Genomic DNA, 144179 nt, shown 5'->3' on the forward strand with positions numbered 1-144179 from the left:
CTTTTTCACATACCCGCTGTGCCCAGTTAGGATCTGGAATGCCTTGGCACCAAGCAGGAAGTACACTACAAAAATCAAAGGTAAAGGTGGCTACATGAGTGTTGGATGAGTTGTACCAAAATGTGGTAGCGCTATTTACCTTAGTGATGGCTACATGTTGAGCACCTGTTTTGGTGATAACCACCTGCTGGGCTTTTATCAAACTTATTAAAAAAAGGATATACAACAGAATCATCATGGTGTAGAAGACGCCTTTTCTTCAGGGGTTGGGACTTTTTTGCAATGGGAGGCGTGTATCCAGGTGTTTTTCCCTTCTAGCTTGACTGATGTAGCTGTGGTCAGCAGAACTTGGAATGGTCCTTCGAATCGGGGATCAAGTGAATTTTTCCTTGTAAATTTCTTCACCAACACCCAGTCTCCTGGCTGAAGACTATGAGTTCCCGAGTCTGCCTCTGGATCTGGAATGGAGGAAAACACTCAAGAATGGATATTGGTTAATTCTCTAGACAGACGTGTGACATAGCTAGTTAACACATCAGATTGTAACTGCAACTGTTGTGGAAAGTAACAGCCAAGTCTGGGGGCTGAACCAAACAAAATTTCATAAGGGGACAGGGCATGTTTCCCCCGGGGGGTGTGTCTGACACTAAACAGAGCAATAGGCAAACTGTCTGGCCAACTCATGTTAGTCTCTTGGGCCATCTTTAGCATCCTGTTTTTTAGAGTCCCATTCATCTTCTCTACCTTCCCACTGCTTTGAGGGTGATAGGGGGTGTGTAAGGCCAACTCGACCCCCAGTGCTGTCCAAATCTCTTTTGTAAGGGTTGCTGTGAAGGCTGGACCCTGATCACTCTCTATCACCTCTGGGACCCCAAATCTACAGACTACCTCACTCAGTAATTTCTTAGCCGTGGTCTTGGCTGTCATGTTTGTAACAGCATAGGCTTCTGGCCAACCAGAGAACATGTCCACCACCACTAGAGCATATTCATATCGGCCACTTTTCGGCATTTGTATATGATCAATCTGTATCCTCTGGAATGGATAGAGGGGTTTTGCCAGATGTTTCTGCGGTGTCTTTTCCGTCCTCCCCGGGTTGCATTTTGCACATACTACACACGAGGCGCAATAATTTCTGGTTAAAGTAGTTATCCCTGGAGCCCAGTAATACTTGCTGATCAGTGAGTTCATTAAGTTCTTAGAGAGATGTGCATGTCCATGCGCCCATTGGACAACTGCTGGATACATATGTTTTGGTAAACAAGTTTTTCCTTTCATCGAATACAATTCTCCATCGTAGTCTGCTCCTTTATCAATCCATTCCAGCCTTTCTTCTGTATAAGCAGCCATTTGCATTGAAATCAGGTATTGCTTGTCTGATGGCACATGCACCGCCAAAAGTATCTGTGCTGAGGTCTCACTCTCCTCTTTGGCCACCTCAGACATTTTTCGTTGGTTTTTCGCTGCTTCTTTGGCAGCTATATCCGCCAAGTGATTCCCTCTGGCCTCCTGAGAATTCAGTTTGCCATGTGCTTTAACCTTCAAGACAGCCACTTGGTCAGGCAGGAGCAGTGCTTCCATTAAATCCTTGATGGCTGGGCCGTGTTTTACCGGTGTTCCAGCCGCTGTCAGAAAACCTCTGGCTTTACAGATGATACCGAAGTCATGAGCTACTCCAAAGGCGTACCTTGAATCTGTGTAAATATTGGCTCTTTTACCTTCTGCCATCTTACACGCTGTAGTGAGGACTTGAAGCTCTGCTTCCTGGGCAGAGAAAGTTGGTGATAATGCTCCTGCTTGTAGAATTTCAAATTCCGAGGTCACAGTATAACATGTGTGGTACTTGCCTCCTTCATCTGCATATCTGGAACCATCCACAAAAAGTGTGTAGTCAGGGTTTTCCAGAGGAATTTCACTCACTGTAGGGAGATGTGTGGTTTCCATGCGCATCATTTCAAGGCAGTCATGTGGAGTAGTGCAGGGGTCTCCTTCTTCACCTTCACCTTCTCCCCCCTTGAAAAATGGCAGAAGAGTGGCTGGGTTGAGGGTAAGACACCTTTGGAGGGTCACATTGTCAGGAATGAGGATGGAGATTTGCAACCGTAGATGTCTGACTGTGGACAGGTGTCGGGGTTGTACCTGATTCAGGATGGCGGCAATGTCATGCGGTGCCAGAAGAAGTAGGGGGTGTGCTAAAACGAGGTCTGAAGTTTTGTCCAACAGTGCTTGAGCAGCAAAGACAGCTCTTAAACATGAAGGACCACCTCTAGCTACGGGGTCCAAATGGCAAGAATAGTACCCAATGGGTCTGGTTTGACCTCCATGTTCTTGAGCTAGGACCCCCGTGGCGTGACCTTCCTTTTCTGACACAAACAGTTTGAAAGGTTTCTCATAATCTGGAAGTCCCAAGGCAGGAGCAGTGGATATTGCTTGCTTCAGCAGAATAAAATTGTCTAGGGCCTCGCTGGACAAAGTAAATGGCACAGACCTGAGAGCATTGTAAAGTGGGTGCATAAGGATCGATGCATCAGGGATCCATGCCCTGCAGTAGGATATGAGTCCAAGAAAGGCATGCAGTTGTTTAGCTGCTTTAGGTTGGGGAATATCCTGAATTACAGCTACACGGTCCGGTGTAATATGTCTTGTGCCCTTGGAAATGCAGTGGCCCAAAAAGGTGACTTTCTTGGAACACCATTGTAGTTTGTCTTTGGAGGCCTTGCAGCCTTGTTCGGCCAAGTACCGGAGCAGCTTTTCAGATGCTTCTGTTGCTAAGGGCAGGGTATCGGCACATAACAAGAGGTCATCAACATATTGGAGCAGGGTCACAGTAGGATTCTCTGCCTGCCACGTGCTCAAGATCCCTGCCATTGCTTGAGCAACTTGGCTGGGTGAATTCTGAGCTCCTTGTGGCACAACTGTCCAGGTGTACTGCCGGCCCTCATGGGTGAAGGCGAAAAGGTACTGGCTCTCTTGGGCTAGAGGCACACTGAAGAAGGCATTGGCCAGGTCCACCACTGTAAAGTACTCAGCCTCTGGAGGTACACCTGATAATAAGGTATGTGGATTTGGCACAATTGGGGTATCCAACACCGTGGCTTCATTAACTGCTCGCAGATCCTGCACCATTCTGTACCTGTCTGGTTCCCCCTTTGGTGTTTTCTTCTTGACAGGAAAAAGGGGTGTGTTACACGGTGAGGTGCAGGGGACCAAGGCTCCATTCCAGACTAGAGCAACTACATGTTTTGATATAGCTTCTGACTGCGCCAGTTTGAGTGGATATTGTGGTTTTCGGGGCAATGTTGCGCCCTCTTTGAGCTTGACTGAAACCGGTGGCACTTTCAAATAACCGATGTCTTCGGGTCCTGTAGACCATAAACATATAGGGATCCTATCAAGTACTTCCTGTGGTATTACACCTGGGGTTATTGCTTCATGTAATGTCATTATGAGGGGTAAAGAGCACAAGGCAGAGGAGTCCTCCAAGGATAGGGGAGTGTGTAGTTTCACTCCTCCTTCAGGTGTGAAAATAATTGAGGCCTGCAATCTGGACAGCACATCAGCTCCTAGCAGATTTAAGGGACATGTAGAGGACACCACAAATCTGGCAAGCAAATCAGGAAATGTCCCCACTTGGAGTGGCTCTATAAGTGGGCTGGAGCGGGGCACCCCATCCACACCCACGCAGGAAACATCAATAGTGGAAAGGAAAGAATCAGCGGGCAGATCCTCAACCCTCAGCACGCTCCTGGCTTCACCCGTGTCAACAAGAAAAGTAGTAGGTTTTCCCTGTATGGGTAACGTAACCTTTGCAAGGGGTCCCCCAGTCTTGTTCGAGGATAATGCCATAAGGGGTGACACGGGTTTGCCCATTTCCTAACGAGAGTTGGGGCGTGGTGGTTGATATTCACGCTGCCCTTCTCGGGGGTCCCTGTCTTGTCTGGGATATCTTGGGGCTTTGCATTCTCTTCTAAAGTGTCCCCGTTTCCCACAGTTATAACAGGTGATCCTTTCCCTAATATTGGGCAATGGTGGTGGACGAGTGTAGGTGGGATCTTCATCATTGACCACCATGAGGGGCGCTGGTTTTTTCCCTTTTTGATTTTCTATGCCTCTGGCCACCAACAGTAAATCAGACATCTTCATAGAGCGGTATTCAGGGCGGGCCACTATCAGACCTTTCCTGATATCTTCTTTGAGCCCTGAGACAAAAGCAGTTGAGAGCATGTTTGTATGTGCCTTTTCATATTGAGAGAAGCCCAGATCATCAAAGGCCTGTATGAGTCTGGCATAATACTTCTCCACAGACTCCCCTTTATCTTGGGTGATGTCTTGAATTGTGGTAGTCTGATCCACCAATTTCTCCTTTGCCCAGTCATGGAGCTGGGCACAGTACTCCACGCCTGAAGAATAGGAAATAACACTTGTCAGGCAGGCATCATTGAAGGCCGTCTGCATAACTGGCCAGAAAACATGTCCTGCTTTAATTTGGCATAGACTGAGCAGGTCTTTCCAAGCAGCTGAGTAAGTTTCTTGTATCTGCACTACCCTGCTGTAAAGGGTATTGGCTGTTTCTCTGGGTCAGGCAGACTCGTCACTAAGGCCGCTGCTTGTGATGGGGTAAAAGCGACATACATTACCGGTGCCCCTTCCGGTAATCTTGAATGTCGGGGCTGTTTTGTGCACCATTCCTGTTTAGTTTGTACTCCACTGTGCGTGGGTTTGGGAGTCAAATCTATTGCGCCCTTCTCGCTTGCAGCTGTCGATCACTCCATTCAGATGCATCGTCATTCAATTGGACATCTGGCATAGGTTTGGGAGTCATACCTATCGGCATCCTTCCTGCTTGCGGTTGTTGATCATTCAGCTCGAATACATTGTCATTCATGTATCCGGCTTGTGAAGGTGATGCTTCCATATTGGGGAAAACGGGAGTGTGGTAGGAACCATCCTGGTTTAGAACACGGAGAACTGGATAAACTCCTTGTTTAGGCCTTCCGGGTGTACCAAGATGGCTGCCGGATGGAAGTGCACTGGGCTGGACAGAAAGTGACAACACAGGTGTAGCAAGATGGCTGCTAGCAGGAAGTGTACTGGGCTGGGCAGGAAGTGACAACACAGGTATAGCAAGATGGCTGCTAGCAGGAAGTGTACTGGGCTGGGCTGGGGTGGTGGGCATAAAGTGGGCGTTAGATGAAGGGCAGGGCTGTTCCTGGCCTCCTTTGTTCTGAATTCTATCATCATAGGGCGGTGGTTTTAACACACTTCCATTTTCAATTTTGTGATACAAATACATTATACAATCGCCATTTTCTTGAATTTCTTCCAACCATCCTTCTTTATGCAACGCTTTTGCAGTTCTGTACCAAGCTTCTGCTACGTTCAGCAAACCTTTATCACATAACATTCCTCTCTGTTCCTGTAATAATTTACGCCAGTCCTCAGGCTGAAGTCGGGCAATGTTGACCTTCAGCTTACAAACTTTCGCTACTTTAGATAACTTTTTAACTGCTTCACTTCCTTCTCTCCTCTTCACTATATCACTTGCTAACAATCCTTGCTGTGGCTTGGCTATCTTCTGACCCATCTTCCCCCCCTCTCTCTGGGTCACTCGACTGGTATGCAAGCTCTTCTCCCTCTGTCTGTTCTTTCACAGTAGTCTCAGCTAACGGTTTCAGAGGCAGCGCGGGCAACTATTAGATTAATATCCCTATTCCGCTGCTTTCTGTCTTATCTCAGAACAAACACTAATCCACAAATACACTCAGAACAGGACATTACACCTGCCGCCCCTCGCTCTGTGAAGCCTCAGCAGCTGAACTAAACCCTCAGGGGTCTCACACCGTCAACCCCGAGTCACCGTCCGTAGACGCTTGTTGCAAGGTTCCGTCTTCCAGGGGCCCACAGCTCACCTGGTCAGAAATCTCATTGCAACATATTGCAAGGTTCCGTCTTCCAGGGGCCAACAGCTCACCTGGTCAGGACACTCATTGCAACTTATCTATCAGTCTACTGAGTTATCACAGTCGCACAGGACGACAGACACTGAACAAATACACAGTCAGCAGAGATCCAATGGCAGGTTCGTTAAACAGCCCCAGGCGAGGAATAAAAATTACCTGCCTCTAGATGACCTCCGGAAGCCGACAAGACTGGCGCCAGACTGGTCAGAAACAAATCGCACAGTGGTAAGTATAAAAAGTACCTACCGTACTTAGGGTTGCGCAGGCCCTTTTGTTCTGTCCCAGCCAGCCGCTCAGTCCCTCGCGCGGTCTTCCGTCAGTCAGAACCTGGGGCCCCACGTGGGCGCCAGCTAAAAAGGTTGGGAGAACCACAATCGGGCTCAGGGTAGGATTTCTGCTGCTGCTCCTAATTTTGAGATATGGATTGCGTGCACGCCGGAAAATAATTACACGGACAACTGTCCAGTACAACCACCTTCACATCATCTCTGTTTATTGCAGGGCGATGCTTAACCTTTTATACATAGAAAACAATAGAGTATACGTCACTATTACGTATATACAGTCACATTCTAAAAGGCACATTTTGCTTGGTTGAAATATAGGAGAAATGTAGAAACTTGATGCTTGCTTCTCATCCCGTTATCTCTTTTCACTCCCCTTCACATTCCCAAAGTCTAAGTAAAGGGTCCTTTCAGTGCGAAGGGAGGGGTTGAGAGCATCGCTCTGAGCAAAACAAGTTAAGGAGGACTGCAAAGCCCAGCAGACAGTATATATATATATATATACTCACAACACATATATTTAGAAATATAAAAAAGTATAAAAGTAAATATGTATAAAATGTATATTTTAAACAGAAAACAGAATAGGCATTTTACCAAATCCATCACACAATGATGGAGCAAGGCGGTTCTCTCGTTCTGGGAGGACGTCATATGATGTCCTCCCACTCTAACTGCGCATGCGCGTCTCTGGGAGGGACACAGCGGATCACCAATCAACGGAAAGAGCCGAAGATGTTGGCTCGGTCATGTGATCAGCTGTGTCCAATCACAGCTGATCTCATGTAAATCAGGAAATGCGGGTTATCAGCATTTCTCTCCCCACAAGCTTTCACGCTGACAGCTCAAGAGGAGAGGAGAGCCGGTAATCAGCATCCCTCAGAGGGGACATGTACACTGATCATCAGGGCACTGATGATCAGTGTGCCCTGATGATCTGTGTAGCCCCAACAGTGCCACCTGTCAGTGTCCATCAGTGCCAGCTGTCAGTGCTCATCCATGCCACTTGCCAATGCCCATCAATGCCACATTTCAGTGCCTACCAGTGCACATCAATGCCACATATCAGTTCCCATCTGAACTGCCTTTCAATGTCACCCATCAATGCCAGTCAGTGCCACCTATCAGTGCTGCCAATTAATGCCACCTATCAGTGCCAGTCAGTGCCACCTATCAGTGTGCATCAGTGCCGCCTATCAGTGCCCATCAGTGCTGCCTAACAGTGCCAGTCAGTGCCACCTAAAAGTGCCAGTCAGTGCCACCTATTAGTCCCACCTATCAGTGCTGCCTATCAGTGCCATATATGAGTGCTGCCTTTCAGTGCCCATCAATGATGCCTGTCAATGCCCATCAGTGCCACCTACCAGTGCCTCCTCATCAGTGCCACCTATCAGTGTCCATCAGTGCAGCCTATCAGTGCCCATCACTGCAGCCTCATTAGCGCACATCAGTGAAGGAGAAAAATCACTTATTTACAAAATTTTATAACAAAAACTAAAAAAAAAGTTTGTTTTTTTTCAAAATTTTCAGTGGTTTTTGGTTTGTTTAAGAAATCAAAATAAAGCTCTATCTGTCACAAAAAAATTATAAAAATTTCATATGGGTACAGTGTTGCATGACTGCGCAATTGTCATTAAAAGTGCAACAGCGCTGAAAGCTGGAAATTGGCCTGGGCAGGAAGGGGGTATAAGTGCCCTGTAGGCTAGTGGTTAAACTAAACAGCACTTATGCTTACATTCATCAACAGAATTACAAACAGAACCAATTCACAAATTTTTTTTTATTATCACATTTACCAAAAACAAAAAAAACCAAAGCACCAAAAATTTACAGTTTTTGCTTGCCCATAAACTTCATGTTGTTTTAAAATATACTATACATAATATATAATAAACTTATACATTTGCTTTAGCTTTTAAAGATTTGTTTTTATATTTCAACATAATAGGACATCTGAACACAATTTAAAGCAGAAATAAACCCAAAAAACAAAAATATTATATTGCAGTTTACCAATCTAAGATGATTTCCTTTATATTCACCTGCTGATCCTGCCAGTAAGTCTGTTCTTTTTCAACTTTCTTTAACAGACCAAGCTTTCTAGCAAAAGTGGCAATTAGACGAATGAGACAAACTATTTATCATTGGCTGGGTGCTTACAATGGTCACATTTTATTCATTTACATAAAAGCTGTATCCCCCCAATAAAAAAAGCATTGCTTGCTGGGTTTGCTTGCTAACACTACTGCTTCCCCAGCCTGACAATGCTACTGTCTAGATTTGCCTCTGTTACTCTTTTACCCAGAATGGAGACACCCTAAGACAGGAAGTGTGTTATTGGAGGGATCACCAGGTAAAAATAAAGGCAAAAAAGCATAAATAATGAAAAGAAAAACAGATGCAACCATCTAATGTAAGGATTGGTAAACTGCAATATAGAAAAAATGTTTGTTTTGGGATTTAATACTACTTTAGTCTTTAAAAAAAGAATCCTCAGATACCTAAATTCATTATAGAAGGTTAAATGGATTGTACCTTACATCAATAGCTCTACTTTGTATCAACATTTCTATGTCTGAAACGGGTTTATAATGGAACTAAACCCAATGATTTAAACAGTCCCCGCCCGGCCTGTAGTAAAATGACGGCCGCGTGGGACTTTCGTTGATCCAGGTGGGCGTCATATGATGTCCTCCCGGATTGCCATCTCACGTGCACCCGCGGGGCCACACTGCAGTGAGATCTGTCTCAACGCATCTGTGTACCCTTGCTGGTACTATGTGACCGCTGTTAAAAATCTCAGCAGGTCACAAGACAATTGTAAACAAAGGACAACTTCCTTCCATGCTATCCATTGTATACAATTGTGTTGCTAGCTGTGATTGGTCACAGTAATCACATGGTACAGACTGGGCCAATCACAGCCCATCTGTGCCATGTGATTAGCTGTGGCCAATCACAACAAAAACACTGAATGAATCGGTTTCAAACTTTTTTTTTGTTTTTCAAAATTTTCAGTCTTTTTTCATTTATTTAACAAAGAAATTAAAAACTCAGTAGTGATTAAATACCACCAAAAGAAAGCTCTAGTTGTGTGAGCAAAATGATAAAAATTTAGTTTGGGTACAGTGTTACATGAGCACGCAATAGTCATTCAAACTGTGAGACCACTCATGCTGAGTACTAAAGTTGGTAAAGTGGTATTAAATCCAAGAGCATACATTTACTATATTGCAGCTTACCAATCCTTAGATGTGATAACTGTATTTGTTTTATTTTTAAGGCATTCTTTCTTTTATTTTCACCTTGTGATCCTGCCAGTAAGTCTGTTATATTTCAACAGAACAAGTTGTCCCGCAAATGTAGCCATTTACCACTAATGGGTGCTTACAATGATCAGTGTTTATTTATTTATGTAAGGTATGGAGTCCTTTGAGAACTGGAAGTGCCCCCCGTGAGTTTGGACTGATGTTTTATACAGCCCTGTCTTGATCTTTTCACATTGCAAAATGCCTGGATGTCTGCTATCAGATGTGTCCTGTGAAACAGTATGGGAGTTCCATTTTGTGCTGTGTGGAAGTGATTGAACATCTTTGAGTATTCCTGAGTCTCATCTATTATCCAGTTGCCTGCCTTGAAGGGAGCCAGGGAAATTATCCCATGCATTTTATGATCTTTCTATGTTTTTAGTTGGTAATGGGACTGAAAAGCTTTTGCAAATCTTGATGATGGCTTGTTTCACTGGTGTAAGATGCACTAATTTATCTCATTCCTTCAGTAGAATATCGGGATTGATAAGTGGACTTACAAATGGATGTTTTGTCTCTTTTTCTACAATTCTTATGAATTAATTCTCAATATTTTTGGAGCTAAGGTAGATATCACCTAGCATGCTTGCAGCTGTTTTTCTAATGTTTTTTTTCTTTTTGCTGGCAAGACCACTATCACGGTTTACTATTTTTATGTCTGTTATTTATGTAAAACCTTCATCTCAAAAGGAACAAAAAAACTGTTGCTGTGACTGAGTGTTAGCTGTAGTTTGGCTTCAGTTTGTTAGTGTATCTAAATCTGCTAGTACATCTAACACTCCCCTTCCTCCTAATACAGGAGGTGTGTTAGTGGCCAGGTCACCAGGTGAAAACAGAGGAATAAAGCCCCCAAAAAATGCGCTACCACATCTTATAATTGGTAAGCTGCAATATATTATGTTTTTGGTTTTGGGCTTAATACCACTTTAGCCACTTCCCATCCGGTCATGTAGATAAACGGCTGGACGGGAGCACTGCCGAAGCAGGTTGACATTTCTAAACGCCACCTGCGTTCACTACCTGTGCGCATGGCACCGCGATTGGTGCCTGCTGTGTCCGGATTGCTGTATGGGACCTCTGTGTGAGTTCCTGATTCATGTGATCACTGATTGGCCAATCAGTGATCACATGAATAGTAGTAAACAAGATGTCACTTCCTGACATCATTGCTTACTACTTGTGAAATCTGTGAATGATCACAGAGGTCACATGGTACAAGGCTATTCACAACAGCCTTGTACCATGTGACAAGCTGTGACCAATCACAGCTCTCACAGTATTTTTCAATGGCTGCAAGAATGCAGCCAGAGATAAGGAGCAATGATTGCTCTTACAGCCTTTATGGGTGTAAAAGCAATCAGTGTAAAAAAAGAATAAAAAATCTTTATCACCCCCCACAAGTAGTACAGTGTCACTATGGCGACACTGTACTGCTAGGGTGACAGTATGTTAAAAAAAAAAACAACATAAAAAAATAAAAAAAAAGGTTTGAAAAATTATAATTTTTGGTTATAAACTAATTTGGGTTATTTTTTTTTTAACTAAAAATATAGCTGAATACATTTTGACCAAGATTTATGAAGAAAGACTATTTATTTGCAAACTTTTATAAGAAAAACACTTTTTTTTACAAAATGTTTGGACTTTTTCATTTATATAGCAAAAAAACTAAAAATCCCAGGATCAGTGTGAAAAGAATTTAATATGCAATTGTTTGTTTCTCTTTTTCCAATGACCACCTTATGACTTGGAAAGAACCTTATTATTCGTTAACATTCACATTATTTTATGTGCCTATTATCAGAGATCATATTCTTACAATACTCTTTGCCCAGAGCTTTTCTTATATGATTCCCTCTTGTGATTATTTAGGTCTTTTGCCTCGGAGCTGCATCTAGACCTGCTCTCTCTCTGATTTGTATGCTCCTGACCAGCTGCCAAGTGCTGTTTGTTTGCTATCCCCTTTGTTCTTCTTTTGTCTGGATATTTATTGTGTATACAATCTTCCTGTCTGACACAAAAATCCTATGCTCCAGTTCCAGTTTTGCTTCAATGCTCACTAACCCAGAGCAACTAAGCAGATATGGACTTTTGACTTGGCTCTAACTTCCTGTTATGTGTACATGTTCAGAGTTGGTGACTCAAAGTATTGAAGGCCAGGGGTCAACAATGGGAACCTTTATATTTCTATTACGTAAGGTATTCTTTAAAAGGTTAGTTCAGATTTGAAAAATGAAAAGGTAAGTTAACTCAAAACACCCTCTCCACCACTTCCACCACCTTATCCAGTCAGTATAACGGTCAGACACTTTAAAACAGCACTACACAGATTCGGAGGCTGTATAACCACACTGACCAATGGAAATCCTTTTAAAGTTTCTTCCAGGATGGTATCCCAGAATGAAGTACAGATTCTTTTTGGTCAGTACAGTCACATGGTCAGTGCTGATGAATGAGCACTTCAAAGTTCGGGAAGTACACCACTATACAGCGTCAAGAGCTATTTTGTGAAGTTCTTGACCATCATACATCCTGGAGAGGGTGTTCGAAGATGGGAATCATGTAAGGTACATGCAATGGACTGCAGTGGTGGGGAGGGTGTTGTGAGCTAGTTTAACTTCATTTTTGGGGAAAAGGTGAAAAGGTGAATTAAACCTTTAATACTCATATTATGAAGACCTACCCTATGTTGAGCAAATCCAAGTCTGGGGCTACAGAAGCTATCATTTTTTTGAAGAATGTTTGTTGGCAGTTGCTGCATTTGCATCACACTGAAATCAATATGATTCTTAGATAATTGTCAACAAAAAGTTAAATCTCTTAGCAGCAAAGAGTAGTAGGCTCTGTAGCCCTAGAAGGGCCTAATGTATGAAAAAGTGTGCTAAAGGTAACATTTTGGTTGCACCCAGTACACTATTAACTTCCAACTGTCACTTCTACTGTTATTGTTTGAAAATAATCTAGAGAATCAGATTTATTGTTATGGGCAACTATATGTCTGACCTGTAGCATATTTCTACACATCTGGAACATAGTTACCATAAGCCATTAGCTAAAAAAAGGTGCTGCTAAATTACTATTCACAACAAGTACGGTAAATACTGAGCAATAAACACAACTTGTGATATAGTGAAGCCACACTTCTCTCCTGGATTCATTGCATAAGCAAGTTCAGAGTATCACTCATAGGTATTCCACTCCCATCCAACATCCACTACATTGCATTTTATGTTACATAAAGGGCTCTTCATTCTCTGATGAACTCTCTCAACCAGGGTGGCCAGGTATCCTGGGGTGCCTTGAGGTTTCTTCAAGGATACCCTGACAAAATGTCTAAAAATGGGCCAAAGAGTGTTTACAAGCCAGCGGGTGGAACAAGCCTGCCTTTTAGTTACACAAAGCCACAGGTTTTCATTGTGCACCATTATGACCTTCTACCCGCCGGCGTCCTGACAACCAATTATATCATCAGTTGATATGGAGAGTGTCAGCTGCCTGCACAGCATCCTAGTTTGACCCTATCCTGCCCCATTTCCATCATTGCTGGGGTAACATTAGCTCAGTGACCAAGAAAAACTGAGGCAGAAGAGAATGGGGTGCCTCAAGACTGTCCAAAATTTTAAAGGGTGCCTCAGGACTGTCTAAAATTTTTCAGCCTTCACTGAAAAAAGGTTGAAAAACACTGAACTAAGGTATGTATGGTTTGGCAGATTAGATCAGTCTTAATCACCCTGTTTAACACAGGGACCCTGGAAATCATTTTTTGGTCTCAGGGAACCTGTGCCAATAATGATTACTATATCTACAACTCATGGCATATTAGTGCAAGACTGCTGTTAGAATCCACCGGTTCCCATACAGCCAACCTGACAGGCCCCTCCCCCCCAAAAAAAACCCCCAGTTTATTATGCTTCAGTTATGAATGAATACAGTGACTGATCTGTACCCATCACTCGTGGAGTTCATTCAGGAAAGAAAGGGGCTTGTAAATGGGACACATTTATTGGATCTTTCCCCCAGAGGGGACTTGGCTTACTACTTGCTACTTACTTACTACTACTATATGAGGGATGAATTAATATGGGGGATGAATTACTATAGGGGGGATGAATTACTATGGGGGATGAATTACTATGGGGGATGAATTACTATATGGGGGATGAATTACTATGGGGGATGAATTACTATATGGGGGATGAATTACTATGGGGGATGAATTACTATGGGGGATGAATTACTATGGGGGATGAATTACTATATGGGGGATGAATTACTATATGGGGGATGAATTACTATGGGGGATGAATTACTATATTGGGGATGAATTACTATATGGGGGATGAATTACTATGGGGGATGAATTACTATATGGGGGATGAATTACTATATGGGGGATGAATTACTATGGGGGATGAATTACTATATGGGGGATGAATTACTATATGGGGGATGAATTACTATGGGGGATGAATTACTATAGGGGGGATGAATTACTATGGGGGATGAATTACTATATGGGGGATGAATTACTATGGGGGATGAATTACTATATGGGGGATGAATTACTATGGGGGATGAATTACTATATGGGGGATGAATTACTATATGGGGGATGAATTACTATGGGGGATGAATTACTATAAAAACTTATTGCAACTAAAAACAGTGTACCATCATATGTATTTTCAGTTTTAAAAATGTGGCTCTCAAAATAAATTTCAATCGTGGTTTTGGCGAGATTTGGCTCAGTTGAAAAAAAAGGTTGCCCACCACTGCTCTGCAGTTTTTCTCAACCAGGGTACTGTGGAATCCTAGGGTTCCTCCAGAGTTTGCCAGGGGTTCCTTAAGTAAGGAGCAATTTCTCATACTGACACCAATGATATTTCTATTCATCTGTAAGAGGCGATTCTTCCCATTGATCTCAAATGTAAGGAGAATTATTTCGATTGACCATGCCACTAATGTACAGTGATCTGTAGAAAAAGTAAACGTTAGCTGTGTTTCTTTGATACTAGTAAGTTATTTCATGAGTTTCTCTGTGTTAAAAAGGTTGAGAAATCCTGCTCTAGAGCAGTGGTCTCCAAACTGTGTCCCAAGGGCCAGATGTGGTTCTTTACTTGCAAGTAAGATATGTAAAGTACTGTATATATTATTGCTGTTTAACATATATGTATTGAACACTTTTTTTACCATCAGCACAAATCTGCTTCATTCATTTTGTGCATTTCCTACTTTATATTACAGTAACTGAAGCACTATTTGTAATCTGCACACGTAGCAAAGCATGGCGGACACTTTTGCTCTCCAAAGCACTATCTGAAAACCTAAAAACAAGCACATCCTCTGATTCCGCATCATACTGTTTTGTAACAGATTTGTGTGACCTCTTGAGATAGCAGCAGTAATATTTCTTTTTTATCTCCCTTTGTGTCAGATGTTTAGTAGCCTGTCCTCTTGTTTTTACACACAGTCATTTTAATATATAAACAGTTTTAAAGGCATATAACTGAGTGCTTCTCCATTGATCTCCTCATACTGTTTCATAATTGTCCTTCAGCAACCGTTTCCTACAGATAATAAACGTGACCACAAAACCAAGTAATGCGATGGTTAGGATAACCACAGCAATGGTTAATCCAGCAATCTTGCCTGGAAAAAAAACACACACATTTTTAAATTAAACACCATACAAAAAATGACCATTAACAAACAATATACTTATTATGAGGAAAATTGTTCAGTTAATTCAGATCCCTGAGCTCAATAATTTCCCCTATTCTAAGAAGGCTATTAACAACCATCTCAGATTTTTTTGCTCACAGCACCACCTGCTGGTGAATCTGAGATCACACATTCATTTCTTTGCATTAGGATTTACTTTTCTCTAAAAGGCTTCATGCTCACTGTGTTCTATTCATGCTTTTTTCTCCTACAGGAGTTTAGCAGCAGCAAAAGCGTGGTAAAAAAACGTGTTTTTGCATGTGTGTTTAGGCATGTTCCTGTGTCTGAAGTTAACTCATTCTACTGACCAGAATTCTGGCCATTGAAATGCATTAACATGAAAATGTGCCTAAACACGCCTAGGGTTGAGCATTACCCCTGGGTCCAGGAGCGGACTGACAACTCATGGGGCCCCCGGGCAATAGGGGATCATGGGGTCTCTGTGTCCTTGCCCACACTCAAAGCACACCCAAAAAAAGCCTATAGAAGGTATCGGGGCATTTCATGGGGCCCCCTACTGACCCTGGTCCCTCGGGCAGTGCCCGAGTGCTCAAATGGTCTGTCTGCTCCTGCCTGGGTCACATATATGCGGGCGTGTGGGCCACATTTTGCACGGGCACGAGAGCCCATTCATTTGAATAGACTCCCGTGCCCCGTGACACGCAGGGAAGTCCCTGCACTTCTTCTGAAAACGCAGCCCGCACAAAAAACCTTGGTTCCCAGTACGGTTGCGTTTTCCAGTGCGGGCTGCGTGCCATTAGAACTAATGGAACCCGTCCACGGGTCTGCATTCTTCTGTGCGGGTGGTGTAGCTGCACAGATTTTTGTGCGGATCCCCAGCCGCACCACCCACACATACAGTCAGGTCCATAAATATTGGGACATCGACACAATTCTAACATTTTTGGCTCTATACACCACCACAATGGATTTGAAATGAAACAAACAAGATGTGCTTTAACTGCAGACTGTCAGCTTTAATTTGAGGGTATTTACATCCAAATCAGGTGAACGGTGTAGGAATTACAACAGTTTGCATATGTGCCTCCCACTTGTTAAGGGACCAAAAATAATGGGACAGAATAATAATCATAAATCAAACTTTCACTTTTTAATATTTGGTTGCAAATCCTTTGCAGTCAATTACAGCCTGAAGTCTGGAACGCATAGACATCGCCAGACGTTGGGTTTCATCCCTGGTGATGCTCTGCCAGGCCTCTACTGCAACTGTCTTCAGTTCCTGCTTGTTCTTGGGGCATTTTCCCTTCAGTTTTGTCTTCAGCAAGTGAAATGCATGCTCAATCGGATTCAGGTCAGGTGATTGACATGGCCATTGCATAACATTCCACTTCTTTCCCTTTAAAAACTTTTTGGTTGCTGTTGCAGTATGCTTTGGGTCATTGTCCATCTGCACTATGAAGTGGCATCCAATGAGTTGTGAAGCATTTGGCTGAATATGAGCAGATAATATTGCCCAAAACACTTCAGAATTCATCCTGCTGCTTTTGTCAGCAGTAACATCATCAATAAATACAAGAGAACCAGTTCCATTGGCAGCCATACATGCCCACGCCATGACACTACCACCACCATGCTTCACTGATGAGGTGGTATACTTAGGATCATGAGCAGTTCCTTTCCTTCTCCATACTCTTCTCTTCCCATCACTCTGGTACAAGTTGATCTTGGTCTCATCTGTCCATAGGATGTTGTTCCAGAACTGTGAAGGCTTTTTTCGATGTCGTTTGGCAAACTCTAATCTGGCCTTCCTGTTTTTGAGGCTCACCAATGGTTTACATCTTGTGGTGAACCCTCTGTATTCACTCTGGTGAAGTCTTCTCTTGATTGTTGACTTTGACACACATACACCTACCTCCTGGAGAGTGTTCTTGATCTGGCCAACTGTTGTGAAGGGTGTTTTCTTCACCAGGGAAAGAATTCTTCAGTCATCCACCACAGTTGTTTTCCGTGGTCTTCTGGGTCTTTTGGTGTTGCTGAGCTCACCGGTGCGTTCCTTCTTTTTAAGAATGTTCCAAACAGTTGTTTTGGCCATTCCTAATGTTTTTGCTATCTCTCTGATGGGTTTGATTTGTTTTTTCAGCCTAATGATGGCTTGCTTCACTGATAGTGACAGCTCTTTGGATCTCATCTTGAGAGTTGACAGCAACAGATTCCAAATGCAAATAGCACACTTGAAATGAACTCTGGACCTTTTATCTGCTTATTGTAATTGGGATAATGAGGGAATAATACACATCTGGCCATGGAACAGCTGAGAAGCCAATTGTCCCATTACTTTTGGTCCCTTAACAAGTGGGAGGCACATATGCAAACTGTTGTAATTCCTACACCGTACACATGATTTGGATGTAAATACCCTCAAATTAAAGCTGACAGTCTGCAGTTAAAGCACATCTTGTTTGTTTCATTTCAAATCCATTGTGGTGGTGTATAGAGCCAAAAATGTTAGAAATGTGTCGATGTCCCAATATTTATGGACCTGACTGTATGTGAACCTAGGGTTAATGTGTGTTTAGGCAGTTTTGATAATTTTTTTATTTGCTCAAAAGCTCCTCTTCTGAATGCATATGCAATGTTTTTTTTCTGCTTATAAATGGCCCTGCGTCAATACTCCTGTGTATGCATGGTTAACATGGAGGGGCAATTGGGTGAAGAAAAAAAAGCTCAAATCGTCAGCGTTTTTAAGGTCAAGGTCAAGTTCCAAAAGGCAGTTTAGGTAAAAAGCAGGAAAAGAAATCCATGTAATCAGAGGTGAGGTTTAGTTTATAGACTGTTTTGGGCCAACTGTACATCCATCAATGGTTATAAAGTTTGAAATAGTAGACTGATGCTGACTACATACTATCATTCCTAATCAGTGCATTTATTAGCTGTGATTATTTTAAAAATAATGCTGTTCATCTCTGCTGTCAGGTCAGCCAATTGTAAATGCAATCTATACTGAAAACATACAACACAGCTTTGCAACATGCTTGTGATCATGACCAATGTCAGAGTAGATCATATAGCTGTTATTATAGGATGGCTATAAGTGCTTTAATCTGCAAGAAATAACTTTTTTTTTCCTCAGTCCCTTTTAATGGTGCAAAGGAAACATTCCTTAGGTTAAGTAAACAATAACGGCAGTGACTACATTTACATTTCTAGCTTGTCAAAGGTCAGTTGCAATCCAGCAGCAAAGTTATCGCTAATCATTACCTTAAAAATAACCTGACACAACCCTAAGGAATTCTAACGTGATGAAAAAGGTTACCTTCACATACACTAGAATGCCAAAAAATGCACATGAACTTTAATGGTATCCCAGTCTTAGCCCATAGGGTTCAATATTGAGTTGGCCCACCCTTTGCAGCTATGACAGCTCCAACTCTTCTGGGAAAGCTGTCACAAGGTTTAGGAGTGTGTCTATGGGAATGTTTGACCATTCTTCCAAAAGCGCATTTGTGAGGTCAGGCACTGATGTCGGACGACAAGGCCACAGTCTCCGCTCTAATTCATCCCAAAGGTATTCTATCGGGTTGAGGTCAGGACTCTGTGCAGGCCAGTCAAGTTCCTCCACCACAAACTCGCTCATCCATGTCTTTATGGATCTTGCTTTGTACACTGGTGAGAAGTCATGTGGGAACAGGAAGGGGCCATCCCCAAACTATTCCCACAAAGTTGGGAGCATGAAATTATCCAAAATGTCTTGGTGTGCTTGGCGTGCTTTACACCATTGCATGCGATGCTTTGCATTGCACTTGGTGATGTAAGGCTTGGATGCAGCTGCTCGGCTATAGAAACCCATTCCATGAAGCTCTCTACATACTGTTGTGCTAATCTGAAGGCCACATGAAGTTTGGAGGTCTTTAGCTATTAACTCTGCAGACAGTAGCGACTTCTGCTCACTGTGCGCTTCAACATGCACTGGCCCCACTCTGTCATTTTATGTGGCCTACCACTTCATGGCTGATGTTCCCAGTTGCTTCGACTTTGTTATAATACCACTAACAGATGACCGTGCAATATTTCGTAGGAAGGAAATTTCACAGATGGACTTATTGCACAGGTGGCAACTTATCAGTGTACCACGCTTGAATTCAGTGAGCTCCTGAGAGCCTTCTTTTGAAAATGTTTGTAGAAGCAGTCTGCATGCCTAGGTGTTTTATTTTATACACCTGTGGCCATGGAGGTGATTGGAACACCTGAATCCAATGATTTGGAGGGGTGTCCCAATACTTTTACCTTCTAAGCCTAAACATTGCTCCTTTTAGGTGATGAGTTGCTTGTCATTAGCTATCCATATCTCTAGATCTAATGACCATTTTAACATGTGGTTTTTCAAGGTAACCTCTGCTTTTTTTTCCACCGTATGCTCAGTTTCAGTCTTGTACAAAAGGGTTTTACTTTCTGCATTTAATTTTCATTTGTAGTGTGGCTTAAACCCAAGTTGCAAAAAATTTAATTTATAGTGTGGATGCTCAGTCTGAAGCTGTGTTTCCCCAAGTGTTTCTTTGGGCAAATCTATTATATGCTATATGTATTAATTTTGCTTCAAAAGTTACTCAATCAAAGAGAAAAGCAGATGAAACATAGATCCTGCTCTTGCACCTTGCGTTGAGTAGCATGTTCAAAGGAAGATCAAACAATCTATACAAGCTCTTAGAAAAGTTTTGCCTTCAGTTATACTTTAATGTAAACCTGTTTCTTTAACCACTTCCTGCCTGTAGGGCACCATATGACGTCTCGGGTTGAGGTGGTTATATCGGGATGATGAGCTAAGGCTGAGAGAAGTGGGGCAGCGCTGTGAACCAATCAAAATCTGCATCTACTATTCCTCTGGAGCACGCAATGCTGTTTAACGCTGGAAACCTGCTGCCAGGTGGAGACAGCACAGCAAGCAGACCATTTACCTAAACAGCTTAATGGTTTTGCTTCATTATCCAATCACCAGAGTAGGCTTAGACAAGTGACCTTGCTGTATTACTTGACTGCATTGGAGAAAATTGGGGTCACCATTCTAGCTATGCTTTATACCAGGGGGCTAGGATCACACAACTATGTAAACACACCTACAGTTCATTTGACAGGTAAAGCAGCTCACATACATTTTTTTCATCTGTGCATTAATGTCCAAATCCAAACACACTAACCCCCCTCCAAACATACTGCAAGATTAAATGCTAGGGAGGTGCAGAATTTCTTCTATGACTCCGTGCTCCAGCAGACTTTGGTGGTCCCCTCTTCTCCTTGAAGATCTGGTCTGTGGCTAGAACCTTGGCACCGCCACATACAGTGCAGGGCTATTAACTGTGTATTGTACATGGCGGAGGCAAGCATCTGACTGTGGCCAAGAGCAGCTTTCAGAGGGGGCTGTGGTTGGCTGGTAGTATGAATCAAGAAGCCTGCTGGAGCAGGGATTCAGGTATGTAATTCAGCCTCTTTCAAAACCACCTATGTTTTATGAGCATTTAACCCTTGCAGTCTGGAGTGTTTTTCCCAACGTATTACACTTCTGTTAAAAAATGTAAGAAGATTGAGTATGGAAGGCATTTAATTTGGACACTTTTTTGTGTTAATAAATGATGTCAAAAGTCAAATTCAGATGTATCCTTAGACAATGTTACTGCTGAGCTGGTAAAAGTACTGTAAGCCCTGGTTCACACTGATGCAGTGCGGAATTCGCAGCGTTTTCAGTCCGAATTCTGCACTGCATCAGAATCGCACCCCGTTCATGCGAACCACTGCGGTTGTGTATGTTAACACCCCAAAAGCCGTTCGCAAAACGCGGTGCGATGTGCAGAATCGGATCGTATAGGTGTGAATACCCATGCGATCCAATTCTAGTGTGGGCCAAAAAAAGTGTCCTGAACGTTTTTGGTGCAGGTGCGGTGCGAAAATGTATGGCTCCAATCGCACCGTACACAAATCGCATGTGATTTGCACAGTAATGCGGTGCAGTTCCTGTGCGAATCTCAGCTTATTATAGAAGCATGAACACAATTTATATCATGTGAGTGCATTAAGGGCAGCATTTTTTAGGAATAAAGAGTTTTATATAGTACTGCACTATTTGTGTTCTTTGTTTTTCATTGCCATTTAAACGTGGGAATCGTTTTTGGAGGATATCAAGTGCAGATGTATCTGGGGAGGAGCTCTTAAGAGCTTGTTTGACTCTTTAGCCATACCATCAAAGAGTCCACTTCATCTGGTGAGTGGGGATTAGATTGTCAGTCACTGATGGTGTGAGCACTTTTTTGAAGATTCTGTTGGGCACTATTTCTGGATTTGGAGCACATTCTTATATTTGGGACTTTTGCTTGGACTTTTTACACATTTATATTTTTTGCGTTGTGGAGTGTTTATTTATATTTGATTCTTTTTTTCCTTTCATGAGCAGCAGCATTTACATTTGGATTATATATATATGTTTTTTTCTTTGGTGCAGGTTTACTTTATATATATTCTTCATATGTCTGGGCTATGGGGTAGAGTGGCAAGACGGAAGCCTTTTCTTATGAAGAAAAAGATTTCAGTTTGTTTTTCAATTGAGTTGTACAGTTTATAGGTTACATTAAAGGTGGAAAAAGTTCTGAAAGTATTTATCTTTGTTTTTTTACATCACAGAAAACTGACATTTTAACAGGAGTGTGTAGACTTTTTATATCCACTATACACCGATTAGGCAGGATAGGTATGAGGGAAGAAGGTATATTTTTAAGACTAGTTAGTGTTAGGCTGGAATTGTACTTTAAGATGGTCATAGTATGTATATGTTTGGCAAAAAAAAATTTGTTTAATGAAAATTTGAACAATGTGAAGGAAAACATATTGTCAAACAATTGCATAATAAAGAGTTCCATCCTTTCAGTAAAAAAGTAAAGGTAACATTTGACACCTTGGTTAAATAATTGTAACCATACCTGAGCTATTATCCTCATCTTTAAATCCACATTCTTTTCTCCAATCTTGGGCAATGATTGAGGATGTCAGGTCAGTAAAATGCTCCAAACTACAAGACTGGGAACATTCTGGTAAAGCAACTGGGTACGGCTCAACTGAAGAATCATTCCTATAGTACATCTCAATAGTATATTTCCTATTATTTGAATATATAATGGTTAAACATTTTTTATCATGTTATGCAAACTACATGTATAATTTCTTAAATATAGATCAATAAACAGTAAATATATGATACTTTCAAAAATGTTTTAGGTAGTGTGTGTTGGATTTAAAAGAGATTTAAAGTCACAGAATACACTTTTATTTTATAACATCAGCATTTTAATAGCAATACAAATGATAGTTAATATTGGCAATCCAACATACGCTTACTTGAAAAATATCCCTTCCTGTTGTGAGTGCTGCCTGCCTTTTGGCCATCTCTTTTCACAACATCCTGAATTCCTTGCATGCTTTGCAGCTTCTCCTCTGCTGTTTACATTTAATTTCTAAGGACTGCATATCCCATGGTAACTTGCTGCCTGAAAGCAGTGAATCCTGTACTGACTTTACCTCCTGAAACTCCTCCTCTCAGCACCTCTGTAGTTAAGAAGGCAGGTACTGGGAAATGTATGACACAGCAGTGCCTACTCATAAGGCACAGTGAATACGTGTCACAGAATTCAAGGATGTAAATGCTGAAGTATCTTCACAAAGCAAGATTGTTCAGATTAATAGGAATAGGCTAGAAATGATTGAATTTCAGTATAGAAAGCAATATATGATGTTACATTTTGACCATAGATATGTTTTAAATGGTTTAAGGGATGCACAGAACAGAATGGTATGGTTGAGTCAAAACCAAGTGTTAGAAGCGTTTGTTTTCTATGGAAAGCAATAAAATTCCAGCTAACATTAGACAGCAGGTATTGTAATGAGGTAAATCATTTGCATGGTTAGCATGAGCATCAGGGATGTATTGAGTTATTAGGCTGAAGAAAAGGAATGAGGAAAACTTGCATATAGCCTCCAATCAGATTTAAGGCCTGCATCAAAGGCCTGAGGACCTGTGTTGATGGCATCAGCTTGATATCTGTTTCATTTGCTTTTAACATCATTCAGAATTAATTCACAGGTGCGTTTGCTCTACTCTGACCTGTAGGCTTTGCATTCCCCTACACTTGTATAGGAATGCAAAACCCACCTGACGTGAACAACAGCACATCAAAACAGTCTCTAACACTACTATTGCATGTCCTAGGTTTCATCACCTAATTTTGCCCATAGTCTACAGAATAAGATTTCAGGCTTTGTTTTCAATGGTGGGCTCAGCCTCCTAACTGCTGTGTCTCCAAACAGGAAGTTAAGGGAAATATTCCAAAGAGGTCACAGACAACAAAAAAGTATTTTAGCCATTCTCTGCTTGATCCAAAACCAAAATAAAAGTCCTGACTAGAAATACAGTTTAGTGGAAGTTGAGAAACCTAAGACAATGACCTAAGCAGCTTCAGTGTTTTTGCTATCAAATAATTGTTCCACGGTGCCTGTAGCTACAGAGGTAAGCGAGGGACTTATTTTAAAGGTAATATACTCTTTCCTAGGATTATGTGAATATTTAAATGTCCCTTGCCTTGGCACAAGTCTAATAGAACCAATAAGAACTAAATCCCAAGCTATCCTTTAATTTCAAAGTAAAATTTTTTGCAGCCAATATACAGTCTAATCTGGTCTATTTTTGTTGGATCAAGAGATGATCCAATATCAATAAGGCAACATAAAGCAACCCCAAATAAGCATTTCTCATGAATGTGATTCAGGAGATTAGGAAACCCCACCAGATTGTTTTCCTTGATGCTGCAATTTTCTGCACCCAGGTCATTCTGCCTGCTCCTTTGCCCTAAATAAAATTGTTCATGTGACTAGAGCACTCCTGTTTAGAGGGGCAAATGGACTATAAGACATTCCCAGACAGTTAGATTGTGCATACAGGTTTGACTGTCCACTAATGCGTGTGGTGTAAATCTAGGACTGAAGGAGGCACTCTCAGTGTCTGCCATCATTTGTAAATTCACAGTATGCAGGAAAAAGTTCTCTCCTTGCCTACTTTGTATTGAGCAGGATTACCCAAGAAACTTGTATAAGCATTTCATGCATAGACTGCAAGGCTTTTGTTAATAGCTAATCAATAGCTTACACCATGAAGGTGATCTGCGGACTATCACTAACAGTTAGTGAAGCTGAAGTTGGCCATACATTGGTCAATTTTCGAACAAGTGATCATGTGATAAGTCTCATTGTATTTACGGTGTAACATGTTAAGCATCTATCACCTTGCGCCCGATCTGCCCCTCTTTCTGACAGTGAGCCAGAGACCTTCTCCCCTCAGCTGCTGTCATAATTTAAAAACAGCACGGCCACAAAGGTCTCCGCCCACACGGCTGCGTCATTCATTCACAGAGTTATGTGAATGAATAGACTACAAGTACTGTCAGCCATTGTGGCTGATGGCTTGCAGTTCCCAATGAACTGCAAGAGCGCTGGTGAGTGCTCTCATAGTTCATTGAGCTTTCTGGACTTCAGTAACTACCTACTTGTATCTAAGGTACGGACAGACAGTGTATTGCAATCTGCAAGAACCTGACATTGCACCTATGATCTGCTAATCACAGGTGCAATGCTTCATAGGCTCCTAGGGAAAAAAATAACAAATGCATATTTTTTTACCTGCAAAAAAAATTAGCATTTATAATTTTTTTTATGGTGAACTTATCCTTTAAGTGATTTTGGAGTGAACTGGTATGACCATATGTGTGCTATAAGAACTAGCATACAGTATACATGCAATATGAAAACTTCCTTTTTCATTAATGAATGCTTATATGTAAAAAAAATATGAAATGGGATCACAAAAGTTGAAACTATAATCCTACAAATATCAATTGTTTAGATACTTACTCATTGCCAACCTGGTAAATCTCAAAAAAATGACAAGAGGCATAAGGGGGGAGCTTTTCATTGGAGACATTTAGTGCTGTTTGCAGAGCAGCTATAGTTGTATCATGCTGAAAGAGATAAACAGATCACACCAACTGTTACAGATCAGGTTTATATAGTATGATAAATGGTCTTCCACATAATCGATATACATGAATTTGCTGTTTATTAGCTAATTTCTGAAGACATTGGAGGGAATTCACAAACAGAAATACTTATGTTTTGGTCCGCTAATACTGGCACATTTTATATGTACCAAAAAAACAGTGTTATGAGACAAGTGGTGGTTTTGCACATGCCAAATCATGATTAAAGTTCTATCAATGTACAGTCATGTGCATCAAATTAATAAAGAACTTGCATCAATGTTCTAATTTTAAAAAAAATTATGTATGAATGTGACTTAGGGACCTTAGATTGTAAGCTCCCCTTGTCACCAGAGAAAATAAGTGCAGAGATCTGTAGGGGATAGTGGTGAGCTCAGGCATATTCAGATCTTATTCTGAACTAAGCCTGCCAAGAAGCTATCACTGCACTGGGCCAATCAAGGGAGATTAGAGTATTCATTGCCCTGCAGCCGAATGTATACATGTGACTGCAACGTGGGGAATGCCCCAGCTGCAGCTGATTGGCCCAGGTACAGGTGACAGCTTTCTATATACAGTGAGGAACAGAAGTATTTGAACACCCTGCGATTTTGCAAGTTCTGCCACTTAGAAATCATGGAGGGGTCTGAAATTCACATTGTAGGTGCATTCCCACTCTGAGAGACAGAATTAAAAAAAATATTCAGGAAATCACATTTTATGATTTTTAAAGAATTTATTTGTCTTGCACTGCTGAACATAAGTATTTGAACACCTGAGAAAATCAGTGTTAATATTTGGTACAGAAGCCTTTGTTTGCAATTACAGAGGTCAAACGATTCCTGTAGTTCTTGACCAGGTTTGCACACACTGCAACAGGGATTTTGGCCCACTCCTCCACACAGATCTCCTCTAGATCTGTTAGGATTCAGGGCTGTCGATGAGCAACACGGAGTTTCAGCTCCCTCCAAAGATGTTCTATTGGATTTAGGTCTGGAGGCTGGCTAGGCCACTCCAGAACCTTGATATGCTTCTTATTGAGCCACTCCTTGGTTATCCTGGCTGTGTGCTTCAAGTCGTTGTCATGTTGGAAGACCCAGCCATGACCCAACTTCAATGCTCCGACTGAGGGAAGGAGGTTGTTGCTCAAAATCTCACAGTAAATGGCCCCATTCATCCTCTCCTTAATACAGTGCAGTCGTCCTGTCCCCTTCGCAGAAAAGCACCCCCAAAGCATGATGTTACCACCCCCATGCTTCACAGTAGGGATGGTGTTCTTGGGATGCAACTCATCCTTCTTTTTCCTCCAAACACAACGAGTGAAGTTTAGACCAAAAAGTTCTACTTTGGTCTCATCTGACCAAATGACTTTCTCCCATGCCTCCTCTGGATTATCCAGATGGTCATTGGCAAACTTCAGACGGGCCTGGAAATGTGATGACTTGAGCAGGGGAACCTTCCATGCAATGCATGATTTGAAACCATGACGGCGTAGTGTTCTACCGACAGTGACCTTTGAAACTGTGGTCCCAGCTCTCTTCATGTCATTGACCAGCTCCTCCCTTGTAGTTCTGGGCTGATTCCTCACCTTATCAGTGATACCCCATGAGGTGAGATCTTGCATGGAGCCCCAGTCTGAGGGAGACTGACAGTCGTCTTTAGCCTCTTCCATTTTCTAACAATTGCTCCAACAGTTGATCTATTTTCACCAAGCTGCATTGCAATTGCCCCGTAGCCCTTTCCAGCCTTGTGGAGGTCCACAATTTTGTCTCTGGTGTCTTTTGACAGCTCTTTGGTCTTGCCCATGGTAGTAGTTGGCGTCTGACTGACTGTGGGGTGGACAGGTGTCTTTAAGAGCTCAGACAGGTGCTACTAAGTTAGATTAATGAGTGGAGTAGAGGTGGACTTTTTAAAGGCACAGTAACAGGTCTTTGAGAGACAGAATTCTTGCTGTTTCTTAGGTGTTCAAATACTTATGTTCAGCAGTGCAGACAAATAAATTCTTTAAAAATCATACAATGTGATTTCCTGAATTTTTTTTTAAATTCTGTCTCTCAGAGTGGGAATGCACCTACAATGTGAATTTCAGACCCCTCCATGATTTCTAAGTGGGAGAACTTGCAAAATCGCAGGTTGTGAAATACTTCTGTTCCTCACTGTATATACACACAGTATACACACACACATATATTAATTATGAGGTGCATAAAGATTATCATCAACCAATGTCCAAATCTAAATTAGAGGTCTAATGTGTTATATTTTCTCACATAACAGATCCTTTTAGAAATAATGAAGAAATACCGCCAGGAAAGTCAAATACATACCGCAGAGTACATTATCATCTTTTGTTTGCTGGGTGGTGTGAGAGCTTGTGTGATATTTTCTATAATGGCTTTCACAAGAACACCTGAAAAGAAGATAAAATGCTTTCAATTAATTGAAAAACGTCAAAGAACACCAGGTAAGCAATTTTTGGCTTAAACACCATCCCCTTATTGGTAATACAATATAAATTTGGTGGTTTACTTCTTGGCTACGTGAGTTCTCACACTAGTTGTCAATTGTTTAGCTAGCTTGCCTTTGAAAAGTTACATGAGGCATATGCAGTTTATAATGCAGTAAATCTGACATTTACCAAAAATTCCCTACAGGTAAATCTTCCAGTTGCATGTATTTTAAATGACGGTGATTGATTCACCAACAGTGAATGCTTTGGTAAAGTCATATTCACTGCTTTACAAACATGTACCTGGTGTCTATAGGGTATTCTTACTACTACAGTAGATACGTATGTTGTTTTAATCAGTGGAACAAGCATCCAAAGTGTATCTAAAGAAAACTCTAGGTAAGGTAAGCATGGTAATTTTCCTCAGTTTATGCTGTCTATGTTTCGTTGGGGAGATTTTTTAGACTTTCTGTCCTGGGGACATAATCTTTCTCAGACTCAGTTCACACTAGTGAGGATGGTAGCCGCTGCGGGCCCTACACTTCATCCTGCAGCTGCAACCACCTGCACACAAAATGCGGGACCCGTGGGAGGGTGCCATTATTCTTAATGGCACGCCACCCGTGCTGGAAATCACACCCTGCTGCAACCTCTGGAAAGGTGCAGGGACCTTTTCCCTGCTCTTTGCGAGACAGGGCAGCCCATTCAAATGAATGGGCTGCTGTGCCACAGCCAAATGGCACTAGTGTGAACCGAAGGTTGAGTAAGAGCACAGTCCTCGCTGGTAAAGATATCCCCATTGAGTGTTTCCATTTCTACTTTCCTTAAAACACATGCAGTACAGTACCTGACACTCTACAATATTTTGACTTTCCCACCTTCTCTGCTACAAGTGGAATTCCAGTTTGAGTCTAACTACTTTTAAAATTGTCCTCTCCCTCCTCCTAACATCTATTGCTTACTAACTTGGTTATGAAAGATGTATATACTTACCTATTTCCTACTCGCTTCCATCCGGTCACTTGATCTTCACAGTGATGGTCAGCGGTAGATTCAGGGGAGAGAAGAGAGTGCTCTGATAAAGTCTAGAAAATCTGGAGTGGTGACATCCCCCATAGACTTCAAGGTCCATTTGATATCGTTGCTCCCTTCTCTCCCCTGAAGCCACACTGACTGGCACAGGGAAATTGAATAACCTGAGCAGACCAGAGCAGACTGAAAATAGGTAAATAGGTCAGTTAGCATAGGTGTTAAGAAGGAGGATGGGGCAGTTTTAAGAGTAGTTAGGGTTAGTCTGGACTTCTACTTTAAGTTGGTTGATATCATTGATTATACAAAACAGACTGAGAAAAATTTTGCTGCATTATGAAGACAGAGCATATGAGGAGAGAATACCAGCTATTTAATTGCAGCACCCTCCTATATGTTGCTAGGTTGTTAGGTTAATTTAGTTTTTGGCTCCTCTGTAATGAGTTGAGCATTGCTGACTGATTCTGGTTTTCACAGGCTGCAGGTTTTATTGCTCTTCTCTGCTTTCTAGAAAACTGTAGGTTGTTCTGGAACATAGGTGTGGTGCAAGGCAAATGGGCAACATGAATATTTATATGGTTTCAAAAAAATTCCTGGGAGATATGGCCCAGATGATGACTGGGAAGGTGTATAAATAGTCTGAATTTCTTAACAGCAGTGTCTTCCTGCCAAGGGATTCCACATGTTCAGATGGGGGTGAATACCCCTCACCTCAAGCCACTGAGGTCCCAGCTAGTTTGTGAAAGACTGTTGGCCAAGCCTGGGCTTTGTAGATTCTCTTCTATTCATACTATCAGCCTCTTTAGAGTTATCGTAGGAGAACTGTTCTTTAACCTAGAAGTCAAGTAGTTCCTTTCCTGAGTGATACATATCTCTGACCTCTCCTAATCTCTCATACACAGATTTTGTTCTGAGTAAGGCAAAGGCTATCTGTTCCTGAAGTACAGTTATAGTAAGTGTGTCCTCCTGTTTTGTGCATAGTTCTGGAGTATCCCATACAATTCCCTATCCCTATGCAAGTTACCCCAAAATAAAATAAGATAAAAAGAAAATACCCCTAGATTGTCCAATGAGCCAATTGGATCAACTGATGCTGTGTGCCTGGCTGCCTCTGCACTAATCTGGAAAGAAGATTCTTGGGACCAAACTAGCGGGCCCTTTGGGGAGTGAGCACCACATAAAGAATATGTAAACACAACTAGACATGTGCTATTCATTTCATTATGAATCGAAATTTGGACAAAATTTTCATTTGGAGATTCGGATGTATCTGAATTTCTGAAACACAATAGTAATACATTTCAACAAATCCAAAATAATTTATAAAAAAAATAAATGATCTGAATTTGAAGCAAAAAATTAATTTGAATATGAATTTGACAATGCAATAAAATTCAAATTTGGAAATGAATTTGGGTTTGAAATGGAAACATATTGCTAATAAATACAGTAAGATATAAAAGTGAAATAAGATGATGATTCCTACCTAAGCTGCTTTATAGAATAGAATAGAAAAGAAAATTATAAAACAGAACAGAAAATACAGGAATAGAATAGAAAAGAATAAAATATAGATTAGAGTAGAATTATTATTCTTTGCAGTGCAATATGCATTTTGTATTGCTGCAAATTGCACCGGAAAGTGTTGGTTTCCAGTATCTCGAGCATTTTCACGAGTACGTGTACTCATAAAAATATTTGGTATCGGCAGCAATACTGATACCGGTATCAGTATCGGTGCATCCCTAATTCATTCCAAAATTAAATGTTAAAACAAACAAAATGTTGAAGAACTTTTGAATGACATTTGTCCAGTCATCCAATGTACTTACAATTTTCATACAAATATTCATACAAACATTTGTTTGGAAATCTACTAGTGTAGAGCCAGTTTAACCCCTTGATGCCGAATGCACGCAAATATGCGGCCTCCCGGCGTCAGGACCTTGACGCCGAGCGGCCGTATTTTTGCGTGCAATTAGAAATTATATATGTGCTGAGAGCGTGCGCTCCCAGTACATATGCCCGCAACTCCCGGAAAGGTCCCAATCGAAAGGGGAGATCGAAAGGAGAACCTTTGCGATCATGTGACCTGTCACATGACCCTAAAACCCAACCCGCCTCCCAACTTCTGAAACTCTTAAAGGGCCAGGAGGCGCCGGCGCCAAGAGGTTAAGAGTGCTTTAGAAACTTCTGAAGCCATAGACAGCCTGGGAAATGAAAGGCAGAATGTCAGCCTCAATATTTCTTAATACATGTTTCCATTAACAAAAAATGTCAGCTTTCCTGTTGCCCTAGTCATCAATTTAGTACCGATTTATAAAATGAGCAGGTTCATTTACCTCCCAACAGTTTAGATTTTTCATGTTGTTTGTATATGCCAAAGTAAAAATCCATGGATATTTCTGCCAGACGAAGAAGCTTTTCCATGACAGTATCTGTTGCCCAGTTAGGTAAAGGGTACTCGTGAACTTTCTGAAATAAATGTTTAAGATGTGTTTAAGAAAAGTACAACTAAGAAGGCAGGCAAGTCTTTATTTGAGCAGTGTAACTATAGCTATAGCAGAACATACATCTCTGTAAACTGCCCACGGGCATAGACGGGCCAAGCACACAGTGATTGCACGGTTCTCTTTCTTTTCCAACGGTTATTTATATAGGCTTCAACAGCATTAAAAGCATATAAAAAAGGTTCAATAAACTTAGTTATGTATTCCTTTAAAAAATTATTTTAAATTCCACAAAGTAACTGGATTTTCCCCAGTAATAGCCTTTTTGTAATACTCTGCACAGCGGTACCCAGTTATAGAGAGGTACAGTAAATTGGGCCCAAAGTGTCAATACTTTGTATGGCCACCACTATTTTCCAGCACTGCCTTAACCCTCTTGGGCATGGAGTTCTCCAGAGATTCACAGGTTGCCACTGGAATCCTCTTCCACTCCTCCATGCCAACATCATGGAACTGGTGGATGTTAGAGACCTTGCTCTCCTCCACTTTCCATTTGAGGATGCCTCTCAGATGCTCAATAGAGTTTAGGTCTGGAGACATACTTGGCCAGTCTATCACCCTCACCCTCAGCTTCTTTTTTTTGTTGTTTACAAAGTTTTTATTAGGAGATAGACTACAAAAACTGCACCATTTAGTGAGGTAGATTAAACAGCTTGAAAAAAAGCATATATAGGAAATGAACAGAATACCCTCAGCTTCTTTAGCAAGGCAGTGGTCATCTTGGAGGTGTGTTTGGGGTCGTTATGTTAAAATACTGCCCTGCGGCCCAGTCTCTGAAGGAAGGGGATCATGCTCTGCTTCAGTATGTCACAGTACATGTTGGCATTCACGGTTCCATCAATGAACTGTAGCTCCCAGTGCCTGCAGCACTCATGCAGCCCCAGACCATGATACTCCCACCACCATGCTTAACTGTAGGCAAGACACTTGTCTTTGTACTCCTCACCTGGTTGCCGCCACACACGCTTGACACCATCTGAACCAAATAAGTTTATCTTTATCCATGTCCTTAGTCTGCTTGTCTTCAGCAAACTGTTTGCAGGCTTTCTTGTACATCATCTTTAGATGAGGCTTCCTTCTGGGACAGCAGCCATGCAGACCAATTTGATGCAGTGTGCGGCGTATGGTCTGAGCACTGACAGGCTGACCCCCCACCCCTTCAACCTCTGCAGCAATGCTGGCAGCACTCATACATCTATTTCCCAAAGACAACCTCTGGATATGACGCTGAGCATGTGCACTCAACATCTTTGGTCGACCATGGCGAGGCCTGTTCTGAGTGGAACCTGTCCTGTTAAACCGCTGTATGGCCTTGGTCACTGTGCTGCAGCTCAGTTTCAGGGTCTTGGCAATCTTCTTATAGCCTAGGCCATCTTTATCTAGAGCAACAATTCTTTTTTTCAGATCCTCAGGGGAGTTATTTGCCATGAGGTGCCATGTTGAACTTCCAGTGACAAGTATGAGAAAGTGATAGGGATAACACCAAATTTAACACACCTGCTCCCCATTCACACCTGAGATCTTGTAACACCAAAGAGTCACGACACCGGGGAGGGAAAATGGCTAATTGGGCCCAATTTGGACATTTTCACTTAGGGGTGTACTCACTTTTGTTGCCAGCTGTTTAGACATTAATGGCTGTGTGTCGAGTAATTTTGAGGGGACAGCAAATTTACACTGTGATACAAGCTGTACACTCACTACTTTACATTGTAGAAAAGTGTTATTTCTTCAGTGTTGTCACATAAAAAGCTACAATAAAATAGTTACAAAAATGTGAGGGGTGTATTCAGTTCTGTGAGATACTGTATATATTTCAGTTTACAATCCCTAAAGTGGGCTTAAGACAAAAAAAATTTAAATTGTGAAAGGACAGAATCTTTACTGCAGAAGAGACATGCAATGGGGTTGATTTACTAAAACAGGAGTGTGCAATGTCTGGTTCAGCTCTGCATAGAAACCAATCCGTTTCTAACTTCAGCTTGTTCAATTAAGCTTTGATAAAAAAAACAAAAAAACTGGCAACGGATTGGTTTCTATGCAGAGCTGCACCAGATTGTTCACTCTTCAGTTTTAGTAAATCAACCCCAATGTTTCTTGTGCAATAAAACACACTTACCTGCCTGTTCGCAATCTCCTGCAGAATGTACACTGGTAGTGTGCAGGGATGATTGCACTCCTGCACTTGTGCTGAATGACATCATCCCACGCCAACCAATCAAAATGGCCTAAGAACGGCAGATGAAATAAACTGGGCAGAAGATGTCAGCGCCAGCGAGGGACCGCATTCGTATCACACCGTTGGAGCATAGGTTAGTATTTGTGCAGTGAAAATAGTATTTGTGTGTTTTTTTTTGCACCCTGGTCACATCAAACCCGATTTTGAAATCGTGCAACTTACAGTGAGGTTGCGCGATTTCAAAATCGGGTGACCTGCAGATTTTTTTGTGATTTACAAGACATCTGACACAGATGTCTATGCAAATCGCAACAAAATTAGTGCATGCACTACTTTTGAAATTGGTGCGGCTCCAACCAAGTTGGAACCGCACCGATATGACCGCTCTGATAGTGGACAATAGGGTGCAACTTAGACGATTTGCAAGTCGCCTGGCATGCAAATCGCATGCAAAAATCGCACCAGATGTGACCGGGGGCTTGGGCATTTTTCCCTTTTATTTTGGTTTGTGCAGTTCCTAAGTGCAGTGAAGGGCACACATTTTGTGAATATTCAGGAATTTCAATATTCAATGGATGGTGGACATTTTCAGTTTATTCACCATCGGACTTTTTAGTCACATGTTCACATTTCGACTTTTATATTTGGTTATAGGTTTATTTTAATTGATTTTTTTATGTTATATCACATTTGGGACATGTATTGTATATTTTTTCAGCACTATATTTGTTTATTGTTTAGGTTTTTGAGCATATTTTGATATATAGCAGCTGATAATTTACTTTGTTTGCACCTATTGTGAGATTAGTTTCCATAGTGTCCATTTATTAAGGTAAAACATTTTCAAAATCTGCCTATCCCAGCACCCCTTTACCACTTACCTCAGCTGATCTTCACCCAGCACTGTGCCCATCTGCAGCAGTTCTTCTCCCCTCTCTCTCTTCTCACAGGAGGCTCTGAAAGCAGCAGGAGCCATTCAAATCCTGCGAGGAGGGAGTGGGGCCGAGCGCTTCTGAGTGTGTATATCGCAGCACACCACCTGGCTCAGAAGTAGGCCCGCATGAGTGTCTCTATAGTAAGCAGCTTGCTATGGGAGGCACTCAGAGAAAAAGAGAAGCAGACAGCACTGATGGGGGGCCCCAGAAGAGGAGGTTCAGGGCTGCTCTGTACAATACTAAGTAAGGTAATTATAACATATTTGTTCTTTTACAAAAAATAGCTTTGCAATCACTTTAAGGATGGGTAAGCTGCAATATGATAAATCTTTGTTTTGGGGTTTCTATTTTAGTCTTTTTGTTCAAACTCCATAAATGATTCTTACAAAACGGGAGTATAAAGTAACTAATCATTCAGAATTGTGTACATAAATACGGCAATAAAGATCACTAGTATTGTCCTGAGTACATGAATAGTCAATATCTGTGATATTATATGTGCCATCACATAACAATAGGAGCTTTGTACCTATTTATATTTTGGGCTTAGATACACTATAAATTGGAGTTCCAGCTGAAAAAAAGTCAGCAGCTACACAAACTGTAGCTGTTGACTTTTAAAATACAGACACTTACCTGTCCCTCGGTCCAGTGGTGTCCTTACCATGGATGGTTTCACCGGCCGTCTTCTCTTCCCAGTGCTGGCATCTTCAGTGTGGGCACCCGGCTGTGACAGCTTGCGGCTTCATAGCCGGGTGCCCACTTCATATGCGCAAGAAACGCTGCGCTTTGTGAATGGTGCTGTAGTAAGACTATGGGGAGGGAGGACAACTTCTGCTTCTGATCGCCTAGGCAGTCCCAGCAGAAGTGGGAGCGGGTACCTGTCAAATCTGGGTACCTGCTCCACCCACTCCCCAAAGGTGCCAATCCCTAATGGGGAGCGGGGGACAAAGGCTTAAAGCAGAACTTCCTCTTTTGGGTGGAGCTCTGCTTTAAGCAGTAAGAGTACTAGTGGGAGATGAGACAGCCTTTAAACCCATTCCCTCAGCTGGTGAAGACAAGCCCCGCCACCTTGTGGTTCTGTTAAGGGTTTGTGTCAGTGAGCTGACTCTCTTCCCTTACAAATCAATGGGAAGTAAAGAGTAGCTTGAAGCAAGCCAATGCAGCTTAGGAGGTCAACTGCAGATTAACTGCATCTATCATTGAACTGTGAATGATCTCAGAAATGTATCCAACTGATGTCAAATGCAAGCACAAGCAAGCTGCATTTGTTTACAAGTTCAAAGACCATTGACACAATTCCTAATAGGGATGAGTCCAAACTGGGTGTGGTCCAAACCCAAAAGTTAACTGCCATTGCTGGGCCAATGAGCTGTGGGCTGGAGATTCCCAGCTGCACGTGTACAAAGGGGCATTGACCCAATATGGCCATAAGCCTATATTAGGTCAATGGTGTCATGAGCATCTGTGTATGTTAGCTACAGAGTGGGAAATCTTTTACTTGCATTGGCCCAACAATGACCGCTGACTTCCGGGTTTGTACAAACATTAGTTCGTACTGAAGCCAAGCTCATTACTAGTCCCTAATACAGGCAAAGGAGAACATCTATAGTTTATGTGAATGAAAAGCTGTGTCAGTCCAGAAAAAAAGACTACTGGTGTATTCTTTACTAATTTTCACTGCAAATTTAAAATACCAAACAATATTTCACAAAGACAGCAACATCAAAGAATCAACAAAGCCAAGACAGATAAACTAGATATTCTAAAAGTGTCCAGTCCATTAATACATATTTCCTAACCAGGAACATAATTGTGTTTAGTACTTTATAGTTTAGACAGCCTCCAGGCATTCAATGATAATGCGGTCTCTTTTTTTCACATAGTGTCTTATCATGACTAAAGCCAACAGGTGCTCCTTATAGTCCTTATGTCCATGACTTTTTCAGTTAAGCTGGCCATACACTGCTAGTGTTTTTTCATTTACCCAGTTGGCTGAACAGATTCCCCATCAATAGAAATGAGGTGGATGGAAGAATTCTCCCCCAACACCCCCTGCCAGGACATTGAATTTTGATCAAGAAAAATTTTCCAACTCATCCATTCAACAAAAATCATCCAAATGCTTGACTTCTGTCAAGAGGGGATGGCCACACACTGATTGTGTTTGTCAGGTCCCTACTACACTGGTCAAATGTTGAACAATGTATGGGCAGCTTTAACGTGTAATAGAACAGTGTACTTTTACTTACTTCACAAAACAGTGCATCATAGATTGTCCCCCACTTGTAGGGTCCATTCAGTCCACTTAACTTTTCAAATGAGTAGCCAGTTTCATTTGATAACGTTTTCAGGAAGTCCTGTATCCAAACGAAAACAGCAGTAAACACACATTTGATTATGTCTGTTATGCAGCTGCTCATTAAATCTACAGTTGCAAGAAAAAGTATGTGAACCCCTTGGGATTACGTGGAGTTTTGCATGAATTGGGCATAAAATGTGCTCTGAACGTCATCTAAGTCACAACAATAGAAGAACACAGTCTGCTGAACATAATACTACACAAACATTAGATGTTACCATGGTTTAATTGCACATAACACATAAACATTCACAGTGCAGGGAGGAAAAAGTATGTGAACCTTTGGACTTATTAACTGGTTGACCCTCCTTTGGCAGCAATAACCTCAACCAAACGTTTCCTGTAGTTGCAGATCAGACCTGCACAACGATCTGGAGTCATTTTGGACCACTCCTCTTCACAAAACTGTTTCAGTGTAGCAATATTCTTGGGATGTCTGGTGTGAATCGCTCTCTTAAGGTCATGCCACAGCATTTCAATCGGGTTGAGGTCAGGACTCTGACTGGGCCACTCCAGAAGGCGTATTCTGTGCTGTTGCAGCCATTGTTTTGTTGAATTACTTGTATGCTTTGGGTCATTGTCCTGTTGCATCACCCATCCTCTGCGGAGCTTCAGTTGGCGGACAGATGGTCATATGTTTTCCTGCAAAATGTCTTGGTAAACTCTGGAATTCATTTTCCCATCAATGACAACAATCCATCCAGGCCCTGAGGCAGCAAAGCAGCCCCAAACCATGATGCTCCCTCCGCCATGTTTTACAGTGGGGATGAGGTTTTGATGTTGGTGTGCTGTGCCTTTTTTTCTCCACACATAGTGTTGTGTAATCTTCCCAAACAACTCAATTTTGGTTTCATCTGTCTACAGTATATTTTGCCAGTAGTGCTGTGGAACATCCAGGTGCTCTTTTGCAAACTTCAAACGTGCTGCAATATTGTTTTTGGACAGCAATGGCTTCCTCGGTGGTGTCCTCCCATGTACTCCATTCTTGTTTAATGTTTTCCTTATTGTAGATGTGTCAACAAAAATGTTAGCATGTGCCAGAGATTTCTGTAGGTCTTTAGCTGACACTCTGGGATTCTTCTTTACCTCATGCAGCATTCTGCGCTGTGCTCTTGCAGTCATTTTTACAGGACAACCACACCTAGGGAGAGTAGTAACAGTGCTAAACTTTCTCCATTTGTAGACAGTCTGTCTTACCGTGGACACATGAACATCAAGGCTTTTGGAGATACTTTTGTAACCCTTTCCAGCTTCATGCAAGTCAACAATTCTTGATCGTAGGTCTTCTGAGAGCTCTTTTCTGCGAAGCATGGTTCACATCAGACAGGGCTTCTTGAAACCAGTAAACCCAAAACAGGTGTGTGTTTTTTAAGGGCAGGACAGCTGTCAGCAACACATCCAATATCATCACACTGATTGGAGTCCAGGTTGGCTCACTCCTGGCTCCAATTAGCTCTGGGAGAAGTCATTAAGCTAGGGCCTCACATACTTTTTCCTCCCTGCACTGTGAATGTTTACATGTTATGTGCAATTAAACCATGGCAACATTTAATGTTTGTGTAGTATTATGTTCAGCAGACTGTGTTCTTCTATTGTTGTGACGTAGATGACGTTCAGAGCACATTTTATGCCCAATTCATGCAAAACTCCATGTAATCCCAAGGGGTTCACATACTTTTTCTTGCAACTGTACTTTACTTTTGTAGTTTTTCTTTTTTTAAAACTCTTTCAGATTATTTTTTTTTCGCCCTAAAGAGGCAAAGAGCAATTAAAAAGAGAACAACACAGCAGAGCAGCTTGCTTTGAGGCACACTTTGATTAAAAGTGAGCTATTCCATAAGGAGTGAGTCACTGGGATAAGTCATTGAACTGGGTAGACAACAGAAACCTTTATCTAGAAAACAAAAAGAATCTAAAAATTCTAAAAACTAAGGGGTGAGTCATTGGAATAAGTGATTGTTGATGAGTCTTTTAAGCAGGTAAACAACAGTAGCTTTCATCAAAGAAACAAACTGAGAGCCTAAAAAACTTACCCAAGGTTCTTCTTGATGACTTAAAAGTATAAAGTGAAAAATAGCTTGAACTTCCATAAGGGGTGAATCTCTGGTATAAGTGACTGTTGATGAGTCTTTGGGTAGACAACAGGAGCTTTCATCAAAGCAACCAGCTAAGAGCCTAAAAATATATATATATATATATATAAAAAAAACCCCTGCTGGCTCAAGTGTATACAGTAAATCCAATAAGGGGCGAGTCACTGGGATAAGTGATTGTTGATAAGTCCTTGAACTGGGTAAAGAAGGAGCTTTCAAAGAAACAAACTAAGAGCCTAAAAAGAAATTAAAAATTCAAATAAATATGAAGAAAAAAGAAAAAACACACTTCTCTTACGTTTGTAGATGAACACAACATTGTTAGAGAGGCATACATTTTTTAAAGGTGTACTTTTCATCTGCGTGTGTCTTCTTCAGGTTTATGAAAATTAAAAAAATAGTAAAAATGTGACATGGGAGTGACAACTGTCATGATTATTTGATGGAAAGACAAGCTTGGATGAAAATTACTACTAGCTTAGTAAAGCAGTTGCATAATGTTTCATTTCTTACTAGTGACAATAATCTTACCATATAAGGATTTCTAAGTTCATTAAACATTTCTGATTTTCTAGTTTCATTTACAAGTTCATCAAATCTGGGGCAGTTGTCCATAGACATGTAAAGCATCTGAAATCAAGATAAGAAAGTCAGACTCTCCACAACATTCAAGGAAAATACAGTATACATATTTTTTAATATGAATTCAATAAATATGAAGAAAATAAGTTTGCACCAGCTATTTAGAATTGACAATGTCTGTTAAGAATGGATCATGTCAATGAAAAGATTTTGAAACTGTTGCATACGGTTTTCTGCCAAGCAGTGTAACCAGATACATACAAGTAGGTGCTTCCACAATATATATGTTGTTTAATGTTGTATATTGAATGTTATTTTGGTTATGCCACTGCAATAAGGGATAGTTTCCTGGCTCAGGATAGGGTAAGGATGTTCGTAATGGTTATTTCCAATTTCACTGATACAGACATCCTTGTCTTTAAGTTGTGGTGCTTGTAGGTAGCCAAGAGAAGTTGGTCCATAATAGTCTTGAGCCTTGGCTTGCCAACTGCCCATCTGCAGAGTGAATAGGAGGGGGAAAAGTGTATCTGTACTGGAGCTTTAAAGAAAATAATCTCTAGACCATGGAGGTACGTTTAAAGTGGTAGTAAACTCCTTTTTTAAACTTGTACCTACAGTTAAGCCTATAATAAAGCTTACCTGTAGGTACAGTGAATATCTCATAAACTTGTGGTGTTTAGGGGATATTCACACTACATACAGTCGGTGATATCACCAACACATGCACTCTGAAGGAACAGCATATCATGCTGTCCCTCCAGAACTCTGTGCCGTAAACCATGACTCCATTGTGCATGCGCAGGAGTGACATCATCACTGCTCAGGCATTCAAAGGACTGGAGCCAGCAAATCCGAAAGGAAGACCGGTGTCAGGGCCTGGACTTGAACCTGGGACTTCTACTGTGTCAGGCAGTAACTCTTCTCACTGAGCTACCTAGGATGCTGGACAACACTCTGCCTCATCTATTGGATAATCCTGCCTTGTGCCTTGTGCCTTGTTTGCTCTTGAACCTTGAACTCCTTGCTCCTCCCATGAACTTCCTATATAAGCCCTGTCCTTGGACTTCCTCCTTGCCAGATTATTGTGCCTTTCCAGCCAATATCCTGCTACTGTTCCTGCTGCTGTCTACACCTTCGCTACTGATCTTTGGCTTGTTCCTGACCACGATTTCGTCTCATCCTAACGTACTACGATTGATCTGCTACCATTTGTGACCGACCCTTGGCTTGTGACTGACTCTGCTTTTGTCTGATCCCTAACCTGTTGATCCGCTATTGGTTCCCAGTCTGCTCATTCCCTGGTGGGGTGATCCTGAGATCTGCGACCTGGTATTAACACGCAGCCCAATCCATCTCCACCATTAGGAGCTCTGGTGAATACCGGTTAATACTTAGACCCCGCACCTCAGGTGAGCCTGCGTCATTCCAAGGGGGATCCGCTGGTGTACCTATCCTGCTGGTTTCAGGTAAGCCTTTTACTGCTATAGCAACTGGTCTCTGAACCTGACCTTACACCGTGACAACCAGGTTAAGATTGAAGCCATGTCAGTGGTGACAGCACATCGCTGGACGACTTAGTTCTAAGGTAAGTATTTCATAATGTGCTTATTTTTTAAATGCCGTGGTTCACTACCACTTTATTATACATCATTGCATTTAGGTTGCTCTGATATACTGTAGATAATTAATTTTTATGAAGAGGACCTCCCAAAAAAATACATTGTAGACAAGAAAGAAAAGATTATATATTGCACTTCACAAATCTATATATGTATCTATTCCTCATTATATACCATAAAAATGGACATATCTGTTCTTAGAAGCACAGTCAGCCTGGGATCACCCACACAAAAGGGCATAACCACTTGTTTCTGTGAATTTAATCTACCATTAACACGGGTGGTCTGATCAGATCTGTCTGTAAGTTTAACCAGGTCTGATCAAAATCTCCATGTTAGTGTATAGGCAGGAGGATATAAACCGGGGCAGACTGACAACTCATGGGGCCCCCGGGCAATAGGGGATCATGGGGCCCCTGTGTCCTCACCCACACTCAAACCACACCCAAAAAAGCCTATGAAAGGTATCAGGGGCATCTCATGGGGCCCCTTACTGACCCCAGGCCCTGGGGCAGTGCCCGAGTTTCTGAATGGTCAGTCCGCCCCTGGATATAAATGGATGTGCACCTGTTCACATCTAATTACTTCTGAGTCAATCTAGGTGTGAAAAAAAATATAAAATCTACCTTTTTTTTCTATTTTTTTCAGACATCTGCCTGGCAATAGACCTAAAATATGTCTGTTGAGCTATGGGAGAGCAGAGAGCAAAACAGAAAGGATATGACCATCACAAAAGTGACATGCGTACTATTTTACTCCTATTTAGTAGGTGATCAGTTTGCAGATCCCATGCTGATCAGAGCAGACATGGCCAGATATGGTCTTAATACCTTTAGGGTCACTGCCTCTTTACCTAAACTGTCATTTGGAAGTGACAATTATGCATGCATATTGTAGCAGTTTAGATGTAGCAATTATATTAGTTGTAAATTAATGTTACACATAAAACCTTGTATCCAGATCCTCTGAAGATGTAAGTACTGATATAAACAGCAAGCAGTGTGTACAGTATATACAGGACTGGTGCTAGCTAATTTTGCGCCCTAGGCAAGACTAGCTACTTGCGTCCCCCCCCAATAAATAAATAAAGAATATTAAAACCAGTAGAAAATAATAAATCAACAAAACATGAAATTGCTAAATTTCTTTTGATTTGCAAAAATAAGTGCTATAAGATGCCACCAGCATCAATATTAAAGACACAATCAGTGTCACGGACGGACTGTATCTGTGGCTGGCAGTGGCAGGGTGACAGTTGCAGTGAGTGGAGGATGATGGATCCACACTCTGACAGATCCCAGGCTGGAATTCCCCAAGGTAATGGGGGGAGATAAAATGCTGTGACAGCAGGCAGTCCGGCCCACACACACAGATCAGCAGGCACTAGAAGAGCAGGCTTTGGGATTGTTATGATGTCATCACTCACTAACACATTGCACATGTGATGGATTGCCAGCTTGGCAATCACACAGACATAAGACATCAGAATTAGACGTTGCCTTCCTCCGAAGGTGCAGCTCCGCCTCCACTGATGAATGAGAAGAGAAGGGCTGGAACGCCAAAGTGTTTAGCAGCCGCCAGCTGGCTTGCAGTAAGGGACAGAGTCTGAGAGGAGCATTGGAAGGAGCTGCAGCTTAGCTGCTACACTGGTCCCAGACACCCGGCATCTTCCTCTGTCCTTTCTTCCTCCTCTCTACCGCTTCTCCCCTCAGTTGGAGTTTCATTCATGACGTGGCGACATCCCACACAAAGAGAATTCCGGCCTGTGCTGCGTCCAGGTGCCCCTAGATGGCTGTGTGCCCTAGGCGGCCATCTAGTTTGCCTAATGGAAGCACTGGCCCTGAGTATATACATTCATCATATCATACAGACAAACACCGTTCTATCCAAAGTTGTCTGTCCTCATACAAGTTGAAGTTATTCTAGCCAGACATCGCAACTTTTTTTTCTCACTCTCTACATTTGCATATTTTGGCTTGCACATGGATCCAATATGTAAAGAGTGCTGTCACCTGCTCACATCAAACACTCCAGCCACTAATTACTGATACTGCCAGTGATTAATAATGCCACTACAGTCATAAGCATGCAATAAAGCTCAGCAGTATTCCCAATCCCATTACTGTAAACCTCAAACATGAAATATGAAAAAATCATATCCCTCTATAGTGCAAATCACTTCTGACACGTTCTCCTCACACGAAGAAAAATGATGACCCGGAGGATCCTTCAAGCAAACTGACAGCCTCAGTTCTGTTCCTGTGAGCTGAGTGGAGGGGAGTGTGTCTCTTCCCTCCAATCAACTCACAGAGCTCATCTTACTGAGCTCTGCTGTGTGTAAATTCAGCTCTCCATCCCTTTGTTTCTGAACTCTCAGATAAGCTTTATACATTTTGAGTGGATGTAGAGAAGAGAAGACTTCAGATAAACAGGCACAACCTATGTAGGAGGATTTGTTTAATCGCTGTATACCACCTGCGGCTAGTCACTTTACTAAGTATATGTAAGGGCTTACAACCACTTTAAAGGCTTCCCCGGCACCTTCCACCTCATACTTTAGCCTGAGTAGCAGTCACTTGTGCAATCTGTATCCACAATTGGTGCTCTTCTATAGTAACCATGCCTTAGATCCAGCATCTCTTGGTCTACTTATGTGCCCCTTGAGAACGGAGTTCAACCTTCTACACATCAGCTCCAGCAATGGGTGTGTGTGGCCATACAAATGGCCACTAGATGCATAGCGACAGTGAAACCTGGACACTGTTTTACATCTACTTGTTTAACTCAAGTGAGATTTACAGTGCATCCCTCCTTCCTTACTTTTTCCTTGATGTCCTGCTTTTCAAACTAGACCGGACACTTTTATCATAATTAACTAGTTCCCTACCAGGCCAATTCTGACATTTCTCTCCTACATGTAAAAATCATAATTTTTCTGTGCAAGAATCTGCAATGTCTATAAAACACATTGAAATGAACATGAAAATTGATTGTAAACTGATGGTTCTGCAAGTGAAATCTGCACATCAGTTTTCAGTTTTTCTGCACATATGGCGTGAATGAGACCTTAATGATTTTTATACACCTTGTAGATTCATACGCAGGAAAAATCTGCACATGATACTAGTGTTGTGGTGTGAACAGGACACAGAGTACAAAATCAGTTACATTCCAAGCACGTTCCGGGAATGTAACTGTCACATTTCTTATACTCTCAACCAAACTGTCAAACCATCAATTGGCCATTGTCATATTTCAATCAAGTGCTGATATTACTTGTGAGCTAATATGGTGAAATTCAATAGTGTTGGCCATTGTCATAACTGCTCAAATCATGGCAGTTGAATATCAAACAGAGGCTAAGATGGCATTAATACTAATAATAACTGTAATAATAATAGTAATCATTAAGCCAAAAAAGGGAGTTATGTGCCAATAAACAAGATAAAAATATTAATTTTAGTAATAGTGTTACCAACAATAATAGTAATCATGATTTTGATTATTCTACTCTCGATATATTCTTTTTTGTAATCGTAAAACATATTTTATCTTGGGATTACCTGTTTGTACATAACGTTCTTGTGGTTTTTTTTTTGTTTTTTTTACGTATTTACCTGTTTTTTTCATATATCTGTTTTTTCTGTGTATTTTTCATACTTGTCCAATAGCCCTGAAGAAGGGAGAGTCCTTTTTCCAAACACGTGTTGGCTTGATATACATGTTGTTATTTTCAATAAATGCCTTTTAATCTACCATCAAAATTGCATTCTTTTGGACATTGGGCACTCCTTCTTTCCTATTATTCCAAGTCTGTGGAAACAACGTTAAGGCCATACCAGAAAGGCAGCAGTAGGGAGATGTCCCTCCAGTCAGTTGTGCCCAATGGTGGATACTGATGGTAAACCCTAAGAGGGTTTACTGCCAGTATCCACCATTGGACAAAACTGACTAGAGGAACATCTCTCTACCCACCCACACAACGAGCCATCTATGACCAGTGACTGATCCAGTCAGTCCAGCGTGATCTTCAGCACAAACAAGATACTAGGTGTCTCCAAGAACCCTGGTAGTTAGAAGTGCCTGTGCCTGCCTCTGAGCATGGTGAATAAATGGTTTCTCCACTCCACTAGTAATAAATGTAGCAAACAAAATATTAAAGTTTATATAAATCGTTACTCACGTTATCCTGTAATATAGGAACTGTATGAACAGGTATTGGTTGCCAGGCAATGGTAGTATTCCAGACTTGCCTGCCAGTAGGTGGGAACAAACCAGCAAGATTAGCTTGGGCGCTCATTAATGTACGATCCATATCTGTGCTTCTCACAAAAACCTATGGTACAAATATTTTATAATAGCATTATTATTGTTATTATCATCTGTTTGTTTAGCGCAAAGATATTCGATAAAGAAATATGGACTATACAGAACATTTCATATCAGTTCCTAAAGAAGCTACCACAGGCTTACTAACCTACAAACACAGCAAAGTCAGCTAACTGGAAGCCCTTAAAAGCAAAACTTCAGGGAAAAAAACAAAACTTATTAATAAATAAGATGATTTTCCTTCATTTTTGCATTTTGGATTTGCTGATGGGCAGAAAAAACATCAGGTTTTAAACTTTTAAGGACCTATATGGTCTTACCATGTTCAAGACAACATTCTTCTATTTGTTTATGAAGAAGCACATTTTTTTAATATTTAGGGTCCTGGCCAGAACTGGGACCCATTCTTCTTTTTTTTTTTTTTTTTTTTTCTTTTTTGTTAGAAAGGTATCAAAATAGAATCAGGGATCTAAGTGTATACAAAAAGTGAAGTCTAAAGCTCATGCAGTCGATTGTGTGCAAGGACATATACAGTATGTGTGTTTTTAAAGGGTGCTGTTAAACAGTGACAAACCTTTCAGAGTCTACAGCACAATAACACTCCCAAAGCAACAGCATATAACAGTATATTACACAGACATGTCAACCTGAGAGAATACTTGGTTGGGTGAAAAGGATATGGGGTGCTTTATAGACAGTGGCCATTAGCCACCAGCATAATATGTACCCCCATTCTGAAGCAAGCCAATTTATGTACAATACCACTGATTTCAACATGTGGCAGGTTTTTTATACTTTGGAGAGCAATGGAGAGTGGGTATTTCAGGTCAGCTCTGAATTGAGTTTGTGCAGGCAGGGTGAGAATCAGAGAGCACAACCTACCCTCAACATGTACATACCCCATGTACATAACATACCCCACCATGTACCTCATTAGACTCGGCACACCACATCAGTCACTAAAATGTACTCAACATTTCATATCATGCACCCACTTACACTCAGCACACAGCAACATGCATATCAGACACACTTAATATTCCATATCATGCACACTGTTACAGTCACCATCAGGGGCGGACTGACAACTCATGGGGCCCCCAGGAAATAGGGGATCATGTGGCCCGTGTCCTTGCCCAAACTCAAAAAAGCCTATGAAAAAGGTACCAGGGGCATCTCATGGGGCCCCCTACTGACCCAGGGCCCTTGGGCAGTGCCCGAGTTTCCAAATGGTCAGTCCGCCCCTGGTCATCATGCATCCTATATGCACAGAACAGTGCATCTTACACCTCGTTACATTCAGCACCTTATTTCTGTGCCAATTACACCAAAATCTTTCTGTTCCTCAGGTCTCCCCACCAGTCTCCTCACATATCACTAATTTACTAACAGACATACTGTATTAAAGTATAACTAAAGGCAAAACTTTTTTTTTTTTTAGCTTTGGATGGAGTGAAGAGGAATTAGAACACATGCCAGGTTTTATTGCTGTCTGTGCCCCCATTAGGGATAATCTGCCTCTCGATTTGTCCTGTTTACCATAATCATTGAAATTGCAAGTAAAAGAAACCACAAAATTTAGGTAGTCCTCAGAAAAGTAATAAAAAAATGTTTCAATAGGGACACTAGTTCTGATGACCTGAGGGTCCCCAAGGAATCCCTTAACCACTTGCCCTCCAGAGGATTTTCCCCTCTTCTTGACCAGGCCATTTTGTGAAAAGGTGCTGCATTATTTTAACTGACAATTACATGGTCATGCAACTCTGTAAATGAATAACATTTATGTAAAATTTTTCCCCACAAATAGAGCTTTCTTTTGGTGGTATTTGATTACCTCTGTGGTTTTTATTTTTTGCGCTATAAGCAAAAAAAGACCCACAATTTTGAAAAAAAAACTAAAACAAAATATTTTTGACTTTTTGCTATAAAACCTATCCAATAAAAATTTTTAAAAAATCAAATTTCTTCATAAATTTTGGCCAAAATGTATTCTGCTACACGTCTTTGCAAAAAACAAAAATCCCAATGCATGTACATTATTTGGTTTATGTGAAAGTTATTGTGTCTACAAATGACAGCTGGGAATCACCGTCCGGGACCCGATGATTGACATCTCCAGCCACCAATAGCGGCACATGTAGAGCAACGAGCGCAGGGCACCACCTACCTGGAAATGCAAATTTTGAGCAGCTCTGCCACCCTGTAGCAGTATTTCTGCTATGCAGCAGAAGGCAAGTGGTTAATGTGCTAAGATTTTCTCACTTCCTGTTTTGGCTATGGGACAGGAAGTGAAGGTAAATCAATGGGACAAAGATGGCAAAAAATAAACTGACAGGTGTTATAACCCTCCCTTATTCTATCCAAAATGAAAATGTTTACCTATAAATGTTTTACTTTAACCACTTTTCGCCTGCCCGCCCACAAAATGGACGCCAGCTGCAGGATTTGTGCATTAAAGTTCTAAAAGTGTATTTTTTCCCAAAAATTTGCTTTGAAAAATCTCTGCTCAAATACTGTGTGACAAAAAATTGCGACAAACATTGTTTTATTCTTTAGGGCCTCTGCTTTAAAATAATATATAATCTTTGGGGATTGAAAGTAATTTTGTTGCAAAAAAAAGTTTTTTTCATGTAAACAAAAAGTGTGAAAAAAGGCTTGGTCTTCAAGAGGTTAGAAGAGTGAGTGAAGTGTGGCATAAGCTTCTAATGTCCTGGATAGTAGAGGCAACCCCTCAAATGACTCCTTTATGGAAAGTAGACACTCCAAAATATTTGCTAAGAGGCATTGTGAGTATTTTGCAGATCTCATTTGTTGCCACAAGTTTTTGGAAAATGAAGAAACAAAAAAAGAAAATGTATTTTTTTTCTTTTCCTTTTTTTAAAAAAAACCCTGTAACAAATTATATCTGCAAAATACTCACCATACCTCTTATCAAATTTCTTTGGTTGTCTGCTTTCCAAAAAGTGGTTATTTGGGGGGTTGTTTGTACTATCCTGGCATTTTAGGGCCTACGAAACTGTGATAGGTAGTGAGGAAGTGACATGAGGAAATATGCCCTGAAGGTGGTCATTGGATTTTGGGGGCCTGTATGTAGCTAGACTGCCAAAAAGCCTCTCGCGTGTGGTATCCCCATACTCGGGAGAAGTAGCAGAATGTGTTTTGGGGTATTATTCTACATACACCGATGGCATGCGTGAGCAATATATCATTTAACTGACAACGTTGTGTAAATAAAAAATAATTTTTTGTAATTTTCCAAACATTTGTGGCAAAAATGAAATCTTCCATAGACTCAAGAAGCCTCTCAGCAAAATCCTTGGGGTGTCTTGTGGTGGTTTATGTAAGGATATATATTATTTATAAAGGGCGTGTCCCTTTCCCTTAGATGAAATATTACAGTGCCTCCAGCCGTTAAAATACGGCAAATATTTAGTAAACCAATAATTTGGACACCTTGATAATTTGATCACCACTTATTATTATACCTTGAATTCTTTTAGCCAATATGATTTCGTACCATACACACAAAATTTGCCTTATAATAGATAAATATAAAAATTTATTTATGTACAAAAATTATATATATATTAACACAAAACACAAAAGACTGGTGATAAATGAATATTGGTACACACAATCAAGAATATATCCTACCAATGTAAGACACAATAATAAAGTTTCTAACTAATTACATCAATACAATTTTTAAATGATCTGATTATTTATTAAATTTATTAATAATTAATAATTTCAAATATCTCAAAGGTTATATTCTTGCAAGCCGTGGCCATAGGATTGCAAGAAGCAAGCCCTTGATATATGATACTCTGGTTATTAATATTCAATAAATTATGAAATATGAAAAAATTTATAATATGGCAATAAACAATTTTTAACAGTAAAATAGGATTTCTCTACATATATCTAACTACCCAATATTGTTGTGATACACTAAGATAATTTTATGATTCCACACAACAGAGAAAATAGGTTAATACAAAATCAAATAAACATCTCACCACACCCGGAATTCAGACTAGGCAACTCTCCCGTGGATTTAGCTGGCAGTGGAACGCCTTTGGACTGATATATAGGGCAAGTGAAAGATTCTCAGTAGGGGAGAATGTAGGAAGTTATAAGATTAGAGGTTTAGGAATTTAGTTAAAGTTTTAGGAAGTTTTTAAAAGATGGAAGAGTAGTTGTTCAGCAGAGATCTTCTTCTTGATCAGGTCTTTCCATGAGGTTTTTTATGAGGGTTTTTTTTTTTCTTAAAGCACAAGGGCTTTTATATCCACTAGTCCATTGTTCTAAGATACCTTCCCACCAGGCTTCCTGATTGGCTAGTTGAGAAATGTGTGTACATAAGCTATTTCTCACCTGCCCGCCAGGTGGCGGTCATGTATCACAGAACAATGTGAGTATTTGAGATGACTCATACCTTGGGTGGAATCTTCAGGTAATTTCAGGAATTAAATATACGGCTCTTTCCAGATATAGCAGTGATCATACCTATACTATTCTAAATAGGGACCATGGAATATAGGTGTATATTCAGTTATTCCTCCTTGAAGTACCATCCTGTTTGTTTCCTGATAAGACATGTAACTAATGCTAGTCTATAATACATCTTACTTCCCATCATCTCAATACTCAAATTAGTGATATATAGTTCCCATTGCTGAGTATTAGTGGTGTTTAAAATCTATAACATCTTATTTATAATCTGTTTTTGTAGTATATTTTTGTAATTATATACAGTGAACTTTTAGACTTAAATGTCCTGAATTTCACCTCTTTGTTTCAGAATCAACATTTTCTCTGTGTAGGAAAAAAACTCTCTATTTGCCTGGCCCTTGTATTGGACTCATGGTAAACAACTGTTAATGCTTTCACCCTTGGTGAACAATAGTATATGGTAATAGTTTCAGAGGTCTGTTGGTTCATCACACTCTACAAGGTTTGGGTAAGCTCTCAGACAATCAGTTTGGTTCCTCTATTGTCATGTCCAGACCTTGTATATGTTTACCTGCTTATTGAAGTCTGAATAATGGTGTTTGATCACCTGTAGAACTTCAAAATAGTATTGTCTCTAGGAGGAAAGAAAAACAATCCCTTCACCCATTACATTTCTCTAGCTAGATGGTCATTCGACTTTCCAACCAAGACAAATTAACCCCTTAACATCCGGCTATGCTGACTTGATGTTATATAGGATTATGTCTTGATAAATCATGTTTTTGAGACATAATTCAAAAGCCCACAACAGTCTACTTTCCAAAAAGGGGTCATTTTGGGGATCTTTGTACTGCCCTGGCATTTTAGCACCTCAAGAAATGTGATAGGCAGTCAGAAAGTAAAAGCTGCATAAATTCCAGTATACTGTATATTATTATTATTATTATTATTATTATTATTATTATACAGTATTTATAAAGCGCCAATAGTTCGCTCAGCGCTGTACATTACAAAGGGGGACAGAACATGTGACAGAACAATACCAATACAATGCAAAACATGAGGGGATTGAGGGCCCTGCTCTTTCAAGCTTACAATCTAGGAGGGAGGGGATGGTGGCACAGGAGGAGATAGCTGTGGGGGATGGAGTGGTAGGAAGAGTGGAGGAGGTTGGTCAACTTAGCAGGGGGTGGGGTAGGCTTCCCTGAAGAGATGGGTTTTCAGGGTGCGCCTAAAGGAGAGGAGAGTAGGTGATAATCTGATGGGTTGGGGGAGGGAGTTCCAGAGGATGGGTGACACCCTGGATAAGTCCTGGAGGCGGGCATGGGAGGAGGAGACCAGGGAACTAGAGAGGAGGTCTTGTGAGGAGCGGAGTGTGCGTGCTGGGCGGTACTTTGATATTAGGTCAGTGATGTAGTTCGGGGCAGTGTGGTGGACGACTTTGTACGTCAGTGTTAGGGTTTTGAATTTGATCCGTTGCGCAATCGGAAGCCAGTGGAGGGATTGGCAGAGGGGGGTGGCGGAAACGGAGCTGTTGGAAAGGTGAATGAGTCTGGCAGCTGTATTCAGGATCGACTGAAGCGGGGATAGCCAGCGGCGAGGCAGGCCAGTGAGGAGGGAGTTGCAGTAGTCGAGTCGTAATATGATGAGGGAGTGGATGAGCTGTTTAGTAGTTTCTGGGGTTAGGAACGTGCGTATTTTGGCGATGTTGCGGAGGTGGAGTCTGCACGAGTTTGTTAAAGATTGGACTTGGGGCTGGAAGGATAGGTTGGAGTCCAGAATGACACCAAGTACTCTGGCCTGCAGGGTGGGTTTGATATTGGCATTGTTGGATGTGATGGAGAAGTCAATGGGGGGTGGGGTCCGGGCTGGGGGGAAGAAACTCGGTTTTGGAGAGGTTCAGTTTAAGGAAGTGGAGCGACATCCAATCTGATATGTCGCTCAGTAGGTGTGTGATTCGGGCAGAGACCGAGGGGGTGAGGTGGGGGGTAGAGAAATAGATTTGTGTGTCGTCGGCATAGAGGTGGTAGTTGAAGCCATGAGAGTGTATGAGTTGGCCAAGGGAGGAGGTGTAGATGGAGAAGAGAAGGGGCCCAAGGACAGAGCCTTGAGGGACCCCAACAGAGAGGGGGAGTGAGGGGGAGGTGGTAGCATTATAGGTAACGCTGAAGGAGCATTGTGACAGGTAGGATGAGAGCCAGGAGAGAGCAGAATCTCTGAGGCCGAGGGAGTGTAGTTTTTTGAGGAAGAGGGGGTGGTCGACTGTGTTGAAGGCCGCAGAGAGGTCAAGGAGCAGGAGCACTGAATAGTGGCCATTAGCTTTGGCGGTTAGAAGGTCGTTGGAGAGTTTGAGTAAGGCGGTTTCGGTGGAGTGTAGGGGACGGAAGCCAGACTGTAGGGGATCGAGGAGGTGGTTGTCGTTGAGGTGAGAGCATAGGCGGGTGTAGACGAGGCGCTCAAGGAGTTTAGATGTAAATGGGAGATGGGTCTGAGGTTGTTCGAGTCATTGGGGTCCAGGGAGGGCTTTTTAAGTATGGGAGTGATGTGTGCATGTTTCAGAGGGGAGGGGAAAGTGCCTGAGGAGAGGGAGAGATTGAAGATGTGGGTGAGGGAGCGTAGGATGGAGGGGGAGGGAGGTCGTAGGAGTTGTAAGGGGATAGGGTCGAGGGGGCAGGTGGTGAGGCGGGCATCAGAGAGCATCTTGGAGACTTCCTCGATGGTAGTAAGGTCAAAGGTGTGGAGTGTTGGGGGAGCTTCAGTATGAGGAATGTAGGGTGGGGTGGAAGTGGAGGTCAGAGCAGTGGTGGGGCCGTGGGAGAGGGGTGATGATGGGGTAGCTGAGTGAGGGGGAACTGGGTTGGAGGGAGTTTGAGCAGCGACAAAGTCCCTGCAGGTTATGTCGAGGGGGAGGGGGGATGAGGGGGTAGCTGTGTGAGAGGGGATGGGTTGAGAGGGCGTGTGAGTTGCGGCGATGTCCTTGCGAATTGTGTCAATCTTGTTTTTGAAGTGATTGGCAATCTCAAGGGCGGTGAGTGAGGTGCTGGGTGAAGGTGGGGGTGGGGAGAGTAGAGAGTTGAAGGTGGAGAAGAGTTGGCGAGGATTGGAGGAGAGGGTCTTGATGAGGGTCAGGAAGTAGGCTTGTTTGGTGTGGAAGTGTCAGGAATGGACTTGCCAATAGTGGTGGGACTCACCTGCCTTGTGGGCTGCAGTACCAGGGCTGGCCAGTGGGTGCCCTCAACAACCAGAGGTTCACTTTGGCAATTAGCCATCATCTGGGGCTGATTGCAGGTGTATTTAAGGGATGGCCAGACCTGCAGTCTGTGCCTTGGTTTGTGTTTTTTTTCCATGGGCCCCTGTACCTTTTAAACCTGTGTTCCTGATTCCTGTAGTGCGTTCCTTGTTGCCGACCCTGCCTGTTCTGATCCATGCTGACATTCTCCTGCTCTGACCCCCGGCTCGTCCCTGACCATCCTTCTGCCTGATCCTCTGTACCGTGCTGCCCGTGAGTTACTGAACCCGGCGTGTGACCTGACTACCCTTGTCTGCTGCTTGTACCGTGAGTGTCCCCACCGTTACTGACCCGGCTAGTCTGACCACGTCGCTCCTGACTGTCATCAATCCATCCCGCTCGGACCTGGACCTGCCAGCACTCTCTACCACAGCCGGAGGCACTCAGGGGTCGCGACCTGGTTCCAGTCTGCACCAAGTCCATCCCCACCATCAGGGGCCCTGGTGAATAGCAGGCTGGGACTTAGACCCCGCGCCCTGAGGAAATCCGTGCTGTGGGCTTGGCCTGCCTGACCACTCCATCTCTCCAGCCCTGACTGCACTGTGTACCTATTGGTTTGTTTGTTTGCACTGTGTACCTATTGGTTTGTTTGTTTGCACTGTGTTACCTATTGGTTTGTTTGTTTGCACTGTGTTACCTATTGGTTTGTTTGTTTGCACCGTGTTACCTATTGGTTTGTTTGTTTGCACTGTGTTACCTATTGGTTTGTTTGTTAGCACTGTGTTACCTATTGGTTTGTTTGTTAGCACTGTGTTACCTATTGGTTTGTTTGTTAGCACTGTGTTACCTATTAGCTTAAGGTTAGCTTGTTTGCACTGTTTGTTTATTTGTGCAGCTAATAATAAATATTATTATTATACCATACCTGAAGTCTGCGTTTCCCTGTGTCAGTCCACACACCTCTGGTCATATCCGGATCCCTAACAGGAAGGCAGATTTGTAGTGGGTGAAGACTTGTTGGGATTTTGTTTTGCACCATAGTCGCTCCAGGGCACGTGTCAGGGCTCCAGGGTATGACCAAAGGTATGTGAACTGACGCAGGCTTCAGATATGTTATAAACAATATAATTTATTAACACTAACAATACATAAACGCAGTGCAATACTAAAACATAACACAGAGCAAACGAACCAAACCACCCACAGATAACAATACATACAATGCAAGCGTCGTCAGGCAGGCCGGGTCAATAACAATCAGGCAGGTAGGAACAGGGGGAGCAGGCAGAGAGTAGTCAGGTCACGAGCCGGGTACAGCAACTAACGGGCAGGTAGGTACAGGGGGTCAGGCAGAGAATGGTCGGGGTCACAAGCCAGGGATCAAACAGGAGAAGTCAGCAGAGGTCCGGATCAGGCAGGGTCAGCAACGAATCAGTCAGACAGGAACAGGGATGCAGGTAACAAGATACAGGGGCCCATAGAAAAGCACACACCAAGGCACAGACTGCAGGTCTGGCCATCCCTTAAATACACCTGCATAATCAGCTTCAGGTGTTTGGCTGACTACAGGGTTGAGTCTCTGATTGCTGAGAGCACCCGCTGGCCAGCCCTGGTACTGCAGCCCACAAGGCAGGTGAGTCCCACCATTACTGGCAAGTCCATTCCTGACAGCACGACTGCGTCGTTTGAGGGTTTTGGTGTGATCAGTCTGCCAGGGCTGGAGCGGTCGGGGTCTGATGTTGCATGTGGTTAAAGGTGCTAGTGAGTCAAGGGCTGTTGACAGCGTGTTGTTGTAGGCAGTCATAGCCAAGTCGGGGCAGGACAGGGGGAGGATGCTATCATGGAGTTGATCAGCTGCAGAGTGGAGGGGGGCAGGGTTGAGGTTGCAGAGGTTACGGCTGGTAGTAGTGTGACATTTGGAGGGGTAGGCGTTGAAGGACGAGGAGATAGAGAAGGTAATCATGTTGTGGTCAGAGAGAGGGAAGGGGGTGTTAGTGAGGTTGTGGGGAGTGCAGCGGCTGGAGAAGACAAGATCAAGGATATTACCGTCGGAGTGGGTGGTGGATTGTATGCACTGTGCAAGTGTAAAGAAGGAGGTTAAGTGGAGGAGATGGGATGTGTCCGGGTTGTCGAGGTTGACAGGGATGTTGAAATCCCCAAGGATGATGGTGGGTAGCTCAGAGGAGAGGAAGAAGGGTAGCCAGGAGGAAAAGTCATCCAGGAAGCGGGGTATAGATCCAGGAGGCCGGTATATCACAGCAATCTTCAGGGGGGTTGGGGAGAATAGTCTGACGCAGCGGGCCTCGAAGGAGGAGAAGGATAGGGAGGGGGGGTTTTGGGAGGACTCGGAAGATGCTCTGCGGTGACAGGAGCAGACCAACCCCACCACCTTTACGACCGTCAGGTCTGGGTGAGTGGGTCCAGGTGAGACCTCCGTAGGAGGGTGCAGCAGAGGAGGTAGAGTCAGTGGGCTGGATCCAGGTTTCTGTGATTGCTAGGAGGTTGAGGGAGCAGGAAACAAAGAGGTCGTGGATGGCGGTAAGCTTGTTGCACACCGATCGGGCATTCAGGAGTGCACATGAAAACGGGGGGGAGATTTTAGGGAGCAGGGGGACAGATACTAAGTTGCGGGGGTTGCGGCAGGATGTGGAGGCAGGAGGGTGTTGTGTGGGTGAGGGGGGTGGTGGAGGGCCAGGATTCGGGAGATGCCCCCGCGGATAGGAGGAGGAGAAGGGTGAGAAAGGTGGCATGGGAGCGGGATGTGCAGGAGCGTGAGAAACTACTAGTGGAGGTGTTCGGGTCAGAGGGAAAGTGGAGTAATAGGAGGAGGTGGTGGGTGCCGTAGAGGGGTGAAGGAAGCAGTGAGGACACAATATACAATTGTTTGGGAGGAGCAGAGGGATATAGTGAATGGATTTTGGGAACGAAGGAGAGGAAAATGAGAAGGAGGAGTGGAAGAGGCATTTTGGGGAGGTGAAGAGAGCAATAGTAGGGAGATGATAGCAATGAGGGGGATATGTACAAGTTTTGGGGTGGAGCAGAGGGGTAAGGAAATGAGATTTGGGAACAGAGGATAGTAATATGATAAGGAGAAGAGGGGGCGTATTATATAAAGGTACACGGAGTGGGACTCAGGTATGTAAGAGAGGTTTCCCAGGGTGTTTGCTTGCAGTCTGTCCAGCGTGCAGTAGTTACTTGTTGTTGTTGTGTCTTCCTGCTGCTTAAGTTCAACTGCTGTGTTTAACTGCATCGCACTCAATCAGAAGCAGCACCCCCATCAGACTGTGCCCCCCATCAGAGATCTCCCCCCATGAGCTGATCTAAATTTATAGGGAGATGCTCAAATGAGCATTTAACTCCACCCCAATTAGAAGCTGATATGGATCATATGAATAGTGGGGGATGTTTCACAGGGAGCAGGCTACAGTCATAAACTGGGTGCAGCTAAAGGTGAGGACTGGTCAACATATACACAAATATAAATACACCATTAGTTCTGAATATAACAGGAGTCAATGCGTTTTTGGGTTAAGAGTGGAGGCAGGAGAGATGCATTTACCCAGAGGAAAGCAGCAGGAGTCAATGCGTTTTTGAGTTAAGAGCGGAGGTAGGAGAAAGATGCATTTACCTGTGAAAGTAGAGAAGGCATAATTAGACTGCTGTGTTTAACTGCATCACACTCTTTCAAAGCAGCACTCAATCAGAAGCAGCACCCCCATCAGAGACTGTGCCCCCCATCAGAGAACCATACAATGTATATACCATACATTGTAGATGCTATAACTTTCACACAAATTGATATACACACATTGGGATTTTTTTTAACAAAGACATGTAGCAGAATACATTTTGGCCTAAATTTATGACTAACTTTGAGTTTACTGGATATTTTCTAGAATCGAAAGTAGAAAATATTGTTTTTCAAGATTTTAGGCATTTTTTCATTTATATCACAAAAAATAAAAAACCCAGTGGTGATCAAATACCACCACAAGAAAGCTCTATTTGAGTGAAAAGAAAGGACATCAATTTCATTTTGGTACAGTGTTGCACGACCACACAGTTACCAGTAGAAAGAGTTCAGTGCCAAATAGCAATAAATGGCCTGGTCATGGGGGGGGGGGGGGGGGGGGAAATCCTCTGGGGAGCAAGTGGTTATTATGGATGTCACATCACTTTCTGAAACTCAATTTATTGAAACGGCTCAGAATGTTTCCTCCCCCACCTGGCCCTTTCCGTGACTCTGTTGAGATTGATGGCACAACTATCAGCCCCTTCGGCCCCACATCCAATCGCTATCTAAATCATGCCACCTTAACATCTCCAAATCACACCCCTTCTTAACCAATGATGCCACAATGCTTCTAATTAACTCCCTGGTTATCTCTCACCGACTACTGCAACTTCCTCCTCATTGGCTTACCTTTACATAGACTATTCCCCCTTCAGTCCACCATAAATGTTACCCCTCTCTGCTGATCCTTCCACTGGCTTCTGCTCACCCAACAAATAAAATTCAGAGTACAAACAACAACTTGCAAAGTCACCCAAATCTGTGCCCCAGCTACATCACTAACCTAGTCTCAAGCTACCAACCAAACCGTTCTCTTCAGTCCTCACAAGACCTCCTACTCTCTAGCTCCCTCGTCACCTCCTCCCATGCTCGTTTCTAGGACTTCCAGGGATTCCAGAGCCTCTCCCATCCTTTGGAACTTCTTACCCCAATCTGTCTAACTATCTCCTACTCTCTCCGTCTCTATTCACCTTTAGGCACTCCTGATAACCCATCACTTTAGAGACTATCCTGCTTCTAACTAATATCTTTTTGCTTTCTGCACAAGCTCATCTCCATGTATATTTCCTTTTGTATCACATGACCCTCCCTCTTTAGGGTCATGTGACACCTATATTGATTTGTATTGTAACTATACTGTCTGCCTTTATATTGTAAAGCACAGAACACACTGTTGGTGTTATATAAATTCTGTATAATAGTAATAATATTTATACTCAGCATGTTACAACCTGCACAATGAAACTATTCAATATGCTCTGTTAAACCCAGCACTATGCAAAATGACATTTGTACTATTATTTTTTTTCCTGAAAAACAGTTGTTTTGCTTGGAAATGCATAAAAATAGCTTTTACGCTCAGCAAAAATGCTTCTTCCTGCCCTCACACTGCAGGGCCCTGTGCTTGCAGAGCTGAATAACAGCCACACCCCTCAGCACAAGTGTCTTGATATGCAGGCGTTTTGCAGAGAAGGGGGGTGGCATCTGACCAGGTCTATTACATTGCCAAAAGTGGGTCTTTTCTGGGACTTGTTGAATTGTAGTCTTATTAAGACACCTATTAGACACTGGTGTGAAAAGAAATGGAGATTGCTTTTACAATTCTATCATACTGTATATCAATGTCTGTGCCTTCCATTCAGCTTTAACCCTAGTTGCTTTTAGAGAGAAAAGTTAGTTTAACAGGTTTACCTCATGTCTGTTGTACGTTTCATTTAGAAACCCGGCATATCTCTTTTTCAGGTATTGTCCCAGTTCAAAATGTTGCTTCATTCCTAGCTGTTGACATACACAAGAAGTTTTCATGAAAAAAATCAGTGTGTGTTATTTTATTTTCACGCCATGCTGTTTTTATTCTGTTGACTTATTGCTATCACTTGGTAAAGGTCACACTATGACATTTTAATACTGTCCATAAAGCCGGATTGTAGTAACAAATAAAGAAAACAAATAAATAACATGACAACCTTACCTTGGTGTGTTAGCTTTGTGGATTAAACCTACACCGCATCTTTAGGTGACGTAATCAAGGAACCTGAACTGTGAGAAACATGTAAACTGTCATTGCTGGCCTGATTCTGAAAATCCTAATTGACTACCCTGGTCCAAGGACTTGAATGTTTTATTAGTCACTATCCTGGAACAAACATGTAGCAAGTAAACGTAGGACTCCTAATCTGCTTACTTCTTACAGGACAGTGACTTAGGCTTCTTTCACATGTGGGTGTTTCTCTCCGTTCAGTAGGAAGTCCGTGAGCACATCACTGCTCAATTGAAGTAGAACATGATGGATGTCACTTTTGTGACACCTGTGCCCATTCAGTTTTGGTTCACATTTTGACAGTGGACTGTGGCGGACCTGTGATGCTCTTTGGGTGGCCAGATGTACATGGACTTGTGTCTGTTTACACCAGGCTACCTCCACCATATTTAGGTCCGGAAAAAATTAAAAAGGATGAAATCTCGGACTAGGAGGTAGGCGGATGTAAACGGATGCAAGTCCTTTTAGTTCCACTTGCCTGTAGACCTGCATGGAGATTCCAATCAGGTCTGCCTGAGAAACTGACAGGCGGACCTGATAGGAAAGCCCATGCTAAAGGTGCCTAAAGCCTAGTACACACAATGAGAATATCGAAAGAATGATAGTCCGATTTATTTATTTTTTTTTTGGCAAAAATGAAGTTCCAAAAATTCTCGTAAGACAGAGTACAACATCCTGCGATATAACGTACTGTAATGTATTCTTTAGATTCTGAGCATGTGTGGTCTTGGTCACTCGATTTTTTTACAGATAAATACTATACTTATTAAACAAAAATTTCTCCTTCTGTTATCATTATCAGAAAATTTTAGAGCTTGTCGGATATTTTCGCACGAACTGTCGTGATTGGCTCTCCAAAGCTGTGTACCAATGATCAAATAATCAGATGATCGCTACAAAAGCGGTATTTTTAATCCAATATTCTCATATTTATGTTCAAGGCTTTAGAAATCACTGAAAGCATTGGGTTAGCATGGAAACCAGACAGTCAGAAGAACCTGTATATTTCCTTCACTTCTCATGTCTCATGTTTCCTTGGAAAACAAAAAAGTCAGCAATCAAAAACGTTTTAGGCTAAGTCATGCTATTCCTCTAGGTAAAACTAATTATTTTAATTTTTTTATCATTTATAAAGTCATGAATGAGGTGTAAGCTCCAGGGAGCAGGGCCATCGAACCCCTCGTGTATTGTATTCTTACTGTATTGTCTCATGTACTGTCCCCCACTATAATGTACAGCGCTGAGCAAACTTTTTGGCACTATATAAATACTGTATAATAATAACATTACAAGTCTGTGATATTGCAGACCTAGTGTGAGCAACTTCGTACACTGAACATTTCTTAAGAGTGGATTGACTTTGTTTTTAACTTTAGCTAAACTTAAAGACGTTGTACACTTTTTACTAAGATATTTTACTAAAATACACTTTTAACTAAAATGTCTTGTGATGATGATATATTATTAAAAAGAATGAATAAAATGATTATTGTGAGTTTCTGTACTTTGCATATTACTTTTTGCCTTTAGAAGCAATGGGTTAGATTTACTAAAACTGGAGCACTGCAGAATCTGGTACAGTTGTGCATGGTAGCCAATCAGCTTCTAACATTAGCTTGTTCAGTTAAGCTTTGGTAATAAAACCTGGAAGCTGATTGGTTCCTATGCAGATCTGCACCAGATATTGCACTTTCCAGTTTTAATAAATAACCCCCAATGTCTGTTCAGTGGAGCACTACCACAATGACATGGATGAGCTGCTGTAACACTTTTTAGCTACAGAAAGAAAGTGGTGATGCCACACTATTTTGTTCCATAGAAAGCTTTATGTGAATGTATAGCCAAAACATGTTTTGAATACAGTAGGGAATTTGTTAAGGGCCTAGGCCAGGGGTGGGCAAACTTTTTGACTTGAGGGCCGCAATGGGTTCATATATTGGACCCGGGGGCCGGACTAGCTGCTGGCCGGCCCAGCCACTACCATGCCATCCATAGTAAGTATAGTAATATTCCCCCATAGTAAGCATAGTAATTCATCACCTCTATAGTAATTCATTCCCCATATTGTGTCAATTCACTTACCTTTGCTCCGCGCGTTCCTCTCGCCGTGTTCCCGCGTCGTCCGGTCTTCAGGGCGGACTGTGAGAGGAGAGGAGTTCATCACGCTGCCCCGCCTACATCCTGACAGCTAATGTTTGCCACGCTCCGCGGGCCAGATTAAAAGGTCCGCCGGGCCGTAGTTTGCCCATTGCTGGCCTAGGCAGTCTGTGTCACTCACATGATTGCTGCATGTGAAATTGCATGCAAGTGGCCACGGTTAGCCACTTAGGTCAACAGTCTCCCATTGCTTTTAATGGGGCTGCCTCTTGCAGTAATTGTGGGAACCCCTGCTAGGGTTCTCACGTCTAATTGGAGTGCAAATACATTCACTGACGTGAATGCACCCAAAAAAAAGTTTTGACTTTACATACAGTATATTCACTGTTTTGGTCAATCTGTTTAAAATGAGGAAAGTATAGAAGTATAAATTCCTATAATGATATGTGTGAAAAAATATAACTTTTAGGATCCTAGCTGGGTTGCCTACCTTACAACAGTGAAAAGTGGAAATTAGTGCGCTTTTGCCACCCTGATCCAAGGCGCTGCATTAATTTAACTGACATGCTATGCTACTGCTATGCAGAGCGATACAAAGCAGTGTGCAGGAGCTGACAGGGGAGAGATCTGTGTTGTTTATATACAGGTCTCTCCTCCGTCGGAGATAATTGGCGATCACCCGGTGCTAGCAAGTAATCACTGGCTAGGACCCGGTGACTGACAGCCAAATGGTGGCATGTGTAGGGCGCTGCCTACCTGGAACTGCAAAATCACACATATATATATGTGATTTTGCACACCTGTGCCTCCTTGTAGCAGTATTTCTGCTAAAGGGTGGCATGGAGCTGGTTAATAAAAGCTTATGTGGTTTTTATGACCGACCGTATGAAGCCTTATAATGCTCAGCATACAGTATCTACATTAAAGGAAATCAGAATACATACCCAATTGCTCCAAACTGTCTATCATTTAGATCAGGGGTCTTCAATAACTCTATACAAAGTGCTAGTTTACCGCCCTTCAGACTTTAGGGGGTCCAGATTGTTGCCAGTGGGGGTAGAAAATGTCCTGGATTCAGTAGGAAATAAATTACATAGCACCTTTGGTCAGTGGGGGGAACCATAATAGGAGGAATGGTGCCCCATCATTGGTATCAATAGGAGGAATAGTGCCCCGTCATTGGTAACAATAGGAGGAATAGTGCCCCGTCATTGGTATCAATAAGAGGAATAGTGCTCCATCATTGGTATCAATAGGAAGAATAGTGCTTCATCATTGGTATCAATAGGAGGAATAGTGCTTCATCATTGGTATCAATAGCAGGAATGGTGCCCTATCATTGGTATCAGTGAGAGAATAGTGTCCCATCACTGGTGTTAATGGGAGGAATTGTACCCCATCAGTAACATCAGGGGAAGAAGAATGTCCCATTGTTGGTATTAGTGAGAGGAAAAATGCCCCATCATTGGTTTCAGTTGGATTGTTGGAATAGTGCTTTTTATCAGTGGAAAGAATAGTGCCAGATAAAGATTACCAAATGACCGCATTTGGTTCATGGGCCACAGTTTGGAGACTTCTGATTTAGAGAATGTATTTTCATAATATGTATTGCCAAGGGTAGGTATGGTCCTTTCCTTTTTTTTCTAAAGGTCAGACATATGCAGCTGACAACTTACTGACTGCAGTGACCATCTACTACAACCACGAGAATATATTGTAATTGTACTAGTACTAATACCCATACGGAGTTCCCAGGAAAGTCTTTTCCATTAGGTACATAGGATAACATTTCTGAAAGAATTGCAGTTATGCTAGCCATACTCATCACAATTTGTAATCAGTTTTAACCACTTTTTTCCAGCTTTTTACAAAAAATGATTGAACAGATCAAGGCAACATACCACTATATATAACAAATTAAAGGAACACTTGTTAATCAAAGTAAAGCATCAAGTCAGTTAAACTCTTGGGAAATTGATCTGGTCAGTTAAGTAGCAGAGGGGATTGTTAATCAGTTTCAGCTGCTTTGGTGTTAATGAAATTACCAACAGGTGCACTAGATGGGCAACAATGGGATGACCCCCAAAACAGGAATGGTTTTACAGGTGGAGGCTATTAACATTTTTTCCCTACTCATCTTTTCTGACTGTTTTTCATTAGTTTTGCATTTGGCTAGGGTCAGTGTCACTACTGGTAGCATGAGGCAACACCTGGACCCTACAGAGGTTGCACAGGCAGTCCAACTCCATATGTGCCATTGTCAGAAGGTTTGCTTTCTCAGCACAGTCTCAAGAGCATGGATTAGATTCCAGGAGACAGGTAGTTACTCTAGGAGAGCTGGACAGGGCCGTAGAAGGTCCCTAACCCATGAGCAGGACTGGTATCTGCTCCTTTGTGCAAGGAGGAACAGGATGAGCACTGCCAGAGCCCTACAAAATGACATCCAGCAGGCCACTGGTGTGAATGTCTCTGACCAAACAATCAGAAACAGACTTCATGAGGGTGGTCTGAGGGCCCAAAGTCCTCTAGTGGGCCCTGTGCTCACTGCTCAGCACCATAGAGCTCAATTGGCATTTGCCATTGAACCCCAGAATTGGCAGGTTCACCACTGGCGCCCTGTGCTTTTCAGGGGCTCACCCTGAGCACATGTGACAGATGTGAAAGGGTTTGGACAAACCGAGGAGAATGTTATGCTGCTCGTACCAACGTTCAGCATGACCGTTTTTGTGGTGGGTCAGTGATGGCTTGGAGAGGCATAACCATGGAGGGACGCACACACCTCTACATGCTAGACAATGGCACCCTGATAGCCTTTAGGTATCGTGGTAAAGTCCTTGGACCCATTGTCAGACCCTATACTGGTGCAGTGGATCCTTGGTTCTGCCTGGTGCATGACAATGCCTGGACTTATGTGGCGAGAGTATGCAGGCAGTTCCAGGAGCATGAAGGAATTGATACCATTGAATAGACCCCATGCTCGCCTGACCTGAATCCAATAGAACACCTCTGGGATATCATGTTTCGGTCCATCTGACGATGCCAGGTTGCACCTCAGACTGTCCAGGAGCTCAGTGATGCCTTGGTCCAGATCTGGGAGAAAATACCCCGGACACCATCCATACCATTTTGAGTTGCTGTAATGAAATTTCAGCAAAATGGACTAGCCTGCTGCATCATCTTTTCACTTTGCTTTTCAGGGTGTCTGTGAATTCAGTCCTCTGTAGTTTGATCGTTTTCATTTCCATCAAATGATGGGGCATCCTCACATTCCTAACACATTACCCAGTCCACATCATCAGTATAGATATCCAGCAATATATTTTTCCCCATTGAGATCTGATGTGTTTTCAAAGTGTTCCTTTAATTTTTTTGAGGTGTGTGTGTGTGTGTGTGTGTGTGTGTGTGTGGTGAATATTGTGACAGTGTGGCGATCTGTCACCCAGGATTCTCAACAAGGCAGGTTGAGGGGCTCCAGAGTAAGTGTTTGATATGGAGGAAAGTGGTTTTTCACATTCCTCATTTGTTTGTAAGGTCCATTTTGGGAGCTGGAGCCTGGAGATTTCGAAGCGATTTGGGAGGGATGAAATCTCCAATCCTGGGACCAGGTTTTGGGAATGGCCAGGAGACTGATTGCACAGGTGTGTGCAGGCCTTTTCAGAAAGTCAGGATCAGAGTTCTGGGCTCCACCCCGGCAGTTAGGAGTCAGGAGGGCTCCACCCCGGCAGTTAGGAGTCAGGAGGGCTCCACCCCGGCAGTTAGGAGGGCTCCACTTGGAAGACAGGAGGTCACTGCCTGGAAGTCAGGTGGGCTCCACCTAGGAGAGGTGGAAGCCAAAAGCAACAAGGGGCTGCTAGAGTCTAGCTGTGTGCTAGTGGCCAGCTGTGTGCACGAGCCATAAGTCTTGAAGAAGTCTGCAGGAGACAGACAGGAAGATTGTATATCTGAGAGAGCCAGGAGGCTGAATTTTGTTTGTGGATGATTGATACCCCTGTGTGGGAAACTTCTGTTTTGAACTTGCATTTAAATAAAAGTGGGCAAAAAGGCCCTTAAAGAAAGCGAGTAGCTGTGTGCGTTTAAAAGCTCTACCACGTTGAAGCGAGTTCCCACATATGGTGGAGGATGCAGTGGGCAGAATTGGAGATCCCAGCGATTGAAGTAAGTTCATCAGTTATATGAACTGTGTTTAGTGCAGACTTATGCACCAATATGTGTGTGCAGGTGAGGAGAACCTGCTAAAGAAAAGGACTTTGCCTTAAAAAGACAGTGTTCCATGGTGTTGCTGAACTGTGTAACACACTGCTGTGTGCATGACTGCAAAGATGGGGCGGTCAAAACAGAAAAAGGAGGCAATGTTTGCTGAAATGAGAGAGCCCTGTGGCTAGGGGGTTATATACCGCATGCCCCAGCCAAGCCGGGAAATGTAGATGTGGGTGAGTCTGCTGTGGACTGGTGCAAGCGGCACCTGGCAGCATTGAACCAACCTAAAGAGGAAAGCAAGCCAACCTTCAGTGCAAGGAGAGAGCTTCAGGATGTCCGTACCTGGGAGAGGGGTGTTGTCACCCATGGCAACGCTGCTGCAGTTAAACCAGTAGCTGTTGTGAAAAATGTGAATGTGTCACGGCTTGAGAGTTGGTCCAGCAGAGAGAAGCCTATGCTATGTGCAAGGAGAGGGGCTGACCAAAGGCCAGGACCAAGAGTGAAGGCCCATAGCAACACAGAGGAGGCCAGTCGGGCTGTCTGTGTACAGGGGGCTATGTCATACAAGGATCATGGCAAGTGGTATCAAGAGGAGCCAATACAGCGTTTTGGAAAGAGCCAGCAAAGTTCTGCTTGGAGAGTGCAATCTCCCATGGCGACCGGAGAAAAAGTAGTGCCTGGAAGGAGGAGCTGCATTGGAGATGTGGCTCAGTATCCCAGTAAAGAGAAGTGTAGAAATATACCCTGTGTGGAATGTGGTCAGTGGGGGCATGGGATCTTTTACTGTCCCAGACTCTGGAATACCACTGATACTGGGCAAATGTCTACAACTGCAAGTACGGAGTCTTGTTTTAAAATGTCAGCAACCACCTCTGGCAACAGGGAGGAAGTTCTTGTTGGGCCTGCAGGGGGTGCCAGAGAGTCCATGGAGCCTATGATGGCGTCTGTTACTTCACCTTGGGGCAAGGGAAAAGTTGCCAAGGAAAGTGCAGTTGAGGATGCGTTTATGAGACGACGCACTCAAATGAAGATGGTGACACCTACTACTGTGGTGGGTAAGACTGTGTGTGATAAAACCATGGCTGGGACTGTCATGTTGAGAAGGACTGATTATGAGACTGTCCATTCTGATGTAGGAGTGACCCCAGTTAGTTGGGCCACTGAATGTGCTTTTGAGAGTGACTTTTCCCTGTGCAGTGCCTTTTACAGTGGGGAGGTAGGAATTAAAGTAAAACCTGTGCATGGTTCTCAAAAAGCAAGTGATGTCACTAATGTGTGCCAGTCACAGGTTGGTAGTGGGATAGTACAGCCCACAAGAGCTACAAATGCTGATGATGATGTTGTTGTGAAATGTACTGCTGTTGGGAAAACCCTGAGCTCTTGCAGTGCAAAAGCTGTAATTAAAGATGGGTCATTTCCCATAGCAACTGGTGGTAAGACAGCACAGGTGTCCTTAGACATCTCCAGGGGTCTCCGTGTATTGGAGCCGGAGGTTGCCCGGGACAACTGCAATGTCACTCTGGTGGAGCAGAGTGGAACTGCACCTTGTCATAGGAGTGTGTTGGTGCAGTCTAACAATACTGAAAGTGTTCAGGTGAACAGCGGGTTAATGCAGCCTGGCAAAAATGCAAATATGTGGGTAGTTCAGGAAGCACCACCAGAGCAAAGTGGTGGATGTGAGCTATTGCAACCTGCAGTGGGAAAACAGGTGTTACCCAAGTCTGATGTGATCCAGAGTGATTTGTGCAATGGATCTGCAACTAAGCCCGTCTATTCTTATGTGTCTCCTTGGGCGGATGGATCGGTGCTGAGGAGCACGGGCGAATTGAGCACATATACAATGGATTGGGAAAGTTGGGGTAAAAGGCTAATCTCATTGATGAGGTTTTATGCAAAAAAATAAGGTGGACACTGTTTCTGCTGTGCCAGCAGGAGGATCTATAGAACAGCCTATAGATAAGGGCGTGTATACAGCAGAGACTTTGTCTGTGACCCACAAAAGTGATGTTGGCATGGAGTGTCAAAATGATGTTGTCACTGGGAATGATCAGGGGCAGCTTGTGGATGCTGAGTCTGAGATGTTGAGAGTGAGCCCAGCACATGGCAGCGCTCTGGTGGAGCACCAGGCTGTGCCCATCTCCAGCTTGGAGGATGTCCCTTTAAAAATTTCAACTTCTCAAGTCTCAGCAGGTGAGTCTCTCAGCGTTCCCAGTGCCCTAAATATGGTCAGGAAGGTCTTAGGTTTAGAGTCAAGTGGTTGGGTTGTAACCAAAGTATTAAAGGAGATGCTTGAACTTTGGAATGTACAACCAATGTATATTGAGGTGCCTCCTCCACAGTCAGATGGTCTGGTACTGCGGAGTACCACTAGGTGGAGCACCGAATGGCTGGCTGTACATATCAAACGGGAACAAGAAAGTGGTTTATTTCTGAATTTGTTGATGGTGTTAAAAGTTGTATCAGGGTATGCCGCTGGATTACCTGTAAATGTGATATATGAGAAATGTTTTGGAGAAATGGAAAATGAGTCAAAGGTTTCACCTCCTAACAGCCAGGTGGGAAGCATTTCTGCTGCTATGGTCCAGGATGGTGCTGGTCAGCTGTCAGTGAGGGGCGTGTTTACTGCACCATTGGACAAACCACATGAGATGGAAGGGCCGAGCATGGACCAGAGAACAGCAGAGATCCTGACCAGGGCTCAAACGGATGTGCATCAAGAAATCAGGGTCATTGGGCCAAAAAGAGGTTTATGTAGCAGTTCTGATAAGACACCTGAAATACAGGGAGAAATGGTATGTGAAAACTGGCAAAATAGATCAAAAGAGAGCTCATCTGTACCGGGTTTGGATACAGATCCAAGTGGTGTAGGAAAAGTTAAAATAGTTGGACAGCCGCCTGCAGAGTGCATGACACCAGGTGAAGTGGCATTTTGTGAGGTTCACGTGGGTGATGGCTGCCCTATGGTGTGTGTGTGTGCCCTCTACAGACACTGTCCTAACAAATGCTGGAAAAGATATTGAAAGCTGTAATATTGACTGGAATATAGCCGTTCATGATAAACTGAATGCTGTGGTAATGAGTCATGCAGGTTTGATATTCAAAGGTGCAAGAAATCAGGGGGGTGGTCCTGGTACAAATACAGTAGAAATAGTTCCCCTACAGCCTTGGGACAGTAATACTGAGAGAGGTATTAGGAAACCTTGGAACCTGAAGCAAAGGGGCAGAAAGGTCAATAGGCCAGGGGGACCCTGTTAGGATTTCAAGAAAGACAGTGTTTATGGAAGTGCACCCGGAAAAAGCGTAGGCAAGGTCTGAGTAGAGCCCATAGCAGAGTGACAATGGGGCTTGGGGAGAGACACCAAAGGAGTCATTGGGTAGAGTTCCCCTTTAGGAAAGGTATGGTCAGACCAGATTGGACCCCTGTAAGTGAGAGCTGGCACAGAGGTGCCAGAAGGTATAAGTTGTGTGTTCTGCCCCCTACGGGATCAAAACAAAGGGGGGGGATATGTGACAGTGTGGCGATCTGTCACCCTGGATTCCCAACAAGGCAGGTTGAGGGGCTCCAGAGTAAGTGTTTGATATGGAGGAAAGTGGCTTTTCACATTCCTCCTTTGTTTGTAAGGTCCATTTTGGGAGCTGGAGCCTGGAGATTTTGAACCGATTTGGGAGGGATGAAATCTCCAATCCTGGGACCAGGTTTTGGGAATGGCCAGGAGACTGATTGCACAGGTGTGTGCAGGCCTTTTCAGAAAGTCAGGATCAGAGTTCTGGGCTCCACCCCGGCAGATAGGAGTCAGGAGGGCTCCACTTGGAAGACAGGAGGTCACTGCCTGGAAGTCAGGTGGGCTCCACCTAGGAGAGGTGGAAGCCAAAAGCAACAAGGGGCTGCTAGAGTCTAGCTGTGTGCTAGTGGCCAGCTGTGTGCACGAGCCATAAGTCTTGAAGAAGTCTGCAGGAGACAGACAGGAAGATTGTATATCTGAGAGAGCCAGGAGGCTGAATTTTGTTTGTGGATGATTGATACCCCTGTGTGGGAAACTTCTGTTTTGAACTTGCATTTAAATAAAAGTGGGGAAAAAGGCCCTTAAAGAAAGCGAGTAGCTGTGTGCGTTTAAAAGCTTTACCACGTTGAAGCGAGATCCCACTATATATATATATATATACATATATATATACACACACACGTTTATTTCAATTGCAGGTATGATGGCAGGTGTTCATGGTTCATTTGTTTGTTTTGTTGGTTAAAGTGTTACTAAACCCAGGGACCTGCATTCACTATATCTGTTCTCCCACAGTACACAGAACATGGACATGCAATTGTTTTAGTAAATATAAACTGTTAAATACCAGAGCCCTGGTTAAAGCTTGTAGGAGGAGTTTTCTTTCTGCTCTAGGAGGATGCAGGACCTCTAAGCTCTGTCTGGACAATGCTGATTGGCCCTGTGATGATCACATGCACTCTCACAAGAAAAAACCCTCTCTAGCAATACACACCAAACTGAGCATGTGCAGAGTGTCTCCACAAAATATGCCTTATCAGGAGATGAGGGGGACACTGGAAGAAGGGGAGAATCAGAGAAGACAGGATCAAACAGCCTTTTTATACAATGCAGAGGATTAACCCCTTAAATTCCACAGTGCATATAACAAGTATGCTTTACTTCATATAAAGACCGATATTACTGTTGTGGGTTTAGTAACACTTTAACAGTTGTTAAAATAGGCAATTGGTCAAAAACTTTAGTTTTAACACATTACTCCAAAATATAGTGTAGATAAAATATTTATAAAATGGCATACAAAACACATGACAAAATAACCTGTTTAGGTCATACCTGCGTGAGTTGTCCAAACCCATCAGGCCAAGAATCTTCCTTATACTTGTCGTTAGGATAGGTATCAACTGGACTTCTGTCACCATGGCGGAACAACTAACAAAGAGAAAAAGTAAAAACAAATCAGCACTAAGGTGGACAGACTTTATTTAATTGTCAGGGAATTCAATAAAGCACGTAAGACACTTTTCTGGTACCTGCTGCCCATTCCAGTATAAAGCTAATAGGCTTCTCTTACTGACATAAGGCAACAGGACATTATGTCTGGACTCTCAAACATAATGGGAAAAATTAACGAGTTAAGGCAATTTAGAACATGGAGCAGATGCTGCTCCTAATTAAAAAGGGGTACAAGCACAAAAGGGGAGCATGCAGCTCCAGCCCTCTGTTCTCACAGAATGGAAAGCTGGAGCTGCTGCACTGATCTCTCTCCCCATCCTCGCACCCAGCTCAGCTTAGAACGGAGGGAGGAGAAGGGTGTTAGGGCTGATTCACACAAGCTGCTGCCATGCAGTGTGATCCAGCTGAGCTCAGCACAGCGGTGATGCACTTAGCTCGGCAGAACATCAGTCACGTGGCACCTCTCACCGCACTGCGCTGATAAAAAGTACTGATTGAAGTCCTTTTTATAAGAACATTGTGCCCACAACCACTGCAATGCAGTGGTGTGAACCGGGTACATAGGAGACAAGGCATTTTGCCTTGTCCATGCAGTGGGACTGCTCTGGAATAGAACACTCATGTATGGCTGAAGGAAGACACTCAGAAAAAGGTATGGGAGGCGGTGACAGCCGAGATGGAGCGAATATGGAAAAGTAGGAAATCGTTAGAAACTACTGTTGCTTGTAAGCAAGGAACAAAAGATACAGTGACAAAATGTGAAAAAATTTAGAAAAGTTTGGAAGGAAGAAGCTGGGATGGATATCGCTAGTGCAGAAATGGGTACTATACATATCCAAACCTTGATGGCAGGATTCAGACCTGAAATTACGCTGTTAATAAAACAGCTTATTGCAAACTGGATTGAGATGGACGCAAGTACAGTTGTGACCAAAATTATTCAACCCCCAATGCTGTAAAGGGGTTTAGGGACTATAGTGTACATTTGGAATTGTATTCAGAATCAAATCCTACAAGGACGTTGTAACTACCCAAATGCAACTAAAATGACATCAATTGTTTATGTAATACAGTAGTAAATGGTTCTTATGTGGTTTCTTCATTGCCACAATTATTCAACCCCTTAAAGACTACCACTCTGAAGAACAGAGGTTCATACAGGTGCTTTCCATCAGGTATTGAAAACACCTGTGGATGTCACCGAGCAGCAATCAAGCATAATAAGCACCAATTAGGCAGCTTTAAAATGACTGTGATACTCAGCTCCTTCTAGACATTTACTGGTGTGGTTACAAACATGGTGAAGGCAAGAGAATGGTCCAGGAAGACAAGAGAAGAGGTGATTTCTCTTCACAGGAAGGGCAATGGCTATAAGAAGATTGCAAAGATGTTAAACATACCAAGAGACACCTTAGGAAGCATCATTCGCAAATTCAAGGCAAAGGGCACTGTTGAAACGCTACCTGGTCGTGGCAGAAAGAAGATGCTGACTTCGACTGCTGTGCGCTACCTGAAGCGTAGAGTGGAGAGAAGTCCCCGTGTGACTGCTGAGGAACTGAGAAAAGATTTGTCAGATGTGGGTACAGAAGTTTCAGCCCAGACAATAAGACGCACACTGCGTAATGAAGGCCTCCGTGCCAGAACTCCCAGGCGTACCCCCTTGCTGTCTCCAAAGAATAAGAAGAGTCGACTGCAGTATGCCAAAAGCCATGTGGACAAACCACAAAAGTTGTGGGATAGTGTTCTGTGGACTGATGAAACAAAATTAGAACTGTTTGGGCCCATGGATCAACGCTATGTTTGGAGGAGGAAGAACAAGGCCTATGATGAAAAGAACACCTTGCCTACTGTGAAGCATGGTGGAGGGTCAATCATGCTTTGGGGCTGTTTTGCTTCTGCAGGTACAGGGAAGCTTCAGCGTGTGCAAGGTACCATGAATTCTCTTCAGTACCAGGAGATATTGGATGGAAACGTGATGCAGTCCGTCACACACCTGAGGCTTGGGAGACGTTGGACCTTTCAACAGGACAATGATCCCAAGCATACCTCCAAGTCCACTAGAGCATGGTTGCAGAGGAAAGGCTGGAACATTTTGGAGTGGCCATCGCAGTCACCAGACTTAAATCCGATTGAGAACCTCTGGTGGGACTTAAAGAAAGCAGTTGCAGTGCGCAAGCCTAAGAATGTGACTGAACTGGAGGCCTTTGCCCATGAAGAATGGGCGAAGATACCCGTAGATCGCTGCAAGACACTTGTGTCAAGCTATGCTTCACGTTTAAAAGCTGTTATAACTGTAAAAGGATGCTGTACTAAGTACTAAGATTGAATGTCACTTGGGGGTTGAATAAAACTGATAATGCTGTGAGCACAGAAAAGACATTTGTGGTTATTTCATTATAACTGTTATGTTATATTTGTCTGACCTACAAGTGCCTCTTTAATGTAAATGTAAGCAAGATGACTGAATGATCAAAAGCAATGTCAAACTGGCCAAAACACTCAATTTCAGTGGGGGTTGAATAATTTTGGTCACAACTGTATGTTTGAAAATCAAGTGATGGAGAAAGACGCCTCTGGATGTTCTGAGGTCCCCAAGTCTACCAACAAAGCACATTTTCAGGGGTTACAACATAGTTATAATCCTAGAGAAAGAGGTAGCAATGGAAACAGGGAGAGAAGAGGATATAAAGGTAGAGGAGGTGGAAGACCCAAAGATGACAGATGTTTAGTATGTGGACAGGAAGGTCATTGGAAAAAGGATTGCCCACAATTTAGAGGGAATAAATCCATACCACAGGAGAAAAGGTGCAGAAATCCACCCATCAAGTACCCGATCAGTTGGCAGAACCAAGGTCCACAATAGGGCTGCCCCTAAGGTAAAAGCTCCCTCACATGTCCAGTTGTTTCACATACTCCTCAACGTTTGTAACCCCAGACACTACTAAACAACTCGTTCACTCCCTCATTATCTCATGCCTAAACTACTGCAATTCCCTCCTCACCGGCCTACCTCATCACAGACTATCCCCGATTTCAGTCCATCCTGAACTCAGCGGCTAGACTCATCCACCTTACCAACCGCTCCGCATCTGCCACCCCCCTCTGTCATCCCCTCCATTGGCTCCCGATTACCCAACGCATCAAATTCAAACTACTAACACTGACATACAAAGCCATTCATAACGCTGCCCCAAACTAAATCACCGACCTGATACCCAAATACCACCCTACCTGTAATCTTCGCTCCTCACAAGACCTCCTACTTTCTATCTCCCTGGTCTCCACCTCCCACGCCCGACTGCAGGACTTCTCCAGTACTTCTCCTATCCTCTGGAACTCACTATCCCAATCCATCAGACTGTCACCTACCCTCCTCACCTTTAGGCGCACCCTGAAAACCCATCTCTTCAGGCAAGCCTACCCCACCCTCATCTAACTGCTGATCTCCTCCACTCCTCCTACCACTCCATCCCCCACAGCCACTTCCTCCTGTGCCACTATCCCCTCCCTCCTAGATTGTAAGCTCGAAAGAGCAGGGCCCTCGAACCCCTCGTGTATTGTATTGTTACTGTCTTGTCTCATGTACTGTCCCCCACTATAATGGACAGCACTGAGCAAACCTTTTGGCACTATATAAATACTGTATAATAATAATATTAATAACAGGAACCTTTAATAGTTCTAAGAGTAGCAGGAAAAATATTACTGTTTGTAATTGACACGGGTTCAACTCGTTCAATTATAAAGGAGGAAAATTATGTTGGACCACTCTTTTAACCCCTTCGTGCCGGCGCCTCCCGGCCCTTTAAGGGTTTCAGAAGCCGGGGGCGGGGTTTAAGGTCATGTGACCGCCGTGAAATGCCGTTACGGCGGTCACATGATCGGGAAAGGGCCCGATCGAAAGAGTAGATCGGGACATTTCCGTGAGTACCAGACATATGTGCTGGGAGCGTGCAGGGCACGCGCTCTCAGCACATATGTTCTTTTTTAATAGAATGCAAATGTGCCACCCTACCAGGGGCAGATTGACCATTTGGAAACTCGGGCACTGCCTGAGGGCCCGTGGTCAGTAGGGGGCCCCATGAGATGCCCCTGGTACCTTTTTCATAGGCTTTTTTGAGTTTGGGCAAGGACACAGGGGCCCCATAATCCCCCATTGCCTGGGGGCCCCATGAGTTGTCAGTCTGCCCCTGCACCTTACAGCAACAATTTTTGCAAAACTCACAAAAGTCTATGGCCATTTTGGATCCACCTATGCTACCGGAACATTCTCTTCTCAAGGAGCTGCAAAATACAGAAACTAAAAAGGATGTAGAATACTGGCAACAAAAAGGGTTGACATTAGATGCAAATGGTCAAAGGGAGGTATAATAGGACTCCCACGTCACAGTGCTTCACTTATTATAGCACAGTTCAATGGCATAGGACATCGGGGTTGGCAGGTAGTGAAAGATGAAATAAAGAAAATATTTTGTATCCCAAATCTTACTAAGCAGACGCAAGAACAAATAGGACAGTGTGTTACATGTATTAGAAACAACTCTGGAGGGACAGTACTGCCCCCTCAGTGTAGCAGGGGAAGGGCCTGTACATGGCGCTGTGAGCAGCGTGATGCTCTGGACGCCTACCAGCTATGTGTGCCTGACTGCCTTGTACTCGACTGCCCTGAACTAACCTGAGGGAGGTCTTGGTTGGCGAGGAGTATCCAGCGGTGGCCAGGCGGTCCTGGTGGTGGTTGGTGAGTGCGGGGGACCCTCCTGGTGCTGAGCTCCTGGAGCGGCCAGATGGCTTGTGGTCAGCAAAGGCCGTGAGACGTGCAGAAGTCCTGGGTCCCCGGCGGGCTGGGAGCAGGAGGCGGCGGCTGGGAGTGCCCAGGCATTGGAGAACTGCCCAACCCACAGGGATATCTTAAAGGTCCGGGACAGCAGGGAGGCTCTGTAGATGAAGAGGAAACATGGCTTTGGAGGGATCCCCCCTGTGCTGAGACAATATCCTCAGGAGACCTAGAGACCCCCAAGACCAACACTAATGTTCCCCCACAGGTGTGTTTTCCAATGCGGAGGCCATGATGGGAGCCGAGGAGTGAACAGAGACTGACTGGTCCTGAATGGCCGGTGCGGAGGGTGATAGTGAGTTGGGCAACGGCAGGACATTTAACCGCTTCCCAATTGCCCTATAGCAGAAATACAGCTACAGGGCAGCACAGGTGCGCAAAATCACGTATATATACTCGTGATTTTTAATTTCTGGGTAGGGGACACGCCCAAGCTGCATGTGCGCCCTACCCGCACTGCCATTCGCGGCCGCGGCTGTCAATCATTGGGTCCCGGCCGGTGATCACCCACCGGCACCTGGTTATTACCAAGCATCTCCGACGGGGAGGACTGTTTTGTTTACTAACAGTTCTCCCTGTCAGCTCGGGCACACTGCTCACAGCCATCCAAAGCAGTGTTCTTACAGTGAAGCAAACTGACACGGCCCCTTAGTAAAACACTCCCTGCACACAGTTAACCCTTTGATCACCCCTCATGTTAACCTCTTCATGCCCAGTGCCATTAGTACAGTGTCAGTGCTTTTTTTTAGCACTGATCACTGTATTGGTGTCATTGGGGATGTCAGTGACATCAAATCAGTCCCCCCCCCCCCCCCCCCCCAGTGTAAGAATTCCCGCCGCTGTCCTGCAGTCCCACTATAAGTCATTGATCGCCGCCATTACTAGTAACAAAAAAAAATTCCAGTATCTATGCTGCCAGTTGTAAATGCTATAACTTTCACGTAAACCAATTAATTTACATGTATTGGAATTTTTTTTGCAAATGTATGTAGCAGAATACATTTTGGCCTAAATTTATGCCGAAATTTTTTTACTAGACATGTTTAATAGCAAAAAGTCAAAAATATTGTTTTTTTCTCAAAATTGTAGGTCTTTTTTTTTTATAGCGAAAAAAATAAAAAAACGCACAGGTGATCAAATACTCCCAAAAAAAAGCTCAATTCGTGGGAAAAAAAGGACGTAAATTTCATTTGGGTGCAGCGTTGCATGACCGCAGGAATCATCAGTTACAGTAACGCAGCACTGTAATGCAAAAAATGGCCTGGACAGGAAGGGGGGTAAAACCTCAGGAGGGCAAGTGGTTAAACTTCTGTTGTATCTGATGCATATGTAACAAATCAAAGTCAAACATACAGGAACACTGGGGGAGACAGAGGACTTTACTGCGGGGGGTTCTCTTAGGTTGGTGGAACTGTTGAACCTATTTTGGCCCTAAAGTAATCAACCAAGGTGGCAAAAATCACTAGAAGTAAAAGAAAAAGGGCCTTTTCCTGGGGATGATATTATTAGAGTACTACAGTAAACCCAGTGCGTGGAGGCTCAGGTGATTACCTATGTGACAGTTACTAGAAACCTGAGATAATAGAAATATAACAGGAGAGTTGAATCAGGAATGAAGGGCAAATCAGCCAAAACCCACCCAACTGAGTGCGAAAGCTATAACAATTTAAAAAATGCATGCTCCTCAGGAGATAAGTCCAGAGAATTGAACACAGGAAAAACAAGAAGAAGTTAGAAAATCTGACGGAGATCAATCTAGATTGTCATCTGTTTCCCGGGAATGGAACCACACTATCGAATCGATGAGTTTGGACAGTGTCATGGAACAAAGTTTTTGGCATTTTTACTGCCAAGATGGCGGCGGGAGCAGACATGTGTTAGGAGCTCCTGCGCTCCTAGCCCCAATCCGCTGCCATCTGGCCCGCAGCGGACCCCCTAAGACACTCCCGGCCCAGCCCGACCACCAGGGTAAGCTTCTGGACCTTTTCCCGGAGCTCCGGGAATCGCGGCCTACCCGGCACCTGAAGCCGGGGCCTCAATTTTTGACGCGACCGGACCGCATCGCCGGACATCCGCCCGGACCGTCTCTGCTCTGATCACCGGGTACCACCGACCTGCCTGCCTGCCCAGGGCCCTCCCCATCAGCCCTGGGTCCTCATTGACTACCCTGGACCACCAGGAACAGCAAGCAAGGACCACCAAGCTGACAGCAGCCCAGGACCACCCCAGGATACCTGCACGGCAGCACCACCAGAACGGGTAAGCTGCCACCACCGATCCCCACAGACCTGCCAGCCTTCGCAGGGCCCTCCCCACTAGCCCTGTGTCCATCCCTGACCACCAGGAATCAGCTCAGGCCCACTGATCTCTGCTCCGCTGCCCAACCCATACGTCGGTTCTGGGCCCACCCCTGGTCACCCTGCACCCAGCTACCGGGCACCCAGCTACCGCCCCTGGACACCCACCACCCAGCTACCGGGCACCCAGCTACCACCCAGCTACCGGGCACCCAGCTACCACCCCTGGACACCCAGCACCCAGCTACCGGGCACCCAGCTACCACCCCTGGACACCCAGCACCCAGCTACCGGGCACCCAGCTACCACCTCTGGACACCCAACACCCGGACCACCCAGCGAATCAAGACGTCGCCCTGCGAATCTCCCGGACCACCAAGCGAATCTCCAGCCACCGAGCCGCCAACATCACCAGACGCTGTGCCTACCAACACCCCCAGACATCGCACCCTACGACCCCTCCACTCGCCGATCCACCGGACCCACTGAAGACCCCTCGGACGCCAGCATACTGCACTCACAGATTGCAGCTACAGAAGGACTCTAGTGGACTCCTCCACGGTGATACAGACTCTCCACATCACCTCGCCCTGACCCGTATCCCTTCACCTCCCCCGACCCGAACAGCACTGCACTCACCCCAGCATGCCACCTGCACTTCTCCTCCTCGTCTTCCTCTCCTCCATCCCAAAAATCGCCTCCCTCTACCCGCCCACCCCCCCAAAACAGCTCTACATTGCCCCTTCACTTCTGCCCTCTCCCCACTACGGCACTCACCACCTCCTCCTGGTACTCCACTCCCCGGTCGACCCACGTGCCACCACTACCAGACCCACACGCTCCTACACCTCCCATTCCCATGCCACCCTCCTCACCCTTCTCCTTCTCCTATCCGCTGGGGACATCTCCCCGAACCCTGGCACCTCACCACCTCTCCCCCCCTCCAGGGACCCCCCTGCCCCCGCCAGCCGCCGCAACCCCCTCAACCTCATACCTGTGCACCTCCTCCCCGCATCCATCCCCCCTCTCTCGGTTGCACTTCTGAACGCCCGTTCGGTTTGCAACAAACTAACTGCCATCCATGACCTCTTTATCTCCCGCTCCCTCAACCTCCTAGCCATCACCGAAACCTGGGTACAGGCCACTGACACTACCTCCCCTGCGGCACTCTCCCATGGAGGTCTCATCTGGTCCCATTCACCAAGACTGAGCGGTCACAAAGGTGGTGGTGTCGGCCTGCTCCTATCACCGCTGAGCACCTTCCAGGTCCTCCCTAACCCCCCCTCCCTAACCTTCTCCTCCTTCGAGGCTCACTGCATCCGGCTCTTCTCACCCACCCCCCTAAGGATCGCAGTGATCTACAGGCCCCCCGGATCCATAGCCCGCTTCCTGGATGACTTCGCCGCCTGGCTTCCCTTCTTCCTCTCCTCTGAGCTACCGACCATCATCCTCGGGGACTTCAACATCCCCATCAATGACAACACCCCAGCTACCTCCCAACTCCTCCACCTAACCTCCTCCTTCACACTCACACAATACACTCAATCCTCCACCCACATCAATGGGAACACCCTGGACCTCGTCTTCTCCCACCTCTGTACCCTTAACCACTTCATTAACACCCCCTTCCCTCTCTCCGACCACCACCTCCTCACGTTCTCCACCTCCCCTTCCCCCAACACCCCCCCCCAGTGCGCCAAACCATCACCAGCCGCAACCTCTGTAACCTGCACCCGGCCCCCCTCCACTCGGCTGCCGACCGCTTACACGACAGCATCCTTCCACTATCGTGTCCTGACCTAGCCACCTCCACGTACAATGACTCACTATCAGCTACCCTAGACTCTCTGGCACCCCTAACCACACGCAACATCAAACCCAGACCGCTCCAACCATGGCAGAACGACCACACTAAATGCCTCAAACGTCGCAGTCGTGCGCTGGAGAGACTATGGCGCAAAACCAGGTCCCCTCATGCATTCTCCCTCTACAAATCTGCCTTCCTCACCTACACCTCCTCCCTCCACGCCGCCAAGCAGGCCTACTTTGTTAACCTGATTAACACCCTCTCCACCCGCCCTCGCCGACTCTTCTCCACCTTCAACTCCCTGCTCTCTCCCCCCCCTCCTCCACTCAGTACCTCACTTACCGCCCACGAGATTGCCACTCATCTCCACAACAAGATTGACGCAATCCGCAAGGACATAGTCAACTTGCAATCTACCTCCCCATCTAGCCTCCCCCTTCTATCACCCCCTCATCTCTCCCCTCCTCTGACCTCGCAACGGCACTGCCCCCCACCACACCCAAGGCCCTGCCTACCGTAACCCCCCCATCACTGCACTCCTTCAGCCCTACTACCACTGAGGAAGTCAGCAGAGTCTTCTCAGAAGCCCGCCTCACTACCTGCCCCCTGGACCCTATCCCCTCTCAACTCCTCCGGTCACCCCCCTCTTCCCTCATCCGCTCCCTTACCCACATCTTTAATCTCTCCCTCTCTACTGGCGTCTTCCCCTCCCCCCTAAAACATGCGCACATCACCCCCATACTCAAAAAGCCCTCCCTGGACCCCACTGACCTCAACAACCTCAGACCAATTTCCCTGCTGCCACTCACTTCCAAGCTCCTTGAGCGCTTGGTCTTCGATCGCCTAAGTGCCCACCTGACTGACAGCAACCTCCTTGACCCACTACAGTCCGGCTTCCGTCCCCTACACTCCACCGAAACTGCCCTCCTCAAAATCACCAACGATCTACTAACCGCCAAAGCCAAAGGCGACTACTCTGTCCTCCTCCTCCTAGACCTCTCCGCGGCCTTTGACACAGTCGACCACCCCCTCCTCCTTAATAAACTACTCTCCCTTGGCATCAGAGACACCGCTCTCTCCTGGTTCTCGTCCTATCTATCCCAACGCTCCTTAAGCGTTTCCTACAACGGTGCCACCTCCTCCTCACTCCCCCTCTCTGTTGGGGTCCCCCAGGGCTCTGTCCTTGGACCCCTTCTCTTCTCCATCTACACCTCCTCCCTTGGCAAACTCATACACTCCCACGGCTTCAATTACCACCTCTATGCTGATGATACTCAAATCTACCTATCCACCCCTCACCTCACCCCCACATTCTCCGCCCGCATCACTCACCTCCTAAACGACATCTCTGACTGGATGTCGCTCCATTTCCTCAAACTCAACCTCTCCAAAACCGAGCTTCTCATCTTCCCCCCAGCCCGCGCCCCCCCCCCCCCATCCTTTCCATCACTACCAACAACACCACCATCAATCCCGCCCAGCAAGCCAAGGTCCTTGGCGTCATTCTGGACTCAAACCTTTCCTTTCAACCTCATATCAAATCTCTCACAAACACATGCAGGCTCCACCTCCGGAACATCTCCAAGATACGCTCCTTCCTTAAACTAAACTACTAGTACACTCCCTGATTATCTCACGCCTGGACTACTGCAACTCCCTCCTCACCGGCCTACCCCAGTGCAGGCTCTCCCCGCTTCAGACCATCCTGAACTCAGCGGCCAGACTCATCCACCTCACCAGCCGCTCCACCTCTGCCACATCCCTCTGCCTCTCCCTCCACTGGCTCCCCATTGCCCAACGCATTAAATTCAAATTGCTCACCATGACCTATAAGGCCATTCACAACACTGCCCCTAACTACCTCACCGACCTGATTCCCAGGTACCACCCTACCCGTACCCTTCGCTCTTCACAGGACCTCCTTCTATCTTGCTCCCTGGTCTCCTCCTCCCACGCACGACTGCAAGACTTCTCCAGGTCCTCCCCCATCCTCTGGAACTCACTACCCCAATCCATCAGACTGTCACCTTCCCTCCTCACCTTCAGGCGCTCCCTGAAAACCCACCTCTTCAGGGAAGCCTACCCCACCCTCACCTAACTGCTGCTCTCCTTCATTCCTCCTACCACTCCATCCCCCACAGCCATTTCCTCCTGTGCCTCTACCCCCTCCCTCCTAGATTGTAAGCTCGAAAGAGTAGGGCCCTCTTACCCCTTGTGTACTGTTTGATGTTACTGTTCTGTTTCATGTATTGTCCCCCCTCTATTGTACAGCGCTGAGCAAACCCTTTGGCGCTATATAAACTCGATAAATAAATAAATAAATAAAGTGTCACGGAACAACAAGAAGCCATGTCACAAATACCTACAAAAATGGATATGTGGAAATGTTCGCAAAACTGGAGATGTTCTTGAAAAATTAGATGGGGGTACTACGCAATGGCTTGGGTCGAATTCTAACGCAAGTAGAAGAAGTAGAGGGAAGAATGGAAGCACACGTTCAACCAATCAATAGATTAGAAACGCAGGTGGAGGACATGCGTAGACAGCAGAGAAAGCTTCTATTTAAATTTGAAGACCAGGAGAACCGTTATAGAAGAAAGAACCTAAGGATTTGTGGTCTACCAGAAGAACAGGAAGAGTATCTAAGGGAGAAAATAAAGAGAGTATGTAAACCAATAATTGGAAGACCAGCAACAGAAAATCTGCAAATTGAGGGAGTACATAGGATTAGACGGCCAAAAGGATTTCCGGCGGAAAGCCCAAGAGATGTGATAGTTCGATTTCATTATTAAGAGAAAGAATATAGAAAAGTTTGCATGACATTACTGAAATAAAATATGAGGAAACAAAGTTGCATATTTTTGCTGACATTGCTCCAGAGACACTGGCTAAAAGAAGATCTCTGAAACCGCTGCTGGAGCATATGAGAGAGAAAAAAGTTCGATATAACTGGGGATTTCCAGCATGCCTGATTGGATGGAAAGATGAGAAATTGGCAAGGCTGAGGTTCTCAGAAGATCTCAGTGACTTTTGTGAGAAATTAGATTTACAGAAAATGGACCTTGAAGGGTGGTCAGAAGGACTTAAAGAGAGTGGTGGGCAGGGGTAAGGAGAATGGCAGTGGGTATCCAAGAAGAAGTAGGGAGGAGTGGTTTGGGGGGGAAAGCTCGGAGAGAGAGGGTGTTTTTTTTCCCTCTCCCCCCAGCCCCCCAATCCTCCAACGGCCACACCATGGCTCCTTTGCCCTCGGTCCCTTCCTACCTGGTCGAGATGATGGGTGGGAGGGATGGAGGGGCTAGAGGAGCGTGGAGCTGGTGGGTGGCCAGGAGGTCAAATATGCTGTCAGACTCCAATCTGACTGATGATTCGAGCCAGGGATTGGAGTGGGCGTGCATGTTTTGAGTCTCACCCCACATTAGGAATTGCTAGTGGGAATAATCCACGACAGATTCCAGGGCAATATGTAGGCCATAAGGGTCTTAGGGGTAAGATAAGTAGAGGGAAGGGAGGGCTGGAAGTAGGGTTGTGGGTGGGTGAACAGAGGGGGGTGGGGAGGAAAATGGGGGGATGTTTTAGGAGGGGAAGGGAGAAAAAGGGAGAACATCTATATCTTAAAATGTCTATATCTGTCTTCCTTTGATGGGAAATTGGGTAGTGTAGTGAACTAACAGTAGAAATGAGCCTAATTAAATGTATGACATATAACGTGAAAGGGTTAAAATCTCCAACAAAAAGACACAAGATAATGAGGGAAATCCACCAACATTCCATAGATGAAGTGTTTCTTCAAGAGACACATAACTCAAGATACAAACGTCAAGTTATATTCAAAGCATTATCCAAGGTGTTATTATGCTGATTCTCCAATTAAAATGGCTAAAGGAGTAGCAATTGTGTTTTCAAAAAACATATGAGTCACCTGTCCCTTTTCCAGGCAGACCTGATCGGTCCATCCATAGACTTCTATGGACCAGCGGGTGTCAGCAGACAATAGTCCGCTGACACCTGCTGGCATCCGATCTAACCCTGTACACCTAAATAAAGACGGATGGGGATCCGTTCCCCATCCGTCCAGTGCATCGGATCAGATGACAATCGGATAGAAACGGACAGGCACTTCATTTCCATCCAACTGTCCCATTGAAATCAGTGGGTAGCAGCAACAGCAGCAGAGCGGACAGAGACCTGTCATCCGCCTGCTCAGCAGGGATTGGTGGAGAGATACCCTTCTGAGCAGGTGGATCCACCCTGTCTGAAAGGGGCCTTATACTGCTGTTTTGTATCTGACTAAAAAGATGTCAATTCTATACTATCCTGTTCTCATTAAAAAATTTAATCAGGTTCAAGGGAAAAAAATGGAAAACTGGCAGAAATTGCCTCCGAACCAGCTGTTTGAAATGAGTATATTTTGGGCCAAAATTCTGGCTCTATCACACAGATGGCTGAGATGTGGTTTTACCGCCTCACCCCCCCCCCCTTCCCCAGACACCTACAAGAATTCTAATATTACAGCCTGACGGGGTTGTTTACATGCCACGACCACAGCAATTTTAACTTGAGCTGCATGTCTGACAGGCGGCAATATACCTATTGAGATCAATGGGGCCACACCACAACTGTGAGCCAATGGTACTCCATTGTGAAATTGCCATTAGGCCATTTAAAAAAAAAAAGTAAACAAAAAAAAAGGAGTCAAGAAGCAGCAGTAGCACCTCCTGAACACCTGCTAGCCCTTACTTTGCTTTCCTCTGAAAGGCAGTCCACCGCAGATTGCTTTTCAGATTGTGGAAAGCTTTACTGCCTATCAAAGGAGTCCTTATTTTGTCAAATCCTCCTAACCCCCCCCCCCCCCCCCCACATAGTTTTCCACTAGAGTCAAACTGGTAAAACAAATCTGTATTTTCCATGAATAAACTGAGACTGCTCAGGGTTGTTTTCTACATTTTCTATTTTTTTTGTTATAAATCAGCTCAGCAGACAACTTGAAACTGATCTGACCAGTTTGCTACTTGACAGGAAGGGATCTAGAATGCCATATGACAAGCAGCCAAAATGCAGTAAAATACAATTTAAGTGACAGATTAAGATTATTATCTAACTATTTGCTTTTGGGTGAAGATATTAAAAAATAAAAATGCTTAACCAATTATTACACATTAAAACAAAAATCAAACTAATTACAATGTCCGCCCAACATCAACATTTAATATTATACTTGTAAAAGTTAAATAAGGGTCAAGTGATCTACCTATAAAATTGGGGAAAACTGGGAATATTTGCTTCCCTGGGCCGGAAGATGCTACCAATGGCAGTTTGATAACTGCATTTATAACCCAGTGAGTGTTTTGCAGCTAAATGCCCTGTCCATTTTGCAGTGAATGAACAGCAAACAGGGGGCAAATGTTCTGCGAATGTGCTGATCTGCTGGATCCTCTGTGGAATTAGGGTTTACCTTGTCAAAATCAATAAAAGCAAAGTGGCATAAACATTTTGTTTAACGCTCAGCTACTGTAAATGAGATTAACACAGGGGTGGACTGACAACTCATGGAGCAATAGGGGATCATGGGGCCCGTGTCCTCACCCACACTCAAACCACACCCAAAAAAGCCTATGAAAAAGGTACCAGGGGCATCTCATGGGGCCCCCTACTGATTCCGGGCCCTCGGGCAGTGCCCGAGTTTCCAAATGGTCAGTTCGCCCCTGGATTAACATTGAGGCTCCATGCACATGGGATGTTTTAATAACGCTGGTAAAATTAGCTGTGTAAAGTCACGTTAAAAACGTGAGTTTTTCAGTGTTTTTTTGTGTTTTTGTATTAGTGTTTAGCGACATTTATCCACTTTTTTTGCGTTGCGGTTGTTGGCTTTTTTTAGAGTTTTTTGTTTAACCAAACAAAAATTTATTTTAGGTAAATGAAATGCAGCGCTACAAAGGATAACTAGATGAATAAATAAATAATAAATGAAACAAAGTTCGTTCACAATAATTCATTCACTCGATGGCCTCTAGTGAATGACACCACTGGAAATATCCACAACAGCACGTATGTCTAAAAGCTTGTGACAGGAAACAAATGGCAGAAGTGCGCACTCACCGACTGCTGGATCCAGAGGTCTCCTTTAGGGATGTGTGAATACAGCTTTGATGCAGGGCTCCCTCCTCTGGATACTGGATGTACTGTGGGTATAATAGCTCCTCCATTAGGAGCCAAGAAAAGGGGGGGGTGCCAATAGTGTAGTAACTTCAGGTATTTATTGAGCAAACATGGTAAAAACACAGGGTGCGGGTACAGATACAAAGTGCCAAAATAATAGAGCAAAGTACTGCAGCACTGACCCTTAAGCAAGATGGCCGCCGGGCCTCCTTGTGGTCCTGGCGGCGATGACATCACACGCTGTTAGCTCCTCCTGAGACCTTTTTGTGCTAAGGGGAGGCTAACAGCCGTGTGACTGACGTCTGGTGCTTATATAGCAAAATGGTGCATGCGCATTACGCCGCCGCCATTTTCATGAAGAATTTGGGACTGCGCATGCAGTACTCTGCTCTATTATTTTGGCACACATCCCTAAAGGAGACCTCTGGATCCAGCAGAGTAATACTTCATCCAAGCTTGATGACCATTCTTCTGAGGGAAACCCACCATACACCTACTGTTTACACTCCATTTGGCGGTTACATTTATGCACATTTCCTATGCGCAGTCGGTGAGTGCGCACTTCTGCCATTTGTTTCCTGTCACAAGCTTTTAGACATACGTGCTGTTGTGGATATTTCCAGTGGTGTCATTCACTAGAGGCCATCGAGTGAACTAATTATTCTGAATGAACTTTGTTTCATTTATTATTTATTTATTCATCTATTTATCCTTTGTTAGCGCTGCACTTCATTTACCGATTGTTACTTTAAGGTTACTGTGATTTCCTTTTAGTGTTCTAGCTGCTATTTTTCTAGAGCGCTCGCTATTATTACTATACAAAAAATTTTTTTAGTCCTCATGCACACTGGACACTTTTTACAGTGGCTGTTTTTGGCTTTTGACATTTTTTTCTACAGCCAGTAAACCCCCCAGCATGTTATCCCATTTGTCCATGCACACATAGACTGTAATCAACGTTTTTCGGTAGGGGCGTTTTTTGGCTGAAAAAAAACCCAGGACTAGTGGGTTTTTAGAGGAGTTTTTTAGCTGTAAGCCCCCAGTCACATCGGGTGCAATTTGGCATGCCATGTATATCATGCGACTTGCAAATCGTATGCCAAGCCGCACCCTATTGTTCACTATTAGAGCGGCCATATTCCAACTTGGTCGGAGCCGCACTGATTTCAAAAGTAGTATATGCACTACTTTTGGTGCGATTTGCACAGACATCTATATCCGATTTCTTGCAAATCGCACCTGAAATCGACAGGTCCTCTGACTTTGAAATCGTCTGACTTCACTGTAAGTCACACGATATCAAAGTCGGGCTTGATGTGAAAGGAGGAAAAACGCTCTAATGATAAAAAACACAGCAAAACGTGGTAAATCATGACAAATTATGGCAAACCAGCATTTTTGGACTTTTTTTGATCCAAAAAAAATTTTTCTAGGTAAAAAAACTCTAAAAAACGCAAACGCGAAAAAATGTGGCAAAACGCTAACACAAAACCGCTAAAAAATGTTGAAAAACTTACGTTTTTAACATGACTTTACACAGCTAAAGTTACGCGCTTTCTTAAAACGCCCAGTGTGCATGGAGCCTTACCATGTTTTACATGTTTTATTTTTCAGCGTTAGAGCGTTTTTATGGCTAAAAAACTCCTCTGGAAACCCACTAGTTCTGGGTTTTTTCCAGCCAAAAAACGTTGATTACAGTCTATGTGTGCATGGACACATAGTATAACATGCTGGGGGTTTACTAGCTGTAGAAAAAAACATCAAAAGCCAAAAACAGCAGCTGCAAAAATGTCAAGTGTGCATGAGGACTGAGTAATACAGAAATATCAGTAATTTCACCAAACTTGTTATGGGCCCAAAGTTAGATCATCCATCTACATGGCAACCTTAGCAGATGCCTAAGATATTCCAGAGGCCCAGCTTAAAGCCCAGCTCTGGGAAATCTGAACTGTCAGCCACATATTTGGTTCCTAGTTGCAGTGTTGTCCCACTGATCTCAATGGACGAGTTTTACAAGCCATGTTGTCTGTCAAATTCTGCAGCCAGAGTTGAAAATGCAGCGGCCGCGAAGTAAAGCATTGTGACCACAACATGTGTACAGCCTGACCGTAATGTTAGAATTCCAAGAGATGGTAAAACCGCAGCTCTACTACCTGTTTTACCACCCTACTCCAGTGTGAAAAGGCTCTAAAAGCACTTCTACTTACCCAATTAATGTAGGATGCTGTGTAAATCTAGTTTTTGGCTTTTTCTGTAAGCAAGGAAGCAGTAATCACTTGTTCAGTTCTGCTCAGGGTTTCACAGGCCGAGAGTTTGATTGTTTCGCCCTGTCTCTGGAATATGTTTCTAGAGATTTTGGTGGAAAATTCAAATAACTGGTCCAAATATTTATCATGTCCTGACCAATCCCTGGGGAGGTGTGCCCAGAAGGTGGTCTGGGAGGTAGAAAATAGGAGCCCAGAAGAGACTGTTCTTTTCCCTGTCAGGGAAGGTTTGGGAATAATATGGAGCCGAGTGCAGGATTTCTCTACAAGTAGATCGAGTCTGGAGAGGGAGATTCTCACCCACTGGACCATGTCCAAAGGAAGCTGGACGGAGGCAGCTGTCCTTGGGACTTGTGAGTAAAGACCTTAACTGACCCCCTTTTGACTGTACACCCTAAAACTGCACTGATTTACCTATAGCTGTGCAGCCATGCAGTGTAGCCAGATGCCTAAGAAAATTGTCTCATGGTCTTCAGCTGTAAGGCCTTGGACTGTCCCCAAACCCACAAGGAGATAAGTGTCTTCTGATCAATGTTACTGAGAATTTTGGAGTATCCCATGCTCCAACCCCTCTCCTGTTACAAGTTCTACAAGCAATAAATTACAAAAAGACAACCCCTAGACTCAGTGGTATATTTAGGTTTTGTGCTGCCCTAGGCAACACAAAAATCGGACCTCCCCAGCAGAGAAAGCCTAACATTGACCAACAACACCTCTTCCCCCCCACCCGAGAGAGCCTTCCACTAACACACATCCCACCCCCCAGAGAGAAAGTCACTCACTTTCACATCTCTGGATATCCCTGGGAACGAGAGTCGAGCTCTGTATACACCCCATCAAGTAGTCCACAGCTTCTCTTGACTCCTACCTTGTCCCCATGCTGCAAATGTCCCTTCTTCCAGGAGGCGTTGCTGCCTCCTCTGAAAAATGCTGCCCTAGGCAAATGCCTTGTTTGCCTTGTGGTAAATACACCCCTGCCTAGACTGCTTATTGGAGACAAAGTGAATGGACTTTTGCTTGGGTGACTGGAATCCTCTATATGGTTTGGGAAACAAGGAACTAATATCAGCGGCCCCTGAGGAGCTAGCACTACACAAGGAGGGATGGACTTGTAGACAGTTGGGGGTTTATTTACTAAACCTGGAGAGTGCAAAGTCAGGCTCACTTCTGCATAGAAACCAATCAGCTTCCAGGTTTCATTGCCAAAGCTTAATTGAACAAGCTGAGGTTAGAAGCTGATTGGTTTCTATGCAAAAGTGAGCCTGACTTTGCACTCTCCAGGTTTAGTAAATAAACCCCTTGGTGTCTGATGAGGGCAGCCATGCCAGTACAGATAGTGAAAATGGGGCAGTGCCTATGTGCTTATTGAAATCCTTATTAATGTCAAGGGATATAAGGAGCAATATCCTACTAACTTACTTAGGGCCCTTTTTTCTCCTAATCCATCTCTGTAAGGCCACAGATTTGAAAGTTGCTGTAACTTGTATTTCCTCTAAACTATAATGTTCTCACAAAGCCCTGCAGATGATTTCAAGGTCACAGACAATTTCAGTCCAGTGATGCAAGCTGTCATGGCTCAATTCCTGAAAATGTTGCTAAGAATGAATCTATAAAGCTTCTCCTTTTGGGGACTTGGCAATAGCAACCTCCGAAGCTCAATGAGAGCTTTAAAGTGTTACTAAACCCAGGACCCTGCATTCACTATATCTGATCTACCACACTACACAGAACATGAAAATTCAATTATTTTAGTAAATATAAACTGCTAAATACCTTTTTCTCATCAGCAGTTAGAGCAGTCTTGTCACTTCTATCAGTGTCAGGCTGAGCACTGAATAAAGCTTGTAGGAGGAGTTTTCATTCTCCTCTCACTATGTGATTTCATAACCCCCAACCCTCTGTCTGGACAGTGCTGATTGGCCCTGTGCTGATCACATGAACCCTCCCAAGAAAAAGAAACTCTCTAGCAGTACACACAAAACTTAGCATGAGCAGAGTGTCCCCGAGCTTGTGTTCTATCAGGAGATGTAATGGGGAACATTGTAGAAGGGGAGGATCAGAGAAGACAGGATCAAACATCTTTTTTACACAATGCAGAGGATTAACCCCTTAAGTTCCACAGTGAGTATAACAAGCATGCTGTACTGTATATACAGACTAATTTTACTGTTGTGGGTTTAGTAACACTTTAAGAAAACTTGTCAAGTGTGAAACATGGAGGCTGACATTGCTGAGCTCTTTTTAGAACATGGTATTTGATTGGTTTGTATACTGACCCCCTGGGTTGACAAAGAACAAAGAGGCAGACGAGAAAAATCAAAAGTTCATCATCTGTATGCTTGTTCCAGGTCAGTGGTTAAATAGGTGTCAACATGATAGAACAACTGTATTTCATACATGGCAGGTTTTCTTTTCAGTTTGATAAGTAAAGATTGTCATGATTTGTGCCTTTTTAACTTATTGTGGAAAGGTTTGATTAGCAAATCTAGTGAGAAGCTATGTTTTTGTCAATGCTTACAGATATTTTTAAGGTTTATACAACACAATGTGAATGAATTCACCTGATTCTTTCACTATTGGAAATCAGTAAGTGTTTAAGTCTTCCCCTTCAGTGCCTGCTGATTAGATACTGCTTTCAGTCATTGTGCCGCTATGTGAATGACTCAGGTCCAGGGGCGGACTGACAACTCATGGGGCCCCCGGGCAATAGGGGATCATGGGGCCCCTGTGTCCTTGCCCAAACTTATAAAAGCCTATGAAAAAGGTACCAGGGCATCTCATGGGGCCCTCTACTGACCCCGGGCCCTCGGGCAGTGCCCGAGTTTCCAAATGGTCAGTCCGCCCCTGCTCAGGCCCCTTTCACATGGGTGATCTGATAAGGTTTGCCTATTCGTTTTTAGGATGGATCTGATCAGAAGGTCCATTCATTCCTATGGACAGGTAGGTGTAAGCTGACTTGTGACCATTTACAGTACATCTGCCTACCTCCGTACCCGATTGGGTCCACTAAAACAAAATGGAAGGGGATCCGTCCTCTTCCATTTAGGCAGATTGGATTGAAAGGTAGTCAGGTGTAAACGGACAGCAAAGTCTGTATACACCCAGTGACACATGCAGCAGAGTGGGCTCTTTCCATGTCTTCTCTGCAGAAGCTGAGCAAACACAGACCTGTCATCCGGCTGCACTGCTCTGAGCTCTGTAAGCTGATCCCTTGCTGAATGGAATGAATCTGCCCCATGTGAAAGGAGTTGTATTCAAGGCTGACATGTAAACATCAATAGTATGTAATTAGTGGATCAGACACCACTGGATATACAGGTGAAACTTGAAAAATTAGAATATCGTGCAAAAGTTCATTTATTTCAGTAATGCAACTTAAAAGGTGAAAATGTATATATGAGATATACTCATTACATACAAAGCAAGATAATTCAAGCTGTGATTTGTCATAATTGTGATGATTATGGCTTACAGCTCATGAAAACCCCAAATCCACAATCTCAGAAAATTAGAATATTACATGCAATCAATAAAAAAAGAATTGTACATAGAACAATATCGGACCTCTGAATTGTATAAGTATGCATATGTACTCAGTACTTTTTTACATGTCTCCAGAGTTTGTAAAAAAGTGTACACATAACAGATCTGAATGCATAATATTTTGTGTCTGTGTATGAACCCTTACAAAGTAACAATATGAGACTGCAAGGGAGTGTCTTGCCTAGCTAAACTCTCTGATTAGAGAACACAATGTAAATGGTGTGGCATAGACATTATTTTAAAGCTGGATGTACATACAAAAATTTATCAAATATATTCCTCAATAGCCACAAAATCCACCAAATGCCTTTACAAACCCAGATAATACTTTGTAAAAGTAATAGTGACATCATCGCGGTCTTGTACATAGCTTGTGCAGACAGCAGAGCTGTGGGAGGAGCCTATCAGGCTCCTCTCACCAAAGGCTACCTGCATAAAATACAGGAGGAGGCGAAGACAAGACCAGTCACCCTGCACAGGAAGAGAAAGCAGCAGTGGCTGGTCTTTATTGCAGGAAGCTCCTGAACAGAGGCAACTTTTCACATTGGATTACTGCACAGATCTGGAAGAAATACACAAAGCACACCAAGTAACAAAACAAGCACCTTTTGTATTAAGACAATATTTGCTTATGATATTATATAGACCAGTGGTCTCCAAACTGCGGCCCTTTGCTTGCTTTTATCCAGCCCTTGGGGCATTATTCCATTTCACTAACACCAACAATTGGAATTGGACCTGTGTCCCCCCCATTGACAACAAAAACAGGGCACAATTCCTCCCAAAGACATCAACAATGGGGCACAATTCCTTCCAATGACGCCAACGATGGGGCACAATTCCTTCCAATGACTCTTAACAGTGGGGCAAAATTCCTACCAATGACACCAATGTTGGGGCAAAATTCCTCTCAATGACATCAACAATGGGGCAAAATTCCTTCCAATGACACCAATGATGGGGCCCAATTCCTCCCAATGACACCAACTATGGGGCAAAATTCCTCCCAATGACATCAATGATGGAGCAAAATTCCTCTCAATGACAGCAATGATGGGGCACAATTTATCCCAATGATCAGGGAAAGTTCCTCTCAATGACACCAACGATGGGGCACAATTGCTCCCAATGACTCCAACAATGGGGCACAGTTCATTTCAATGACAGCAATAATGGGGCACAATTTCTTTTAATGACACCGATGAGAGGGCACAATTTCTCTCAATGACACCAAGGATGGGACACAATTCCTCCTACTGACACCAACATTCAGGTATATGTCATTTGACTGACACCAATGAAGGGGCAAAATTCCTCTTAATGACACAAAGGATGGGGCAGTATTCCTACCACTCACACCAATGAAGGGGCATTGTTTAGTCCCACTGACACCAAGACAATTTCTACTCTCACTGGCTTCAGTCCAGCCCTCCTGCAGTCTTAAGGACAATATACTGGCCCCTTGTTTGGAAAGTTTGGAGACCCCTGACATAGACTATATTTGCACAGAGGTCAGAAGAACTTGAGTGTCCATATTGTAGAAGGTTGAGGCCTCATTCAAATGGGTGTAGTTAAGTGCTCACTCATGTGAAGGCCGTACTTTTCTTGCATGACATGCACAGGTGTTCCATACATCCATGTGTAGGCAGTCCCATTCATGTCAGTTTGAACACAGGATGATTTTGGGCATCACATTAAATATATATAATTGGTTATCAGGTTAAGCGTTTGATCAGTGATCAGAAAATTTGACCAATAGGTCAATAGAAAAAAGATTTTAGTAATTCTTTAACCCCACTGGAAAGTTTAACACTCCATTGTTGGGAATGCAAGTGAAAAATGTGGGGCAGAGATGTTTTTAAATTTATGTAGCTTGTATTTTTTAAAGAGCAAAAACAAAATGCCATAGGATGTAATTTTCCATGGTGCAATAACATGTAGAATTGAGTAAGAGCCTTGTGACAAGGGACCTTGTGAAATCTGGTGGGTGCCCTTACTGAATGTTCTTGGGTTTGTGTAGCTGTGGCCTAACCTTCCTCTACTGTACCATTAGGTACAGCAGCTACTGCATGAGTCTGCTATAATGAAAGCAAAAACAGGGGTAGACTTAGCTGGGGGAAGCAGGGCAGATGACCCTTGGGTACTAAAAAAAGTGTTATGTAGGTGGCCCTGAGTGGAGTCACCATGCAGACATTAACTAGAGTAGGGCCCCCAGTCAATGACACATGATTGGTATTATATAGACCGTATGTTACCTAATGGTGAAAGCCACCAAGGAATATTTCTGGAAGAAATGTAGCACACCCCCTAAAGAGCTGCTAGTAGATTGAGTCCTATTTCCCCCTTTAGAGCACACACAGCCAGGCACACGACACAGGGCTAAGAAGCAAGGGATACCCCGGAACTGTAAAACTGTCCATCTTGAGGATTGCTTAACTTCTGGTTGCTCTACACAACTCCTGGTGGTTTTGAGCAACCTCTGGCTGTACTGCACGACACCTGGCTGTATTGCACAACTGCTGGCTGCACTTTAACACATTAATGTCCCACAGGATCTCTAAGCTGTCTGTTACCTGTACTTCTCCCAGAGTCTCAAAGCACCACACTTTCACACTTGCAGCATTGGGTTCTTGTGCTCACTCAGCCACAGGATCATCGGTTGCCTCCTGCCGATGTCCACCAGGGTCTTCCTAGTGAGGGAGATGTAGTCTCTCACCTCCTCTGGACAACTTGGGCTCTCTCCCACAGCTTCTTAACGACTTTATCTCGTGAGTGGCAAATAGGGCCCCCAGCTAAGCCCAGCTGGGACCTTGATTTCTTCAGGCTGGCTTCCTTCCAGACTTCTGTGCAAGAGGTAGAGCCCCTCATTGGGGGTCTCCTCCTGCAGAACTGGACCCAAGAACAATCTCCCCTTGCTGCTCAGACCTCAGACTATTTAGGGTCTCTCTCTCCACTTTCTGGGCACACCTACCCAGGGATTGGGGTTCCAGAAATATTCAGGCTGAAGACTCTGTCCTTCCTTCCACTATATTCTAGAAATGTCTGGAAGATGGGGGAAGTAGCAGAGCAGCAGCCTGTGAAACGCTGACCAGCTCTAAGCAATTATTCCCCACTCCACTGTTTACAGAGGAGCCATCTAAAGTTACGTAGCAGCCTACTCTAACTAGGAGGGTGCTACAGAAACATCAGTGTGCAGCTTCAATATACAGTAATGAAGAACCCCTTATGACCTCTGATGAAACGCGTCAAGAGGAGCTGGCGTGTATGTTACCACGCATGCACGCTGGACGGCAGCCATTTGCAAATGGGCATGTGCAGGAGATCTCAGTATACAGTGCTGTTTTTAGCCATATGATCTTGTAAGTGTATTTTTAATAAACCACATTTTTAACCTTCGGTATTTACACTATGGAGAATGTGTTTGTTCCTTTCATGGATTTACTGTGAATTTATGACTGGAACTGGAGAGCAAGGGGGGCACTTATTGTTATATGCCTGGATGTTTGCAGCAGCCAGAAGGATCTTCAATACAAAGCTGTTCTTGACCACTCTATAATTTGATGGTCAAGATAATCTAGTAAGCTCCTATTAAGCACTGTGTGGGTGATGTACCTGCATGAATACAAGGTGACATCATGTATTGTTGAAATTTAAGAACATTATTATAGCTTGCTCCTTTGTATATTCATGTGGAATTGTGACTGTGTTTCTTTATATGAACTTTCAGCACGTTTTTTTTCCATTTATGATTTTATGCAGTATATTTACTTTGAATAGGTAAAATCTGTAATTGCACTTGAATGGCAAATCCTCTTTATATGATATTTATACTTTTTTGTTATAAGCATGTGACGTATTTTTATGATCTTGTTTAATAGTGTTTTTTTTGTACATTTCTCTTGTATTTGAAGTGCTGTACTGTTTTGCAATAAGTTTTTGATATTTGGTGTCGTGATATTGTTCTAGCTGCTCTACCGTGTTTTTTTCTCACAACTAGCGCATATTTCTCTTTTTCATTACACAATGCTTGTTAAAAGCCAATGGACATACAGTGAGGAACAGGAGTATTTGAACACCCTGCGATTTTGCACGTTCTCCCACTTAGAAATCATGGAGGAGTCTGAAATTCAATTCACATTGTAGGTGCATTCCCACTCTGAGAGACAGAATTAAAAAAAAAAACAAATTCAGGAAATCACATTGTATGATTTTTAAAGAACTTATTTGTCTTGTACTGCTGAACATAAGTATTTGAACACCTGAGAAAATCCGTGTTAATATTTGGTACAGAAGCCTTTGTTTGCAATTACAGAGGTCAAACGTTTCCTGTAGTTCTTGACCAGGTTTGCACACACTGCAACAGGGATTTTGGCCCACTCCTCCACACAGATCTACTCTAGATCTGTCAGGTTTCGGGGCTGTCGCTGAGCAACACGGAGTTTCAGCTCCCTCCAAAGATGTTCTATTGGATTTAGGTTTGGAGACTGGCTAGGCCACTCCAGAACCTTGATATGCTTCTTACGGAGCCACTCCTTGGTTATCCTGGCTGTGTGCTTCGGGTCGTTGTCATGTTGGAAGACCCAGCCACGACCCATCTTCAATGCTCTGACTGAGGGAAGGAGGTTGTTGCTCAAAATCTCACAATAAATGGCCCGATTCATCCTCTCCTTAATACAGTGCAGTCGTCCTGTCCCCTCCACAGAAAAGCACCCCCAAAGCATGATGTTTCCACCCCCATGCTTCACAGTAGGGATGGTGTTCTTGGGATGCAACTCATCCTTCTTTTTCCTCCAAACACGATGAGTGAAGTTTAGACCAAAAAGTTCTACTTTGGTCTCATCTGACCAAATGACTTTCTCCCATGCCTCCTCTGGATCATCCAGATGGTCACTGGCAAACTTCAGAAGGGCCTGGACATGTGATGACTTGAGCAGGGGAACCTTCCATGCAATGCATGATTTGAAACCATGACGGCGTAGTGTTCTACCGACAGTGACCTTTGAAACTGTGGTCCCAGCTCTCTTCATGTCATTGACCAGATCCTCCCTTGTAGTTCTGGGCTGATTCCTCACCTTTCTTATCAGTGATACCCCATGAGGTGAGACCTTGCATGGAGCCCCAGTCCGAGGGAGACTGACAGTCGTCTTTAGCCTCTTCCATTTTCTAACAATTGCTCCAACAGTTGATCTATTTTCACCAAGCTGCTTGGTAATTGCCTCCTAGCCCTTTCCGGCCTTGTGGAGGTCCACAATTATGTCTCTGGTGTCTTTTGACAGCTCTTTGGTCTTGCCCATGGTAGTAGTTGGCGTCTGACTGACTGTGGGGTGGACAGGTGTCTTTAAAGAGCTCAGACAGGTGCTACTATGTTAGATTAATGAGTGGAGTAGAGTTGGACTTTTTAAAGGCACAGTAACAGGTCTTTGAGAGCCAGAATTCTTGCTGTTTCTTAGGTGTTCAAATACTTATGTTCAGCAGTGCAAGACAAATAAATTCTTTAAAAATCATACAATGTGATTTTCTGAATTTTTTTTTTAATTCTGTCTCTCAGAGTGGGAATGCACCTACAATGTGAATTTCAGACCCCTCCATGATTTCTAAGTGGGAGAACTTGCAAAATCGCAGGGTGTTCAAATACTTTTGTTCCTCACTGTATGTCTCTTTCATTCTCAGCCAGTCATCTTCTTTCCTTGTGTTAATAGCCTCTTCTGAAAATTTCTACAGTACCTGTAATATTGCAATTTGGAATGATGATCTACTTCACAGTGTAAACACACCCAAAAGGCATATTGAAGGTGAACATTAGGTGGATGTTTTGTCAGCAATGTCAGTCACTGGTGTCTTAAAGCAGAGCTCCACTCAAAAGTGGAAGCTCCACTTATTTGCCTTCCCCCCCCCCCATTGCCATATTTGTCCCCTTTTAGGGGAGAGCAGATACCTGTTTTTGACAGGTACCCGCTCCCACTTCCGGCTCACTTCGCCATGTGAGCTGGAAGTTTGGCCCCCTCCTTCTTCCTATAGTCTCCTGAGAACCCTCACAGGTTCCAGAAGACTTCTGGACCAATCAGAATGTGCAGTGTGACTTGTGCATGCGCAGTGGGCACCCGGCTGTGACTGTCACAGCCTGGTGTCCACAGTTGTGATGCCAGCGTCTGGGAGAGAAGAGGCAGAGAAGGGACGGCATGAGTGAGCACATTCCCGGACCCTGTGTGTTTATCAAAAGGCAACAGCTACAGTTTTTGTAGTTTCTTACTTTTATTAAACACAAAACTAACTGGAACTCCGCTTTAAATGTGTTCAGTAGTGAAACCTCTCTGCCATAATTCCCAGTTCTGTGCTGTTTATGCGCTGAGTGCTCCCACACAGCTATGCATGTTCCAGTTCCTCCTGCTGCATTCTTTTGATATAAAATAAATAATAGATCTAATAAGGAGAACAGGACTCCTTATGACCTGAGCAAATATGCAGACCCAGGAACTCAAGTCTCAAAATCTCTCCAACAGAATTCAAGAGATATAAGAAGCTGCCAATTCATATAACACAAAAGTTTCTTTCAATTTTCTTCAGGGATGTAGATTCAGTAACATTACTTACCTCTAATGATCCTGCTGATTGCTCCTTAGTGTGGAAATGTTACCTGCAATGACGACAGGTCCTCTTCACAGTGCTGAACCTCCGGTGCTGCAGAGGTTAACTTCTTCTGCCTTTGCAGTACATTTACAAAATCCTGATGGGCACCCTTCTCTTACTGTCCTCTCCCCCATCCAGAAAAGTGTTGTATTGTTTTCACAGCATGCAGCACGATTTGTGAATCGAGGAGGTGAGGATGAATGACCGGATACTGTCCCCCATTCACAGAACATGTGGCATTCTGTAAAAAAAGGAAGGGGCAGGTGGCCAATAGGACTTCTTCAATATGCTGGATATATGTATATTTATAGCAGAGTGGCTAAATGGATAGCCCTTCCAGCTGGCAGTACAAGGGTCTTTGGTTCAAATCCCAACCACAGCACCCCAAAGACATGCTGGGAGCAGGGGTGGATTGACCATTTGGGCACTCAGGCACTGCCCGAGGGCCCAGGGTCAGTAGGGGGCCCCATGAGATGCCCCGGTACCTTTTTCATAGGCTTTTTTGGGTGTGGTTTGAGTGTGGGTGAGGACACAGGGGCCCCATGATCCCCTATTGCCTGGGGGCCCCATGAGTTGTCAGTCCGCCCCTGGCTGGTAGGTTAATTGGATACTGTCTAAATTGGCCTTAGTATGTGTATGTATGAATGTACCGTAAGTTAGAGACTTTAGATTGTATGCCCCTTGAGGGTTAGGGACTGATGTGAATGTACAATATACAGTGTGGCCCATATATATTTGGACACAGGACACATTTTAGTTCCTCCAATTTGGATGTACATACCCTCGGATTAAACCTGAGAGTGTGCACTTTCAGCCCATATACATCATATAACTATAGCTTGAATATGTTTTGGTAAATAGCTGAAAAAAACTAAAATGTGTCCTGTGTCCAAATATATATGGACCTAACTGTACATGTGAAAGCACTGCGTAAATTGACTGCACTATATAAGTACCAGTAATAAATACATACCTGTAATAATATAAGTAAGAGCTGAGGAAGTTAAAGTAACTCAAAACTGTGGTTTAAAAAATAAATTCAATTTAAAGCGGAGTTCTAGTCGCACTGTGAAAAAATGAAAGTCAGCAGCTACAAAAACTGTAGCTGCTGACTTTTAAAAAACAGCCACTTACCTGTCCCTCAGTCCAGTGGTGTCCTCCACGCAGTCATCTGGTGTTCCAGGCACTGGCATCTTCAGTGTGGGCACCCAGCTGTGGCAGCTTGCAGATTCACAGCCGGGTGCCCACTGCGCATGCGTGACTAGCGCTGCGCTTCCTAAATGGTCCCATAGTCTTCTGGGACCTGTCACGTGTCCCAAAAGACTACGGGGAGGGTAGGAGGAAACTTTCGCATCCAATCACCTAGGCGATCGCAGCAGAAGTAGGAGTGGGTACCTGTCAATTTCGGGTACCTGCTCCCCAAAGGTGCCAGTCCTTAATGGGGAGCAGGGGACCAGTTTTTAAAGCGGAACTTACTCTTTTGGGTGGAGCTCCGCTTTAAGTATACCTTTCTACCTCACAAATATCTATTGCTCTCATGCTCCTCCACATCTCCATATTTTTTTTTTTTTTGCTGCTGCTGCTGTGATCGGACTTCCTGTTAGAAGATGGCTACATTTGTTCTCTATGATCCCACTGTGTGTAGGAAAACTAGTGTCCCCATTGAAAGATTTCCCTCTATTTCTGTTCTGGTGACAACCAAAAATGTGGGATTTTCTTTTACTTTTATTTTGGATGTGAACAGTAAACAAGACAAATAGAGAGGGCGAATCTCCTTAACGGGGGGGGGGGGGGGCACAGGCAGCAATAAAAACCTGATAGCTGCTCTAATCCCTCTCCACTCTATCCACAGCTTTAAAAAGTTTGCCTTCAGTTACACTTTACCTAAACGTCAGCTTCTCCAGTATATTGAAAAATCAGTTTTGAGTGGTGTTAACCTTGAAAAAAAATGTCAGATTTCCCAAGACTAACTTATTCTAATAATAATTAAACACAAATGCATTGCATGTACACTCGAGTCGTCTAACCAGTCTACAGGTATGTTAACACCTATGGAGGAGGGAGCAGGGAGGGGGGACAGACAACTGCCTGGCTGCAGCAGTATCATGGAAAAATCAATAGCCATTTATACAAGCATCTAAAACTGGTCATTTGTGGAATGCTGCGAATACCTGTGGCAGCCAGTGACCTGTCATTATAGCCTTCTATCCGCTCAGAGCCTCAGCAAGAATCAGAAGATTCCTGCCGCTACGAGTCGCATCGGCCCTAATCGCCAGTTTGTTCGTAGCCTTAGATCACAGGAAAACAAAGCAGCAAGGAAAACAGAAAAGAGAGCAATGCTATATAGTACAGTTATAGCACAAACCCCCAAACACGTGTCACAGACATCTGAAATGACCATAACAGGAAACCGCTCACATCAACACAGAGTACAGAACACAAAACTGAAAATCCTAAAACATTCACAAAAGTAAAGCAACTATGAACAGATTGTTTTCAAAACTTGAACGATAAGATATGCAGTATTCCATATGCTGAAGGTTACATACAAGTAGTAAATGTAGTATAGAACAAGAAACCGCTTTTCCTCTAAAAACATCTGAAATGCAGATCACTCACCACAACAACAAGTCTAAGTTCCTTCTTCTCAGTAGACTGCCCCAGTAAAGGGAAGCATACATTCAGGAAAATAAAACAACTTAATAAAAAATATGATGAGCGTCTTGCAGCTGGAAGGGTGGAAGGCATTGTTATCCGTCTTGTAGAGGAAGTTCATCTAGCAACCTTTAGAAACAATGTACTGCATATGTATAAGTGGCGGGGTGGAGCAAAGCATTCTAATTCCAAATGAAAGTAAAAGTATATCCCTATAATGTTTAGACATGTCCTCTCTTGCAGAATGCTCTGCTGAAAGGATAAAGGAAAATATTGGTTTGAGGTTGGCTAATAATGTGTAACTTTATTATACAGGGTGTCCCTAAAGTCTGTGCACATAGGCAAAATGCAAAATATATTTCTCAGCAACATTTTATTTAATTGGAATAATCAACAACATCTTCAATGGGATTTCCACCATTTGTGTTGCAAAGTTCTATGCACTTTGCAAGATTCACATGAACCCAATGCAGTAACTGCACATTTCCGTCAGTTTGAGCACATACGTTCATAATGCGTTCCTTTAGGTGATTCATATCTGTGATTTTCATTGAGTATACCTTCTCCTTTAGCATACCCTAAAAAAGAAGTCAAGGGTTTAAGGTCTGGTGAGCTTATATAGTGATTATATATATATACAGTATATATATATATATATATATATATACACACACACACAGTATTGTCAAAAATATTGGGATGCCTACTTTTACACACACATGAACTTTAATGGCATCCCAGTCTTAGTCCGTAGGGGTCAATATTGAGTTGGCCCCGCCCTTTGCAGCTATAACAGCTTCAACTCTTCTGGGAAGCTCTTTGGGATCCAAAATTTGTTTATTTGCACTGTGTACTGATGTTGAATATTGCTTCTTGAGAACATTGAAGTCCCTCCCTGCTACTGAAGGAACTTACAGATGTTTGGCACAGTCATGCAATCACACTTGCAAATACCAGTTTGGCAAGAAGCCAAAAAAAACTAAAGCATCACACTTCTAGTAGCAAGATCTAGAGCCCATGTACATGTGTGGGCCTTTATAGGGTAGGACACTTTTTTTATGCAAAGGGACTCCTTTACTCTGCGCTATTGTAGAGAGAGCTTAAAAAAATGCTTCCATCAGAGACTTTTCGTTTTTTTTAAATATCTAATTTTTTAAATTCCTTGCCTGTAGATTCAGCAATGGGACTTGGGGTTATGACCTACGAGAAATGGTGTACCCAGGATTCAGGTCAGAGGAGGGTAATTTACACCATTTATGGTCTCCTATTTGATATGTCAGCCAATCCGTTTATGAAAGACTGGAATACTGATTTGGACTCAGCCAAGGACTTGGAGACATGGCATTCTAAATGTATCATTGATTGAGGCCAATGTTAAAGTAATAACTCAGTAGTATAATGCCCCTACTTAGTTGGCAAAAATGTACCCGGGCTCATCTTCATTATGTTTCCGGGGTTGTCATATGCAAGGACCAATGTAACATGTGTGGCGGGAATGTCCCTTTTTACGGGGCTTTTGGAATAAGGTTTTTGCCCTCCTGAGATGGGTCACTGGAGTTTCTATTCCACAAACCCCCTGAACATAACATTGCTAAATGAACCCATTGACCAGGCTCCTCGAGCCACCCAGAGACAAGCGTTGTTCATCCTCTTAGCGGCCATGCTGACCATTGCCAGGCATTGGAAGATGGCTTTAGTTCCAGTATCTCAGATACACAGGGCTGGTGTAAACTATTTTGAGTCCTAAGCAAGACCAGCTACTTGCACCCCCCCATCCCCCTCCAAAAAAAAAAACTTCACCTAAAGTTTTACCCCACCCCTTCTAGCACATCCTCTTTCCCCTCACATTTTCCCCCCTAGCACAAATCCTCTCCCCCTAATTTCCCCCTCCTAGCATAAATCTCCTCAATCCCGCCTCCTAGCACAAATTCCCTCCTATTACAACCCATCACAAACCCACCTCCTAGCACAAATCCCCTAAATCCTAAAGAGAGAGAGAGAGAGAGAGAGAGAGAGAGAGGGGGGAGAGAGTGAGTCCAGGTTGTAGAATATGAACAGCATGTCCATCCTTCAACCAGAACACAAAGCTGCCACACACACCTTATCTTTAGGAAGTACTGATGCCCCAGACTCTTTTACTGTACTGTAATCACTTTCGGGTGCACGTGGAGTAATATCATGTGCCACATTCCCATCAACTATGTCATTGGGGGCAGCACAGTGGCTAAATGGTTAACACTTCCGCCTGGCAGCACTAGGGTCGCTGGTTCGAATCCTAGCCACGGCACCACCTGCCTGGAGTTTGCATGTTCTCCCTGTGCCTGAGTGGGTTTCCTCCGGGTACTCCGGTTTCCTTCCACACTCCAAAGACACGCTGGTAGGTGAATTGGATCCTGTCTTAATTGTCCCTAGTATGTGTATTTATGAATGAATGAATGTAAGTTAGGGACCTTAGATTGTACACCCCTTGAGGGTTAGGGACTGATGTGAATGTACAATATATATGTCAAGCGCTGCATAAATTGATGGCGCTATATAAGTACCTGAAATAAATAATAAATAAATTGCCTCTTCTATAGCAATCTGCCGTGCAAGCCGGAACTTTATTTTAATTGTCAGGAAATGTAGTGCAGGACATTAATCTTCCTGCACCCAAAAGCAGTTAAAAAGTCTGCTTGGCTGGGGAATTTTTTTTTTATTGCTACAAAATGCCTAGGGTCCCCTCTCTGCTTCCATCCCCCCACTTTTTATTTTTGCCAGCCGGTACTGGAGGACCTGGAGAGGAGCAGGAGCACTTTGCACTGCACAGCATCTGAAGCAGCCTGTTCTTTTTTTTTTTTTACCTTTCTGTTGTGTCAGTTAGGTTTAATCAAAACCTACAGTTGTGATAGCACATTTGTTCTCTGTATAGGGCATTACTTTTGCACTTTAAAAAGTTTTATTTGCTCTTTTATTGCATCACTTGCAACTCTTTTTATTTTGTTTTTTTTTTACCAGTACTTATTGCATTATTTGCATATGGATCTCCATGACAAATCTTTTCTCCAGTTTTTAACCATATTTTAATCTGTTTTTTGCAGTTTTACATTTTTTTGTGTGCAAAATTGATTTTATTGATTTTAGAAAAGTACTATACAAAACAGAGCTTTGAGCATTTCTCGGCTCAAAAGAAAACACACACAAAAAAAAGGGAACAATCCCAACTGTAGTACTCCTCGATCAACCAGGGTAGCAGCATCCACATGACCAAGGTAGGCAATCAGAAAGTAGACGTTAGGCACTGTGATTAGGCACATATCAAAATTCAGAAATATAAGCAGGAAAATTAGGAGTATAACACAGTAAATAATAAAGTGTAGTGTGAGCAATATATAATCATAAGGACATGCTAAAAGGTGAAGAGGAAGTATAGGGGATGGGGGGGGGACCTGCCGCCACTTAGTCCCTCCCCCTCAAGGAACATAGAATTCACTCACCATCCACTTTAGTCAAGCATAGTATCATCTCTATCATTAGAAGTAAAGGGAGATTTGATCCAAATATCCCAGACCTTTTTTTGGAGCAGCCTCAGCAGAGATATGTCAATTTATACAATGGGACCATTAAATTGACCAGTTTCGTCTAGCTCTCTGAAGTAGGAGGTCTGTTCAATTTCCACGCCAGAACAATGGCTTTTCTAGGATATAACAGAAGTAGATCCAAAAGTGTTCTAGAGGCCCTAGAAAAGACTAGATGGTTGACAAAGAGACAAATGGCTACCATTTGAGGAATGGATATTGTGGTTATGAGCAAATATACTGTAGGATATAGGCCCAAAATATTTGTATGCGCGAACAAGACCAACAAATATGAAAAAAAGTCTGCAGGTGTATCTCCACACTGCCAACAATAAGGTTCTACTGTGGGGTAAATACGGTGTAGTCTCAGCGGTGTAAGGTAGGCCATGTGAATAATTTTAAATAAATTGGCCACATTTGGCCACCAATTGAATAAAGGGATAATCCATGGCATCCTCCCAATCCTCTCTGTCCAGATCTGGCACTTCGAACTGCCACATAGATTGTAAAAGCTCAATCAATCATCATCACTTAGTAAAGATTCTAAATCATGTTCAAGCAGGTGAAGTGTAGAGTGTCCAAACAGGCATGGCGCAGTTGTAAAACAGTAGGAATAAAGAATTAGGGAAATTATGGTTTTGTTTTAGCTAATCAAAAGTAATCAGGGAACCCCTATCACAATGGTCAGTCAAATATTTTATACCACGTGAAGTCCATATAGTGGGATCAGGGATAAAGAACAACATTAAGTCATCAGCATAGCTAACTTTTCAGAAATGGTACCCACCTTTATTTCAACTACCTTATCCCACTGTCGCAAGGCTGCAGCCAGAGGCTCAATGGCAAGCGCAAACACTGCAGGGGAAAGGGGACACCCCTATCGCGACCCACGCCTGATCAGGAAGGGAGGGGAAAGCACTTCTGCCAATTTAATTCATGCCATCATGAATTTATAGAGCAACTAAAACCACTTACAAAAAACTAGGCCATAGCCATAGCATTCCAGTACCTTAGTTCATATATTGCCCATAGACTGAGTCAAAGGCCTTTTCGATGTCTAGGGCTACCATTACTCTAGTATGAAAACCATCAGAGGGAAACTGAAGACCGCCAGATACCAAAAACTTTTTTTGTGGGGGGTCAAATGCCTTTTCTGTGGTCACCAGTCACCAGTCCTGCACAAACGCTGCCACGTGTCATCGGGGCTGGCTCAACAAACTTGCGATAGCCATCCTGCCTCCTGATAATATCAGGAGAAGATATGATATGAGATGGGGGTGCGTCATCTGGAGTGCTTTGGCAGAGTAGCAGCTTATACAACACAATGCTAGAGTCACTGGGTGTGTGGGCGGAGCCAAGAGTTTTGTACCCAGAAAGGAGAGAGTTCACGCGGAGACCACAGATTGCAGTAACATATTTTAGTATCAAAGTTCTGACAAGGTGGTAACAGAGTCTGTGTATAACGGCCAAACTGGCACAGCAGCACTTACAAAGAGTTTTCAGAGGATATCTGGAAACAGCCTATGATGCCAACAACATCTGACCAGTGGGTTTCTGTCCCTGACTTTTTTGACAATTTGCAAATGCATGCCAAAAGAGAGGAGAACAGTGCTATTTATTAGCACTGCCCACATTAAAGATGGCGGCTGAGGTCATCCAGGGCAGCAGTGTCTAAATTAAGTTCTTCACTTTCTTCTGCTCCCTATGCATGGCAGCTGCCGACAGCACCACCTGTGCAGGGAGGCCAAACTGCACCTGCCTACAGGTGGGTGTGTATTTTTTTTTTTTTTTTTTTGGAAAACCAATGTTCAAGGTAAGAGGGTAAAACAATGTACAAGGGTGGAGTGAAGTTCCTGTTTAAGTTTCCATTCATACCTACATGCATTTCTGAATTTTTTAAATAATACTTTTTAAAAGAATCCACCAGGAACATACAGTATACCATAATTGTTTGTTTTTGCAATATATATGGCAGTTGCAAAAGGAAGGAAAAACAATATTCCCAGAAATGTCAGGTTTTCAACAGATTCTTGATGATTTCTCTTTAATGTAGCGACAGCCAGCAGCTGGAGTGTTTACTCCATTTTACAGGCAAATTTTTTCAGACCATTCGATTTTGGCTACAGGGCACTTAAAGTTGAATGCAGGCACAACAGTATACTGGCACAAAATTGAATGATCCCTTTTACATTCACCAACATTTATGAAGTCTGAAGACTTGCCTAAACAACAGTCAATTGTCTATACAATCAGGCAGGCCTTAAATTGATTCTAAAGGTTCATTTAAAAAAAAAAAATAACAAACATGTTATACTTACCTGCTCTGTGCAATGATTTTGCACAAAGCAGCCCTGATCCTCCTCTTCTTGGGTCCCCCATTGGTGCTTCTGGCTCCTTCCCTCTGGCTAGTGCCCCCAATAGCAAGCCACTTGCTATGGGGGCACAGATGAGTGCTTGCTTCCGAGCACCACCCTATGCACCCATAAGACACACAAAGCCACAGCTCAGGCACGCCCCCTCTCTCCTCATTGACTCACTGGCTGTGATTGACAGCAGTTGAAGCAAATGACTCCTGCTGCTGTGTCTCAGCCATTGAGGAGAGGGAGACCCAAGACAGCTGAGGTTCCCATGCTCAGGGGGCTCAGGTGAACATTACAAGGGGGAATTGGGGCTGTGCAGAGCACAGAAGGGTTTTTACCTTCGAGGATAGAATGCATGAAGGTAAAAAACCTTCAGCCTTTACAACCACTTTAGGCTGGGTATACACACAAATTATTTTTGCTCAACCTGCAGGCTAGATGAAAATAATGGAAAATGGAAAATAATTTCCCCATCCACGCTATACAGTGCGGATAAAGGAATCTTTAACTATTGTATTCTGGCAGCCGTAGCTGGCTGCTATCAGAATACCCGAACAGATCTGATTGGATGCAGCTACTGTTCCACTGACAATTTTCCACCCAAATTTACAATCAAAGGATGTTGGCTGGGAGGTGGTCAACTGGGCCAGCCAAGTAACGAAAGTCAGACTGTTCCTCAGGAACCGTCAAAAATTTGTATAGTGTTTTACACTCTTTATGGATAAATCTAAAAAAGATTCTACAATCAGAACGTAGCAATTAGAGATGAGCGAAGAAATGAAAAATTCGATTCGACTGATTCGGCGAATTCGTGGACAATATTCGATTCGAGTCGAATAAATTCGCTGTGAATTTAACTTAAAAAAGGGTGTTTCTAGGCTTCAGAGAGACTTAATATTAGTGCAGAACACTGTACCTTTAATTTAAATGCCCTTGGAGTCTGCTGGGGAAGAGAAATAATACTGTCTGTCAGTATGACATGCAGATGAGTGCCGTCGATCTTAGAATCACTGCACACTTCACTCCTTTGGCCAGTCACGGGGCCAAAACCAGTGTTTGGAGCCACAGTGTGGCGGTGGAGGCAGCAGCAATGGGAGGCCATACAGCAACCTATGACAAAATGGAAACCAGCAGGAGCGTGAGGAGACCTGAAAGTGGCACATGGCAGAGTGGGAGCAATGGGAGGCGGTACAGGGACCCAGGTCACACTGTGGGCCCAGCAGCAGCGTGACCAGGCGGTACGGGGGCCCATGGCCGATATGGGGCTTGGTGGCACCTATGGAAGGCCTGTAATCTGCCAGCAACCTATGACAAAATGGACAACCGCAGGAGTGTGAGGAGATTTCAAAGTGGCACATGGCAGAGTGGAAGCAATGGGAGGCCGTACAGGGACCCAGGTCACACTGTGGGACCAGCATCAGCGTGAACAGGCGGTACGGGGGCCCATGGCCGATTTGACCTCATTCATCCCATAGTCCTGCCGACTCACGAATAGCGTGGCCTCCTCAAAGGGCCTGAGCAAGCGCAGGTGTCACACATGAGCTGACAATGGCTGACATCTAAGTTACACAGGGAGTACCTTTATCCGCTTTTAACATCAGGAAATCTGTGATGGCCTTTAGCTGTTCGTAAAGGCGGTCTAACATATGTAGGGTTGAATTACACCTTGTTGCAACGTCACAGCATGAGGAGTCGGTACGGAGGCCCATGGCAGATTACATGTCTGGCAGCAGCAATGGGAGGCCCGTAATCTGCCAGCACCCTATGTCAAAAAATTTAACACACCAGCAGTGTGAAGAGACCTGAAAGTGGCACATGGCAGCAGAGTGTGGCGATGGAGACAGCAGCAATGGGAGGCCGTACAGGGACCCATGAGAGACTCTGGACTTGGCAGCAGCATGAGGAGGCGGTATATAGGGGCCCATGGCAGATTAGGGGCCTGGCAGCAGCTATGTGAGGCCCGTAATCTGCCTGCACCCTATGTCAAAAAATTAAACACACCAGCAGTGTGAAGAGACCTGAAAGTGGCACATGGCAGAGTGTGGCGATGGAGACAGCAGCAATGGGAGGCCGTACAGGGACCCATGACAGACTCTAGACTTGGCAGCAGCATGAGGAGGCGGTATATAGGGGCCCATGGCAGATTAGGGGCCTGGCAGCAGCTATGTGAGGCCCGTAATCTGCCTGCACCCTATGTCAAAAAATTTAACACACCAGCAGTGTGAAGAGACCTGAAAGTGGCACATGGCAGCAGAGTGTGGCGATGGAGACAGCAGCAATGGGAGGCCGTACAGGGACCCATGAGAGACTCTGGACTTGGCAGCAGCATGAGGAGGCGGTATATAGGGGCCCATGGCAGATTAGGGGCCTGGCAGCAGCTATGTGAGGCCCGTAATCTGCCTGCACCCTATGTCAAAAAATTTAACACACCAGCAGTGTGAAGAGACCTGAAAGTGGCACATGGCAGCAGAGTGTGGCGATGGAGACAGCAGCAATGGGAGGCCGTACAGGGACCCATGACAGACTCTAGACTTGGCAGCAGCATGAGGAGGCGGTATATAGGGGCCCATGGCAGATTAGGGGCCTGGCAGCAGCTATGTGAGGCCCGTAATCTGCCTGCACCCTATGTCAAAAAATTTAACACACCAGCAGTGTGAAGAGACCTGAAAGTGGCACATGGCAGCAGAGTGTGGCGATGGAGACAGCAGCAATGGGAGGCCGTACAGGGACCCATGAGAGACTCTGGACTTGGCAGCAGCATGAGGAGGCGGTATATAGGGGCCTATGGCAGATTAGGGGCCTGGCAGCAGCTATGTGAGGCCCGTAATCTGCCTGCACCCTATGTCAAAAAATTTAACACACCAGCAGTGTGAAGAGACCTGAAAGTGGCACATGGCAGCAGAGTGTGGCGATGGAGACAGCAGCAATGGGAGGCCGTACAGGGACCCATGACAGACTCTAGACTTGGCAGCAGAATGAGGAGGCGGTATATAGGGGCCCATGGCAGATTAGGGGCCTGGCAGCAGCTATGTGAGGCCCGTAATCTGCCTGCACCCTATGTCAAAAAATTTAACACACCAGCAGTGTGAAGAGACCTGAAAGTGGCACATGGCAGAGTGTGGCGATGGAGACAGCAGCAATGGGAGGCCGTACAGGGACCCATGACAGACTCTAGACTTGGCAGCAGCATGAGGAGGCGGTATATAGGGGCCCATGGCAGATTAGGGGCCTGGCAGCAGCTATGTGAGGCCCGTAATCTGCCTGCACCCTATGTCAAAAAATTTAACACACCAGCAGTGTGAAGAGACCTGAAAGTGGCACATGGCAGCAGAGTGTGGCGATGGAGACAGCAGCAATGGGAGGCCGTACAGGGACCCATGAGAGACTCTAGACTTGGCAGCAGCATGAGGAGGCGGTATATAGGGGCCCATGGCAGATTAGGGGCCTGGCAGCAGCTATGTGAGGCCCGTAATCTGCCTGCACCCTATGTCAAAAAATTTAACACACCAGCAGTGTGAGGAGACCTGAAAGTGGCACATGGCAGCAGAGTGTGGCGATGGAGACAGCAGCAATGGGAGGCCGTACAGGGACCCATGAGAGACTCTGGACTTGGCAGCAGCATGAGGAGGCGGTATATAGGGGCCCATGGCAGATTAGGGGCCTGGCAGCAGCTATGTGAGGCCCGTAATCTGCCTGCACCCTATGTCAAAAAATTAAACACACCAGCAGTGTGAAGAGACCTGAAAGTGGCACATGGCAGCAGAGTGTGGCGATGGAGACAGCAGCAATGGGAGGCCGTACAGGGACCCATGAGAGACTCTGGACTTGGCAGCAGCATGAGGAGGCGGTATATAGGGGCCCATGGCAGATTAGGGGCCTGGCAGCAGCTATGTGAGGCCCGTAATCTGCCTGCACCCTATGTCAAAAAATTAAACACACCAGCAGTGTGAAGAGACCTGAAAGTGGCACATGGCAGCAGAGTGTGGCGATGGAGACAGCAGCAATGGGAGGCCGTACAGGGACCCATGAGAGACTCTGGACTTGGCAGCAGCATGAGGAGGCGGTATATAGGGGCCTATGGCAGATTAGGGGCCTGGCAGCAGCTATGTGAGGCCCGTAATCTGCCTGCACCCTATGTCAAAAAATTTAACACACCAGCAGTGTGAAGAGACCTGAAAGTGGCACATGGCAGCAGAGTGTGGCGATGGAGACAGCAGCAATGGGAGGCCGTACAGGGACCCATGACAGACTCTAGACTTGGCAGCAGCATGAGGAGGCGGTATATAGGGGCCCATGGCAGATTAGGGGCCTGGCAGCAGCTATGTGAGGCCCGTAATCTGCCTGCACCCTATGTCAAAAAATTTAACACACCAGCAGTGTGAAGAGACCTGAAAGTGGCACATGGCAGCAGAGTGTGGCGATGGAGACAGCAGCAATGGGAGGCCGTACAGGGACCCATGAGAGACTCTGGACTTGGCAGCAGCATGAGGAGGCGGTATATAGGGGCCCATGGCAGATTAGGGGCCTGGCAGCAGCTATGTGAGGCCCGTAATCTGCCTGCACCCTATGTCAAAAAATTTAACACACCAGCAGTGTGAAGAGACCTGAAAGTGGCACATGGCAGCAGAGTGTGGCGATGGAGACAGCAGCAATGGGAGGCCGTACAGGGACCCATGACAGACTCTAGACTTGGCAGCAGCATGAGGAGGCGGTATATAGGGGCCCATGGCAGATTAGGGGCCTGGCAGCAGCTATGTGAGGCCCGTAATCTGCCTGCACCCTATGTCAAAAAATTTAACACACCAGCAGTGTGAAGAGACCTGAAAGTGGCACATGGCAGCAGAGTGTGGCGATGGAGACAGCAGCAATGGGAGGCCGTACAGGGACCCATGAGAGACTCTGGACTTGGCAGCAGCATGAGGAGGCGGTATATAGGGGCCTATGGCAGATTAGGGGCCTGGCAGCAGCTATGTGAGGCCCGTAATCTGCCTGCACCCTATGTCAAAAAATTTAACACACCAGCAGTGTGAAGAGACCTGAAAGTGGCACATGGCAGAGTGTGGCGATGGAGACAGCAGCAATGGGAGGCCGTACAGGGACCCATGACAGACTCTAGACTTGGCAGCAGCATGAGGAGGCGGTATATAGGGGCCCATGGCAGATTAGGGGCCTGGCAGCAGCTATGTGAGGCCCGTAATCTGCCTGCACCCTATGTCAAAAAATTTAACACACCAGCAGTGTGAAGAGACCTGAAAGTGGCACATGGCAGCAGAGTGTGGCGATGGAGACAGCAGCAATGGGAGGCCGTACAGGGACCCATGACAGACTCTAGACTTGGCAGCAGCATGAGGAGGCGGTATATAGGGGCCCATGGCAGATTAGGGGCCTGGCAGCAGCTATGTGAGGCCCGTAATCTGCCTGCACCCTATGTCAAAAAATTTAACACACCAGCAGTGTGAAGAGACCTGAAAGTGGCACATGGCAGCAGAGTGTGGCGATGGAGACAGCAGCAATGGGAGGCCGTACAGGGACCCATGAGAGACTCTGGACTTGGCAGCAGCATGAGGAGGCGGTATATAGGGGCCCATGGCAGATTAGGGGCCTGGCAGCAGCTATGTGAGGCCCGTAATCTGCCTGCACCCTATGTCAAAAAATTTAACACACCAGCAGTGTGAAGAGACCTGAAAGTGGCACATGGCAGCAGAGTGTGGCGATGGAGACAGCAGCAATGGGAGGCCGTACAGGGACCCATGACAGACTCTAGACTTGGCAGCAGCATGAGGAGGCGGTATATAGGGGCCCATGGCAGATTAGGGGCCTGGCAGCAGCTATGTGAGGCCCGTAATCTGCCTGCACCCTATGTCAAAAAATTTAACACACCAGCAGTGTGAAGAGACCTGAAAGTGGCACATGGCAGCAGAGTGTGGCGATGGAGACAGCAGCAATGGGAGGCCGTACAGGGACCCATGAGAGACTCTGGACTTGGCAGCAGCATGAGGAGGCGGTATATAGGGGCCCATGGCAGATTAGGGGCCTGGCAGCAGCTATGTGAGGCCCGTAATCTGCCTGCACCCTATGTCAAAAAATTAAACACACCAGCAGTGTGAAGAGACCTGAAAGTGGCACATGGCAGCAGAGTGTGGCGATGGAGACAGCAGCAATGGGAGGCCGTACAGGGACCCATGAGAGACTCTGGACTTGGCAGCAGCATGAGGAGGCGGTATATAGGGGCCTATGGCAGATTAGGGGCCTGGCAGCAGCTATGTGAGGCCCGTAATCTGCCTGCACCCTATGTCAAAAAATTTAACACACCAGCAGTGTGAAGAGACCTGAAAGTGGCACATGGCAGCAGAGTGTGGCGATGGAGACAGCAGCAATGGGAGGCCGTACAGGGACCCATGACAGACTCTAGACTTGGCAGCAGCATGAGGAGGCGGTATATAGGGGCCCATGGCAGATTAGGGGCCTGGCAGCAGCTATGTGAGGCCCGTAATCTGCCTGCACCCTATGTCAAAAAATTTAACACACCAGCAGTGTGAAGAGACCTGAAAGTGGCACATGGCAGCAGAGTGTGGCGATGGAGACAGCAGCAATGGGAGGCCGTACAGGGACCCATGAGAGACTCTGGACTTGGCAGCAGCATGAGGAGGCGGTATATAGGGGCCCATGGCAGATTAGGGGCCTGGCAGCAGCTATGTGAGGCCCGTAATCTGCCTGCACCCTATGTCAAAAAATTTAACACACCAGCAGTGTGAAGAGACCTGAAAGTGGCACATGGCAGCAGAGTGTGGCGATGGAGACAGCAGCAATGGGAGGCCGTACAGGGACCCATGACAGACTCTAGACTTGGCAGCAGCATGAGGAGGCGGTATATAGGGGCCCATGGCAGATTAGGGGCCTGGCAGCAGCTATGTGAGGCCCGTAATCTGCCTGCACCCTATGTCAAAAAATTTAACACACCAGCAGTGTGAAGAGACCTGAAAGTGGCACATGGCAGAGTGTGGCGATGGAGACAGCAGCAATGGGAGGCCGTACAGGGACCCATGACAGACTCTAGACTTGGCAGCAGCATGAGGAGGCGGTATATAGGGGCCCATGGCAGATTAGGGGCCTGGCAGCAGCTATGTGAGGCCCGTAATCTGCCTGCACCCTATGTCAAAAAATTTAACACACCAGCAGTGTGAAGAGACCTGAAAGTGGCACATGGCAGCAGAGTGTGGCGATGGAGATAGCAGCAATGGGAGGCCGTACAGGGACCCATGAGAGACTCTGGACTTGGCAGCAGCATGAGGAGGCGGTATATAGGGGCCCATGGCAGATTAGGGGCCTGGCAGCAGCTATGTGAGGCCCGTAATCTGCCTGCACCCTATGTCAAAAAATTTAACACACCAGCAGTGTGAAGAGACCTGAAAGTGGCACATGGCAGCAGAGTGTGGCGATGGAGACAGCAGCAATGGGAGGCCGTACAGGGACCCATGACAGACTCTAGACTTGGCAGCAGCATGAGGAGGCGGTATATAGGGGCCCATGGCAGATTAGGGGCCTGGCAGCAGCTATGTGAGGCCCGTAATCTGCCTGCACCCTATGTCAAAAAATTTAACACACCAGCAGTGTGAAGAGACCTGAAAGTGGCACATGGCAGAGTGTGGCGATGGAGACAGCAGCAATGGGAGGCCGTACAGGGACCCATGACAGACTCTAGACTTGGCAGCAGCATGAGGAGGCGGTATATAGGGGCCCATGGCAGATTAGGGGCCTGGCAGTAGCTATGTGAGGCCCGTAATCTGCCTGCACCCTATGTCAAAAAATTTAACACACCAGCAGTGTGAAGAGACCTGAAAGTGGCACATGGCAGAGTGTGGCGATGGAGACAGCAGCAATGGGAGGCCGTACAGGGACCCATGACAGACTCTAGACTTGGCAGCAGCATGAGGAGGCGGTATATAGGGGCCCATGGCAGATTAGGGGCCTGGCAGCAGCTATGTGAGGCCCGTAATCTGCCTGCACCCTATGTCAAAAAATTTAACACACCAGCAGTGTGAAGAGACCTGAAAGTGGCACATGGCAGCAGAGTGTGGCGATGGAGATAGCAGCAATGGGAGGCCGTACAGGGACCCATGAGAGACTCTGGACTTGGCAGCAGCATGAGGAGGCGGTATATAGGGGCCCATGGCAGATTAGGGGCCTGGCAGCAGCTATGTGAGGCCCGTAATCTGCCTGCACCCTATGTCAAAAAATTTAACACACCAGCAGTGTGAAGAGACCTGAAAGTGGCACATGGCAGCAGAGTGTGGCGATGGAGACAGCAGCAATGGGAGGCCGTACAGGGACCCATGACAGACTCTAGACTTGGCAGCAGCATGAGGAGGCGGTATATAGGGGCCCATGGCAGATTAGGGGCCTGGCAGCAGCTATGTGAGGCCCGTAATCTGCCTGCACCCTATGTCAAAAAATTTAACACACCAGCAGTGTGAAGAGACCTGAAAGTGGCACATGGCAGCAGAGTGTGGCGATGGAGACAGCAGCAATGGGAGGCCGTACAGGGACCCATGACAGACTCTAGACTTGGCAGCAGCATGAGGAGGCGGTATATAGGGGCCCATGGCAGATTAGGGGCCTGGCAGTAGCTATGTGAGGCCCGTAATCTGCCTGCACCCTATGTCAAAAAATTTAACACACCAGCAGTGTGAAGAGACCTGAAAGTGGCACATGGCAGCAGAGTGTGGCGATGGAGACAGCAGCAATGGGAGGCCGTACAGGGACCCATGAGAGACTCTAGACTTGGCAGCAGCATGAGGAGGCGGTATATAGGGGCCCATGGCAGATTAGGGGCCTGGCAGCAGCTATGTGAGGCCCGTAATCTGCCTGCACCCTATGTCAAAAAATTTAACACACCAGCAGTGTGAGGAGACCTGAAAGTGGCACATGGCAGCAGAGTGTGGCGATGGAGACAGCAGCAATGGGAGGCCGTACAGGGACCCATGAGAGACTCTGGACTTGGCAGCAGCATGAGGAGGCGGTATATAGGGGCCCATGGCAGATTAGGGGCCTGGCAGCAGCTATGTGAGGCCCGTAATCTGCCTGCACCCTATGTCAAAAAATTAAACACACCAGCAGTGTGAAGAGACCTGAAAGTGGCACATGGCAGCAGAGTGTGGCGATGGAGACAGCAGCAATGGGAGGCCGTACAGGGACCCATGAGAGACTCTGGACTTGGCAGCAGCATGAGGAGGCGGTATATAGGGGCCCATGGCAGATTAGGGGCCTGGCAGCAGCTATGTGAGGCCCGTAATCTGCCTGCACCCTATGTCAAAAAATTAAACACACCAGCAGTGTGAAGAGACCTGAAAGTGGCACATGGCAGCAGAGTGTGGCGATGGAGACAGCAGCAATGGGAGGCCGTACAGGGACCCATGAGAGACTCTGGACTTGGCAGCAGCATGAGGAGGCGGTATATAGGGGCCTATGGCAGATTAGGGGCCTGGCAGCAGCTATGTGAGGCCCGTAATCTGCCTGCACCCTATGTCAAAAAATTTAACACACCAGCAGTGTGAGGAGACCTGAAAGTGGCACATGTTTGAGGCATGATTCATGGCGGATTTAGTCAGTTGTGTCAGGAACTGGTGGTTTGAAATCCAGACTAATCCACGCCTGATTCATTTTCACAAACGTGAGTCTCTCCACACTTTGGGTGGACAGTCGTGTCCTCCGCGGAGTTACAATACCTCCTGCCGCACTAAACACGCGCTCCGATGCCACGCTACTGGCCGGGCATGACAGCCTTTCAAGGGCAAATTCAGCTAGTTGGGGCCAAAGGTCAAGTTTCGTTGCCCAGTAGTCAAGGGGATTGTCTACCTCGGTTGGCAGGGTGCTGTCCAAGTAGGCCCAAGCCTGTTGTTTGAGCTCCTGCTCCAGGTCCACCTGATGCTGCTGCTGCTGCTGCGGCTGGTTAGTAGTTTCCTCACTGCGCTGGTGAAGAAAGCTACTCATCATCGACTGCAGACTGAGGCAGCCACTGCTGGTGGAGCTGCCACTGCTCCTACCACCCCACCCCTCCCCTGCTGCCATGCCAGCGGAACGCGAGCGCACAGGGCCCACAGTGTCTGAGGATGGACGTTGGCGCACAAAGGCAGAGACCAACTGACTACATAGGTGGTTTTTATAGTACGTAATTTTGGCCTCCCTCTCAGCAGGTGTGAAAAAGGCCACCATTTTGGACCGGTAGCGAGGGTCCAACAAGGTGGACAGCCAAAAGTCATCCCTCTGTCTGATGGTTATTATTCGGCTGTCGCTACGCAAGCAACCGAGCATGCTATGGGCCATTTGTGCCAAGGAATGCGAGGGACTCCCTGCCTCCATCTCCACAGCATACTGCCACGGTGCGTCTGGGTCCTCTGTCTCCTCCTCCTCCTCCTCTACCAGATGCTCTTGCTCCTCCACTCCTGTCCGCTGAGTGGAAAAACCACCCATTTCACTCAATAATTCCTGAGCACAAATGTCCTCCTCTACCTCCTCCTCTTCTTCCTGTCCTGCCCCCACAGGGGTCATGTGGCGTTGAGATCTGTGCGCCACGTCTACCGCACCCTGACCAGCCATTGTTAACAGCATTTGTTCCAGGACGTGCAACAGAGGAATGACGTCGTTCATCCCATAGTCCTGCCGACTCACGAATAGCGTGGCCTCCTCAAAGGGCCTGAGCAAGCGGCAGGTGTCACGCATGAGCTGCCAATGGCTGACATCTAAGTTACACAGGGGAGTACCTTTATCCGCTTGTAACATCAGGAAATCGGTGATGGCCTTTCGCTGCTCGTAAAGGCGGTCTAACATGTGTAGGGTTGAATTCCACCTTGTTGCAACGTCGCAGATCAGGCGATGCTGTGGAATTCCGTTCTGCCGCTGCAGCTCAATGAGGGTGTTCTTTGCGGTGTAGGAATGGCTGAAATGCATGCACAGTTTACGTGACATTTTAAGGATGTCTTGCAGTGGGATGGTGGATTTTAGGAACCGCTTGACAACCAGATTGAACACGTGAGCCATGCATGGCGCATGGCACAACCTTCCTTGACGCAGAGCAGACACCATGTTCTTTCCGTTGTCAGTCAACATGGTTCCGATTTTTAGTTTGCGCGGAGACAGCCATCTGTCGATTTCTCTGTTCATTACACTCAGCAGTTCCTCCCCTGTGTGACTACGTTCGCCAAGGCATACCAGGTGCAGCACAGCGTGACACCGTTGCGCCCTGCACATGTGATATGCCGGTCGGGTAATGGGACTTGGCACGGGGGTGGCGGCTGAGGACACGGCGGAAAAAGAGGTGGTAGAGGCGGACATGCTTGCTGGACCAAGGACGTGCAAACGTGGAGGCAAAAGCGTCGTGACCTGTCCAAGTTGCTGGTGCGGCTGTGCCGGCACCACGTTCACCCAGTGGGCCGTAAATGACATGTACTGTCCCTGACCGTAGTTACAGCTCCACACGTCGGCGCTGCCGTGCACTTTGGCAGAGACCGACATGCTCAAAGACTGGCCCACCATCTCTTCTACATGTGAATGCAGGGCTGGCACTGCCTTTTGGGCAAAGAAATGACGGCTTGGCACTCTCCACCGCGGCGCGGCACAAGCCATCATTTCTCGGAAAGGTGCTGAGTCCACCAGTTGGAAAGGGAGGGACTGCAGCACCAGCAACTTGGACAGGAGGACGTTCAGCTTTTGCACCGTCGGGTGCGTGCTCGCAAACTGTTGTCTCTTGGATACGGATTCCAAGAAAGACTGTTGACGGAATCCGAGAAGAGGAGTAGCAGGAGAAGGAGCATCTGAACGAGCGGAAGATGCCAATGAGCGACAACTCCCCTCAGCAGAGGTGTTGGAGCCTTGACTGGCTGATAGAGGGCGATTGACGACGTCGGGTGACGGAGCAAGTAACGGAGCGGGTGATGGAGCGGGGGCTGGGGCAGGCAGAACCGCCGTATGTTTATCACGGTTTTCCCAGGCCACCGAATGGTGACGCTGCATATGCTGACGCAACGCTGTAGTCCCAACATGGGCCCCCTGGCCACGCTTGCATTTCTGGCCACATAGTCGACATACGGCTACGTTTACTTCCTCGGGCGGCTTGAGGAAAAATTGCCACACCACCGAGTAGGAAACTTTGCCCCCGCTACTCTTCACTGGCTGACTGCTACTTCCTCCGTGCGCACCGGCACCACTACTGGCCGTGGTGGTAGGCTGCAGTGGAGCTGGTGCTCTACTCCGTGGACGTTTGGCTCCACTGACACTGATGCGACCCTGCTGCTGTCTCCTGGGCAACCCACCGACTGTTTTGCTCGCTGCCAAGCTGCCACCCTCTTCTCCTGATGATGCGGAAGAAATTGCCTGATGACGACGAGGCTGCCAAGTGCGATCAACCTCCTCATCATCAAGTAGGGTCTCCGCCTCACTACTAGCCCCCTCGGCTGCGTCTGGGTCAGGAGACAGACCTGTCTCTAGACCGGCTACCGAGCCACTCTCCTCGCCAGTACTTGTTCGCTTGGCTGCTGAAAAGGCCGATGTCTCCCCCCGTTCCTGACCGCCCTCTGTTAGCTCTTCCTCACTGTACAGTGGGGCTGAGCCCACAGCATGCGATACTTCGCTTGGTGAGGGAACAGCAAAGGACAGGGGCAGGTAGAGGACACGTGATTTCAGTGGGCTTGGTCCCGGGCCATGCCAACTAACGGTTGTGTCTGACGTACCCACCGACCGTTGGCTGTAGGTGTCAGAGGTGACCTGGGAAGAGGAAGACGACCGAGCCAACCAATCAATGACGGCAGGGTTGTCGGTGGAGACACGACCGCTGGATGACACCGGGAGCACTGGCCTCTGGCTGCGAATACTGCTGCCTCGACCCCTTCCTCTGCTGCCACGTCTGCTCGCTCCTAAAACATTGCCTCCTCTGCCACTCCTCTGCATGTTGTCTGACATACTATTTAATTCAACGATTAGGTGTCCCTGAGTAACAATTCTCTGGCACTCAGTAACAATTCTGTCTGTCCCTGAGTATGAATTCTGTGGCCCTGAGTAACAATTCTGTGTCTGTGCGAGTAACAATTCTGTGTCTGTGCGAGTAACAATTCTGTGTCTGTGCAAGTAACAATTTTGTGTCTGTGCGAGTAACAATTCTCTGGCACTCAGTAACAATTCTGTCTGTCCCTGAGTAACAATTCTCTGGCACTCAGTAACAATTCTGTCTGTCCCTGAGTAACAATTCTCTGGCACTCAGTAACAATTCTGTCTGTCCCTGAGTATGAATTCTGTGGCCCTGAGTAACAATTCTGTGTCTGTGCGAGTAACAATTCTGTGTCTGTGCAAGTAACAATTTTGTGTCTGTGCGAGTAACAATTCTCTGGCACTCAGTAACAATTCTGTCTGTCCCTGAGTAACAATTCTCTGGCACTCAGTAACAATTCTGTCTGTCCCTGAGTATGAATTCTGTGGCCCTGAGTAACAATTCTGTGTCTGTGCGAGTAACAATTCTGTGTCTGTGCAAGTAACAATTTTGTGTCTGTGCGAGTAACAATTCTCTGGCACTCAGTAACAATTCTGTCTGTCCCTGAGTAACAATTCTCTGGCACTCAGTAACAATTCTGTCTGTCCCTGAGTAACAATTCTCTGGCACTCAGTAACAATTCTGTCTGTCCCTGAGTAACAATTCTCTGGCACTCAGTAACAATTCTGTGTCTGTGCGAGTAACAATTCTGTGTCTGTGCAAGTAACAATTTTGTGTCTGTGCGAGTAACAATTCTCTTGCACTCAGTAACAATTCTGTCTGTCCCTGAGTAACAATTCTCTGGCACTCAGTAACAATTCTGTCTGTCCCTGAGTAACAATTCTCTGGCACTCAGTAACAATTCTGTCTGTCCCTGAGTAACAATTCTCTGGCACTCAGTAACAATTCTGTCTGTCCCTGAGTAACAATTCTCTGGCACTCAGTAACAATTCTGTCTGTCCCTGAGTATGAATTCTGTGGCCCTGAGTAACAATTCTGTGTCTGTGCGAGTAACAATTCTGTGTCTGTGCAAGTAACAATTTTGTGTCTGTGCGAGTAACAATTCTCTGGCACTCAGTAACAATTCTGTCTGTCCCTGAGTAACAATTCTCTGGCACTCAGTAACAATTCTGTCTGTCCCTAAGTAACAATTCTCTGGCACTCAGTAACAATTCTGTCTGTCCCTGAGTATGAATTCTGTGGCCCTGAGTAACAATTCTGTGTCTGTGCGAGTAACAATTCTGTGTCTGTGCAAGTAACAATTTTGTGTCTGTGCGAGTAACAATTCTCTGGCACTCAGTAACAATTCTGTCTGTCCCTGAGTAACAATTCTCTGGCACTCAGTAACAATTCTGTCTGTCCCTGAGTAACAATTCTCTGGCACTCAGTAACAATTCTGTCTGTCCCTGAGTATGAATTCTGTGGCCCTGAGTAACAATTCTGTGTCTGTGCGAGTAACAATTCTGTGTCTGTGCAAGTAACAATTTTGTGTCTGTGCGAGTAACAATTCTCTGGCACTCAGTAACAATTCTGTCTGTCCCTGAGTAAGAATTCTCTGGCACTCAGTAACAATTCTGTCTGTCCCTGAGTAACAATTCTCTGGCACACAGTAACAATTCTGTCTGTCCCTGAGTATGAATTCTGTGGCCCTGAGTAACAATTCTGTGTCTGTGCGAGTAACAATTCTGTGTCTGTGCAAGTAACAATTTTGTGTCTGTGCGAGTAACAATTCTCTGGCACTCAGTAACAATTCTGTCTGTCCCTGAGTAACAATTCTCTGGCACTCAGTAACAATTCTGTCTGTCCCTGAGTAACAATTCTCTGGCACTCAGTAACAATTCTGTCTGTCCCTGAGTATGAATTCTGTGGCCCTGAGTAACAATTCTGTGTCTGTGCGAGTAACAATTCTGTGTCTGTGCAAGTAACAATTTTGTGTCTGTGCGAGTAACAATTCTCTGGCACTCAGTAACAATTCTGTCTGTCCCTGAGTAACAATTCTCTGGCACTCAGTAACAATTCTGTCTGTCCCTGAGTAACAATTCTCTGGCACTCAGTAACAATTCTGTCTGTCCCTGAGTAACAATTCTCTGGCACTCAGTAACAATTCTGTCTGTCCCTGAGTAACAATTCTCTGGCACTCAGTAACAATTCTGTCTGTCCCTGAGTATGAATTCTGTGGCCCTGAGTAACAATTCTGTGTCTGTGCGAGTAACAATTCTGTGTCTGTGCAAGTAACAATTTTGTGTCTGTGCGAGTAACAATTCTCTGGCACTCAGTAACAATTCTGTCTGTCCCTGAGTAACAATTCTCTGGCACTCAGTAACAATTCTGTCTGTCCCTGAGTAACAATTCTCTGGCACTCAGTAACAATTCTGTCTGTCCCTGAGTATGAATTCTGTGGCCCTGAGTAACAATTCTGTGTCTGTGCGAGTAACAATTCTGTGTCTGTGCAAGTAACAATTTTGTGTCTGTGCGAGTAACAATTCTCTGGCACTCAGTAACAATTCTGTCTGTCCCTGAGTAACAATTCTCTGGCACTCAGTAACAATTCTGTCTGTCCCTGAGTAACAATTCTCTGGCACTCAGTAACAATTCTGTCTGTCCCTGAGTAACAATTCTCTGGCACTCAGTAACAATTCTGTCTGTCCCTGAGTATGAATTCTGTGGCCCTGAGTAACAATTCTGTCTGTGCGAGTAACAATTCTGTGTCTGTGCAAGTAACAATTTTGTGTCTGTGCGAGTAACAATTCTCTGGCACTCAGTAACAATTCTGTCTGTCCCTGAGTAACAATTCTCTGGCACTCAGTAACAATTCTGTCTGTCCCTGAGTAACAATTCTCTGGCACTCAGTAACAATTCTGTCTGTCCCTGAGTAACAATTCTCTGGCACTCAGTAACAATTCTGTCTGTCCCTGAGTAACAATTCTGTCTGTCCCTGAGTATGAATTCTGTGGCCCTGAGTAAGAATTCTCTGGCACTCAGTAACAATTCTGTCTGTCCCTGAGTAACAATTCTCTGGCACTCAGTAACAATTCTGTCTGTCCCTGAGTAAAAATTCTGTGGCCCTAATAACGTTTCTGTGGCCCTAAGTAACAATTCTCTGGCACTGAGTGAAAATTCTGTCTGTCCCTGAGTATGAATTCTGTGGCCCTAACTAGCGTTTCTTTGTCCCTAAATAACGATTCTGTGGCCCTCATTAACAAGTCTGTGTCCCTGAGTAATGGTTCTCTGTCCCTAAGTAACTTCTCTCTGTCCCCAATTCTCGTTTCTGTGGCCCTAACTCTGTCCCTGTCCCTAGTACAGAGCGGTCTGCCTCTGTTCAATGACTGCAGGCAAATGAAGATTTCCAAAATGGCCGCTATATATACCTCGACCATTACACAGTGCTGGCTGGCTGGCTGCTGATTGGCTGATGCGATCACATGTCGTTGAGGAATGCATTATGGGGCAGCGCGCCTTGTCTGCGCGCCTTCCCCGACATCCCCGCTCCGTCGCCGCACATGTCAGCCGCCATTTTCGGAAAAATTTCGATTCGCGCGTCCGAATTAGGCTGTTTTTCGGATTCGGCACGAATCGAAATTTTTCCGATATTCGACTCGAATTCCACTTCGGATACTTCGATTCGCTCATCTCTAGTAGCAATTGTGACCAGCTTTGAAGATGTAAGGGCCCATGAACTGATTTCGCAACCCTATACATAACTAAAATAGCCTTGGGTGAAAATATCTCTTTCACTATGGTTTTGGACCATGGACATTATTAGCATGACACTCTATACAATGTTTACAAGGCTGAAAGTCATGAACAAACACCTGAGTGGATTGTTGTGTGCTTAGACATACTCAGGTTTCAGCTAACAAATTTTAATTTTTTTTCAGAGCTTTTCACATTCTTTCTTCAGTTCGTTTTAACATGGCTTAGGTAGGTTGTCTAGAAAGAGCATGGCAAATATGTGATATGTTGAATGCTTTACTGTTATAAAAATCAGCTTTTTTAAATCTGCTTAAAGTGTATGTATAGCCTACATGTGTATTCTACATTTTGGGTAGAGTAGGGAAAGGACAGAACTCCTGCCAAGTTGTTATTGTTGTCTGTGTGTCCACTGGGTAGATCCACTCTCTTTGTTTGTTACAAAAACAGATAATGACGTGAAATCTAGTATTTTACAGTTGTCACCAGTACAAGAGATAAAGGTACAATGGGGATATCTAGTTCAGTGACAAATGTCTAAGAGGGGAATTCTCACCTTGTAGCAATTTCTCATCATTTCCTGTCACTTCCCCAGCATATAAAATCTCCTCAATAAAAAACACAAAGACAAAAAAATAAACTGACAGATGTTTTAAAATCAGGGGTTCCTTAATCTATTCAAAACTATAAAAAAAATCTTTGACTATAAATACAACTTAACTGTGTGTAACACCCTGCCATGATACTGCTTGCAGGATGTTAAATGGACACAAGATGGCAGCATCCTGCAGCCCAATTGTTCAGACCCTGTTGCAAAGCTTTGTGAGATTTGTAGGCTGACTGATGGACTTTTGCTGTTTGACAGCGGCAACAAAATTACATTTCCCAGAGTAGGTGGCGTGTGGGCTGAGGCAGATAAATACAGAAGCCCAGGAACCAGAGGGCAGGAAGTGAGCAGTGAGAGCTGGAGAGCAGGTGTGGAGGAGATGGCTCTGTGGGACACGGGCTACGCTAGGCCACAGAGAGAGAAAAGGGAGAAGGAGAAGCTGCTGGCTGTTGACTGCTGACACCGCTGATGAGTCTGGTGAGCTTTCCTGTGGGCCAGTAGACCAGAGTGCTGCTTTCTGGAGGGATCTCTGAAGGAGGAACCACAGGAACACTGGGGGCCCCCATCTACAGAGAGATCATCATCAACCTGACAGGTGTCACGGATTGGGTGAGAGATTTCCATTCTCAAGAAATTCAAGTTGCCAATGACATTATTCGAGTCTGTTGCTTTCTGCCTAGTTTAAGTGACACTGTTCACAAATTACACATGCTAGGCCTACTGGTTACTACACTTTTAGCTTAATCCAGTTACAAGAGTCCACTGCCGTGTCTTGCCCTGTGCAAGTTAAGCCACATCATTGCTTCCATTGCAGTCAGCCCACATTCCTCAAAGAGCTCCTGCATTGCTGCAGTTTGCTACTGGGGTTGCAAGAGGAATTAATTACTGTGGAAACGGCTTTTGCTCATTCTTTAATCCCTGTATAAATTTACATTTCACCCTGTGTGTGTTAAAGGGGTACCGTCCAGGCTAACTAACACTTAAAGGGGAAGCTTATTTCCTTTGTATTCACACCTTATTAAGGAACTTCTACCTTTGCTTCCAGAGGGATTTGGATTCTTAAAGTACACCAACTCGGGCCCCATCAAGTGCACAGAAGATCTTATACTGCAGATTAAAGGGAAAATTACCCATTCATTCAAGAGTTTTTTTTCTTAATCTCAGAATTGAACCCTGTCACCTGCTTCTGAGAGACCAAAGTTAGTTAGCTGCTCTGCTTCGTAGTTTTTTTCTTGTTTACTGGGGAAAGACATCTCAGGCCTGGGGTTACTGATTGAGACTTTGCTGTATTTGACTTTTGCTTGAAATTGCAGCAAGTGATAGCTATTATTTCATGCACAAACAATTCTGTTGTTGTACTGTAGTTACATTTGATCTAAATGCAACCAAGATATCAGTTCACTCTAAACTGTTTGTGAGTCTAAATTGTGGTTGCAGCCAGAGAGTTCCTCTGACTGGATTTTAAATTGTTACTAAACCCACAACAGTAAAATCAGTCTGTATATGCAGTAAAGAATGCTTATTATACTCACTGTGGAACCTAAGGGGATAATCCTCTGCATCATGTAAAACGCTGTTTGATCCTGTCTTCTTTGATCCTCCCCTTTTTCCAGTGCCCCCCTCTTATATCCTGATAAGACATATCATGTGGACTCACTCTGCACATGCTCAGTTTGGTGTGCATTTCTAGAGAGATTTTTTTTTTTCTTGGGAGAGTGCATGTGATCAGCACAGGGCCAATCAGCACTGTCCAGACAGCAGAATGAAAACTCCTCTTACGAGCTTTAACCAGTGCTCTGCTGTCAAAGAAGTCACAAGACTGCTCTAACTGCTCACGAGAAAAGGTATTTAGCAGTTTATATTTACTAAAATAATTGCATTCCCATGTTCTGTGTACTATGGGAGACCAGAGATAGTGAATGCACCACCAATACCCTGTGAGTTGATTTACTAAAAACATAGAGTGCAAAATTTGGTGCAACTCTGCATAGAAACCATTTTTTTAATGTCAAAGTTTAGTTGAACACGCTGAAGTTAGAAGTTGATTGGCTACCGTGCACAGCTACACCAGATTGTGCACTCTCCAGTTTTAGTAAATCAATTCCCTGTGAGTCAGAGCTGTCATACCACGGGTGAACCTACATAGCTGGGTGCCACTAGAAGATACTCTGCATCTCCTGTGTGGTGATTGGTGGACCGCGCTATGGGCGCCAATCCGAACTGCTGTACTCCACATTCAACAGCATCCCTCTATCACTTACTGGAGTTCAGACACTGCATTGCTTCCAGTGTTTGCCAACCACCTCCAGGATCTGGTGAGCGGGCTTGTGCCCAAACCCTCTTTTCTTTAATAACATTTAGTACATGGACACTGCATGCAGACATCATAACCTGGATTACAAAGAAACTTTCCACTTCTGCTATATCCACTTTTAACCTGTTAATTACATAAATTCTATGAGGATTTGCTATAATACTACTGAACTCCAACATGCTGGTGAAGAATGTTCAGGCCTGACACTAGGACTACCTTTGTCTCATTAGTATCAGGGTGTGGACTTGCTCAAGTAGAGCTTAAAGTGTTACTAAACCCACAACAGTAAAATCAGTCTGTATATGCAGTAAAGCATGCATGTTATACTCACTGTGGAATCTAATGGGTTAATCCTCTGCATTGTGTAAAAAGGTCATTTGATCCTCTTTTCTCTTCCCCTCCTCTTGTTCAAATGTCCACATCTTATTTCCTGATCAGGGGCGGACTGACCATTTAGGCACTCGGGCACTGCCTGAGGGCTCAGGGTCGGTAGGGGGCCCCACGAGATGCCCCTGGTACCTTTTTAGAAGCTTTTTTGGGTGTGGTTTGCGAGCGGGCGAGGACACAGGGGCCCCATGATTTCCTATTGCCTGAGGGCCCCATGAGTTCTCAGTCCGCCCCTCCTCCTGATAAGATATACTGAACCTGTAGCCACATGTACATGCTCAGTTTGGTGTGTATTGCTAGAAAGGTTTTATTTTTTCTTGGGAGAGTTCATGTGATCAGCACAGGGCCAATCAGCGCTGTCCAGGCAGAGGGTCAGGGGTTTTGCATCCTCCTAGAGCAGAAAGAAAACTCCTCCTACAAGCGTTACATAGTTACATAGTTAGTCTGGCTGAAAAAAGACAAAAGTCCATCCAGTTCAACCCAAAAAAAAAAGTTATAATCCTATACACACAGTTGAGCCAGAGGAAGGCAAAAAAACCCAGCAAAGCATGATCCGATTTGCTCCTGCAGGGGAAAAAATTTCTTTCTGATATCCCGAGAGGCAATCGGATATTTCCTGGATCAACTTTACCTATAAATGTTAGTATCCAGTTATATTCTGTGTATCCAAGAAATAATCCAGGCCTTTTTTTAAAGCAATCTACTGAGCTGGCCAGAACCAACTCTTGAGGGAGTCTATTCCACATTTTCACAGCTCTTACTGTTAGGAAACCTTTCCGTATCTGTATTTCAATATTTTTTTATTCATTTTTTAAACAGAATAAAACAGAGGCAACAAAACACGCCTATGCAGGGGCTTTCAATTGAACATATAAAAAATTTAAAAAAATAGAAAAAACAGTGCCGTAACGCCAACAGGGCAAAAGGTACACCCATGCAGGGGCTATCAATGGCACATAAATTACAAGAACATTAATATAACTCTGACTGTAACAAACTAAAAGCAGCTATCCACTGTCACAAAAACAAACAGAAAAAGAAAACAAAAGAGTACAAAGAGAAAGGTAAAAAAAAATATATAACAAAACCAAAGAGCAGGGGATCAAGAACGCCAATATCGAACACCATCACATCCCCAGACTAGCTGGGGGGAGCGTGGGAAAAACATATTGCAACCACGGCTTCCATATTTTAAAAAATTTACATTGGGAGTCGTTGCAGATACTCGACATCTGTTTATTGAGCATCATAGTGGTCATATGATCCCGCACCCCCTGAAGAGGGACAAACGGGGTCTTCCAAGCCTGAGCAATTGTTCTAGTGGCCAATAAAAACAAATAGGAAGCCAACTTCTGCTGGTGAGCCAAGAGGCCCGGTGTGAGGCAATGAAGCAAAGCATACCGAGCATCCCGGCATATGGAGAGATGGAAAAAGGTGAAAAGGAGGCCAAACACACGAAACCAAAAACGAAACAATCTCGGGCATGACCACCAGATATGCAATACATCTCCACGATTGCCACAACCCCGAAAGCATCGATCACTACAGGCAGGATTAGCCTGGGCCAAACGAGCCGGAACCCAATACCAACGAAACAATACTTTATAGGCCGCCTTCAGCGTGGTCGTATTAAATGAGCATTTAGCTATAAACGGCCAGGCCGTATTCCAGTCCTCCAGATCCACAGCCTCTCCCAGGTCACGCTCCCACTGAACAGCATATGAAAGAGAAGTATGTGACGAGCGTCTGTTAAAAGCTGCATAAAGAAGGAAGATAAAGCCCAGGCGGCCCGGAAGCTGTTGGCAATGCTGTTCAAACACAGATTTCTGATACGGGAAAGCAGAAGTGCACCGCAGCGAAAGCAGCCAGTGCCGCAATTGAAAAAATTCCTCTGGGGGTACATCCCAGGACTCCTGAAGAGAATTCCAGGTGGGGAAGGACCGAAAAATCAAAAAGTGTCACACCTGCAAAAAACCATTGGCCACCCACCAAGAAAACGCCTTTGGTTGATCTAAACCCGGTGGGAAAAGAGGGTTGTTAATAATTGGGAGCAAAGGCAGGAAAGGTGACAACAGGCCACTGGAGTAGAAACCTTTCCGTATTTGGAGATTAAATCTCTTTTCCTCCAGACATAAAGAGTGCCCCCTTGTCCTCTGTGATGACCTCAGAGTGAATAACTCTACACAGAGTTCACTATATGAACTAATAATGTATTTATACATGGTGATCATATCCCCCTTAATCTATTCTTCTCAAGAGAGAATAAATTCAGTTCCTCTTATCCAGTGGTTCTCAACCTACCTAATGCCACAAGTCTTTAATACAGTTCCTCATGTTATGGTGACCCCCAACCATAAAATTATTTTCGTTGCTACTTCATAACTGTAATTTTGCAGTGGGAGGAGTAGTGCCACATCATTGGTGTCAGTGGAAGGAGTAGTGCCCCATCACTGATGTCAGTGGGAGGAATAGTGTCCCATCGTTGGTATCAGTGGGAGGAATAGTGCCCCATCATTGGTGTCAGTGTGGGAGGAATAGTGCCCCTTCATTGGTGTCAGTGTGTGGGGGGGGGGGAATAGTGCAGCATCATTGGTGTTAGTGGGGGGGGGGGAATAGTGCCCCATCATTGGTGTCAGTGGGGGGGGGGGGGGGGATAGTGCCAAATCGTTTGTGTCAGTGAGGGGAGGAATAGTGCCCCATCGTTGGTGTCAGTGGGGGGAGGAATAGTGCCCCATCGTTGGTGTCAGTGGGGGGATGAATAGTGCCCCATTGTTGGTGTCAGTGGGGGGGAAATAGTGCCCCATCATTGGTGTCAGTGGAAGGAATAGTGCCCCATCATTGGTATTAGTGACACCAATGATGGGGCACTATTCCTCCCACTTACACCAATGATACTTACCTTGCTGACCACTGCTCCAGCCTAGGCTTGCTCCCTCCCTCTCCCATCTACAGCCAGCATACCTGGCTGCAGCAGCACCATCTGCACGGTACAGACACTTACCGGTCAGCTGTCTTCCTTCTCCGGCCGCTCCCTCACTTGATCTTCTTCGATCTTCGCACTGCCGCTCGGCTCCTCCTCTCCAAGCTCCACCTCCTCGCCGGTGATTGGCCGCCTGTGTGCCTCTCCTGAGCTACAGTTCTGGCGGCCAATCACCGGTGAGGAGGCGGAGCTGTTGAGTGATCCTGGGGGTGTGGCCAGATGACAGGGGCGGCATGTCATCCCGCCCACATATCGCAGTCCAGGGAAATGTAGGCGTATCTGCAAGTGGGCGGACCCGCCTGTAGACAGAGGCGCGGTGTCTCAGTTCCTAAGACCATCAGAAATATGTGTTTTCCGATGGTCTTAGGCGACTCCTGTGAAAGGGTTGTTCGACCCCCAAAGGGGTCGCGACCCACAAGTTGAGAACCGCTGCTCTAATCTTTCCTGTTGAAGCCACAAAACTTCTCTAACTGCTGATGAGAAAAGGTATTTAGCAGTTTATATTTACTAAAATAATTGCATTTCCATGTTCTGTGCACTGTGGGAGAACAGATCTAGTGAATGCAGGGTCCTGGGTTTAGTAACACTTTAACTCCCCACGATAGGATTAGGGTTCTCTGAGACAAGCCTCCCCTTTATTTAGTCACAATCCCCTCATCTGTGAGTCTCCTCTGAATATTCAATCACCCTGTGTTCATCATTTCATACAGAAATAAGTGTCATTGCTTTTCACTGTTTGCTTTTGTTACTTTTGAAATGACCTAATTGCCTTGTGTTCTACGGAACCAACCATAGATGTTGTTTCGGGGATTGGCTGACTGACACCTTAAATGCATTGTTTTCCTTTAATAATACAGAAGTCTGCTGTATTCAGTTCTTGTGACTGTGATTAATTTAAGGGGCATACACCATGTCAGAACCTAGGCAGGGATGTCAAACTGGGGGCCCTCCAGCTGTTGTAGAACTACAAGTCCCATCATGCCTCTGCCTTTGGGAGCAATCCTTGTAACTGTCAGCCTTGCAATGCTCCATGGCACCATCAGTTTGACACCCGTGACCTAGAGTGCCAGAAGGGCTTGGAGGGGTTCCAGCACAAGGGCAGCACAAGAGGACAAATACAATCTCCCTGGGGGGGGAAGTGCTACATTTACAACGAATTTACATGAACCATACTTCCAGTTGCATGGGCAGTAGAAGCTGTGATACATATCTATATCTGAGAATGCAATAATTTTTTGATTGCTTTGTTCTGTGATCTGTGCTATCAATGACTTGTTTTTTTTACATTTTACTTTGTTGATAAAAAAATATTTTTAATGGGTTTTTCAAGGTTTGAATGGAAAATGCCTCTGCCAAAAGATCCAACCAGTTCCAGCGAAACTAGTTTAGCAGCTTACTACGTGGCAGTAATAATTAAACTCATTCACCTTGGTTATGCAATGTGTTCTGTGTTTACTGCCAAGACAAAACATGTTGATTGTGTCTGTACACCATTTCTTTATTACAGTCATCATACATTTATTGTACTGTAATTATATTCTGATTGTTTGGTTTGCAAAAAGGGTTATGTAGGTGTTATAAAGCAAAACAAGCATTATAACTAATGTATGTATTTCACACTATACCCTTTCAGTGCTGGAAATTATGTCAGACTTCTCTGCCTGGGCACATTCCGTCCCAGAGAAAGAAGAAAGAACACAAAACATGGGTAAAAGCACTAAACCCTAGGCCACATTTAGTCCCCTGATCGCCCTCCCCCCCCCCAGTTAACCCCTTCACTGCACTGTCACTAGTGTCATTAGTACAGTGTACAGATTTTTTTTACTGATCACCGTATTAGTGTCACTGGCGACTTCCGATAGCGTTAACGCCCCTCCCAGATAGGGTCAGTTTGCCTGCTAGTACACTAGTAATCACATTTAACCGCTTGATGCCCCCCCATTTAACCCCTTCACTGCCCTGTTACCGGTGTCATTAGTACAGTGTACAGATTTTTTGCTGATCACCGTATTAGTGTCCCTGGCGACTTCCAATAGCGTTAGCGCCCCTCACAGATAGCATCAGTTTGCCTACTAGTACTCCAGTAATTACATTTAACCCCTTGATCGTCCCCCCCATTTAACCCCTTGATTGCCCCCCCCCATTTAACCCCTTCCCTGCCCTGTCACCAGTGTCATTGGTACAGTGTATAGATTATTTGCTGATCACCGTATTAGTGTTATCGGCAACTTCAGATAGCATTAGCGCCCCTCCCAGATAGCGTCAGTTTGCCCGCTAGTACACCAGTAATCACATTTAACCCCTTGATCGCCCCCCCCCATCTAACCCCTTCACTGCCCTGTCACCAGTGTTATTAGTACAGTGTACAGATTTTTTGATGATCACTATATTAGTAGCACCGGCAACTTCAGATAGCATTAGCACCCCTCCTAGATAGCATCAGATTGCCCGCTAGTACACCAGTAATCACATTTAACCCCTTGATTGCCAGGAACACACTCACATACACAATAAACTCCATTGCTAGTATAGTGTCTGAACGGATCGATATCTTTGATCAGATCAGAACTATAGCAGTGTTCACATTAGTATAGTGTCCTCAAAAACGCAGTGTTAGCGGGATCAGCCCCGGCACCTTCCAGCACCTGCGTTTAGCCCCTACGCTTACCCACCCCCCTTCTCCCCCAGCAAGTGCAGTGTCAGTAGGTCACTATCACTTGGTACATTGCACACAAAACCGCAGTGTTCACAGAATCGGGACTAAGCTCTGTTAGCACTTGTCGGTAAATTTGTTTGTAGCGGTTCAAGCAGTCCCTTTTTCCCGTGAGTCGCATTAGGTACCTATAAATTTAGTGGCCAAAATGTCCAATCAAAGGTACACTAGTAAAGAGGCCTACAGGATTCTGAGCATGTCAGATGAGAATGAAGGGGAAGACTCACTGACAGGATCAGGCTCAGAATGCGAACCTGTAGACAGCAGCGGCACCCTGACAGATAGCTCAGATGACAGAGAAGAGGTCCCTGCTAAGATCCAGGTTGCTGACATATCACAAATGCATGATGACGCTCATATGCAGCAGAGTGCCAGTACTAGTGCCGCTCTACCTTTTGGTGAACTGGCGAGCACCAGCGGCCTAGTACATCCTGGTCTTTTTCGTAGCAGCACTGCATTATCACTTGGTGACGTGGCATTATCACCTGCGTGTGCAAAAGTTGACCTCGTGCCAGTATGTAAACAGTGGTTGCACTATGCATGTGAGATATCGCCACGAACGTCAGAGCAAGGGCAGTAATTCTAGCTCTAGACCTCCTCTGCAAATCTAAAATGTTAGCTTGTAAAGGCTTTTAAAGCGTTGCCTATGGATATTAAAAATGTATGCAGTTTGTTGCCTTTGCACGGGGTATGCGCAGTTTTAAACCATGTCATGTTTGGTATCTATTTACTGAGCATAGCATCATCTTTTATAAGTTACCAAATAATTAGCCAATATATTGTGTTTCTGTGCATTAAAATTAAAAAAAGTGTATTATTTGTTTTTAAAATATGCGTTTGAAAAATCACTGCACGAGTACTATGTGACATAAAAATGTGCAGCACCCACCATTTTATTCACTAAATATATAACGTTTTGGGGTTCAAAGTAATATCCTAGAAAAAATACAGATTTTTTTTCATATGAACAAAAAGTGTCAGAAAAGGCTTGGTCTTCAGGTGGTTAGAAGAGTGAATGATGTGTGGCATAAACGTCAAATACTGGGCATAAAATGCCCCCACCCCCCAAAATGACCCCTTTTTGGAAATTTGACACCCCAAGCTATTTGCTGAGAGTCAATAGAATAATCTATTTTTTTTACCACAATTTTTTGGAAAATGACAAAAAAAAAAATTTAAACAAAATTGTCAATTAAATATTTATTAAATAATTTATTGCTCACACATGCCATGGGTATATGTGGAATTACTCCCCATAATACATTCTGCTACCTCTCCTGAGTATGGGGATACCACATGTGAGAGACTTTTTGACAGTCTAGCCAAGTACAGGACCCCAAAATCCAATAAGCACCTCCAGGCTTTTAAATGGCTTTATTTCCGTATAACACTTCCTGACTACCTATCACAGTTTCGGAGGCCCTGAAATGCCATTGTAGCGCCAACTCCCCCCCCCAAAAAAGACCCATTTTTGGAAAGTGGACACTCCAAGGAATTTGATAAGAAGCATTGTGAGCATTTTGCAGATCTCATTTTTTGCCACAAGTTTTTGGAATATGAAGAAAGAAAACAAAAACATATTTTTTTCTTTTCTTTTTTTATATTTCAAAACCTTGTGAGAAAAAAATTAGATCTGCAAAATACTCACTATGCCTCTTTTTAAAATTCCTTGGAGGTGTCTACTTTCCAAAAAGGGGTCATTTTGTGGGTTTGGTGCTATCCTGGCATTTCAGGGCCTCCAAAACTGTGATAGGTAGTGAGGAAGTGAAATGAGGAAGTTGCGCACCTTCAAGCTTTCAAAGTGGTCATTGGATTTCAGGCTCCTGTATGTGGCTAGACTCCCAAAAAGTCTCACACATGTGGTATCCCCATACTCAGTTGAAGTAGCAGAATGTATTTTGGGGTGCAATTCCACATATACCCATGGCTTGTGTGAGCAATATATAATTTAAGTGACAACTTTGTGTAAAAAAAAACGTATTTGTCATTTTCCAAAAACTTGTGGAAAAAAATAAATCTTCCATGAACTCAATATGCCTCTCAGCAGATAGCTTAGGGCATCTACTTTCCAAAAAGGGGTAATTTGGGGGTATTTGTACTGTCCTGGTATTTTAGCATCTCAAGAAATGTGGTAGGCAGTCAGAAAGTAAAAGCTGTGTAAATTCCATTATCTACAGTTGTGTTCAAAATAATAGCAGTGTGTTGAAAAAAGTGAATAAAGCTCAAAATCCTTCTAATAGCTTTTATTTCCATACACACAAATGCATTGGGAACACTACACATTCTATTCCAAATCAAAACATGAAGAAAAATATATGAAATTTGTGTTGTTCCTCTAAAAAAATTGAAGAAAAGTGAATATTAGACTGTTCAAAAAAATAGCAGTGTTTGTATTCTTATTTACAAACTCAAACATTCACTATATAAACTGAAAAATGTTTGAAGATTTTGATTTCCTTTGAATCAATTAATATTTAGTTGTCTAACCACTGTTTCTGAGAACTGCTGTACATCTGTGTTGCATGGAGTCAACCAACTTCTGGCACCTGTGAACAGGTATTCCAGCCTAGGATGATTGGACTACATTCCACAGTCCTTCTCTATTTCTTGGTTTTGCCTCAGAAACTGCATTTTTGATGTCACCTCACAAGTTTTCAATTGGATTAAGATCCAGACTCTGCCCACCCTTTCTGTCCAGCTACTCCTTTCATAGAAGACCACACCTGCCCTTTCTGCCAGCCTCCTCCTGTCATAGAAGACATACTATAGTTTCTATGATTGAAACGTGATCTATGAATGGAGCATGTAAATCTTTCAATCATCCACCTGTCCTCTATTCATAGATTACGTTTCATTTCATTCAGAGAAGTTATAGTACGGCTTCTGTGAATGGAGGAGGTTGACAGACAGGACAGGCATGATGAAGAATTCTTGATGAGAGCCTGTTACAGATCCCCCAGTTCTATTACCCTTCACTTTACAAGAAGATTTTGATGGTGGGGTCATAAGAGGAAGACATCAGGGAAAACAGGAGACAGCAGCACAAGCGACACATCAAATTTATACTAATTATTGTCCCTTGTGCTGACTGTTTTACTTTTTTAAAAACTAAAGCAAGTTAAAAAATCCAGTTAATATGTATTTGACAAGGATGCCCTTTAGCCACTGATGTGTTTGCAGCAAGTCAATATTATCTCTGATTTCTTCATTTTAAATTCACACTGAATCACAGGATGAAATATTGAATTTAAATTGATTGAGAGGCTAGGTCTTTCTCCTGAATGGTACTAGTGTATTTCCAGGGCACCTGTGTGTCCAGTTACCTTAATTGCTATAGTTTTGGGCCGATTTCCCAAATGATTGAGAAATGTATATTGTGAAAATGCAAGCCATTTGCAAAAAAAGCAGATCTAGCAGCAATACTCCCTCCTCTCCAGTGCTGTCTATGGCATTCTTTATTAATTCCAGGGAGTATTTTTTGTCCTAGTGCCGCTGAAAAATATTGCACAGCTTTGGGGTCAGATTTCCATCACTGGAGGCAGTAGGTACACAACCTTTGTAGGTAGCACTCTTCCACTAAGATCTCCTCTGTAAGGGCCAGTTCACACTACCTGTGTTTCAGTTGCTTTTTTTCTGCATCCAAAAGGCACAGAAAGTAGGTTATATGGTTGTCAATGTCATAGTTCACATCAGTGCTTTGCAGTTCCAGTGCGTTTCAGTTGCAGGAAAAAAAAGTAGAACAGGCTGCATTTTTTCTACACAGAACTGTACTGGAACGAGGTAAAATGCATCATAACGCACTGAAATGCACATGTCCCTATTTAAATTGAAGAAAAAGAAAGGGAAAAAAGAATTGAAATGCATAAAAAAACACACTGGAACGCGTCAAAAATGCACTGGAACGTGCCAAAAACATCCAGAACTCGCATGTAAAAATGCATCCAGAACACATCTGGACTGGGCCGGTTCACACTATAGAAATGCAGTTCAGATGCATTTTTGCATGTGCATCTTTGACGCGTTCTGGTGCGTTTTTGATAAATTTTACCGAATTCCAGTACAGTTTAGGGAGTTTATTAATTTCAATGGCAAGTACTCTGGCCAATGAAATGAATAAATGCCCAAGAGCTAAACACGGTACCGCATTTACGCACATTTTTGCCATGTTTAGTGTTTTTCTGCTACCAGCAGAAAAACGATGCAGTGTACATGGATCCTAATACTAAGCACAGTCATTATAGGGGTTAAAGTTTTAATAGCATACTTTATTTTAGCAAGTCCTGATGCATCCCCCAGCAGCACTGCCAAGATACATACTTACATGTCCCAAGATATTCTCTGCATGGACTATCCAGCGCCACACAACCTCTCCTTTACCGCTGCAAGAATTTTATTATATAAATGAATAAAAAAAGCACATATGTGCAAAAATGAACAGGGCTCGACTCGGAAGACATTTTAAGAAGAGGTTGTCTGATGGAAAGAAGGCCAGCCTGTGAAGATCTGGCCAGATTGGTGACAAGTGAGTTTGTGAATGCCAAGTATGTTTGAAGCACACATAAGGGCCCCCTATCAGTTAAGTGCAATATAAGGTGCGAAAAGAGCACTTAACCTTTAGATCTGGATTTATAAATTTTTTTTTTAGAAAAGTCATGTTAAGGTAACTTGAGTGAGCTTTCTTACTTCTTATATGTTGTACAGTTGTATTGCTTGCCTGACAGAAATGCTAGTTGCCTGGCTGCCTTTGCTATAAATACATTTGGAGACACTGACCTGGAAAAAGCATGCAGATCTGGAAAATCCAACAACTGTTCCAAGCCAGTAACTCAGAAATTCTTGAAGCAATTGCATCAGTATTGCAGCCAGGAAAGTGGTATTTTCAAAAGAAGATGGTCAGCAATGGAAGGCTCCTTTGTTTCTTGGTACAGACTATCTCTGAAAATACGCTACAGTCTCATGTAATAACTTGCTATGTAATAGTGACACCCAGTGGTGGAATATATACATTACATACAAATACATATAAAAATAGATCATGTTTGCTTATATTAACATATATATTTGGACACAGGCACAATCTTAGTTTTTTTCAGGTATTTACCAAAACATATTCAAGCTATGGTTATATAATGTATATGGGCTGAAAGTGCACACTATCAGGTTTAGGAATTACAGCTCTTAAGAGGAGCCATCCCCCCTTTTTCAAGGGACCAAAAATATGTTCAAGGAAGGATTGGGGGAATACGTGCGAGGAGGAGGGATTAGAGGGTACATGTGCAAGGTGGAGGGATTAGGAGGGACATGTGCAAGGAGGAAGGATTGGGGGGCCATGTGCAAGGAGGGATTGGGGGGGAGATGTGCAAGGAGGAAGGATTGGGGGGACACGTGCATACATACAAGGAGGAGGTATAAGGGGAGATATGTGCAAGGAGGAGGGATTAGGGGGGGATACGTGCAAGGAGGAGGGATTAGGGGGGATACGTGCAAGGAGGAGGGATTAGTGGGGGACACGTGCAAGGAGGAAGGATTAGGGGGGGACACGTGCAAGGAGGAAGGATTAGGGGGGATACGTGCAAGGAGGAGGGATTAGGAGGGATACGTGCAAGGAGGAGGGATTAGGGGGGATACGTGCAAGGAGGAGGGATTAGGGGGGATACGTTCAAGGAGGAGGGATTAGGGGAGACACGTGCAAGGAGGAGGGATTAGTGGGGACACGTGCAAGGAGGAAGGATTGGGGGGATACGTGCAAGGATGAGGAATTAGGGAGGATATGTGCAAGGAGGGGGGATATGTGCAAGGAGGAGGGTTTAGGGGGCAAATGTGCAATGAGGGGGGTTGGGGTTGCCCTGCTGGCTCCCTGTACACTGCCCTACTGACCTCACATCCTCTGACCCCCCCCCCCCCCAAGATTTTTTTTTACTGTACCCCTCCATCAGACAGTCTAGATCCGGTCCTGCTTCACGAGAGCAAATACAGAGGGTTCACCACAAACCAAACCATTCATAAGCCTGAAGAATAGAAAAGCCAGATTAAACTTTGCCACAAAACAGCTAAAAAAAGCCAGACCAGTTCTGAAAAAGCATTCTTTGGACGGATGAAATTAAGATGAATCTGTACCAGAATGACGGGAAGAAAGAAGTGTGGAGAAGGCTTGGAACAGCTCATTATCCAAAGCACACAATGTCATCTGTAAAACATGGTAGAGGCAGTGTGATGGAATGGGCATGCATGGCTTCCAGTGGCACTGGGTCATTGGTGTTTATTGATGATGTGACAGAAGACAGATGCATCCAGATGAATTCTGCAGTATTTTAGAGTTATGCTGTCAGCCCAGATTTAGCCAAATGCAGCAAAGTTAATTGGACTGCGCTTCGCAGTACAGATGGACAATGATCCAAAACACACTGCAAAAGCAACCAAAACACACTGCAAAAGCAAGGAGCTTTTGAAGGAAAAGAAGGGGACTATTCTGCAATGGCCGAGTCAATCGCCTGATCTCAACCCAATTGAGCATGCATGTCATTTGCTGAAGGCAAAACTAAAGACAGAAAGACCCACAAACAAAGAACAACTGAAGACAGCTGCAGTTAAAGCCTAGCAGAGGATCAGAAAGGAGGAAACTCAGTCTTTGGTAATGTCCATGGGTTCCAGACTTCAGGCAGTCATTGCCAGTAAAGGATTTTCAACAAAATATTAAAAATTAACATTTTATTTCTAATTATATTCAATTGTTCAATTACTTTTGCTTCCTTGAAAATGGAGGGACTGTGTATAAAAATGGTTGTAGTTCCTAAAATTTGTATTTGACATTTATGTTCAACCCTTTGAATTAAAGCTGAAAGTCTGCACTTCAAATTCATTTGGATTGTTTCATTTTAATTTATACCGGTGGCATGTAGAGCCAAACATATGAAAATTGTGCCTGTGTCCAAATATATATGGACCTAACTGTAGTTATTATTATATATTATATTTTGTGATGTTTTCTTAAGCTTGCTACACACATTACAATTTGTACATTCTATGATCCTTAGATCTATCAACCATGTTGCACATGCACATACTGCACCTATGTACAATCTACAACCTGCTTAGTTGCATACAACTGTAACTTTACCAGCTCTCTAGCTTATTCTTGCCTATACTGAAAATAACATTGCCTATTAGCGAATAAACCAAACCTGCTATAGTGTATAATGAAATTTACATTTATCATATGGGTACTTGCTGTGATTTCATGACTGCCTAAATATGCTTTTTACCTCGCTGTAAAATACTGTGCTCAAGCAGAGTTCATGCGCCATTAGTTAGACCCCTGCATGTTTATAGCACTTGGCTTGCGTAAACACAAGCATAACTAACAGCAGCAAACCCTGCATCCTACAGTGCACCTATTTGTTAAATTAACTCGAAATCTGTATTATAAAACAAATATTCTTTAGTTTTTATTTATATATATATATATATATATATATTTATTTTGTAAAATGTGCTCAAGGTAAACAATCTGTCGTTCATAGCAGCTATCTATTTTCTTGATTGAGTTTTGAACGTGAACTGAATCAACCCTATTGATTGACTGAAATGCATCAACAGTTTATGGTAGGGTCATGTACTATCCAGTACAGTAAATTTTGATGTTTACACTGGACAACTTGAAGTATGGTTGCATTTCTTTTTTTTTTCTTTTACAACAAAGCATACATTAACATTCAAAAATTAGGGAGATATTTGACCATTGGAACAAACGAAAATCTGCTGTGACTTCCCTAAAGGTTTTATCGCCAGATTTCAGTAGACTCACCTATCAGCAAGAAAAGGACCATTGACCTCTCATTTTGCAGTGCTGGTAGCACTGATATTTCTGCCTGTTGCATAGCTCCCAACTGTCCCTGATTTTGAGGAGCTGTCTCTGATTTTGAACAAAGTACCTCTGTCTCTCTTTACTCCTCATTTGTCCCTCATTTTGGTCTGATCTATATAGTTGTATATACACCTGTCAGTTTTTTTTTATTTTTACTATTTTATGTTTGAAAGAAATTAAATAATCAAATTTATGATTTATGACTTGCAAAATATTTTGTTTTTATGATTAATCATAAGTAATATTAATATGTTTGAATGGTCTTTGAAAAATGGTAGTATTACAATTCTTCAGTTATAGCTGAGACCGAAAAATATGAGTTAGTTGAGCTGAGACTAGCTAAACCAGCTGAAGACTATATTTAGGCATAGCTGGTTAGAAGTCTCTTGTAAATGTCAAAGGTATTAGAAGTGACTATTACATAATGTATTTTTAATAGTATCTGTGTGTATTTAGTATAATTTATAATATTGATACGTATATGGATTAGTGATTATGCATTGACATGTAAAGATATGTTCTTAAGTTATATTATCATTTAAATATGAATAGCTGAGGTTACATCATCAGCTTACAGTATTATGTATATCAGCATATGTACCTGTCAATCAAAAACATATGTGTGTGTTGTCCCCTTCCTTTTCTATGACGCGTACTTGCCTCATAAAAGACCATGAGACAACGGACACAAGAACATTCAGACACCCACACACGTGTCTGAGAATCTGGAACAGGTGCTTGCTGTAAGACAAGATCGTCACTTCCGTCTACTTCCGGCTTCTTCCCAAAGTCTCGAGAAGGACAAGAAGAACATGGAAGGTGCACATGGTCAGACAGCCATGACAATAATGGTGACTTTTCTTTAAACGTCTGCTTGATATTTCTGCAATAGTTTTATCTACATGGAACTGTTCATGATACGCTTTACATTGTTATTTTAAGCCATTGTGTGATAAAATAAAATCACACTTTATTTTTTTATTTCAACGGCTCTTTCATAATCGCCTCAAGACACTAAAAGAAGTATTATATGTGTCTAAAATCCAACAATGTTTTAATATTTTTTACAATTAATTTTTTTATAATTTATTACAGTTTTTTAACAGCCCTGTTGGGGGACTTTGGTGAGGTATCGGCATCGAGACAGACCCCTGAAGTCTCACCTTTGAGACAGAGAAAGAGACTGAGGAAACATTCCTTCCTCTGTAGCCTCAGTTGCACTGCAGATGAATGAACAGGAGACAGAAGCTCCTGTCCATTCACAAACTGAAACATAGGAAACACAGTTTCCTGTGCTTCAGTTATAAGTCAGCGATTGGTATGAATTCAGACAAGGAATTACATTTTTACTGGTCCCTTTCCAGCATTCCCTCCTGACACATCCCCCTAGCAACTGAACAACCAGAGGGAGAAGAGAGGAAGGGGATTTGGCAGTGCTGGGGGGGCACACAGGGGGCTCAGACAGCAGGGGGAATCTGACAGTCGAGGGTGATCGGTGAAGCTGGGGGGGGCAATTAGAAGCACTAACCTCCCTGAATGGCTCTCCATGAAAAGAGCTGAAAGCTGCTGGAGGGAGAGGAGGAGAAGTGGCTTTCAGCAGCTTCATGGAGAGCCATACAGGGAGATCAGTGCTTGTAATTGCCCCCGCCCCACTGATCATTCCTGACTGTCTGATATTCCCTCTGCTATGGGTGTTTTCTGTGTGTTTTGCCACAGTTCACCTGTAGAGCGATGTGGAAGTCTGCAGCAGTGTTGCAGATTTCTGCACTGTTATGCACAGCAGAAGACAGCTGCGGGGAAGTGTGAACAGGGCACATGGAAAGCATGTTTTACTATTTGTCTTTGCAGAGAGCTGTGTTTTTCTAATGCAGAAAAATGCAGCTCTATGCTATAGTGTGAAGAGGCCTTTAAAGCTGAACTCCAGGTATGACAATTTTTACATAGTTACATTTGTCCAGCTAAGGCCAATTTTAGTATGTATGTGCCATACCTGTGAGATCCCCCTTGAAGGTGTAATTCAAATGCAAATGCAAAGTGTTCTCTGAATAATGCACATGCTGAACAAGTGACCTCCTGTGTTCACAATGCAGCAGGGAAGCCATTTGGCTTGGGACCCAGAAGCTAGTGGAGGTCACTGTAGTAGAAGTGCCAACTATAGTGATTTCCAGCTTCCATGGGCATTTCACAGGAATGACACATACATTGGATAGACCAATAACTATGTAAACATTTCCTGGAATTCAGCCTTAAGAAAAAAATTAAGTATGTAGATTAAAACAGGCATCAGGTCAGAAAGCAAAACAACAGAATGTCAGCTCATGCACCACTCCGCCCAGAAAAGTGTTGCAATTACAAATGTTTAGGCATTCTCATGTTTATTTCTTTTGTTTGTATTGGTATGACACAAAGAAGTGGAGAAACAAAAAGCCAAATGTGGCACATTCCACTGAAAACCCCAAAAATGGCCTGGACAAAATTATTGGCACCCTCAATTTAATATTTGGTAGCACACTCCTTGGAAAAAATAACTGAACTCAATCGCTTCCTGTAATCATCAATGAGGTTCTTACACCTCTCTACTGGAATTTTGGACCACTCTTCTTTCATCAACTGCTCCAGGTCTCTCAGATTGGAAGGGTTTCTTTCCCCAACTGCTGTTTTGAGATTTTTCCACAGGCGCTCTATGGGATTGAAACCTGGATTCATTCCTGGCCAGTTCAGTACTCTCCAGCCTATTGTCTGAAACCATTTCTGGGTGCTTTTTAACTTGTGCTTTGGGTCATTGTCCTGCTGCAAGACCCATGACTTCTGATGGTGAGCCAACTTTCTGACACTGGGCCCTTTACTGCACCCCAGAATTCTTTGGTAGTCTTCACATTTTATATTGCCATGCACATGGTCAAGACATCCAGTGCCTGAAGCAACAAAGCAACCCCAAAACATCAGTGAACCTTCACCATGTTTGACTGTAGGGACTGTATTCTTTTCTTTAAAGGGCTCATTTCTTTTTATGAAAATAGTAGAATGATGAGCTTTACCAAAAAGTTCACAAAGTTCAAAAAGTTCTGTTCACAGCACATTCTCCCAAAAATATTTTGGCTTCCTCAGGTAAGCTTTGGCAGTCTCCCATCTGGCTTTTTTATGTTTCTGTATCAGCACTGAGGTCCTCCTGGATATCCTATCATAGCGTCCCTTTTCATTCAGATGGCGACGTAAAGTGCAAGCTGACACAGTTGTAACCTGTGCCTGAAGATCAGTTGAATTTGTCTGGAAGTTGATCAAGGTTCTTTATCCACTATTCAAACAATCCTTCGTTGCAGTCTTTGATCAATGTTTCTCTTTTGTCCACGTCCAGGGAGATTAGCTACAGTGGCATGGTCTGTAAACTTCTTGACAATGTTGTGCACAGTGGACGTAGTAACATTAAGATCTCCTAGATTGTAAGCTCGAAAGAGCAGGGCCCTCGAACCCCTCGTGTATTGTATTGTCCTGTCTCATGTTCTGTCCCCCTGCTATTGTACAGCGCTCAGTAAACCCTTTGGCGCTATATAAATTCTGTATAATAATAATAATAATCTCTGGAGATGGACTTGTAATCTTGGGACTGTCCGTGCTTTTCCACTATTTGTGTTCTCAAATCCTCAGACAATTCTTGCTGCTCTTTCTCTACTCCATACTCCATGTGGCACACAGAGACACATAACAGAAAGGTTGAGTCAGTTTTTCACCATTTTAACTGGTTTCTGGTGTGATGTCAGCACCTGTTAATTGATGCAGGTGAGTTTAATTACAAATTACAGGAGCTTCACAAGCTTGGAATGCAATTAGTTCTTACAATTTTGAGAAGGTGCTAATAATTTTGTCCAGTCCATTTTTGGGGTTTTGCGTGGAATGTGTCAGATTTGGCTTTTTGTTTCTCCACTTTTTTTGTGTCATACCGATACAATCAAAAGAAATAACCATGAAAATGCTTAAACATTTGTAATTGCAACAATGTTCTGGGGGAAATGGTGCACTATCTAACAGAAATGCAGGGGTGCCAATATTTTTGTCTATGACTATATTGTTAAAAAACAATTTTTTTATCACAAAAATGTAGCTTCAGTTCACCGACTATGGAAAGTGTCAGTTTTTTGAGAAACACAAGTGAGCTATTTCAACAGAGGGCGTTTGTTTTAGTCAAAATACTGGAGCTTGTACTGTAGTTTATTGTATGATACATTGCCAGCCGTTAGACCTAAAAAGGCTCCCAACTCTTGCATAGTGTCCATCTTGCTCCTGATTTGCAAGGTATCCCGAACATCAGCAATTCTATTAACATGTGCGTGGTCCTTCCGCCTCAGCAGTTTTG

The 144179-nt window shown here is 44.3% G+C and overlaps 2 protein-coding genes across 2 annotated transcripts in view; both read right to left on the reverse strand.

Annotated features, from left to right (window-relative positions):
* LOC149435314 (uncharacterized) overlaps positions 1 to 450 on the reverse strand; it is a 2711-nt gene extending 2261 nt beyond the window's left edge. Inside the window, exon 1 of the mRNA XM_089662800.1 lies at positions 1 to 450. This exon is cut by the window's left edge and continues 2261 nt beyond it. Coding sequence (XP_089518926.1) covers positions 1 to 238 — 238 coding nt within the window. The 5' untranslated portion in view covers positions 239 to 450.
* Positions 451 to 6436: 5986 nt separating this feature from the next.
* LOC149435315 (prostatic acid phosphatase-like) lies at positions 6437 to 100444 on the reverse strand. The gene is made up of 11 exons (XM_089662802.1): positions 100303 to 100444; positions 70036 to 70131; positions 58555 to 58641; positions 45240 to 45392; positions 39387 to 39485; positions 36653 to 36760; positions 31119 to 31251; positions 27626 to 27708; positions 25174 to 25280; positions 22197 to 22372; positions 6437 to 15201 (listed from the first exon to the last, which is right to left on the reverse strand). The coding sequence occupies exons 1-11, from the start codon at positions 100429 to 100431 to the stop codon at positions 15083 to 15085; spliced, it is 1290 nt and encodes a 429-aa protein (XP_089518928.1). The 5' UTR covers positions 100432 to 100444; the 3' UTR covers positions 6437 to 15082.
* Positions 100445 to 144179: the final 43735 nt, after the last annotated feature.

The sequence above is a fragment of the Staurois parvus genome, unplaced genomic scaffold (assembly GCF_062004578.1).
Source record: "Staurois parvus isolate SC_StPar_1 unplaced genomic scaffold, SC_StPar_1.0 ptg001545l, whole genome shotgun sequence".
NCBI lineage: Eukaryota > Metazoa > Chordata > Amphibia > Anura > Ranidae > Staurois > Staurois parvus.

What these genes read in the sequence shown, in the direction of transcription:
- LOC149435315 (XM_089662802.1), bottom strand. Translation starts at nt 100,431, where the DNA reads ATGCCTTCCACCCTTCCAGCTGCAAGACGCTCATCATATTTTTTATTA. An exon ending in AAACGTACAACAGACATGAG is followed by an intron (nt 45,393 to 58,554) that starts GTAAACCTGTTA and finishes TTTGTACCATAG; the next exon opens with GTTTTTGTGAGAAGCACAGA. An exon ending in ATGATGCACTGTTTTGTGAA is followed by an intron (nt 31,252 to 36,652) that starts GTAAGTAAAAGT and finishes CATTTATTTCAG; the next exon opens with AAAGTTCACGAGTACCCTTT.